Source organism: Pteronotus mesoamericanus, unplaced genomic scaffold, assembly GCF_021234165.1.
Source record: "Pteronotus mesoamericanus isolate MK-2021 breed Mesoamerican mustached bat unplaced genomic scaffold, CSHL_Meso_final contig_182, whole genome shotgun sequence".
Classification (NCBI taxonomy): domain Eukaryota; kingdom Metazoa; phylum Chordata; class Mammalia; order Chiroptera; family Mormoopidae; genus Pteronotus; species Pteronotus mesoamericanus.
The window spans coordinates 34266985-34400450 of NW_026555078.1; the positions used below are offsets into that span (position 1 = coordinate 34266985).

A 133466-nucleotide genomic window follows, 5' to 3' on the forward strand; every position below is an offset into this window, starting at 1 on the left:
TCATTTCTGTATTTTGAACTGTGCATCTGATAGGTTGGCTGTCTCTTCATCACTTAGTTCTATTTTTGGAGCTTTGATCTGTTCTTTCATTTGGGCCATATTTCTTTGTCTTAGCACATCTGTTACATAGGAAGGAGCGGAGACTTAGGTATTGGCCAGGGTGGGGCAACCCAGGTCGCTGAGTTTTGACGCTGTAGGTTGGGGAAGGGTCCAAGAGGGAACAATGCTGTTTGCTTGGCTCTCAGCCAGCTTTCAGTTACTTCCCCACTACCCAAAGCAAATTGGGCCCTTCTAGTGCTAACTCCTGGGTGGGTTTGTATATGTTCTAGGACCCCATGGGTCTTTCCAACAAACACTCGTGTGAAGGTGAAAGTTTCTCCTGCTGTGGCACCCCCCACAGGTTTTCACAGCCAGAGGTTTTGAGGCTTTCTTTTTCCATGCTGGGACCCTGGGTTGCCAGTCTGTCCTGCTCCCCAGCTGTTCCTCCCAGTTTATCCGCATGCAAATATGGGACCTCCCGGTCTGCCAGCCGCAGCCTTGCCACATGTCCTCTCCGCCCTTGCTGTCCATCTCCGCCCCTCCTACCAGTCAGGATAAATGTTTCTTCTTTAATTTCTTGGCAGTCGGACTTCCACACAGTTTGATTTTCTGGCAGTTCTGGTTGTTTTTTGTTCTTAAATTTGTTGTCCTTCTTTGGTTGCTCAAGGAGGCAAAGTGTATCTACTCACACCTCCATCTTGGCCAGAAGTCATCTGTTTTTTGTATCTTGTATATTCAATAAATGTCTCTATTTTTCATATTACATGGCTGGATACCTTTTGGACAGACTGTATGTATGTATATTTTATATATATTTTAGGGGTGTGTGTGTGGGTGTAGGAGATGACTAGGGAGTAAAAAAATGGCAGAGTAATACATTGATTAACCCAATTTACAGGTTGTGACTGTTCAGTGATGACTGAGATTTTCTAGAAGTTCGCTTATGGTTCTAAGGGAAGTTGTAGGGAGGTGTGGCTGATTTGTTCCCTGTGAAGCAGACTCTGAGATGGGGATTAGCCTGTGGGATATTTATTATACAGTGCTTTTTTTGGATTAACACCTGTGAAAGGGAAGGGACAGAAGCAGGGCTTGGCAGAGGAAGAAGGCAGGCTGTGATACAGTTTTAGTCACTGGCCTTTATTAGCCTGACTAGAAGCTCAGAAGCTGAAAGGGGCCCTCATAGTTGTCCTGGGTGGGTGGTGAGGACCTTTATACCCCTAGGTGGGCCAGACTTGGGAGGCAAGGAACAGGAGAGGACACATGGCTTTGGGTGCAGTAATTCTCTTGAAACAAGGTGGTACTTGAGGGGCTGACTGTGAAGGCCTGTGTGCCAGCAGTTGGAGGAATAAATCCTTCAGTCTTGAAAGGGATCTGGGTGAAGCATTACAGCCCCTGCTACCAGGACCGTGCTGGTGGGCATCTTGTGTGCAACTCAGAGCAGTGGGCCCTTCATCTTCACCAGTACTTACCTCAAGTTTAAAGGAGCCTCCCCAGACACCTTTCTGGTGACCCCAGGCAAGTTAGGCCAATGCTTTGGTCACAGTTTTCCGATCCTCTTTTTTTTTATTTTTTTATTTTTTATTCATACCACTTTTGGTGTAGCTTTCCTCAGTATAGTCTTGGATTGTTATTTCTTCAACAAATTCTTCCCAGAAGTTTCTCACTATCATCCCCAAACCTAAGTGACCCACTCTCTTGGGTGCCCTTACATGAGCTATTATTATTACTATTAATAATATTAGAGAGAGGAGGAGAAATTATCTGATTCAAATGTTTATGTAATTACGTTGAATTTAAATATGACTTTCTATTAGAGAGTAATCAACTGAATAAAAGTGGCATAGGCATGCCACTTTTAACCAGTGGATCAAAAGTAGACAGTAAACATCACTATTCATGGTATAGGAATGCTGGGAAGGACTTTGATTTAGGGTCTACAGAGTGAATTAAACTAACAGAAGAGTTGTTGATGTGAACAGTGAGACACTGTGATTTCTGTATGTCTTAAAAACTTCATCTCTACTTTTTTTTGTATTTGGCAAAAAAGTATTATGTTGACAACAACCAATATGACTCAAATTTTGCAATTTTGGCTTTCTTTGGGAATTTAAAATACAAACTCATGTTACAGCTTATCTCATCTATTTCCTTTTCTCAGCATTTTTCAAATTTCACTTTTCACAGCTGTAAAGACTTCTAAGTCTGATTGTGATCAGCAATTGTTCTTATTATGGCAGAATGCAAATTAACTCATGGTTATGACAACAACATGAAGAAGAAAAATGTATCGAGTAATAAATTTCCTATGGCAGAGAGTGAAGAAGAAATGCTGATCGTTGCCTTAAGAACTGATTAAATGAGATGTTCTGCCCTAGAATGCACCCAGTTAGGGGGCCATGGCCACAGCCTGTTCTAGTTGGGCCTGCTGATTTGGCCAGGTCAGAATTCGTTATTGAATGGTTTAGCCGTGGGGTAGAGACTGGCTAGCTGCCTGACAATTCTATTTCCTCCTCTTGGGCAGTCATATAAACTACATTTTTCTGCCTGTCTTGTAGTTATATGTCAACATATAGCTCAGTACGAGCCTCCTACATGCTCTCTTCCCTACCCTATTCCCTATGTTAGCTCAGTGTAGAGGATTTTGAGGTTCTAGAAAAGGATGAACCAATATATGGAAGAAGGCTGGATCCCAGAAGGACCATGTAGAAGGCTTGGAACACACATTTTGGGTGTTACATTGGGGGGCAGGGGAACGATTGTCTCAGGTGATGGGAATTTAGAATTCATCTGTTAAAGCAGTTGTCATTAACCTAATGAACACAAGCATGTCAGCCTACATTTCCTAAGGCAATCTCTACTGCAAGATATGCTGGGAAATACTGTCACTTAGTTGGACACATTACCACTTGGAATAAAATTGGAGTTGAATTGGTAAGAAGTTTCTCCTCCATAGTCTATGATAGTACAGGTATTGCAAAATGATCAAGGAAATTAGGGCTGATAAAAGAACATTGAATTTGGTAACTAGGAAGTCAATGATCACCTTTGAGAGCACAGAGTAGAGCGATTATCAGATTGCAGAGGATCGAAGAGTGCGTGGGACATGAGTCATTGGAACCAGCAATTGGTTTTGCTGTGAAAAGAAAGAAAAAAAGTCAAAAGCTTGAGAAGCAGAGGGGTGAAACAAAGACATTGTCAAACTGGGGAAAAATTCTTCGTATTTTGAGAAGTGACAGAGAAAAACCCATGGAAAAGGAGAGAATAAAGGTGCTAGAAAAAGAGGAGATGGTTGAGGGAGGAAGTCTCAAAGATATTGGGATGGAACCTGATGGGTGGCTGAGCTGGTTGGAGCATCATTCAATACACCAAAAGGTTGTGGGTTCAATCCCAGGTCAGGGCACATACCTAGGTTGCAGGTTTGATCCCTGGTCTGGAGGCATAACAGAGACAGCTGATAGATGTTTCTCTTTCGCATCAATGTTTCTCTCTCTCTCTCTCTCTCTCTCTCAAATCAATAAGATTTGATTTATCCTTGGGTGAGGATAAAAAAATTTTATATATATATATGTATGTGTATATATATATATATAGATGAGACATAGTGGTGAAATAAAAATGAGCCATAGAAAGAAAAGAAAGATCCTCTCCCATGACAGGAGTTAAGAACCTGAAGGTATTGTATATAGACACAGAGATATTTTGAGGTGAAAAGTCAGGTATATGACAGAGCTGACCCCAAATAGCCTCATTGGTGTCCATTCACCCAGTATCACTGGAGATAGAGCTGTGAACATGAAAGATATGCTTCCTGCCTTCATAGAATGGGGAGATATGAAAATAGAGCAAAAAATTAAAATTAAGCTAGAAGAGCAAAGTGATGAATTTTTCTTGAAAGTAAGGAATGTCACAGGTATGAAGAATTAGAAGAAAGCAACAGCCACTGTGGGGACGGCCCTAAGGCTCCGCTAGGACACGGTTCACACAACAGTGAGAGCACAGCTGAAGTTAGCATGAATTCATAATGGGCCTCTTAGTATAGTTTGTTACTTTCTCAACATCCACACTCTGGGACCCCAAGGCAGAAATTGAAAGAAAGCACAATTTCTAGACAGAAATGAAAGAAAATGCTTGGGTCAGCCCAGGGAGTATAGTCTCTGATGATAAATGTAGTAAGTTTTGAAAAAATGGCCCAAATAAGTGAACATTCAATGCAATAGACTGTTTAAAAGCCACTAGTATTATTATTTTTGTTAAAGAGAAAAAAAAAACACTAATAGAAATAAACTACACTTTGGCATTTAGAAAACATTAATTTTTATCGTATGTGAGTTATTTTGAGCACAAACTGAGTGTTCATTAGGGAAAAAGCTAATGATTTAAAATTGAATTCCCATTAGGTACCATGTTAGAGAATAACTTCTCACTAACCCAGTTTCCATTTTTTTCCCCCAGCACACAGCTAGGTAACTTAAATTTGGATGTGGCTGTTGACTGAGCTCTGGCCTCTGGTATGCAGGTAGAAGTGAAGTGTGCCAATTTCAGACTCAGCTTATGAAAACTAGCCATTTATTTATGATCATCCATTTACTTCTTTCTCCTTTGGCTAAATGCAAGCACCCAGTGGAGAACCCCGAGGGATTAAAGGAGACAATGGTCACTGAATTCCACATGGAAAGCTGCCCTCTGAAAACCCCACCCCACTTGAGTGCAATGTAAACTATGGTGTAAGGCCTCTGCAATTCTGAGGTTTGTTTGTCATAGCATCCAGCTGGCATTTATTCTCCTGACTAATCAATTTGTTAATCAGATAGGAAGCAGGCTTGCTTAATAATCACATAGTTATCTAGCCTGGAGTATAGCAAGCCCTTCTCAATTTCAGATTTCTTTATACAACTATTAGCAGATACTAATTCTTACTTCTCAGTCTCTTTCTTACAATTATGAAAATCCAGATAATGTGTATGTGGATTTCAGGTCACTAATATTGAAGATTAATGGAAAAGCTGTTAAAAGAAAAAGAGAGGTGAAGTATATGACAGTCCATGGGAAGAAAGGCCTTTGGAACACAGCCACAGAAGGAAAAGGATCTGAAGCACAGTCTTCGGGGTCTTGTACCTGCATTCCTGACACCCCAGTGGGGAGACAGCCAAGCTGCCTGAGCAGCAGTGGCTGATACATACTGGAGGGAAGTTTTCAGGGCACTGCCAAGTGTTTGAAATCCTAGGAACAGGGAGAGGAATTTGAGAAATATCACTGGGTGCCAACCTGGAATTCTATACCTAGTGAAAATATTCTTCAAATCATAAGCAAAACAAAGACATTTCTCAACAAAGAAACGCCAAGAGAATTCATCACCAAAGTCACACTGGAAGAAATAATAAAGAGAATTCTTCAGGCATAAGGACAATGATCCCATGCAGAAAAACAGAAATGCACAAAAGAAAGAGTAAACATGTGGATAAATCTAAATAAACATACACTATACAAAACAATAATAATAATAATGCCTTGTGTAATTTAAATATATATAGAACTAAATGCATGACAACAATAACCACAATGCATGGGGTGGAGGCTTGGAGTTAAAATGTTTTAAGAGTTAACATTATCTAGGGAGTAGAAAAAGTGTTAATATATACAGTAAAATAATAAGCCAAGAATGTGTCTTATAATCTCTGGAGTAACTACTAAATAATAATAAAGTACATATAGTTAGTAAAGAAGGAAATACAATAACAAAATACTCAACAAATTCAAAAGAAGGATAAAAGAAGAAAAATATAAAACCGGTGGGACCAATAAAAAACAAACAGTGAAATGGCTGATATAAATCCAAATATATTGTCAGTAATATTAAGTGGAAAAGGACAAAAATAATTGCACATTTTTAATTTGAAAAAAAACCAAGCTGCTTCTTACTGGTGAAAGCATGTAGCACCCAGTAGAAGCTGTGAAACTAAGAAAAGTAGGGACCTATTTATGCATCACTCACAACAAGGGTTAATAGTAAAAATTTTTTGAGATAAATCAGACATCTTTTCTGCCCCTTGTCTTTCCAAATGAGGTCTCCCAAGTTATGAAACATGACCCAGCAGTGCGGAGATAGAGTGAATGGGAAGAAACTAAACCAAAAAATGGAAAGGACTGAAAACTCTTTACAAAATTGACTTCTAGAGCTTTGTTGAAACCTGGTGTAAATATTTGTATAGGGGTGGGCAATGAATATTTGAAAAATATTGAAAAAAGAAGTGGCGTTAGATGTTAGTACATCAATTTAATGAATATTAGTAAGGTTTTTGAGTGTGGGCCCTGGGACTCATGGCTAGACAGACCATTTAAGGGTAATCTGTACTTGAAGTTTCTCAGACTTGGACTCCCAAAGGGCAACAAGTTCCATAAAAACTTTTAATTTTATGGTTTTATTTATGTAATTTAAAAAAATTACATAAATCTATTCTGGCTTCTGTGGTCAGTGTGACCTAGTGCTCTTCCCACATGTTCCTGTTCATCATGACAGTGGTGCCAGGGCCTTCTGATATCATGGCACAGCATGGGAAGAAATTCTATTTCTGTTTTTCCTTTCTTGCATGACACTTTTTCCAACAAAGAAAAGTTGCGGAAGAATTGCTGTATCACGTGGCACACAGTGATGAAAGACCTGAGGACCCAATAGAACCTTCAAGACAATGGTTAATTCCATATTCATATTTTGAGTAGATGCTTATAGATCTTGCACAGCATCTTTGCAAAGTGTATCAGGAGTAAATGTAGTAGAAAAACTTAATAGAGGGTTGTTTGTGAAAGTTGTACTTTGGAGTACACAAAAAATTGAGCCATCAAAATAATAGATCTGTGGTTTAAAATGAGTGCATTGTAAAAAGGAAAAAATAACAACACATAATGATGATGATGATTCATCACCTTCAAAACCAAGTTGTAGAGAACTGTAACCGGGCTCCCTTTCCTATGGTCCAAGGGAGAGCTTGGAGACGACCAAAGGAGAGTCCCAACGAAACAACTGCAAGTATTTGTGCCTAGACTATCTTGGCTCATGACTAGGGTATCTTGGCTCATGCCAAGGGTATCTTGATGCTGAAAGGAATATCAACATCAGCTGGTGGGAACATCCTAGACTCTTTGGGTCTTCAGGAGGTGAAGAAGCCTGAGACCTCACTAACCCCTAGAGATAATAAGAAAACCAAGGAACAAAAAGGTTACCCCGTGGAAGCTGCCTGCTGTAACACAGCATCAGACTGCTTGGAGCAGGCAAATAAAACTGAGTCCCTAAGATCAGCTCCAAAAGAAATAACAACAAAGCAAAATATCCAAGCATTACTGGAGAGGAACAGGCTCTAACACACCAGAGGCAGAGAAGGGGAATGGTGAAAATTTGAACAAAAAAAAAATAATAATAAAAGCACTTAAGGAGATTTAAGTACAGCTAAAAAAAGATTTTCTAAAATTAAACACATCAGTTTCAAACAAACACAATTTAAGATGAATTGAAGTAGAAGTTGATTGCTTTTGAGACAGAGATGCTTTCTTTGCTTGTGTCTGGCTGTTTATTCAAAAGTTCAGTTTCTGCTAGGTATTATGGCTAGAATTGTTCATATCTTATTCCTGGATCCCATCATGGCCTCAGGGACTTGGTTTTGGATGCTTTATTTAACAATTCTCTTTCTGTACCCAGGTATATTTTCAAACTTCTTTCCCTGTACCTAGGATTTTAAAAACTTGGCACTCCCCTGAAAACTTTCCTTCCGGGTACATCAGCGCACTGCTGCTCAGGAATCTCACCTTTTTCCACACTGTGGTGTCAGGATTGCAGGTGCAGGACCCGGGAAGACTGTGCTTCAGATCCTTGTCCTTTCTTATGGCTGTATGCCAAGGCCTCTTCCTATGGTCTGTCATGTCCTTTACCTCCCTTTTCTCTTAGCAACTTCTTCATTAGTCCTCACTAGCTAGCAACCTACATGTATGTGGTCTAACATTTTAGAATTCTAAAATTTATGTTTGGGTATTTTATATATTCCAGTCCTTTGTCTCTATCCTATCATGTATTTTTATTGAACATTTCAATCGCAGTTACTTTAAAGTCCATGGCAGATCATTCTAATATCTGAGTCATTTGTAGGCATCTTTCTATTGTCTGCTTTTTTCTTTGTCTTGACTTATAATTTTTTTTATTAAATGCTGGACATTGTACACAGATGCTGCAGAGACTTTAAATGAAGTTATCTGTCTCCAGAGAGGGCCCACCTATCTTAGTGGATACCTAGAGTGAGGGCTAATTACCTTAATCCATCCATAGACTGAGCAGACTGGAGCAGTCTTTTGGAAGCTACTTTGGCTAAGGGGGTGAGTGGGGGCTGAAATCCAGCCTGTAACTCTACTCCTTGAGCCACAATCTCTGCTGTGGCTTTTGAAAGACGCTCTTTTCAATTTACACAAAGGTATAAATATGGGCTAGACGTTACCTGTTTTCAACTCTCCACATTACTGTTGTTTTCAGAGAAAATGGGAATGAAAATGTGTAGGTGTCTTATGGAAACCTCAGTTATGGCTATGGCTTTTTCAGAATGTGTATTTTTGACATTTCAAGAAGCTTATAAGGCAATGTAACTGAAAAGAGCAGGACCAATCCATTACCAAAACCATGGTAAAGTGGCATAATGATGCACTTTCTATATTTAATAATGATTTCTAAAAGATTTTACTTATTTATTTTTAGAGAGAGGAAGAGAGGGAGAGAGAGAGGGAGAGAAATATTGACGTGAGAGAGAGACATTGATTGGCTGCCTCTTGCACTTTTCCCAATTGGGAAACCAGCCCACAACCCGGGTGTGTGCCTCACTGGGAACTGAACGGGTGACCTTTTGGTTTGCAGGCTGGCACCCAATCCACTGAGCCGTACTGGACAGAACAATAATAATTCTGTAAAAATAAAAGCCCAAAATAAAATATGAACTGTTTAGATATCTAATTAATTCAGAACAGGTCTGAGTGGCAGGAATCAAGATAAAGGGACCAGAGAAGAGATGCTATCTAAGAGTGGCTAGGTCAGGTTTTCTCTAAATCCCACATATGTATGTTCAGTGAACATTTATAAACTTTCTTGGTTTCAAAATGTTGGGAACAAACTGAGTAGAAGGCCTAGCAAGTAATTAGAACCTCTGCTGAAGCTGGAAATCAGACTGCCTCATTGAATGCAGTTAATCCTGACCCACCACAGACGTAAACTTGTTTAAAATACTTCTTTGTTTATTTAAATCACTTTATTAATAGATATTTGGGCTCCAAAACAATAAAAATATTACTTAAAAGTAACTCCTTTTGTAAGTTTTGACTAAAAGAAGCACGTGTTTTGACCAAAATAATGTTGCTATTATATAATATTTTCTGTGAATTAATTAGTGTAAATGATATGAAACAAAAAGAGAAGGGCGCTAAACTTTATACTGTATTTTACCATTATATTTTTCAGGAGACATTTACAGTTAGTGTCTAAGATGTGTATTTGCACATATATTAAAGTTCACATCAACTTAAAGTAACTTACGACTTTCCAGTTAGATATACCTGAATATGAAAGGAAGAAATCTGTGAAAACCTTTCTCTCGTGAGTTCCTGTTCTTCCTTACTGTGCGGCTTGTACCCCATCCAGAAGTCTCGCCCTTGCCCTGCCCCATTCATCGGGATATTCCCCTGCTGGCTAAGGTCATTGCAAGCGGGAAGTATGTGCTGCTTCCCATAGGCCTCTCCTGCTCTTCTTCCCTGTTCCCACCTGGGGCCTGTGCATCTGGCCTCTGAAATGAAAAAGGCAGAGCTCCAAGGCCAGCAAGTATGACTCTTCAACTATTGTATCTAAAAGCAGAGTTTACGGCATAAACTACACCCTTAATCCTTTAGGGCCCCAGATTTTAGAAATTCAGAAGCAACACCACAGCTCCCCAACCTGCTTTTTTTCCTCAGAACTACAGGCTCTACCATGAGTTTCAAAATCCTATTAGAACCTCAAAGGCCAGGCATGACTTTCTTTGTTTTCTGACTCTTACTTGCTACATGCCTTCCCTAAGGCAAATATAAAAGCCCTTTCTGTTTGTTCTGGGGGATGACCAAGAGGTGCAAGACTTTGGAAGAGTGTCTAATCCCATTAGGTATCATAATAATCAAACATATTTTTACAACTAACGCCCTTCACAATCTGGCCAAGCCTACTTTTTTTCTTTTTTAAAGCCTTATCATTTATTCCTTGCCTTCCCTCGCCCCATATCCCCACCCCAGCCTGCCTGACCACTCCCCATTTATCCTGTGGTCCAGCTGGATAAGACAGCTTTTCTTTCTTTTTGAGTTAAATTAAATTTTTTTTTATTTTCAATTACAGTTGACATACCACGTTATATTAGTTTCAAGGGTACAACATAGTGATTAGATATTTATAGAACTTGGATAGAGATGGCCCTGGTACGGGGACAGCTTTTCATTTCCTGAACTTCCATGCCTGCATTCTTTGCTCATGCTGTCTCTGCCTAGAATGCTCTTCTGCCCTCATGCTCCCTCCACTGCGAAAAACTTACTCTTTAAGGCTCGGTTCCTACATTACTTCCTTGGGAAGCCCTCTGGCCTTGCTCTAACTTCCTGAGTCCTTTCTATTTGCTTGGCCAGAATTTAGTTCCTTCTGTAAAAAGAAAAAAGAGGCATGTATTATATCATTTTATGGTCAACTGTGGGCCGCCCTCCCTGCACTAGAAGTGAGGCCTGAGAGAGAGGGAATATCGTTCTGGACAACTTTGAATCCCTAACCCTAGTATAGTAGGAAGAAATCTGTAAGTAGTGGACACTTAAATAAATTAAGGAATGAAGGGGAAAAAGTGAGGAAGTCTTGGAGGAGGAGCAAATATGGACGGGGAAAGGCAATAATGAATGTGATTTTAGATACATGAAATTTGAGGATACAAGTGGAGCATTCAGGTGAAGATTCTTCTTCACCTAAGTTATCCCTGATATTCCTGGATTCCCACCTTGCTACATGTCTTATAATGGTGTCAATTGGATCTATTTAAGGTTGGGATGATATCAGTTAGGTAGGGGCAGGAAAAAGATCCTACATTTAAGTGGGGAAATTGAAGAGGGGTGAATGAACTATTTACAAAGATGTTAAGGGGAAATAACAGGGAGATTGAAACACTCAGGGACTAGCAATACCTTTCTTAGTCCTGAGGGGGCCAGGGGTGGTTATTGGGATTCATGAGTGGAGCTGTGGTTGTAGCAATAGCTGCTGGGGAGAAGTTGTGTCTGTGGCCGGGGGATGCAGCCGCTGCCAGCTTGCAGCCACACAGGAGGGAGCTGCAGGAATAAATTTCCTGCCCCCGAACTCCTACCAGGCCTCTCCACTGGCCTAATCCAATGGGGAATCAGTGGGCAAGGGAAACTGTTTGATACTATTCAGTGTTCGGCCTTCTGGGACGTGGAGCAGATCAAAAAGCGTGGAGAGTGGCTCTGGGGGACGAACAGACTAGCTAGCACCGAGGCTGTCTAAATCGGACCCTCACAGCTGCTTTACAGGCCTTTCCTGCTAGTCTCTTGGTGGAGCGTGCCTCTTGAGAATATGCTATGACAGGTTCCAGGGCTCAGGCTGGACTGAGCAAGGCGATTAGCTACACAGTAAGGAGTTCGAGGGATGAGGTGGAGCTGTAGTGAGTAGGGGACCTAGAAGTCAGAGCTGGGTACAGAAGTGATACCAAGGCCACATGTAAGAAGTGCGGTTGTTAGAGAAATTGGTGAAGGAGTTGGAGTAAGAAGAGTAGAGGGATGGAATGGTGGAGGTGGCTGGTTCAGAAAGGAGGACACAAAAGAAGTGACATTGTTACAGGTGAGCTCTTCCAGAAGTTGGTGTCATGGCAGGGTAAAGAGAGGTGCTCCCCTGCTTCGTTAATTGTGGCAGACTAGCTCCCACACATTGTTTCAAATCATTATTGCAATACTTAAGTCTCTCTGCTCAGCCCGACTACCTTTCAGCGCTGGACCTGGCCTCCTGCCTCACCAGGGGGATGAGGTCTTCAGGAGTAGACTTGCTTGGTCTCTACCCCAGTAGCTCAGAATATATCTTCACAGTTTTTGTCTTTCCTTCCTCCCGTCTCAGAAAGTTATCTTTCCTCTTCTCTGGTTCTCTGAGCCTTCCCTTGAGTCCCTGATCTGTTTACTGCCCCTACCCACCCATAAGTATTTTGCACTTCAGTTGTCTTCTCTCTCTAACACTTTGCACTCACTTTCCACCATGGATAAACACAAATAAAGTTAGCTTGAAAAACAAAATCACAAATTGATTACTCTTTTTCAGGTACGGTTCTCTCTCTCCTCACCTTAGGCACCAAAATCATAGAAAAAGTGGTTTACAGCCACTGCTTCCCAGTCCCACTGCCCAATTCCTATTTAATCCTCAGTGTTTTGGCTTCTTGGACACTGCTGTACTGAACATGTGCTCCTGAAGTCTCCTGGGGCCAATTAATTATACTCATAAAGGCTTTGCCCAGTCTGGGGCTATGGATTCTCTAAGAGATTTCTAACTTTAATGACCCTTTTTCCCTTCTTGAACGTCTTTTCTCTCTTCATATCCTTGACCCAATGCTCTTCCGGAGCTCTGCTTGCCTCTCACTTACTAGGTTCAAATCCCAGCTCAGCCACTTCCTATCTGTGCAGTGCTGGGTAAGTCATTGGACCCTGCAGTACCTTGGTCTCCTCATCTGTTAAAGGGAAATAGGAAATGTACCTGTCCCTTTGGGTTGTGTAAGGGGCCAATGGCATGATGAATGTAAAGCAATTTATAGGCTACCTAGCTTATCATAAGTGTTCAGAGTTGGTTGTCAGCATTTTTTGTTTCTCTCTCTCTCCTCTTAGCTGTCATTTTATTCAACAAAGCATACCTATTCATAATTTCTTGGACTATCTCTGTGCTTTTCTGCCTTGTTGATTTTGCTCCCACCATTGGCCCTCCCTGGAAGGCACCCCTGCCATCTTCACTTATTGAAATCCTTCTACTTCTCTCAGTCCCCACCGCAGTGTCACCTTTCCAAGAAGCCCTCCCAGGTCACTGAAGCCAGAGCTGATTTCTCTTCCAGTGCAGTCTTTTGCTCATTTTTCTGACATATCTTGTCTTGTATTATAATTATTTAATTCTATGAGTTCTCTTCCTTACACGATTTTCGATTTTTTTTTTAAAGATTTTATTTATTTACTTTTAGAGAGAGGGAAAGAGAGGAAGAAAGAGGGAGAGAAACATCAATGTGTGGTTGCTTCTTGCGAACCCCCCATGGGGGACCTGGCCCACAACTCAGGCATGTGCCCTGACTGGAATCAAACCAGCGACCCTTCGTTTCACAATCTGGCACTCAATCCACTGAGCCATACCAGCCAGGACAGATTTTAGGTTCTTTGATGGCAAAACACACTTAACTAGATGGTGAATACTAGGTAGTCATGAATGAATTCATATGGTACCATGTATCCTAATCAAGAGAGGAAAGCATTGTATTAGATTCAGTGGAAATGCCTTACAAAGAATATAAATGATCTCAAGAACTGGACAGAATTCACATAAAGGATTCTAAAATAAGATTTCTTGGGAAAAAGAAAGATATCAGATAAAATAAGCCAGACAGAGAAAAAACAAATGTCATGTGACTTCACTTTTTGTGCAATCTGTAGGTTCCATGGAATATGTTAAAAATACTACTCTGTATTTTTTGAAAAAAATTTCTGGACTCTCCCTCTCCCTTCTCCTTCTTTCTTTTATCTTGCTAAGGGGAAGGAAACAAAACCCAGCTGGTTGCTTGAAAAGCTTTCTAACTTTTGATTACATGAACTTTAACCTTTAGTGTGGACTAACTTGCATTTTGGGGGATTTTCATACATGTCAGGAACTGCCATCCTTATCAGTCTTACTTAAGCACATAGTTTTGTATAACACTATATGACGTCTATGTCTTAAAACACTGCCTTTTTCTTAATCAATTTTCCTTTCTTTGCCATTAGTATTTCAGTCATACTTCTGAATCATTTATCTGTTCACATTCTCTCTTAAAATATGGTTTTTCCTTTGTTTATTTTCTGCAAATCTTTCATGGGGCAGGGAGCAGCAGAAAATGATCCTTCACTGACCACTATGATTCAGCACTCTGAGTTTTTTTTGCTGCATTTTTTTATTCACGCTCACTCTAATTTTATTAAATCTCCTCCCAGAATATGCACATTATGGATACTACTTTACATTTGAGGCAATTGCAAAATATGACCCGTGAGCTAGAAACAAAGAAAAAAATGTAGACTCATGGCATTGCAGTTCCCAGGAATATCTCAGTTCCCAGTAATTTCATTACTTTGGATTAACATTAATTAACCCAATATTATCTAGAGTTAGTATTATAGTAGATGTTGTGTGTGAGATGTTGTATAGTTATTCATTCATCATTCAGCAAATATTTATTGAGAGCCACCTGTTAGGTTTTGGGAATATACTGAAAAGAAACTAGACATGAGCCCTGGCTAGTGTGGCTCAGTGGATTGAGTGCTGGCCTGTGAACCAAAAGGTTGCTGGCTTGATTCCCAGTCAGGGTTGTGGTCCAAGTCCCTAGTGGGGGGTGCATGAGAGGCAACTGCACATTGATATTTCTCTTCCTTTCTGTCTCCCTCCCTTTGCCTCTCTCTGAAAATAAATAGATAAAATCTTTAAAAAAATTAGACATGACATTTTCAGTCTGGTGGGGTTGGAAGGCAGAGGTGTTACGCATGCTATAAAAAAAAGATGTGTTGATTTATTTATCCAATATACATTTCTCAACCACTTCCTGCTTTGTGCAAAGCACTGATGTTACATGAACTGGGAAGTAGCTCAGCAGGGGTGCCTATGCGAGGAGTAGAGTGCCCGCTAAAATGTAGGCACTTTCTGATCTGTTGCCTCTTTGGTGCATGAGCCAAAGATGGCCAGGGCAGCAATGTCATAAATTCCCCTCCTGTGTTCTTACTTCCTGCCACCATTAGAACCACCCATCACATGGACTGCCATGTCAAGGTGGGGCAGTGGGAGTGACTGGGGAAGCAACCTCAAGCTGGCAGGTGGAGATGTTAGCAGAAAGGCCTGTGGTGGTAGTGGAGGGGAAAAGGCAGGGAGCAAAGTCCTCCCGAGCAGGTGAGGCTCTGAGCAAGCCCTGGGGATGGGTAAGTGTAGGTCTCTCAGCCATGCTTTTTCCATGAGCTCTGAAAGTGGGAGTTTTGATAGCCTTTATGCCCGGAATAATGCCTATGAACGGTAAGCCAAACTTCATTTTTAAAATTCCCATTTAAAGTTCATTTTACTTGGAAGGGAAAATAAGGCTGGCACATCTGCAAAGTGGGAGAAAGAATATCTGTGTGTAGAGGAAGAAACTGTTACCAACAAAACACCCAGAAGCCTTAGGTTTTCTGTAAGAATTTTATTTCAGTGAATTCTTATAAAAGAATGAAACTGTGTACTTTTTTTTTTTTTCCTTAAGAAAAAATAGCAATAGATTTTTTTCTGTCTGGGAAGATTTTTTTTTTTAATTTCTCACCCCTGGTTTTTAAATCCTGGCTTTCACATGTTCTATCCGAATTTTGTAAATTGAACAACTCTTGCTCCGCCAATAGCAGAAATAAATCTTTTCTGTGTCAAAGTGTTTTTTCTCTTTCTTTGGGAACCAGCTCTCAAGACAGGGTGTGGGTAAGAATAGCAAACACCTGACAACGTGAGCTGTGATATATTTTATTTCTCTCTATCATAATCAAAGACTAGCAGTAAAACAGTTAAAATCACTTTCTCCCCAAGGCCATCAATCTTGCATCTTGAAGTTCATCTGGGAAATGTTGCCCAATTAATAATTGGAAGAATAATACCACATATGTACTCACACACATAGCCTAGTTCTTTCTCCCTTCAACCTTTTGCCTTCACAGGCACTTAAGACATGTTTGAAAGGAGACTTATAGAAAGGTGGCAAAGTCCCAAATTCCCATTCTTTGAGGAGAACGGCAGCTAGTAAGAGATAGCAGTTGAAGCTGAATGTTTTCCTTGTAGTGTGTACTTTGGTTGGCCAAGCCACAGAGACCAAGAGGGAAAATGACCGACTGGCACACAGGTAGGCAGGTTCACATCTGTGAAATAGAGCAGACCTTCTGTCATGTATTTATGAATGACTGGGGACCTTATTGACATATAGATTCTAAATCAGTAGGTTTCTGGAACAGATTCTGCATTTCTGACACACTCCCAGGTCATGCAAGATGCTGGTACTTTGGGGCACAGAAGAACGATCTCTCTATGACCACTTCTTCCTACCTCCTGATCCTCATAGAATTTCGGATCTGGAATGGAGCTTGAACGCTTAGCTATCCCTAAAATATTGGTCTGTCGAGTGACTGACTGCATCTGAATCACAGGGGGAACAATAAAACCTTAAATTCCCAGAGGTTCTGATACATTGGGTCTGTGGGAAGTCCCAGGTATCTACAGGGTCCAGAACAAATAATGCCCCCTTTTTATTACAAAACCTTTTATTACAAAATCATAAGTATGTAATTCTGTAACATGACAATATCACACCTGAGCACACCATATGACATTTTAGGTGAAATATTCAAATTAAAACTATAAATTATTACACCCATATTATTACCCTAGCAATAACATGCATACTCAAACAAGCCATACTTCTGCTGGATCCTGTGTATTCTCTCAAAGGCCCTTACGTCAATTGGAGAAGCAAAATGGCTTTGGACCATTAACAATCAACTCATTTAATAAGCCAGTTAACAAGTTGTGAGTGGTTATGCGACTTGCCCAGCAAGACCTAGCTAATGATGGCATCAGGATTGGGACTGAGAGGCCCCTTTTCAGCCCACTACCCTGCTATTTACTCTTTGGCTGCCTGGGCAGTTACTTCCCCCAAGAAAACAAAGCAATCTTCCATCTCTGAACAAAGTCAGGTCCAGTGCTGTTTAATGGGGTGCCATTCCACCCAGAACATTTCCTCCTGCTAAAAGCAAGTCCAAAGAGGTCTAATGTGAATTCGTTTCTACCGTTCTCTGAGAGGAAGTTGCTCGGAGAAGTGCCCTATGAAAATAAAAATGCTTCCCATTATATTCCCCTGAGAGATAATTTCACAGTTTAAAAGGACTTTTATTCCTTGGTGTTTTTCTAATGCCCAATGGAAATATTGATTTTTCCCCCAATGATTTCCACACAATCAACAACCCTGAAATGGACATGTCATCATTTCTTCTTAGAACTTGAAGGTTTCGTGTTTATTTTCATCTTACATGCCCTAGGTAGAGTATGGGGTAGCCTTTGCCTGGTATCTCTGATTTTAGATGAAATACTGAAACTTGACACAAAGTCTGCCCTTTCTCCTTCCTTACCGAGTGGTGCCAATGCAGGGAACGGAACTCTGGTTTGGATTTTTCCTGCAGTTGGAGTAATTCCTGCTTCACCGTTTTTGTTTTTTTCTTTTTGGGAAGAAGAAAATCTCCCATTAATGTTAAAGAAGAGTATATGCTGGTCTCATCTCATATAAACAAGTAAGGTTGAGGAAGGAACACCACTTTGGAGGGTTTTCTCTGCAGTAACTGCATCTGAAAGCCAGGCATTTTCCTTCCACCTAGAGTGAGACATCTCCCAGGAGCCTTTCCTCCGTGGTCCTGAAGCCACATCAGCTGCTCTCACAACCAGAGACTGTAGCCTGTAGACACCTCCTGAAGGCATTTCCTGGTAAACAGGACATCTTTGACCCATCTCTTTGGGTTTCTCTGCTAGAGACAAATCTGTTTTCATCCTATGAATGCTGCCTCTAGAGAAAGAATAAACACAGGATGAGCCTTTTTGGAGTGAATTTTCTTTCTGAAGCAGTTTTAAAGCAAATGGCTTAAGATTACTTCTCATCTAAGGGCATCGTAAACATTTCTGGGGCAACGGGTTTCAGTGGGAGTTTTGTTGTCTAGTGGACTGAGCCCTGGACTAAGAGAGAGAGAGAGAGCTGAGAGCCAGGCTCAGCTCCCCTCTGCATGGCCGGGTGTCCTAGCGAGCTTCAGGCTTCCTATCCTTATAATGGGATGAAATCACCCTCGCTGTTTAAAATGAGAGGAGACACGTAAGAGCACTTGGTAAGCTGTAAACCTTGAAACAAATATAAGACAATAGTGTTACCATGAAGAAATAATATTCCACAAATTATGTGTAACTGTTGGTTTTCTTCCCTATTTATTCACCTTTTATAAGCCGTGTAAAAGATGGTATGGCGGCTGTGTGGCGGATGTGAAGATTCTCCTCCCACATCTTCCGTGGGAGCAGAGTTAACTGAGAGTCCCACCTGCCAGGCCCTGAAGGTCAGCCAGCACAGGGTCAGCACTGGCCATGCCTTCCAGGGACTGTTCCCTGCCCCTGGCTCTGTGAGGCAGGGGTTCTAAAACATGGAAAACACAAGATCCTCTGAAGTGATTTTTGGGCTGAGGACACCTCATTACCCTTGCTGAAATTTTCCTAGAAACTTCAGGGAGATTTCAGACCTCTCTCTCTCTCCTCTCTCTTTCTCCTTCAGAGGAGTCAAAACTCATTGCTGCCTGAGGGCTTCCCTGCCTTCCCTCCCTCCCTCCTCATTTTTTTCCCCTTGACGTTACCCTTTTTAATCTCTTAAAACTAACCTCTTGTCTGTCTGAATCTCATTTTAGCATCTGCTTCTTAGGGACTCGGAGTGATGCAGACCATGAATTCAACTCCCCGTGAATGTCCCGCGGCACCTGGAGCTGTTAGGGATGGCAACGCCCCCAGGCCCAGGAGTTCCCCTGGCACATGCTTCCTGGACTAGGTCAGTTCTCCAGTTCTACTCAGCTCTTGGCCATGTGGACAGTCCCGTTACAAGTGTCCTGTTTCTGGCCCCAGCACCCTCTGGCTACTAACTGCTTAGGTGGCCACTCACAGGGACAGAGCCCAGGTGCCCATCCTGGGACCCGGAACCCACTCTTTAACCTGCCCCAACACCTCTCCCTCAGGTCTGCCACTTCTCTCTTTAGTCCCCGATCCACAAAGGTCCTCATTTCGCATCCCACTCCCCACCCCACCCCCACATAGTAGTCTTTAATGTTCCTTTACTAGGATGAACTAGGTTGTAATGGCATTAAAAAAGGTCTCAGTGACTTATAATAATAAAGATTGTTTCTCACGAGACCCAAGGGCTCTGCTTGTCACGGTCACTTAGGGACAGGGGCGGAGACTGAGGGAGGCTTCTTCTCAACATGGGCCAATCTGATGACTGAGGCAGAGAAGAACAGGCTGAAGGTTAAGTAACTGCAATTAAATGCTTCCTTCTGGAAGTGACACTCCATCCCATTCACATTTCTTTGGCCAAAGAAAGTCACTAAGCCATGCCTAACTTCAGGAGGCAGAGAAGTAAAGAGGAGCAAATGGAATATTGAACAGTACAGGCCTCAGAAAAGGCGGGCCCGAGGAGCCCTGCTTTTTCACATAGAAACTGTATTGGTTTTCCTGGAAGCCCATGAGAGCTAAATTCTCTGAAGGGGCAAGAAAGATAATTTTCATCCCCTTTAAGTCTCAGCCTACAAATTTCTAACACAGCAGAAGAAAATGAAATTTTTCTTACCCTGCCGCACTACAAATACCAGTCTTGGTTATGGGGACACAGCCAACAAAGGGTTGGGGTTTTTATAAAGGATTATTAATGGCACTAAAATATCACGCCACCAATATCCCAGGGGCAGTATGCCAGCTTGTTGTTGCCAGCCAGGGAACAGAGTGTCTACATCTGTTCCCTGGGCTCCTGCACCACGAACGGGTATCTGGTCAAGTAATCCATGGAGCCTGCAACTGTGGTGGAACGCAACTAAGCAGGGGCTGACTGTACACCTACCACTTGAGAACTGACAACACTTCAATTGTTGCTACCAGCCTGAGAAGCAAAATGCCATCTTGCTCAATCCTTTGTGAGCTGCACTCTCAGAAATAAATGGGGGAAGGATTCTCTTCTGGACTCAGCAAAATGATGCTCGTTGTGTAGCTCATCTTTTGGGCTCATGCTTTTCCAAGGGTGGGGAGGCTTTTAGATGCTTTGAATTTAAAATGCCAAGGATACTGCCCATTGAACTCCAATTTCTATTGGGTGCATTGAGCAATAGGTATTGCCATGTGGTACCTTGAGCCAGCCGATTCAATAGAAAAAGTAGTCAAATGATTTGTTCACTTTGTGTGAAACATACAACTCACAAATGAATAGCATTGTCCATTCTTCCAGTGACCACACAAACTCAATTTGCAGAAAATAAAAAAACAACAACACATAAAATATATGTGGATAGAAAGTTAAACAAAGTCCTTTTCTTTAAGGGATAATGCAGTGTAGTAGAAACTAAAGGACGGAGGATAGTTTAGCAAAGGAGTTAATGAGAGAATTTTGTGAACAAATTAGCTTGAAATAGTATAGTAATATTCTATTTGCCTCAGGTCTCAGAGTTTACTTTCTCTGGGCTATCACTATAGTACAGCATCCTGGTTCCTCTAAGTCAGTGATTTTCACCCCCTTTTATCTCATGGCTCATAGATTTAATTACTAAAATTCTGCGGCACGCCATAAAACATAGTTTTTGCTGATCAAACAAAAAAATATATATAATTTTGATCATTTCCACCAGATAGCTATTGGGTTGGCTGTTGTCATTTTCTTATTTGACAATCTAAGGGGAAAGTTGGAAGTCATTGTTCTAAGTTTTAAGAAATTTATTTAAAATATTACTTACAGTCATGACCTTCGTCGTAAGCCCTGACAAAGCAGGATGAGAGCTCTTCAGTATTTTAGCATAACTGACTTGGATGTAGCTCTCTAAAGTGGGCTGATGTCCCTTTTCTTGTCACTGTTCATGGAACAATGACCAAGTATTCTGCGTTGTTCTGTAAAACCAGAACCCAGTTAGATTTCTGTGCATGGCACACACCAGCATTTTCTTTGGATGCCATTTTACATCTTTGCCAAGTTTTATTATGGGTAGATGAATCTTTCTTACCAGTCTTTATTTAACCTACAGTTACAAGGACAATGTCCATATTTGCCTAAGGAGGGACAGACAGTATTGATTTAGGCCTGTCAATAGTCTGTAGGTATGAGAGGCTGGGAAAACATCCCTCAGGACTTATTTTTAGAAAAGCATTAGATCATTAGGTACTTAGATTTTTATGGAATTGAGAACCCTCTTGTTTCCCCTCAGGACAGTCTAGGGACAGTTTGGCTAAGGGTATGAACAGGTACTCACCCAGATCTATTTGAAGATCAGAGAAAGATGCCTGGCTTCAATATTATGGAATATACCCATCCTTAAATTAGTACAAAACAAAATATCTATTATTAGTCTATAACATAGAGCCCTAATTGAAAAAATAAATGAAGTTTTTATCAGAAATTAACTTCCTCAATATTTGGTATGATTATTAATTCTTCAAGAGAGGATAAGAGTGTGTAGAAGGAGTCTTCTTAATCCAGTTTGTCTCCAGGTGGGGCTTTGGTGACACTATTATTAATCATGGGGCTTAATTTACCTAAATAAAATGCTATTCATAAAGCGCAGAGAATATATGATAATAATAGCTACAATTTATTGACCACTTACTATATATAGCTCTGTTTTAGGTACTTTCTGGGACTTATCTTCTTTACCATCCAATAGATTGTGTAGTTGAAACTATCTGTATGTACTTTGATAAGAAGAATATTTAAAAAAATTTTTTTTAAAAAGATAGCTTGTTATTACATGAGTATGGAAGCTCAAATATGATTCCTCTGAGATTAAATCACCAACACACCCATCTTTGTTTGTGTTGATGTTTCCCTGTCTGCTGGAAATGCAATTATTTTCTAAGACCCAGGATTCTTGCAGACAAGTAACAAAACCCAAGTGATATTCAACTGAGAGTTTTCTATTTAGAAGTATGTATTAGTGGGCATGCCTTCAGCTGCAAGTAATAAAATATCCCATTAACAGTTGCTTAAACTAAGAACATTGCACCGTTCCATTTAATAAGAATTCTAGGTATTAGTTATGTAAGAGATAGATTAGTGGCCCAACCTTATCAGGCTGTTAAGTCAACATCTCTATAATTGTCTTAACCTTTTCTTTAAGGTCACAAGGTAGTTTAAATAGCTTTAGGTATCATGTCCTCACACAGTAATGTTCAAAAGATGAGGAAGGGAGATGTCCAGAAGAGTGGAGCTCTCTCCTTTTGAACAATTCTGATTCATCCTCTGGGGCTGGGTTCATTGCCTCCTGCAGGAGGCAGAATAATCTGCCCCCCACCAAATATGTCTATGACCTGGTCCCTGGAACCTGTGAATATGTTATCTTACTCTGTAAAAGTGATCATGTTAAAGTTCTTGAGGGGGGAAATTATCCTTGATTATCATCAGGTGGGCCCAATGTAATCACAAGGGTCTTTATAGGAGGGAAACAGTTGGGTTGAAGTCAGAGAAGAAAATGATGGATGTAGAGGTTGAAGTGATCCGGGGCCACAAATCAAAAAATACAGGCAGTTTCTAGAACCTGGAGAAGACGAGGAAATGGATTCTCCCCTAGATCCTCCAGAAGGAATGCAGCCCTGGTGGCTCATTTCCGACTCCTGATCTCCAGAACTGTAAGAAAATAACTTTGTGTTGTTTTAAGTCACTAAGTTTGTGATGATTTGTTATAGTAGCAATTGGAAACTAATACACCTCTCAAACCAAATTGAGATTCTGTTATCAAGAATGAAGAGGAAATAGGTGTGGATGGGTAAGTGAGAATGTTTCCTACACTCCAGGAGAAGAATTTGAGTCATTGAAAGGCACAGTCCAGTGAATATCATCTAAAGAAAAACCCAGTAGGTGCAGCTTATGGGTTGATGGGTCTGGAATTGATGTTTGAATGACAGCACTAATGGGCCAAACTCATCTGACCTGAGAACAATATGACTGAGTTGTACTTGGGACCTAAGTTTACTAGATCAAGTTGTGGTGCTCCAGTTTTCTTGACTGCATGAAAAGCTGGGCAAGAAATCTGGTTTGTTTTTTTTTAAATATTTTATTTATTTATTTTTAGAGAGAAGGAAAGGAAGGGAGGAAGAGAGCAAGAGAAACATCGATGTGTCAGAGAGAAACATTGATTGGTTGCCTCCTGCAGCCAGGGACTTGGCTTGCAACGCAGGCATATGTCCTGACTTGAAATTGAACCAGCAGCCTTTTGGTTTGTGGGATGATGTCCAGGTCACTGAGCCATTCCAGTCAGGGCAGAAAGCTGTTTTTTAAATCCACAGATAATTAAAAAATTGGTTCCTTTTTTTGAAAAAGTCTATCAGGATTATCAATTAAATATATCAGACTGAACACAGATTTATTTCTACTCTCTCTCAAAACTCCATTAGGATGACATTAAGGAAAAATTTAAAAAAGAAGTGAAATCAAGGGGATTAAGTGAAAGATTGTATACTGAGTGGTAAAATCTCTTTTATTTCTACACTTGGCTATGCAGAAGTTGTCTGTCAGATTTATTACTATAATCTTTTCTTCATCCTATCCCAACCTCACCAGACAGGAGATTATAAGTCTTCTGGAGAAAATGACTGGCTAATGAAATATATTAACTTAAAAATATTTCTGTTTAGCTTATCTTAAAATTAAAGTAGAAAAATAGGTCACAAGCTGTAAATGCATGTAGTATGAGACATGGAGAAAGGAGAATTTAGTTGAAACAAGCAATTCACATTCAGAGTTATTTGCCTCATATGAATGAGATATGAATACTCAGAGAATTTTTATATTAAATTGGATCAAGAGCACAATGGATGAAAATTTCAATCCAATGGGGCTAAGTTCTTATTAGGTTTATTTTTTAGTTTACATATGCTTTGTCTCTTTAGAATATAATTATACTTCTTCTTACTTATTTGCTTACTAAGGGCAGAGTCTCCATGGTATTTAACTTCTAATTACAATTGTTGTTGTAATTTGTAATCATGATACTATGTATACTGTAGAAAATTCTATTTGCTGGAGAGAACTGTGTTTGCTTTCTTAAGTTATAAATTTTAGCCCTGGCCAGGTGGCTCAGTTGGTAGGAACATCATCCATACACCAAGCGGTTGTATGATCCCCAGTTAGGGTATATACCTAGGTTGAGGGTTTGACCCTCCACCAGGGCACTTACAGGAAGGAACTGATAGATGTTTCTCACATCAATGTCTTCCTTCCTTCCTTCCTTCCTTCCTTCCTTCCTTCCTTCCTTCCTTCCTTCCTTCCTTCCTTCCTTCCTTCTTCCTTCTCTCTTTCTTTTTTCTCTTTCTTTCTCACTTCCTCTCTCTCTCCCCAAAATAAATAAAAACATATCTTCAGGTGAGGATTAAAAAAACACATTAAATAAAGCATGACTTAAAAAAAAAGTTGTACAAGAAAAATAAAGTACCTAGGAATAAATTTAACCAAGGAAGTAAAAGTCCTGTATGCAGAAAACTATACAACATTGAAGAAAGAAATTAAGGAAGACACAAATAAATGGAAGCATATACCATGTTCATGGATTGGAAGAATTAATATCATCAAAATGTCCATACTGCCCAAAGCAATTTATAGATTCAACGCAATCCCTATTAAAATACCAATGACGTATTTCACAGAAATAGAACAGACATTTCAAAAATTTATATGGAACCATAAACGACCCCGAAGAGCTGGAGCAATTTTGAGAAAGAAAAACAAAGTAGAATGGATCACAGTACCAGACATCAAACTAAATTACAAAGCCACTATACTCAAAACAATCTGGTACTGGAACAAGAACAGATCCATAGACTAGTGGAACAGAATAGAAAGCCCAGAAATAAGCCCATGTCTATATGGGCAACTAATATTTGACAAAGGGAGCAGAAGCATAAAGTGGAGTAAAACTAGCTTCTTCAACAAATGGTGTTGGGAGGGCTGGACAGCTCCATGCAAAAAATTGAAATTGGATCATCAGCTGACACCATACACAAAAATAAACTCAAGATGGATAAAAGACTTAAATATAAGTTGCAACACCATGAAAGTCCTAGAGGAGAACATTGGCAAGAAACTCTCACATATCCCACGCAGCAATATTTTCACTGATAGGTCTCCTAAAGCAAGGGACATAAAGGAAAAATAAACAAGTGGGACCTCATCAAAATAAGAAGCTTCTGCACAGCTAAAGAAAACATCAGCAAAATGAAAAGGGAGCCAACTATATGGGAAAATATATTTGCTAATGATACATCAGATAGAAGTTTGATCTCCAAAATATATAAAGAACTCACTCGACTCCACTGCAAGAAGACAAACGATCCAATCAAAAAATGGGCAAAGGACCTGGGCAGATGCTTTTCCAAGGAAGTGATACAGAGGGCCCAGAGACATTTGAAAGGATGCTCAGCATCACTAGCCATCAGAGAAATGCAGATTAAAACCACAGTGAGATACCACATCACACCGGTCAGAATGGCCATCATAAACAGATCAACAAACAGCAGGTGCTGGCGAGGCTGTGGAGAAAAGGGAACGCTAGTACACTGTTGGTGGGAATGCAGACTGGTGCAGCCATTGTGGAAAACAGTGTGGAATTTCCTCAAAAAGCTAAAAATGGAACTGCCTTTTGATCCAGTGATTCCTCTGCTGGGACTATATCCTAAGAATTCCAAAATGCCAATTCAAAAGAACCTATGCACCCCAATGTTCATAGCAGCACAATTTACAATAGCCAAATGTTGGAAGCAACCTAAATGCTCATCAGTAGATGATTGGATCAAAAAATTATGGTACATTTACACAATGGAATACTACGCAGCAGAAAGAAGAAAAGAACTACTAAACTTTGCAACAGCATGGATGGAACTAGAGAGCATTATGCTAAGCGAAATAAGCCAGGGGGCAAAAGACAAATATGATATGATCTCACCTATAAGTGGAATCTAACCAACAAAACAAAGATGCGAGTAAAATAAGACCAGCAACACTGAAAGAAAAAAGAAACCAACTGAGACAAGAGGGAAGGAGGGAGGGGTGGGTGGGGGAAAAGGAAGGGAAGGGTCAAGTCAAGGAACATGTAGCAAGGACTCTGGACTAAGCCAAAATGGAGAAGGATTGAGGGAGGGAGAGGGGGGAGGGGGGCAGGGGCAAGTGGTGGGGGGTATGCGGAGACAAATGTATTTGAAAATAAATGAATGAATGAATAAATAAAAGTTGTAAACTTTGTCGTGGGAAATTGAATTTTCTGCCCTGTTCTCTTATAATTCTAATAATTATACCACTGACTATCACCATATTTATCTTGTTACAGTTAAGTCTACCAGTATAAAAGCCATATAAATTCCTAGGTATTTCCTCCTCATAATTGTGTGAGTGAAAAATAAAAATGGAGTTTACACAATATTTATTTCTAAAACACAACACAGAATCTCATTCTAGCACAGACTCAAGAGAAAAGACCTATGAACGCAGACACATGGTGATCTCCTGAAATGAAAGCAGTGCCCTCTGCTCACCCTTAAGGGAAGCAGCACCTCCTTCTCAGACATGCCCTGCTATACACACAAAGCTTCTAATCTCTCTCTCTCTCTCTCTCTCTCTCTCTCAATGCCTCACTCTTAAATATAATGGGCATCCATGAGACATCCATATATTTAAGGAAATCCTCCATATATTTAAGGAAATCCTCCAACACTTAAGACAGAAAACAAAATAATCAAGGAGAAATTTCCCAAAGGAAACAGAGACAGTGCAGCAGCAGAACACTTTACATTAGAGGAGATATGCTACCCATACTAAAATAATCGAGGTGCTGCATAAAGTGAGAATATTCCAAAACAGCAAAAGGAGCTTGTTAGAAATTAGAAACAAGATAGCAAATACAAAGTGTTGGAATTTGAAGTTGACTATACCATCAACTTTAAATTGAAAGTGTATCAAAAAGACTAAGAGGTAGGCAATAGGAGAGAAAAGAAAAAAAAAATTGAAGATCAATCCAGGAGGTCCAACATCAATCTAATAGGCATGAAAGCAAGCAAGAACAGAGAAATACAAGACAATTTTCTAGAACTGAAGGATAAAAGTTTTAGATTTAAAGATCCCACTGAGTACCCACCAAAATGGTTGAAGAAAGATCACACCAGAGCATATCATTTTCAAATTTTAGATCCCTGAGTATAAAGATAAAACTTTATTATGGATTTTTTTTGACTTCTTGACTTTAACATTGGAAATTAGATAAAATGGAGCAATGACTTCAAAATTCAGAGGGAAAATCCTCAAACTATCAATCAAGTATGAGTGTAGAATAAAAAGTTTTAGACATGCAATTTTTCAAAAATTTTACCTGGCATGCACCTTTCCTCAGGAAGCAAATGAAAGATTTGTCTCAGTAACACAAGAGGAGAAAAGCAAAAAGAGGGCATGGGAGGCAGAAGAGAGGCAATACAATAAAAGAAAGTGTAATGGGACTCCCTAAACAACAGAAAAGAACACCCAGAAATCCTCCAGAGCAGCTATGATCAAAAGCGTCAGGGGGACAAAGACTCCAGGAGAAATGGCTCAAGAAGAAAAAAAAAAAAAAAAAAGGATGATAGTAGAGTTCTGTTGGAGGCTTTAGTGACAAAGTAATTGATAGGTATATAGAAAACAATGTCAAAATTAGGCAATTAATTAACGGCAAAAAAGACAAAGTGCTGTACAAGAAAAGAAATGTATCCATAATACTACAAGGAGCTCAACAAAAAATATTGTTTATTTAATAGTAAAAAACTCTATTTGGTATAGTCCAAAGTTAAGAGAATTAGCTTTTGTTATAGAAGGAAGTTTTGGGGGAGATTTTCATTTTAAAAAAATTAGACAATTTTCATATATTCCTGCTAGAAATAAAAAAGTTTCTACTTGGTATCAAATATCTTGAAACAGGTTGATAAATGCCTCTTAAAGATTTTTTGGCTGAGAGGAACAGAGGTGCCCCTAAAGATGTCCAATTAAAAAGGGAGTGCAAAGGAAATGAATAGAATGCGAAGCAGGAAGTAACTTCAGGCCCAACAGGACCCAGAAAGTCATCATCCTTCTCCGTTTTTCTTTTCCCCTTTCTGGAGGGAGCCCTGGTCTCTTATCTCTGCACATCTTCCTTCTCCACTCAATGCAGATTACTTTTATGAGTCCTTCATGTCTGTTCAGACCCTGGCTTGATTGGAATTTTGGCATTGCTAATGCTAACAGAGAGAAAATGAAGAGACAGGTTCTGGAATACCTTATGACTGACAAGTAAAGACAAACACTGGTTTATGTTTCAGAATAATTCAAAGAAGCCATAAATCGTAAGTTAGAGATCATAGTGCTAGTTTGTCTTACAACTTGAGGTGAGTGGCAGAGGTAATAATTGTTCCCTAATATCCATTTTCTTTTCTCTTGATAATCAACTCTCCACATTCTACCTAGGCACATGACCACCCAGCTAGACCTTTTCAGGCCTCTATTGGAGCTAGATGGCTGTGACCATATGACTACGTTTTGGTCAATGGAATGTTAGCAGAAACAACGTGTTCACTTCTGAGTAGTGTCTTGCCTTCCGCTGCCCCTTATCCCTTCCCACAAACCAGGGCATGAATAGAGCTTCAGCTGTGAAGATGACATGCTAGGACAGGAGTTGTTAAATTGTGACCCATGGGCCAAATCTGGCCTGCCCCTTGTTTTTGTCAATAAAATTTTATTGGAATAAAGCCATACCCATTCATTATTATATTTGTCCATGGCTGTTTTCATGCTACAGTGGCAGACTTGAGGAGTTATGACAAAGAATGTATGGCCCACAAAGCCTAAAATATTTACTATCTGGCCCTTTGCAGAAAAAGTTTGCTAACTCCTGCTCTAGGTGATTTTGGAGCAACAGGAGAGAAGATGCTTTGTTTCCTGATGACCCCATGGAATGAAGTCTGTTGTTTGCCTAGATTGTCTGCCTACCTCTGGACTATTATTGAGTGAGAAATAAACTTCTCACTTGTTTGAGTCACTCCATATCTGGGTCACTTTTGTATAGCAGCTTATTTACATTTAATATGCTACAAAAAAACAATGTTTTAACAAATTTAGCATCCTATAACAAACATACAATGAATAAATTTATGTTTCTATAAAAAACAACTACATATAACTTAGACACAAGGTTAAGGGTTAAGACAACACTAATTACTTAAAAGCCAGGATTTAAAGGGAAACACTAGCAATCATAAATAGAAAAAATATGAAAATAACATACAGAATATGTATATATCTGACAAGATAGGATCATTACCCAAATGGAGTTTAGTATTTATGTTCATAACATTTGAAGGTCAAGTCTTCTTTATATTCTCAGTGTTTTATTCTGATTAAATAAGACAAAGTGAATGGCTCAGTCTTGTCTCTTCCAAGCAGCTGGCCACAGGGTCTACTTTCTTGCAGTTCTTCAATAAACTGCTCATTGAGACTCATATCCCCTGGGCTCAGCTAGAATCTCTATCCAAGACTGAATTTAAAAATATGTCTTATAATTTTCTATTTCCAAAAGAGATGGGGGATACAATCCTAAAGAAAACCAGAAGTTAATTCTGGGGAGCTTAAAAAGCTTACTGCAAGATAGAATGAAAAGGAAAATAAATCAACTTTCCTATCAGAACTGAACTCTTCTCTTACAGCTGTCCCTTTATTTCTGAACTTTCTACATTTTACTTAATAAACCAAAGGACAAAAATTTAAGAATAACATTTCTAAAGAAAAATCACTAAAATTTACTTAAGAGAAATGAAAACATATGTTCACATTAAAGTCTGTGAATATTTAGAATAACTCTATTATTAATAATCATCAAAAACTGGAAATAAACCAAAGTCCTCCAACTGCTAAATGGATAAAGATTCTACTCATCAATAAAAGTAGGATAATTTACTACTCAGAAATAAAGGGGAATGATTATTGACACATACAACTAGGGGCGAATCTCAAATGCATTATGCTAACAAAGGAAGCCAGAGTCTAAAGGCTATCCACTATGTTTTCTCATTTATATTTCATTTTGGAAAAGGCAAAATTATAAGAATAGAAAATTCAGTGGTTGCCTGGGATTGAGGGAAGGGAGGATTTTCTACTAAGTGCAACACAAGGAAATTTTGGGGTTGTGGGGGCATAGCAGAAATGTTCTGAATGTTGATTCTGGTCATGGTTACACAGCTCTAGGCGTTTGTAAGAACTCATAGAACTCTAAACTGAAAAAAAATAGATTTGGCTGTTTGTAAACTAAAATGTCAACTGAAATAAAAAGAAAAATCCAAAGCTAAAATTTAAGTAAAATTAAAATCTGGTAAGAATACAACCTATAAGACAAATGCTATACAGGGGTATTTCTTCTTTTTTAATTATATTTTTAAGTTATTTTAATATTTTATACTATACTATATTATTTAATTATAATATAAAACACAGATACATAAAGCCACACAAAACAAACACATGACTTAATGAATTATTACAAGGTGAGTATCTTTGTAACCAACAAAGCAGGTCAAGACAGAACTTTCCAGCCAGCCAAGGAGCCCTTTGTGAACTCCATCCAATCAAAAGTTTTTCTTCCCACCATTGGTAACTTTCTCTATAGTTATCATTTCCTTGTCTTTCCTTACAGTTTTAGTTGTCATTTCCTTGTCTTTCCTTACAGTTTTAGTTGTCATTTCCTTGTCTTTCTTTACAGTTTTAGTTGTCATTTCCTTGTCTTTCCTTAGAGTTTTAGTTGTCATTTCCTTGTCTTTCCTTACAGTTTTAGTTGTCATTTTCTTGTCTTTTCTTACAGTTTTAGTTGTCATTTCCTTGTCTTTCCTTACAGTTTTATCACTCATGTACATCCCCAGCCTTTAGATTTATTTGTTTATGAAGTTTCTTTCTTTTAAGTGTCATAATCTCTATGGTCTCCTTTTTATTCCTGGCAATATATCTGTTGAAGAATCTGAGTCATTTGACATAGTTTTTCACAGTCTCCACTTTGTTGACTGTATGCTCACGGTGAATCTTGATATGTCCCTTTATCTTCTGGATTTTCTGCAAACTGGCAGCCAGATCAGAGACGTGGTCCATCTCAAGTTCAACCAGCCCCCTTGACAAGTCTGTAGGTGGTACTGTCCTTTCATCCGGAGTACCTTTAATTGAACATTGCAATTCATTCAAAACTTCACAAAACTAAATAAGTATAAAATACATTTAGATCATTGGAGTTTTAAATGATATGCTTGCAAATCTGTGACATTTATACTTTTGAAATTTTAAGGCTTAAAATTGCTCCAAAATAGGATTTTGGGACATCCTATATATAATATGAAGAAAAAACTACCTCATGTGTTCATAATGATACTTCTGATTCAAATTCCGGGCTCTAGAGTTTTTACTTAATTTCTTTATTTTGTTGCATCTGTATCCCCTTTTGTCTAGGCCCAATTTCCTGGTTCTCAAGGACATGAGATGATAAAATTATAATGTCAATGTTTGAGCACTCTTAACCATAGCATTATGCTCTTATAATAACAAGGACAGGATCAACTGTACACAATCCTGTGTGATCTACTCTTTGATTTAGAGACACAGCTAATGAAATTAATACTGTGTTGGTAAACTGAAGACTGTATTTATGGATATAAATTATTATCTACCTCAATGTTTTTTTATTCAACCTTGATTTAAAGTAAAGTTAATATCAGAGGGCAAATTGTTTTGAAGCAGGAAATTGTAGGAAAACATTAGGAAGGCATTGATTTAAGTGCTTTTGTAAATTGAAAGCATTGAAAGCACTGGATTAACAATTCACCTTTGTTTAGATAGAGAGGAAAGATGGTGAATGAATATTTACAACTTAATTCGCCATAAAATGTAAGTCTATAATTACTCTGATTCTTATCATAAGTTTTTAGTTTCATCTGAGTCTGTTTATTAAAAGGACAAAGAGCTTCCTTTAGTATTGGAAGTTTGTATTAATAGTTTCAAGGACTGTTGAGAGATGAATGCTAGCGAACACATCTGTTAGGATGTGTGCTGTAGAAAACGGGTTTTGAGCCCTTGAAGTTGTAAAGTATGTTTGCCATAGGAGGTGGACTAACTAACCAGCTGACTGTGACCTCACTGATTCGGTAGTCTGCAAATAAAATTAAAAAATGACTCATATATATATGTATGTGTGTGTATATACACACACACTTTAAATCATAACAAAAATCTCTTGTGTATAAAATGCAATACATATCTGTATATATATTAACTTTCAAATATCAAGTGCTACTGTAGTACATTAAATTTTATATTGGATATTTAAGTTTGATTATAAAGAAAGAAATGGTAGAACTACTTTATTTGCTAGTTAAGCTATAAAGATTCTAGCTTAAATTGTCTGGTTCGTCTTTCATTTAAAATATTTTTTATACTATTTTCTTTTTAAAAGTGTTGAAATAATGAGTTGAAGATATTACTTTATAGATCGATATAGTATTTACAACTCATTGCAAATATATGTAACTCTAAAATAAGTAAATAATATTTTAATAAACACAACAAAAGGGAAGATAAAAATGAATCAATAAAATAGAGGACATAGTGGACAAGGCAGAAAGCATAAAAAGAAATAATTTAGTGACCAATAACTTGAACAGAACAGATAGAATGAGAAAATTTAATAGTGAAAAAATGTTTAAACCAGAAAGATAAAAATCAAAGTGAAGGTTGTTACAGGCATGAAATTAATTCTCTATCTCAGTTTGGGTGTGGAAAAAGAAAATAGGGTCGGGGGCTTTTCTTTCTAGCTCTATAATTAGGCTCAATTCAGGCTTTGCTAATGATAGAAAACTTAAACTTGCCAGTTCAATTTAATTCAGTAACTTCTGGTTTGGAACATAATTACTTCTGTCTAATAGCTCTGTTCTTCTGGCATTCTCTCTGTGCGCGGCCTGAGGCTACAGGGGCTGACACAGTGTCCTGACCCTGTGGACAAGCTTGCCTCAGGTTTGGCCGCGTGCCAAGCTTTTAGGGCCCTTCTCTCAGTTTCCTTGGGCCACAGCCAGGAAGGGAGGTACAATTCTCCTCTGCTCTGGCGGTCCCCCAAACTCATCACAAGTGCTCATTGACCCTACAACATTGGGGCTCAGCCTAAAGGGGAGGCAGCTTAGCTACACACATGATTGCCCCAAAAAGATAACAGCTCCAGGCTGTTCTCCGAAACTGCATCTCAGCTCATGTTCCTTCTATGTCTATCTTCCTTTTCAGCCACTGGTTGATTGCTCATCTCCTTTCGAGAGGGAAAATGGCTCTGCTATTATCATATGCCTCTTTGCTCAGAGGGACATAAATGGCTTTCTCTGGGGCCTCTAGGCCCCCTAAATTAAAAGGTGAACAAGGTGCTTCTGAGTCTGGACAAGTACTAGCTTGGGCCATTGGGCCTTTCCAAACCCATTTCTGTAGGGACCTAAGAGGGAGACAGAAATGTATGGAGTTGACAAAAGTAAATAAAGGGAAAATTTGAGTAAAAAAATTTGAGCCTGGTATGCTGGGGGCAAAGACAGAAAGCCTGCTCAGATGCAGCAGACATCCTACCCCTGAATATCCCTCTTCTCCCTCCATTCCTGGAGGCCCAGGAGAGTATAAGAAGGGAGAAAACTTTAAGTAGAACAGCTGTGGGATAGAAGAGGTAAGTGGGGGTTCTTGAGGGGCCCAATTGCCTGGCAAAGAGGAATAATATGAGTAGTAATTCAATCTGTGCCTTCATAGGCTCTGAGGTCTGTCCCTACTTGTCTCTTAAATCTACCTGATGGGCACATACCTCAGACATGGAGCAGGTTGTGAATGAGGGCAGTTCTGGAAATGACAGTTAATTATGTACTAATATTTGTTCTCAATTTTTTTCTAAGCTGAAAAAAAAGTTTTCCAATTTTTAGCTACACACATGATTGCCCAGAATAAAAACTGTGTTTCCCAGCTTCCTTTGCAGCCAGTTGCATCCATGTGGCAAAAAAGTATTTTTAACAGCTATACAATAATGCATTTGAAATCTCTAAAAATGAATTTCTGAGAATATGATACTAGTATTGTCACAAAAAGATAACTTGAACAGGCTGATAATCATTACTGAAATTAAAATGGTAGTCATCAGCGATCTTCTACAATCACCCTAAAAGTTCCAGGCTTACACAGTGTTACAGTGAATTCCACTAAACTTTCAGGGAATAGATAATACCTATTTAATGTCATTTGTTTCAAAAGAGAAGAGAAGAAGATGCCTTACTCTCCTCATGAGGCTAGTCTAAACTTGTTTTCAAAATTGAATAAGAAAAGGAAAAGCAAAGAAAGTTGTAGGTCCATTTTCATTTATTAAAATAGATGTAAAAATTGTTAAGCCAAGCCAACAGTATATTAAAGTATATTATGATCTAGTAGTTCTGCTAAGAATGCAAGGATGGTCTAACATCTGAAAAAATCTATTAATGTAATTCATTGCTTTGATGGAATAAAAGAGAATCACACGACTATTTTAACCAATGTAAAAAAAGCATTTGATGAAGTTCAACACCTAAAAAATAAACAAACTCTATGGAAACTAGAAGTAAATGAGCATTCCCTTAATTTCATGAAGTCTATATGCCAAAAACTAATGGTAGTCATCTTTCCAAATAGAGAAAAGTTAGACACATTTTGGTTTTAGATTAAGAAACAAACAAACAAAAAGACCCAGGAACTATCACATTAGCAGTATTTTGTTGCTGTGTAATAGATTTGGCCATTGCAGTAATACAATAAATCAATCAAATAAAATATATAAAAATTATAAATAAAGATAGAAAAAAACTATCATTATTGGCAGATTAAACAATTCTGAACAAAAAAAAAAATCCAGGAGAATTGACGGACACATAATTGGAATTAATAGTGGAATTCATCAAAGTTACTTGTTAAATGATCCTTACAAACAATAGTTACAGTCTTTTACCCCAGTAAGTTAGGTCAATGTAATTTTTAAAAAACATAATTTTCAAGAACAATAAGGAACATAAAGCACTGAGAAATAAAGCTAACCAAATATGTATAAGATCTCTGAGTTTTTTTTAACAATTTGTCAAAAGATATTAAAGAAAACCTAAGTAAATGGGAAGGCTTCTATCTTTTGTGAATAGGTAGAACAAATAAAATAAGGTTGATTTTTACCAAATTAATCAATAATGTTAAAACAATACTTTCTGAATTAATAAATGTTAATACAATGAAAGATCCATTTTTTGTGGGATTTAATAAGTTGACACTAAAATTTATAAAAAAGAGCAAAACGCCAAGAATAGCCAAGAGAAAATTTAAAGGTAAAGAAGGAGGGAGACATGCCTTATCAGATATCAAAATTTATAATGAAGTTATAAATAAATTATAACAGTGTAATGTAAGTGCAGAAGTGGACAAATGGAATAATGGAACGGATTAGAGAATCTAGGAACAGTCCCATCCACATAAGACAACTTGGTAGATAAATAAGAGTGATAGCAATATGGATCATCAGAAGGATGGCTTAAGTGATAAATGGTCCTTGGGAAAACAGTTAACCATATGGAGGAAAAAATAAAACTATAGCTCCACATCTCATCATACACAAAAGTTAACTACAGCAGAATAAGAGGAAAACTTAAGAGAGCTTTTTGTGTCAGGGCATGAAAACATATTTATTAAAATGACCAAAACAAGCCTAAACCATTTCAAAAAAGGTAAATTTGACTAGATTTAAAAAAAATTCTATATTACAAAAGATAGCATGGAGGAAATTATAAGCCGCAGACTGGGAGAAAGTATTTGCAGTGCAGGTGATAGACAATGGATTAGTATTTAATATGTGAAAGATTCCTAAAGAGAGAAAAGGAAGAGATTACACAATATAAAAATAACAAAGGATATGGGCATACAATTCATGGAGAAATAAAGGAAAAGCAAATGAGAATCACAGTGAGGTACCATTTCACACCTATTTTATTGGTGAAAATTTAAAAGTCTGACCCCCTCAGTGAGTGGAGACAACACTGCCAAGGTGGGAGAAGGGAGTGTAAATTGGGATTATCACTCAGAGAAATTTGGCAAAATATAGTGAATTTGAGAATGCGTGTCCACTATATTGTTGCAATTCCTCTGCAAGGTGTGCACTCTAGGAACTCTTGCACAGGCGCACAAAGAGGCCTATGCAGGATGCTCAGTGCAGCATAATTTATCATGGCAAATAACTGGCAATCACATTATTGATGTCTGTTAACAGGAGAATGGATAAAAAAAAAGGTGGCTGTCTTCACTAATATTTTGGCCATGTGATCTAAAGCTTAACCCTCTGTGTCTTTGTTTCTTTACCCAATAATAAGGATCACAATAGTACCTATCTGATAAGAAAAGATTTTTGTGAGGATAAAGTGAATCTGCACTGTAAAAATACCTAAACCAGTGTCAGGCACAAAATAAAATCTATTAATAGTGGCAGCTATAGTAGTAATACCAGTAGTAGCAGTAATGGTAGTACGATGAAATTATTCACATGGCTAAGTTGCACAGGAATGTGAAGGAGAAAAAAGAAGTCTCAGGCAAATATGCGCAGTATGTCTACAGACAGATATATGTGGAAGATGCATACCAAATTCTAGATGGTGATTACTTTCAAAGATGAAGAGAAGGAAATGGGTTTTAAAGAGGAGTGGCAGTATTCAGTAGTATCTATATTTTTTTAGCTAGATTTTTATTTTATTTGCCATCTATATTTTCCATGCCTGAAAACAACTTTTTAAAAGTGTTGCTCTGGCTGGGATTGTACTTAACATTTTTCATTGACCTGTTGTTCTTACCCCTATCCCACACTGGCTGCTCAGAAACATGATTAATTCAAATCCAGGAAGTCTTCATTTAAGCTGCCCAAGTCAAGAAAACAATCTCATTTCAAAAATATTTAGGGAAAACATCCCATTTTGTCCCTTTTGGTACAGGAATAAGTTTCTTGAGAAGTGAAACTATACTGGAGATTTTCTTCATCATTGAGCACTGGATGGGAATTAAACGTTATGTTTAACAATTATTTGGTTATTGACTTCCCTAAAATTTAAAAAATATATTTTCCATAAAATATCTTAAACAGAGTGATAAACTTTCCAACCTAACCCACCAAATCCTGTTTAACCCATGTTGCTGCTTAAACTGAAGATAATTAAAACAAATACAAGGAAAACATATGTGGGGTGTTTCCTTGTTTGCTCAGTACTATTAAGATAACATCAGCCTCAATACAGGTCTATTTTGATTGAAAAAGGAAATACTAAATTAGCTGGTATACTAAATTTCCCTTTCTTTCAGAGTATTTAATAACCTCATCTGTTTGCATGTAATAGGATACAACTGATTCCAAATCCAAATATGCCATAACTACATCTTTTTAAATGGATTTACCTCAGTGATGGAAATTTTTAACTCAAAGCCAGCATCTCCCAACTGATTTGTGGGGGCTCCAAAGAGGAGTGTCAGGAAAACCCTGTCCATGTCCCCCTTACTGAGTGACTGGCTCCAGCCCACGCCCTCTCAGGGCCAAACAAGTCTGATGGGAGAAGGGTGGATGCCTGGGAAACTAGGAAGGGAGAGAACAGAAGTGGCAGAGAGCACTGCCAGGGAGGAAAACAGCATTTCATCCAGAAGATCCAGGCTGAAGCCAAGAAAATGACAGGCTCTATGGCGAAGCAGCAGGGCTGTTGGCAAGGATGAACAGGGCTGACAGCTCCTAACAGAGCTGAAAGAAATTAAATTGTTCAAAATCAAGGCTGTTGAGGATGAGTTCGGACTAGAGTTTCAATTCAGAGTGGAATTGCAGAGCTGACCTGCGTGTGAGAGCTTGAAGGAGGTATGCACACAAGCCCTTATCTTTCTATCTGGAAATTGCGATCCATCTCTTCTGCCCCTTTCCATCCTTCTCCATTTCCCCCCTTTCTTTCTTTCCTGCCTGTATCCTCTTTTGTTTGGAGAAAACTTTACATATGTTCCACTGCTCAGAGTTGACAAATGTTAATATTTTATCATACTGGCTTCAGATATTTTTAATCAAAAACTCCAGTATTACAAATAAAGTTGTCCCTCTCCTCAGTCCCATTATTCTCCTTTGCTGCCCAAGAACATCTACTCTCATGAATTTGGTGTATATTCTTCTAGTCCACACTTAAATTTTTTTTTGCTATACATATGTTTATCCACAAACAATATAATGTATTTTGTGTTTTTAAATGGAGTGAATATGTCATACCATGCATATTGATGGGCAACTTGCTTTTGTCAATGAACATATTTTTTTAGCTCTAACCATGTTCAGTATGTTGATCAAGTTTTCTCCTTTTAACTATTGTGTAGTATTCCACCATATAGCACACCATATTTTATTTATTCATTCCCTTCATGATATGTTTTCCAACTTTTTACCATTATAAGCAACGCTAATGAACAAATACCTGTTTACTCTTTAGCAACAAAACAGCAGTTTCTAGAGCAAAAGGAATAATAAACTATAATTCTGATCTCTTTTGGGTATTCTATGATAAAGGACTAAGGTGCATACAAAATTAGTGTGTGACTTAAATGTACCCAGGGGTCACCAGTTTATTGAGTTGATTGCTTATCTTGTCAGAATTCTCTAGCATGCAAGAATGCAGGCTTGAGAACAAAAGGCTTGGGTCCACATCTTGACTCAGGCTCCTACTAACTGAGGACCATTGCCTAGTCAGAATTCTTTCCCTTCCTAGTGTCAGCTGAGGAGTAGACTCATGTTGGTGTTGGACAACCGTACCTTTGATACATTCTTCCCGTGGTTGGCCTGCTTTGTGGAGCTCTTTTCTTTTCTGTAAGCTATTAGGCAATATGGCCTCAAACCAAGAAAGCTGTGAATCTGGATCTCTTTCTTTTTCTTCATCCATCATTTCCTCCTCCACCCTCCCCCACCCATAATACCCTTGGGCATCTTGGATGTTAGCTTTTAACTTCAGTCTCAACTCTGATTGGAGGCTGACAGACACATACCTGCCAGCACCTGGCCAGATGACACCAGAGAGAAACAGCATGAGTGTGCCTCCCCTAGCATGGAGCTGGCCAAGGCCGCAGCTGGGGCCTAGTCCTGCCCAAACATGTGAAAGGGAGCGGGGGATAAGCATATTTCCTCTAGTGTGGAAACAAACCCTGGTGTAGGACCCCAGCCCAGAGAGAGGAATTGAAAGAAAGAGAGCCTTGCTCTTATGTCTTCTAGACCCCATGAGTGTACTTACTGGAAAACTTGGTTGAAAAAGTACCTGGCAACTGGCCAAACCAGACGTGATTCATTCTTCCTGCATGCAAGAAAAATGGCAAAGGAACTAGGAGGAGAGAGAAGCTTTGTGAGCTTCTCCCTGCCCAGGCCAGGTGCACCAAGCGGTGTTACCCATCCCCAGATCCTGGTAGGTCTGGCTCCCAGCTTCTTTTCAAGCCTAGATACCTGTTGCAATGGTAGGGTTAAAAAATCTTTCTCCCCAAGCTAGCCCAGAAATCCACAGGACAGAGAAAAATGGACTATGCTTATGGGGACATTGAGAGAAAAGATAAACAATGTGAAGAGTTTGGGTTTTAGTTAAATTCTATTTATTTAAAAGGATTGAGAGTCATTGACCAACTCTTTCATTCTCCTATCTAAATGTCAGTGAAACAAATTAGCTGTAACATGTTAAACATGTTTTCATATATAAACCACACACTCATCATAAAAGCTCATCAAGATAAGTCAAGTCAGTTTTAAAACATAGAAAGTTATTCCTTCATGTCATCCAAGAGCATGTTCTTGGAACAGTTCTAATAGCTAGGTCTCTGAAGTCCTCTTGGATTACAGCTAGATTAGGTTACAAGATTCAAAATTCTAACTAACGACCTGATAGTAATTGACAATCCTGTGGGGAGGATATTAAGTTATCGTGATGCAGAGCTCTGAAATGATGTCAATTCTTGGCAATTTCAGGAATCTTAAAATGATTTAAAAATAACCCATAAAGAACTTTTGTTCAATGGTTCTTGTTTTTCAGAATGTCAGAATTCCTGCCATGTTTGTTTTTGTGGTTTTTTTAATTTAAATAGATAGACTTTGTTTAAGGAGCAATTTTGGGTTCACAGCAAAATTAAGTGGAAGGCCCATATTTCCCGTATACTCCTTGCCCTTCACATGCATAGCCTCCACATTATCAACATCCTCCACCAGAGTGGTACATTGGTCCTGTCTTGGGACTGCTTCCCAAGACTATGAATCAGCAAGGTTTGATCTTTTAAAGCCTTTGCCATCTAGTTGAACTATCTCTAATCCACCTTTGTTAGTCATTGACAATCTTTATCTCACTTTCTTTTATTAATGGAATACTTCTTATGCTAAATGAATATCTTTTAACTTAGCCAATTTTGGCCTCCTTGACTATTGTGAGGGGGCAATCAGAGAGGGTCAGGAACCCCAGACTAGGACTTCCCAAAAGGCAGGGAATAGAGCAGAAGAAGAGTGTGGTGGCCATTGGCCAGAGTTTGAGCCATTGTGTTCCTCTCAGAAAGAAAATATTTAGGGTGAAAGCTGTGTATGTTATATGATTCTTGAGGAAAAAGAGCCATAAGGTCAATTAAGTTTGTGAAAAATTGCACACTATTTACCTCTCTTGGAGACTTATAATGCATATTAGCATATTACAATCTTTGAGAAATCCTTTAGTAAAAGAACCTTGTTGAATATCTTTAACCCAGTATTACCTAAAATTTATTTGACCATAGGGCCCACTTTATCTCAAGAAATCCTACTCCATTAACATTTTACAGAATTTGTGCTCCATGAAAATCATTTGGGAAAGTGCTGATCAGTATTTGGCATGAAGTTATCCAAGCTCAAGTAATGGACAAAAAACAAAGAGAGGCATAAAGCTAGAAAAAGTCAAAGCTCATGGGAGCCTTTATTTTTATTTTATTTTATTTTTAATTTAAAAAATAATAAAGGATGGGAGAAGCTTGAACATGTTTATAAGCTGGGGAAAGGAGCTTAAAGAAATGATGAGATTAAAGTCACAGGAAAGGGATGATGTGGAATCTCGTGGGACTCTAATATTTCCAGCAGCCAAATGAGATAGGACTTACTATTGCCCACGTTTTGCAGATGAGGAAATGAAGTCTCCAAGAGGTAACACTGCCCAGGACTACACCACTGCTCAGCGGCAGAGCCGGGCTTCGAGGTCAGGCGTAATTCCACAGAGTATGCTCTCTCCACTGTGCTCCACTTAAGTCCTGGGGATTTTGTTTTTTAAATGTATTTCCAAAATTTTCTCTTCTTTCTATCCTCCCACTGGAGTAGCAGTAAATGATGAGTTAATTGCGGCAGCATTTTGAACTGCAATTTACAAGAAACAAGATTCATTTCTTCCCTCCATGTCATTGCAAATATTTCCCCCTTCTGCCCTGTATACTCTCAGATCTCTTTCCCAGGTCCCTTCTCTGCATCCAATCCTCTCTATGTGGTGAACTCATATCATCATATGTATATGTACATTATATAAATATACATACAAAATATATATATATTGTAAATACATATATAGATTACAGACATACATGAGGTCTGTCTGGTAGAAGTCCAGCCATTGTTAATATTACGAAAATGATTTGTGCAACATTGATGTAACCTGGCAGCCAAGGAGAGGGGACTGGAATGTGCATGGTGAAAAATGACAACCTCACTGTAGTAGTCAGTGGGGCCGGTAGATGCCATTCAGTGAGCATATGCACTGTGTGGCCATGGCTTTCAAAATGACTCAGCAAGTAGAGCAATGAATCTACTTCAAATTTTGTGTTAAGCTTGAACATTACTCTGATGAAACTATTCAGGTGATTCAGAAAGCCGCAGCTATGGGAAGCTGGTGATTGGCAGCTTGAAGGGGACTCAAGCATCATTGTCCTATGCACAATATTTCCTGTATCTTGTACCTTCTTCAATAAATGTCTCTATTTTTCATAGTACATGGCTGGAAACATTCTGGACAAGCCTCATACATTTTACTGTATATATACATTGTATCTTTTTTACATACATATATACAAAATACATATGTTGTTAATAAGTGATATAATTATTTAGATGGCTCTCCCCCAACCATTCCAAATCCCATACCTAAAGTCATTAATTCTTGCCTTGCAAATTTATATTCAGCTGTAGGAGAAATAACACAATGGTTGTAAATGAAAGATAATGACTTTAGGTAGGGCTTCTGAACTCTTAAGTGGAATATTTGTTCCATTATCTTGCTACTACTTCAGATTCCACTTTTTATAGTGTTGAAGTTTTAGTAAAATTTTATTACCCTTCTGGGGGAGTTAATTAGAAATGTAGACAAAGAGGAACTGGTCAATATAATTTATGTATTTCGATCTTACCAAAGGCTTTTGACATGTTTCCAAAACAAATACTTTAATTTAAAAAATAATAAAGGATGGGAGAAGCTTGAGCATGTTTATAAGCTGGGGAAAGGAGCCTAAAGAAATGATGATATTAAAGTCACAGGAATGGGATGATTGTGGAATCTCGTGGGACTCTAATATTTCTAGTATTTAATACTCTAGTATTAAAAAGATAATTATAAATTGATAGAAATATTTCATTATGAAGAGAATATTGGCTTAAAACAACTGCCAGTGATGAACATTTTTAACTTAAATAACTAAATATTTTAATAACATCTGTTTCCTGAGTCACATGCATGTTTTAACGTGCACTGAGTAATGAAAACAGTGTTATTTCCAGAATATACCTACAGCTTTAATTGAAAATGAAGACACTTCCAACGCCTGAGAGATCTGGGGACTGACCTTTGCTCCAAGTCTCATTCTGTACAGAGCAAAATGTTTTAGTGGGGTTACAACTGTCAATAGTGAGCAAGTCCCCAAGTGACCGTGGCCCATTACCACCAGATCTCAGGCCCCTCCCTTTGCTCGCTTTACCTGCACTGCTTTCTCTTCCATCAGGTTCCTGTTTATTTATTTCTCCCTATTCCTGTGTTGAATTTTTTAAAAAATCTTTCAAAATATTTGAAAAAATAAAAAATAAATCTATATGGTATATCGTAAGATATTTTGAGGGTAAACTTAAAGATTTCCATTCCTTGTTGTTAGCATTGGCTTCTATGTTGTCATTAGCAAAGCTTTGTTGGCTTCTTTTGGTGACGTTCAAATATAAAGGGGCATGAAAGGCTAGTCAGTAGGATGTTCAGTTAGCACAGTGGTCTTAAATAAAGAGAAACACCTTTTATACACCAATAAAACCAATTTATATTAACTCAGAAGAGTAGAAATATGAAAGGAAAATTTGGTTTTCTGGTTAGAGTCCAAAATGGAAATATCTTTCAGGTGCCCAAACGAACCAAAGCACAGTAGCTAAACACCACCTGGACCCTGCGGCCATGAGTGCTCTCCCAGCTCGGAGAGGGGAGAACGTCATTTCCCTTCACAAAGCTCCCATCTCTGTGGGCAGACAGAACTAGCGTGCGGGAGTCATGCAGGGGAGCGTAAAACTCAGTATTAACTCTGTGGACCATAGAGAAGTGTCCAGACACAAAATTTTGGTATTTGCTTTTGATATCTTCCAAGTCCTTATCTCTCTGCTTCTTCCTACCACATCTGCCCTCAAGAACCTATTTATTGAGTTCAGGAGGCCATTGATTATAAAATATACCGTTATTTTTTACCACTATGAAACAATGATGTCATTTAAATTATATCACAATGTTATATCATTTAAAATTTTCAAAAAAAGTAAAATTTTCAATCATTTAGAAATATATTTAGGTTTTTTATCTGTAATACTCTTTTGTATATATAAAAAGGAAAGTAAGGTTAATTTAATTGGTGAAATCATTAAGATTTTCTCAAACCTTCACAACTTTCAATAAAATATTATTAAACTAATTTGTATTGAGTAACAAATGACTAGCTCTTTTTAAGTCAACACACCTGTTTCTTTATTGAACATCACTATATATCCTGTACTACAGAGGTTCAGAGAAGAAGTACAGATAAAGTTAAATCAAGAGCATAAAATTTGAACTGGAACCAAGGATGAATGAGATTACATATTTTGGGTGTGGGACGCAAGAGGTAGAAAAGGGAGGAAAGGGAGAAAGTTGAAAAAATAAACCTTTGTGATGTGAATGATTATTCAGTTACAAATGACATATTACAAAACTCTGCTTTAGATCAGAAACAAACAATTCACACAAGCATAAATAAAACCAAATACATGTGAACACAGAGTTATCCATTAAAACCGCCTATTCTTCTGCCAAAATGTCCAAACTGTAATAAAGCTCTTGAAGAAAGAATGAAAGAATAGAAGCTACACATGGAAAATTATACAGATATATGAAAATTTTATCACTTAGTATCAAGTAAAAATGTGGGATTCAAAATTACATGTGCAATGTTATTACAACAATAAAAATATATTTGCCTGTAACCCAAGTTACAGGAAGAACTTAAGTAGAAACAGGTATCCTCCTCCTTCTAGATTTCCTTTAATATTGTTCTTACACCTGATGTTTAATAATTGATTTAAAAGTATGTATGAGGAAGAGTGAAATTAATACATTAGCCAGGAATGGAAGAATGATATAATCAGGCTAAGATTATAAAAAGAGAAGAAATTACTATCAAAATATTACTTAAATGCTAGCCTCAACTTAATATGCTTTTGCTTTATATTAATATAATATTCTAATAAGTTATTCAAAGGAATCAGTAAAAGAGAAACACAGGATAATAGAGTTTGCATTAGTTAAATGCCAATACTAATACTACATGACCAGTTTTTTTATATGCAATCTAATAAATGCTGTGAATTATTGACGGTCTCAATAACACAGATGAATCTCAGTACTAAGTGAAAGAAGCCAGACTCAAAAAGCTACATACTGTATGATTCCATTTGTATGACATTACAAAGCTTGTGATGAGAACAGATCAGTGCTAGTCAGGGATTAAATGTTGGGGAGTACTTGACTACAAAGGGTACCATGGGGGAATTTTAATTTGAGGTGATAAAATATTCTGTATTGTGATGGTATGGTCATTGCATAATTTTATATATTTGTCAAAGTTCGTAGAACTGAACATCAAAAATAGTAAATTTTATTGTATGTTAATAAAAACAGGAAGAAGGATAAAGAGAAACTTCCTGGAATGTCCTCTAATGGTCTTGAAACAAGATTTGACAGTTCGGATACTAAAGCTCTCTCACAACCCCATTCAAATGTTCTCTCTCTTAGGGAACTTTTTTCAACCCACACTAGCCCTCTCCCATCATAATTACTTACTTGGCCTGTGTCTCTCTAGCACTTTACTTTCAGCTGTCTTCACTGCCTTATTAGGCATTCTTATCCTCCCACAAAAAAGTAAATGTGAGTTACTTAAGAAAAGGGAATATGCCAAGAGCCTTTATCTTGTTGGCATGCCCAGCATTGGGTTTAGATACCTTAAAGATGGGGCACGCCTAAGCATTTATCAAAGGAAAGAGTGAGTGAATTACCACCTTACTAGCATTCTTCTCCTCCCACACGAAAGAAATGTGAATTACTTAAGAAAAGGGAATATGCTAAGAGCCTTTCTCTTGTTGGCATGCCCAGCATCTGATTTAGAACCTTACAGATGGGGCACAACTAAGTGTCCATCTTCAAAAAAAAAAAAAAAGGAAGGAGTTTTACCCATCTTCAAAACCTTTTATTATGGACATTTTCAAACATATTCAGTAAAAGAGAGAAAGTATTATAAAAAATCCCATGTTATCTAACAACTAATTTCATACTCTCCATGTTCAGCTACATTATTTTAAGCAAATCTTGGATAATATATCTTCCATTAACACATCGATATATATTACTATTAAGACAAGTGCTCTCTTTTGTTTAATATAGCCACAATGCTATTTTCCCTTAAAATGAACACCTTAAAACATATTCTTAATTTCCCTAATTTTATTATACTTAATATTGTCATATAGCCAATCTCTGTTCAAATTTCCCAGTTTTCTCATGAATGTCCTTTTACAGTTGGTTTGTTTGAATTAGGATCCAAACCAGGTTCACACATTGCATTTTGTTGATAAGTTTCTTTAAATTTCTTCTCACCTAAACCAGTTCCTTCTGTAGGTCATCTGTCCTATAAATTTGCCCACATTCTGAATTTGTGATTTAGGTTCGTAGGTGGTTCTACATACTCCTGTTGCATTACATCAGAAACAATGATGCCTGGTGATCTCTCTCTTTGTGTTGGTAAGATTAATCTGTGGGTTTAGGTGTTGTTAGATGCATTCATCCATTCTGATGTTCCCCATCAGCTTTTCCCATAAGAACTTCAGCAATGAAGATCCAATATTTCATGAGGGGTTAGAAATGGGGTGATATTTTAATTATGTGATTCCTTCTGCCTATGTTAGTTGGCATTCAGTTAATATGCATAGGAAAGCCAGAATAAATTCTTCTCTATTTTTATTTACCATTTTTCATTTTAATGAATTAGTATTCTGGCAATCACCAAAGGTGACCACTGATTGCAAAGAGACATTTAAAGGGCCAACACAAAAATTGCAGTGGCAGCCACCCTCCTTGATCTCTGGGTAGAGGCGGCAGCAGGGTGGGCTGGTGCTTGGGAAATGATTTAAAATATATGTATTATTATGGTCTCATGAGTTCTAACATGATATATTTCAAACCCTGAATTGTTTTTGATGCTTAAATTGGCCCCCCATAATTTTTAAAACATGCAATTCCTGACTATTTAGTCAGGGGCACTGACTTGTTTTTGCTTAAATTGTCAAATTAAAAAGTGACAACAGCCAACACAACAATAGCTGCCTGGTGTAAATGAATCAAAATTATACCTATTTTTTTTTTGTCAGACTGGCAAAAGATATAACTTTTTTTTGGTGTGCCGCAAAAGTTTAGTAATTAGTTTATATGTGACATGAGATGAAAAAGGTTGAAAATCATGGGTCTAGAGATGGCTTGCAACAGTTTCGTTCTACTCTAACATTTGACACAGGGATTGAAACAGGATATTGAATCAGTTTTAACAACTTTGGAACCACAAGTCCTCAGCTAAAAATACTTTTCTTAAATAGAAGTTGCCACAAGGAAGATGAACTTTGTGTTTAAGTTAGAAACTTCCTAATAAAGAGGGTTTTAGGTGATCTTTAAACATGGTTTACAAAGTCCAGATTTGAATGAATTCACCTGTTGAAGCAGTTTTGGGAATAACCAAACTAAAAGTGCTCAGAGCACCATAAAATGGATCTTCAAAGGAAAAACACTTCCCCAGACATGAGCTCCTGAGACACTTGTAAACAATCTTGCTGTAATCGAAAGGTGTCTTTTATCCTAAAAAGTTTAATTTATTAGTCAAGGAACTTAACTTACCAAAGTCAAATAAAAATCAACAGGAAATATCTAAAATGAATCACTTTAATTCTTTTAAAGATGACAGATTTTTTTTAAGTGTCAAATATTTTTTATAGTAAATGAACATCATGAGATGTACAAATATATAAGGCTCAGTAAGGATCTACACTCTACTAAATACTAGTTCATAAAAGGAAAATATTTTGTGTAGCTGGTCTCTCTCTGCCTGGAGAGAAGACTTAAATTCAGAACTAGACCCGTGAGCATCTTGAGTATCCTTCATAGATGCACCATGGTGATGAGTCATTTACACTGAAGTGCACCATCCAAGCAGCAAAAGAACCTGGTAGTACAAAAAGCAGGCCAAAGAACAGGGAGAGTAGCTGACAACAAGTTTCTTCTTTTTTTTTTTTAATTTAAATTTAAATTTAAATTTTTAATTGTATATTTCCATTACCATTTACTGCTCCTATACCCTGTTCCACCTCCACCCCCCAACCACTCGCCCCACAATCACCATACTGTTGTTGGTATCCCTGAGTTCTTTCTCTTTTTTTCTTTCTTGCTTGTTCCCTCCACCTTCCCCAACTCCCCACCCTAGAGATGTCAGCTTGCTCTCTACCTATGAGTCTGTCTCTGTTTTGCAACAGGCCATCTTATATATATTTGTTGATAACTTCACAGTGTTTCCTAATTGTATATTTTTTATCCAATCCATTATATAATGTTTCTGTCTTTCTGAATAGTTAGATTTATATGATGTGTTTGTTGGTTTTCTTACGGAAACTTAAGACCTAAATTACTTAGAATTTTAATTTGGATCTCAGATTCTTCCATCCTTTTATACAAACATAGCAAAGAAAAGTTCCATTTAGGTAACACGAAACACCCAGCGTGTTTGAATTACAGTTTTGCTAGGGACTTAATGAGTTAGGCAGGCAGCTTGACCTTTCTGGGGCCCTATAAAACTTGATACTAATATTGATTATCTTTATGTATAATCAGCCTACAAGAGAGAACACATGACAGTTATTTGAGCTTTTCAGAAAAAAGTGTTCTGGTTAAAGTAAAATACAGCTAATAGTAAATCTTATCCCCTTGTAATTATGCAACATGCACTTTTCAACCAGACCCCTATAAAAATGCCTAAGTAGATTTATTGGTTTTCTTTTTATTTTTTTCTTTTTTATTTTTTTATTTGCATCAATTTTCCTTTTTTTTAAAATTAATTTATTTACTTTTTTGTTTGTTTCTTTCTTTTTTATTGTTATTCGATTACAATTGTCCCAGTTTTTCCCCTGTTGCTCTCCCCATCCCTCCCACCCCTCTACCCCTGTCCCGCAGCTAATCCCCACCCTGTTGCTCATGTCCATGTATCCTTTATACATGTTCCTTGACTGGACACTCCCTCTTGTGATTTAATGTCTTCCGTCCATTGATCTGTTGGGTTGTCTGTCTTTATCTTATTGACTTTATGTATCCTGGATAAAAATATCTTTCTGAAAATATACAGATATCTTCTCCTGGTCTGTGCTTTGTCATTTTTACTCTATCTAATGAGCAAATGTCTTTACTCTTTCTTCACTTTTTTATTTTTTTTATTTTTTTTTAAATTAATTTATTTACTTTTTAAATACATTTGTCTCTGCCTTCCCCCCACCTCTTTCCCTTGCCCCCTCCCACCTTCCCTCCCTCAGCTCTTCCCCTTTGGTTTTGTCCATGAGTCCTTGCTATATGTTCCTTGACTTTCCCCTTCTCTTCCCTTTCCCTGCCCCCACCTTCCCTCTTCTCTCTGTTGATTTCTTTTCCTTTCAGTGTTGCTGGTCATATTTTCCTTGCTTCTTTGCATTGTTGGTTAGGTTCCGCTTATAGGTGAGATCATATGGTATTTGTCTTTCGCCCCCTGGCTTATTTCGCTTAGCATGATGCTCTCCAGTTCCATCCATGCTGTCGCAAAGTTTAGTACTTCTTTTTTTCTTTCTGCTGCGTAGTATTCCATTGTGTATATGTACCATAAGTTTTTGATCCAGTCATCTACTGATGGGCATTTAGGTTGCTTCCAACACTTGGCTATTGTAAATTGTGCTGCTATGAACATTCGGGTGCATAGGTTCTTTTGTATTGGCGTTTTGGTGTTCTCAGGGTATAGTCCCAGCAGGGGAATCGCTGGATCAAAAAGCAGTTCCATTTTCAGCTTTCTGAAGAAATTCCACACTGCTTTCCATAGTGGCTGCACCAGTCTGCATTCCCACCAACAGTGGACTAGGGTTCCCTTTTCTCCACAGCCTCGCCAGCACCTGTTGTTTGTGGATCTATTTATGATGGCCATTCTGACCGGTGTGAGGTGGTACCTCATGGTGGTTTTAATCTGCATTTCTCTGATGGCTAGTGATGCTGAGCATCCTTTCAAATGCCTCTGGGTCCTCTGTATCTCCTCCTTAGAAAAGCATCTGCCCAGGTCCTTTGCCCATTTTTTGATTGGATCGTTTGTCTTCTTGGAGTAAAGTTGAGTGAGTTCTTTGTATATCTTGGAGATCAAACCTCTATCTGATGTATCATTAGCAAATATATTTTCCCAAATGGTTGGCTCCCTTTTCATTTTGCTGATGTTTTCTTTAGCCGTGCAGAAGCTTCTTATTTTGATGAGGTCCCACTTGTTTATTCTTTCCTTTATGTTCCTTGTTTTAGGAGACATATCAGTGAAAAAATTGCTGCGTGGGATATCTGAGAGTTTCCTGCCAATGTTCTCCTCTAGGACTTTCATGGTGTTGCGACTTATATTTAAGTCTTTTATCCATCTTGAGTTTATTTTTGTGTATGGTGTCAGCTGATGATCCAATTTCAATTTTTTGCATGTAGCCGTCCAGCTCTCCCAACACCATTTGTTGAAGAGGCTATTACTGCTCCATTTTATGCTTCTGCCCCCTTTGTCGAATATTAGATGTCCATAGAGACCTGGGCTTATTTCTGGGCTTTCTATTCTGTTCCACTGGTCTATGGGTCTGTTCTTGTGCCAGTACCAGATTGTTTTGAGTATAGTGGCTTTGTAGTAGAGTTTGATGTCCGGTATTGTGATCCCTCCTACTTTGTGTTTCTTTCTCAAAATTGCTGCAGCTATTCGAGGTCGTTTATGGTTCCATATAAATTTTTGAAATGTCTGTTCTATTTCTGTGAAATACGTCATTGGTATCTTAATAGGGATTGCGTTGAATCTATAAATTGCTTTGGGTAGTATGGACATTTTAAGGATATTAATTCTTCCAATCCATGTGCACGGTATATGCTTCCATTTATTTGTGTCTTCCTTAATTTCTTTTTTCAATGTTGTATAGTTTTCTGCATACAGGTCTTTTGTGTCTTTGGTTAAATTTATCCCTAGGTACTTTATCGTTTTTCGTGCTATATCGAATGGTATATTTTTCCTGATTTCTTCTTCTTCTATTGCATTGCTGGTGTACAAAAATGCCTTTGATTTCTGAATGTTGACTTTGTATCCTGCTGTTTTGCCAAATTCACTTATTAGGTTGAGGAGTTTTTTGGTAGAGTCTACAGGGTTCTCTATGTACACTATCATGTCATCTGCAAACAATGATAATTTGACTTCCTCCTTTCCTATTTGGATGCCTTTTATCTCTTTCTCTTGTCTGACCGCTGTGGCTAGGACTTCCAATACGATGTTGAAAAGAAGCGGTGAGAGCGGACATCCTTGTCATGTTCCCGATCTTAGTGGGAAAGCTTTCAGTTTTTGCCCGTTGAGTAGGATATTGGCTGTAGGTTTTTCATATATGGCCTTTATTACGTTGAGGAATGCCCCATTGATTCCCATTTTGCTGAGTGTTTTGATCATAAATGGGTGCTGTACCTTGTCAAATGCTTTTTCTGCATCTATCGAGATGATCATGTGGTTTTTGTCTTTTCTTTGATTTATGTGGTGTATCACGTTTACTGATTTGCGTATATTGAACCATCCCTGCATCCCTGGGATGAATCCCACTTGATCGTGATGGATAATCTTTTGAATGTATTGCTGGATGCGGTTTGCCAATATTTTGTTGAGGATTTTAGCATCCATGTTCATCAGCGAAATTGGCCTGTAGTTTTCTTTCTTTGTAGGGTCTTTATCTGGTTTTGGGATCAGGGTGATGCTGGCCTCATAGAAGGAGTCTGGCAGTCTTCCCTCCTCTTGGATTTTTTGGAATAGTCTGAGAAGGACAGGGGTTAGCTCTTCCTTAAATGTTTTGTAAAATTCTCCTGGGAAACCGTCTGGCCCTGGACTTTTGTGTGCTGGGAGTTTCTTGATTACTGCTTCAATTTCCCCAGCTGTTATCGGTCTGTTCAAGCTTTCTGTTTCTTCCTCCTTCAGTGTTGGAAGATTATACTTTTCTAAAAATTTGTCCATTTCATCAAGATTTTCAAATTTCTTGGCATATACTTGTTCATAATAGTTTCTGATAATCATTTGTATTTCTGTGGTATCAGTTGTTATTTCTCCTCTTTCATTTCTGATATTATTAATTTGGGTCCTCTCCCTTTTTTTCTTGATGAGTCTGCTTAAAGGCTTGTCAACTTTATGAATCTTTTCAAAGAACCAGCTTCTGGATTGGTTGATCCTCTGAATTGTTCTTTTTGTCTCTATGTCATTCAGTTCTGCTCTAATCTTGACTATTTCCTTCCTTCTACTTGCTCTGGGATTTATTTGTTGTTGTTTCTCCAGTTCTTCAAGTTGTAGTGTTAGGTCTTTTATTTGAAATGTTTCTATCTTTTTAAGGTAAGCCTGTATTGCTATGAACTTCTCTCTCAGGACCGCCTTTGCTGTGTCCCATAGGTTTTGGACAGTTGTCTGTTCATTTTCATTTGTTTCCAGAAATTTTTTGATTTCTTCTCTTATCTCATTATTGACCCATTCATTGTTTAATAGTGTACTGTTCAGTCTCCATGAGTTTCCAAGTTTTTGAAGTTTCTCTTTGAGGTTGATTTCGAGTTTCAAGGCCTTGTGGTCTGAGAAAAAGTTTGGTATTATTTCAATTTTCCTGAATTTACTGAGGCTTGCTTTGTGTCCTATCATGTGGTCTATCTTTGAAAAACTGCCATGAGCATTTGAAAAGAATGTGTATTTTTCTTCTTTGGGATGTAAGATTCTATATATGTCAGTTAAGTCTCTTTGATTCAGTGTGTCATTCAGCGCCACGATATGTTTATTAATGTTTTGTTTGGAAGATCTGTCCATTTTTGACAGTGGGATGTTGAAATCCCCTACTATCAGTGTGTTGCTGTCTATATCTTTTTTGAAGTCATCCAACAATTTCCTTATAAACTTGGGGGCTCCTATATTGGGAGCATATAAGTTTACAATGTTGATGTCTTCTTGATAGATTCTTCCTTTAAGTATGATAAAGTGCCCCTCTGGGTCTCTCTTTATGGCCTTTGTTTTGAAATCGACTTTGTCTGATACAAGTATGGCAACGCCAGCCTTTTTCTCATGTCCATTTGCTTGGAATATTATTTTCCATCCCTTTACTTTCAATCTGTGTAGGTCTTTTGCCCTGAGGTGGGTCTCTTGTAGGCAGCATATGTGTGGGTCATGTTTTCTTATCCATTCAGCTACCCTGTGTCTTTTGATTGGGGCATTTAGTCCATTCACATTGAGAGATATTACTGATAGAAACTTACTCATCTTTTCTCTTTGTACTTGTGTTCCTCTCTGCCTCATTCTTTTCCTTCATCTGCTTAAACCAGTCCCCTTAGCATATCTTGGAGTGCTGGTTTGGTAGAGATGTATTCTTTTAGCTTTCTTTTGTCTGGGAAACTCCGTATTTCTCCTTCTATTTTAATGGAGAGCCTAGCTGGGTAGAGCAGCCTTGGCTGTAGGCCCTTGCTTTTCATGGCTTGGAATATTTGTTGCCATTCCCTTCTGGCTTGTAGTGTTTCTGTTGAGAAGTCAGCTCCTAGGCGTATCGGGGCCCCCTTGTATGTTACTTTCTCCTTCTCCCTTGCTGCCTTGAGGATTCTCTCTTTGTCTTTGACATTTGCCATTTTAATGATGATGTGTCTTGGAGTGGACCTCCTTGGGTCCTTCTTGAGTGTGGTCCTCTGTGCCTCCTGGATCCATGAGAGCCTTTCTCTCCTCAAATTAGGGAAATTTTCCATCATTACTTTTTCGAGGAGGTTCTCTATTCCTTGCTCCTCTTCTTCTCCTTCTGGTATCCCTATTATACGGATATTATTGCGTTTCAGGTTGTCCTGCATTTCCCTAAATGCTTCTTCATTCTTTTTGAGCCGTTTTTCCATTTCTTGTTCTTTCTGGGAGCTTTTTTCTACCTTGTCTTCCATCTCACTGATTCGATCCTCAGCTTCATCCAGCCTGCTTTGGATTCCTTCTACTGTGTTCTTCAATTCAGAAATGGTATTCTTCATATCCTCTTGTGTCTTCTTGATAGTTTCTATGTCCTTTTCCAGGCTGATATAGTTTGCTGTAAGATCCTGATAGTTTCTCTGCAGTTTCTCATAGTTATCTTTGAGCTGGCTGAGCTCATTGAGCTTCCTTAGAACCATTGTTTTAAATTCCATATCTGAGAGTTCCCTTGCCTCTATTTCATTGAGCTCTCTCTGTGGGGAGTCCCCTTTTCCACTCATTTGGGGGGAACTTCTTTTTCTTCCCATTTTTGTGAGAGTCTGTTAAGTATTTTTGTCCTTTACTTTTCTTTCTGGGCTTGCCTCTGATGATGTCAGTTGTTGACCCTATAGGGCCTTGGGTTGTTTGTTTGAGCCTTTCAGGAGTCTAATGCCTGTGTCTGACTCCTGCTTGGAGCAGCTCTGTGACCCCTTCGGTCAGGGGTGGGCTATTTTTTGGGATCTCTCTGCGCTCTCATGAGAGCTCCTTGAGCGCGTTCCCAGCGCAGCAGGGTCCCCCACCTGCCGGGGCTCGCATGTGTTTGCCCCAGACCAGGGGGCTTATTCGCGACCTCCCGTGCTCATCTGGCCTCCCTGGCACACGAGCTTCGCGGCACTGGTCAGTTTAGGGTCTTCTATTGTGTGTTTTCCCCGCTTTTGGCTCTTTGGGTGCGTTGCTTGCCCTCGCCAAATGGGGACTACGGAAATGGGAGGAAATCAGCTCTAGGACTCTCCGGTTAATCCTGTTTCTGGTCTCTCCTCCAGGGACTCTGGGCAGCTCTATTTATTTTGTGGGCCGCTCCGCAATCGCGGCGGGTAGGTCAATTTATGCCTGCCCTTGCCCCTCTGTGCAATCCCTCGCAGGCCGTATGGGTGCCAGTCTGTGTGAGGCCTTGCCGGCAGGTGCAAGCATTCACCAGCCCGCGTGGGTCACACACACGCTCGCCAACCCTCGCCAGTCACTCGGCGCAAGTGTGCGCGCCTGCCCTGGGTGTTTTGGGGGTGTCTATGTTTGCTTTTCGGCTTTTGGCTCTTTGGGGGTGTGGCCTCTTCCCGCGCAATGGAGACTTCGGCAAGGAGAAGGAGTCGGGACTCCCCGGTTCCTCCTCCCGTTCTTTCCCCAATGCCTCCGTTTCTAGTCTCCCCTCAGGGGCCTCTGGGCAGTTCTGTGACCCCTTCGGCCGAGGATCCAACCCCTGTGCGGACTGCGTTTCAATCGCAGGCAGTCTGGTTCATGCGCGCCCCGCTTCTGCCTCTTTGGGGTCGCGCCTTTCCAGCCCACAATGGAGACTACCGAACGGGGAGGGAGTCAGGACTCCCCGGTTCCTCCTCCCGTTCTTTCCCCAATGCCTCCGTCTCCAGTCTCTCCTCAAGGCTCTCCCAGCCAGTCTGCACTCAGCCCCGTAGCTCACAGGCGTACAAGCTGTGTGCGGAGCGCACAAAAGGCAGGTTAATTGATTCCCTTATGCCTGAGCGAGATGGTAGCTGCAGAGTGGGAGGTGCGTTATCACCGGGCCTCCACCAGCCATCATCTCAGTTCTCTTCACAAAGTTTTCCTCACCAGTCTTTTCCCAGGCACCAGCCCACCCTGCTGCCGCCTGTACCCAGCGATCAAGGAGGGTGGCTGCCGCTGCAACTTTTGCGTTTGCCCTTTAAATGTCTTTTTGCATCCCCAGCCACCTGTCTCTGGCAGAGAGCACCCCTAAGCTTTTTGGGGTTGCGTTTTGTCTGTATTTTCTCGGCTTTAGCTGCTGTAGTTTAGGGGTTCCTGTTTATGATTCAGACCCCGTTCTTCTCGGGGGGACGCTAACTGGCCGTTTCAATGTCCCTCTGGTGCCAGTGCCCGTGCGCACCCAGCCCACCCTCTCGAGAGTCCACCGCAATTCTCACCCGTTGGGATGTGTGAGAGTCGAATCCACTGTCCGCGGCACCAAGGCTCCTCTCCCACTATCGCTCCACTGCTTTCCAGGTGATTACTCCACTATTTAGTTGCAATTCCAGTTTGGTTTTGGGAGGAGGTCAGCGTGACTCCCTTTCACTCCTCCGCCATCTTTCTCTCTCCCCGGTTTTCTTTTTATAATAGTAAATTTACCATGGTAAAAGAATATTAAGAAGCAGTTAGATTCTTATTATTTCATTAATATTTTAAAACTTCTTTGAGTTTTTTTTAAAATTAAAGAGTCCAAATATCATGATGTTAAAAGCAAAATTCAGGGGGTTCCCTCCCGCCCCTTAGCAGTGAATTGTCCGGAGCAGCTGCCCTGTTCCACTGCTGTGCCCTGGTTGGAAGTGGAAATTGCCTGCCTCCCTTTTCTTACTTCTTTCATTGTTTCTGCCCACTCCTCCATGGCTTAGCACATTCTCACTCCCATCCTGGGCAGTGCTAACTGCGACCTGCAACTGAGCAGGGAGAAGGGGGAGCCGTGTACCTAACTCCCCTTCCTCTTCCTGGGCAGTTCGCTCACCAACATCCCTTTTCCCTGTCTGTTTACTCTCCTCAGTCCCTGTGAATTTGCACCCACCTCACCCATTTGAATCCATCCCATCTGCTTTCCCTAAACTCCAACTTCTTATCATTCCAAAGTTGGACCACCCCAGGTGGGCACCCCTGTGCTGGCAAAAACCATGAACCCATATTCTTCCCCAAGTTCTTCCCCAAAGAATTCCCCATCTTCCCCAAATTCTTATGTTGAAGTCCTGACCCTATTGGTTTGCAATTTACTTGGGAGCTTTCCAGGTGACATCTGAAATTAGCCCCTATTGGTGGTGATGGTTATGGTGATAGCATTTCTTATGTATTTCTCTCTCCTGCTCCCTCCCTCATTAGGATCCACTTTTGGCCAGAAGCTATAAACCGCAGATGGTGTGAGGTGATGCCTGGGTGGGGCTGTTGAGTTTGTGGGAAGTGGAGGGTGAAGTGCAGTGTGATGTAAATCACAATTAGGTGGGAATAAGGTTGTTGGTACCGAGATCTGGGGTTAATTTATGTTTCAGATAGACCACTCACCGTATCCACACACACACACACACCCCACTCAGGTTTTAACATAAATGAAAAAAGAAAAAAGAAAAAACGTACTGGGAACACAAGGTATATTTTCTACTTTTTTCTTAAAGCTTCTACAAAAATAATTTGTGAATCTAAGATCGTGAGAACCTCCTCCCGACCCCCAATTTAGACTGGGGAGAAGGAAAGCAAAGTTCCCTGCTCTACCATTCAGGAAATAAAGCTCTGATGGTTCTCTGACTTGCATACAGAAAATATAGACTCTAAAGTTATTAATGCCCATAATTTGATGGGTGTGATGACCCTCTGGATGTACCATCTACCCCGTTGTTTCTGTCAAGGCAAATGTTCTCTCACATCCAGGTATGTCCCATCCAGTATTGTACACATCATTTTGGGGACAGTTAGAATGTGAATGCTCCCTACCCATTGTTTTTATAACTAGGTATGAACATTAGTTAATGTTTAAAAAATCCTATGCAAAAATGGTCTCAATTAGATTCACTTTAGTCATATAATAGTGTTTCTTCTAGGTCTTTTCTATTTTTTATTGCAAGTCACAAAATAAAGAAGGAATGTAATTTATTTTATGTGATAGCCAATTCAAACCACAAAATCTGGGGTTTGAACTGAGACCCGACAGCATGCTCAAGTTCATTGCCTTCATATCTAGAATAAAAATACAGTATTGTTTTTGTCTTGAAGGACTAACAAAAATTTACTTAAATTCTCATTTTTGTATTATGCTTGATTAATAAACCAAACAAATCACCAACACAGACAGCTAAGCAGATTTGAGATATAAAGACACAGTTCCTCAACAGGGCTAATTTTCCGTTAGCTTTCTCAGGGTTACTTAATTTTTAGCTTTTCTTCTCAGATGGGGCATGCATGAGCTGACTGGATTTTGCAGGGCTTAAACCTTACATATCTTTGGGCCTCTCTTTAAGGTATAGTATAGAACATACACAAAACTAGGCCCAGAGCCTTGAAAGGGGTGTGTGTAAGTGAGGGGCTAGAAGCTTAAGCTTCATAAGAGTTACAGTAAATCCACCCATGGTTCATGGGAAACAGATCATATGTTCCAGATGATGTCTGAAAAATTTATTGATATGGGCTATTTTTCTGCCAGATAGTCATTAAATATCTTTTACATGATTAGATAAGTATCTCAGGCTCTCTTTTCCTCTCTCTCAGCTACCATCAGTTTGATTAGGCTAATCTTTTTAATATCAACCAGGAATGTACCAAGAGCTTTCATATTCTGACTGTTTTTGCTATAAAAAAAAACAACAACCCTGAGCCAAATGGACTCTTTCCTGTTGTCTGTGGTCTTTCTCATCTACAATCTGTCACAGCTGGTGGGCTGCAGAATTGGGAACAGAGTCATCTTTCTGCCTTGGAGTTGCTAGGAATTTTTTTTCTGAAGTTGTGCTGTGAACCAAAACATACAAACAAAACAAAATCCCTCAGGACTGTTACCTCACATCATTTGTGTTGTTGTTCACTTCTGAGCCCAGTAAAAATTCCTAATTATTCTGAAGGCAGACCTGGCTCTGCGTATTTGAGCAGATTGCTTGATTTCACTAGGCTCAGTCTCTCCACCTGAAAAATGGGGGTGGTAATGGACCTCCTCATTGGGCTGCTACTAGCGTTGAGTGCAGCCATGTATATGTTGGCCCTTGGAGAAGAGAGCACATTTGTTTGGATGACATTCCCTGAGCTGTGTATGAAAGACATTGAACTTCTCTGAATTTCACATTAACAGGGATAAATTTGATGTTCTGGACAATGTCATGCTGACTTTCTTCTTGGTCATCTAGACACATTAACATGAACTTTAGCTGTTACCTTGTTCAAGCCCCTTCCTGTTTTCACATTCCTTCAGCCAGTGGTACCCCAGACCGTAACGTCAGCATGACTTTTCTCAGAATGCTCAGTTTTACATTACACATGGTTTCTCAGAAATGTGAGACTTTGGCCCAAGTTCCTCAACACATGGCATCTAATAGTTTACCCTAGAAGGCCTAGATTAATGTATTCTTTAAGCAAAAGTGTGTTGCATGGTTGATGTATGTGAATAAGATGGACAAGTTCCTGCTTTCATGGAGCTAAGAGTCTAGTGGAGAAGATGGACAAAAAACGGGAGAAGGAAGGAAAGGGGGGAAACGGGAGAGGGAATAAAGGGAAAGAAGGATGGAGGAAGAGTATTAAACACAAGACATATGTCAGATATGGATGTGTCCTATCTGGCTGTATACTGATGTTACATACTGAACAAGGTAATGTGAAAGAAATGGTAGAAGGATTACCTTTATTTGTGTGGCTAAGGGAAGCTTTATGAGGAGACGACATTTAAATTCAATTACAATGATGAAAAAGGAGACAACGAGAACAAGAATAGTGGGAAGGACATTCCTAGAAGAAGGAATGATCCAGGGAAGGTACTGGGGGTAGGGACAAGGATGGTGTACTGGAGGCTGATGGGGTTGAAGAAGAGGAAGCCACTGCAGTGTGGTCAGAGGCAGGCGGGCCCAGATTATGTAGGGGTGAGGAGCGTGGGCTAAATTCTAAGTCTGAAGAGAAGGCGCTGGGGAGTGGTAGTATCTCATTGCTGTCTGCCACCCAGATATTGCCTTATTCTCATTTAAAGTTGGTTCACACCATTGAGTCAGGGCATTAATATGGACAGAAATGTGGATACGTAGCTGAGTATCTCACCTGCCACTCTACATTGAAACTGAGATCAATAGAGGAAAGACATTTCTTCTTGATAAAAAAAAACAACAAAAAAACATCTCTTAGCTCCATGACCAATGTAGGTCAGTTGGTTGGAGCATCGACTCATAAAGTGAAAGGTCGTGGGTTCAATTTCCTGTCAGGGCGTATGCCTGGGTTGCAGATCATGTCCCTGGCTGAGGTGCAAACAAGAGGCAACCTATTGATGTTTCTCTCTCGAATCGATATTTCTCTCCCTCTCTTTCTGACTCTCTTCCCCTCTCTCTAAAAATAAATAAAATCTTTAAAACAAAACAACAAAAATACCTCTTACCTGCCCTGCTTCATATCTCCCTTAAAGAGAAGCTCTAAGTGGGCTCAGAGAGGTAACAAAACATATTCTGAGGATTGTTAGCATTGTTTCTGGAATAAGCAGTTCATTCTGAATTGCTCATGGGCAGATTTGTGCCTTGATCACCTTGACAACCTCAACAACCAGGCCAGTGCCTTCACCAACATGTGAGTCTCCATTAGCATTTGTATTTTGCTGGGTATTCTTTTATTTCATAGGTATTTATTGGACACCGTTCTGAATGCTGTAATGGAGCACCAAACAAAATAGACAAGCATCTCTGCCCATGAAGCTTACCTTCTAGTGATAGATGAGTATGCCATGACTTGGGTATCCAGGTAGTGATGGTGGTGGTGGTTTTTGTGGTGGTGGCATCGTGCGTCTACATGTATTTTGTGGAGAACAGTGGGGGAAGGAAAAATAGTGGATATTAATGTAGCAAAATGTATGACTTTCATAGAAGGTAATAGTAGTCAGTTTAAAGCAGCAAAGCATGTTATGTATAGTGTCAACCCTGTATGCTCTGACTGTACAATAGAATAGTCTGGAGGTTCCACCAAACCAGTATTCTCATGGCCCCAAGGACAATATTTTTAGCACCAAATCAAGGTCTGGTCTGATAAGCACTTGTTTTTTTTTTTTTTTTTAATATCGGCCAGGCCTCTTAGTAGCCAATCAAGAAACTTTTCTAGCTAGTTAGAGGAGGAAGGGTATTTCTAAAAGGATATTTGGTAGCTCACAAGACATAAGGGGAGCCAGGAGAACCACCATGGAGCCTATGTGCCAAGAACTGTGCCCGAATTGCCTGTAGGATGCTCCCATCGAGCACACGGGACACAGGCCTGAAGCTCACACTGCTGCAGGGCTGAGGAGACTTATCAGGACCTCTGCCTGCCTCCTCTGGAAGCTCCACACCTCTCCCCTAACTTTGCAAAAATTAAATTTTTAAAAACTTATTCTAAAACTAAAGAATACCCTAGGCAGATAGCTCAGTTGCTTAGAGCATTGTCCAGATACGCTAAGGTTTCAGGTTCTATCTCTAGTCAGAGCACATACAGAAAGCAACCAGTGAATGTATAAATGAGTGCAACAGCAAATCGATGTCTCTCCCTCTCTCTCCTTTCTGTCTCTAAAATCAATTAAAAAATAAAAAATAAAGAACAACACACATGCAAAAAATGCACAAAGCATAAAATAATTATTGTATAGCAACTTCCATGTAACTACCACGTGGGTCAAGACATAGAGCTTTAAAGTAGCCTAGAATGGCCTCCCCCCTCCCCGACTCCGTCCTGGCCTCTCCTCAAAGGCACAAGAGCTCTACCTGTCCTTTTCTGAGTCAAAAATCTTACATCTGATTTAAGGAAACTGGGTCACAGTTATATATTCTAGTCTCAAGGAAATCTGGGAAAGTGAGTTTTTGACATGATACCAGGGAGATCAGGATTTAAAAGATGGACATTTCCACCAATATAGGAAAGGTTTACACAGGTTTGAATAGCTTCATAGTATGACAAATGGTTGCCATGTTCCCCAGTGGGTAAATAAAAAGACTCTTTAGGTTGAACCAGCTGAAATTTCTATTTTTGTAGGTCAATAGTGGTTGACTGTGAGCAGGTCCTGTGGCTCAACCTTACAGAAAAGGCAGTATTAGTTCATGAGCAGGAAATGAAAAGGCCTCTGGAGGTGGAACAAGAATTGCTCAGCAAAGGTGAGAAGCTCACCAGGCCAGCATCAGTTAGTGGTGTGGGGCTTTGAAACTGTTACCTTTTTTGTTGACCCAACTTCTCTCAATGTTAACTTAGAAGTTTGTTGAGGTAAGATGAGTGGCTCTGTGTGTGCACACAGCAGTTGTTCAGTAGTGAACACTGCCAGGAAGCAGCCCTGTGGCAATCTAAAAGGTGAGCTGTGACACCGCAAGACAGGAAATTTAACCCCTGGATTCTTGCCAGAGGAGCTGCAGCTTTGCTTGGGGTAGGGCCTGCCCTAAAAGCAGGAGGGAGGGCCGCTACATTTTATGACAGCGCTAAGTGCCTATGGTTAAAATGCACACCTTTAATTCAAGGAAATCATCAGATGGCACAAAGATAGGCTATAATTAGAATCAGCTCAATATTATTGCTTAAGAGGGGAAAAATAGAAATGATCTAGGTGTCCATTTAAAGGAAATTTATTAAATAAAGTATTATTTATCCATGCAGTGGAATGTTAAGTAGTGCCTAATCATGGCATTGTGAAGAGTATGATTAAAATGGAATGAAATAACATGTATACATTAAATTTCTTTATTTCATTAGAAACTCAAATATCAAGCAGGGTCTTAAGAGTACCCAGTTATTTCTTCTTTCATTCCTATAGCATCTTGTATGCACAGAAAAAAAATCGTAAGCTAATGATAAAATTATCAATAGTTTCAAACAATCTCAGTTTCCCCCCCTTAACCAGAGGGGGCAAAATTAATTAATATCAAATTAATTTTTAGAGTTTGATTTTTAAAAATTATTCTGTCAATTCTCCACTTCACTTATTTACATTCCTTTTTCCAGAATGAATACTCTGGCAAATAGAAAGGAAAGTTGGAGGGGGAAATCCAAAATCATACCTTTAGGATGCATAGATGATGTGTAAACAACAGGAAGTCGATCTGTCATAGGTAGGTCATCTCTTTGGGGTGTTATTTTTCTTGGCATTCTTGGAACCCAGTATAATCTGCAGCGATATAAATCTGTCAACAACAGTCCAGATGGGAATGTAATTTGTGAGGGTTTTATAGATAATATGCAAGATATACTCAGGGTTTTATAAATAACAAGATAGCAGTCTGGTAGCTAACTTAATGCTGAGCTCTTCATATGTGTCAGCGCCAGTGAGAGTTTTATTTACATCATCTTATTTAACACTCATTTAATAGGAGTGCTATTGTTAACTTCATTTTACAAAAAACCAAAGCCAAAGAGATGAGTAACTTGCATAGATCTCCTAGCTAGTAAATGGTGGATGTGAGATACAAATCAAGCAAATTTATTCCCAAACCTTCACTTTTGAGGATGGAGTTAGGCCCTGGAGACCTAACTTGTTCTTGCTTGTTTCCAATCCTGCCTCCACCATTTATCAGTTGTGTCACTTCAGTTACTCTCGGGTTTTCTTGTCTGTAAAATGGGAATGACGATAGTACTAACATTCCAAGTTTGCTGTAATAGCTCAAAGAGACAATGTAAATGAAATTCTTAATAAAATGTCAGATACGGAGTAAGCGTTCAATAAATGTGGGCTGCAACTGTATTTTTATTACTATTTGAAGTATGAAATCATGCTACTTTAAAAATAAAAATATTCATGCTCATTGGTGTAGTAATTCCACATTTTAGAATCTATTCTGAGGAGATAAGCAGACATGGATATGCAGGCAGACTTATGCACAAGGCTTTTTCTTGAATGTCTATAAAAATGAGATTTTAGAAAAAAGATTAACTTTGAAACAAGAGAAATAGCTAAATAAATGACTATCAATAGACATAAAATGTTTCAGAAAAATATTTCATCACATGGGGAAATAAAAATTTATAAATATTACATTAAGGGAAGTGCAAATCTATAAATGCCACATTATCTCAACTTAGAACGATTTGTTATTAATGTAAGAAGTGTTTATTGAGTGCCAAGTAAGTATTGCAGGCCCTGGAGATACAACAGTGAGCAAATAGTTACTATCCCTCTTGGGGACACACATCCTAATGTAATGTCCTATGTTAATAAACCAGAGAAAATGCTTGTGTGTAGGAACCACCATGGTGTATTGGAATGTAGACTATCATGACTGTTTACTTCTTTTCTTTACATTTGCTTATAGTTTTACATGTTTACATTTTTAAAAAATGTGTTACTTTCTTTTTCTTTTTAACCGAACTTCATAAATTTTTTATTTTATGATTTTAGCACCTAGTTGTCTAACAGTGATATGTCCTATATTTTCACATTTTATTCTCAGAGTTACTTTACTGATTCTTTTTTTAAAATTGTGATAAAATTTATATAACAAAATTTTAACCATTTTCAAGTGTATAATTGAGTGGTATAAGTATATACATAATGTTGTGTAACCATCACCATTTCTACTTCCAGAACTTCATTTTTTAAAATATTTTTAGTTTATAAATCATGTTTATGCTGTTACAGTTGTCTCAACACTTCCCCTTTTATCTGCTTCCACCCACCCCACCCCCACCCTCCGCTTCCACAGTCCATTCCCACTCTGTTGTCCACGTCTGTGGGTCATTCATACATGTTCTTTGTCTAGTTCCTTCTCCTTCTTTCCACCATTGTCCTCTTTCCCCATCTCCTCTGGTCACTTTCAGTCTGCTTCATGTTTCCACGTCTGTGGTTTATTTTGTTCATTAGTTTATTTTGCTGAATAGAGTCCACTTATAGGTGAGATCATATGGTATTTTTCTTTCATCAACTCGCTTATTTCACTTAGCTTAATATTCTCCAATTCCATCCATGTTGTTGCAAAAGGTAGGCGTTCCATCTCTCTCTCTCTCTCTCTCTCTCCTTCTTAAATGCAGATTGATTTTATTTATTTTTTTAAATGTCAAAGTTAATTATAAAATATTAAAAATTTAAAACCACTACAAAGTCTCAGCAATTAAACCAACATGACACCAGCACAGAAACAATCAAGTAGATCAATGAAATATAATGAGCAGTCTAGAGACAAACATATATCTCTATCTAACAATGTAACATACGATTAAGTTGATATTTCAAATCAATGGGTAAAATAAGGCTTATTCAACAAATAAGGTGCATGGACCACTATTACTTGACATAAAACAAATATAGAGCCCTATTTCACACATTATACAAGAAATATTCAGGTGAGTTTAAAATCAATATGTAGAATCTAAGGAGTTTTAGGAGAAAATACAAAATTATATTTTTCTTACCCTGAAGTAAAATATTCAAACCTAGAAGCTATAAAGTATAATATTGACAATATGACTATATTAAACATTTAAGACTGTACAGTAATATATGTATAAAAAATGTTAAAGGACAAGTAATAGAATAGGAAAGTATTTGCAACACATCTAAAACAAGGGTTAATGGTTTTGTTTTTGTTTTTTTAGGTAAAAAATTCTACAAACATTTAACCAAAAAATGGATAAAGAATACCAAAAAGTCATTTAAAGCTTTTTAAAAATAATGGAAATGGGCAAGAAATATACAAAAACAGGTTTAGTTTCAACAAATAATAAAGTAGCACTTAAAATAACACATTGTTGTCACAATCAAATTAATATGTATTAAAAATATTGGTAATATCAAGTATTGTCAACTGAAAGGAACTGGGTATTCATAGATTCTTTTTCTTCATCTTAAAGCAATCCCTTTAGCATATTTTGCAGTGCTGGTTTGGTGGAGGTGTATTCTTTTAGCCTTCTTTTGTCTGGGAAACCCCTTATTTTGCCTTCTATTTTAATTGAGAGCCTTGCTGGATAGAGCAGTCTTGGTTGCAAGCCTTTGCTTTTCATTACTTGGAATATTTTTTGCCATTCCCTTCTGGCTTGCAGTGTTTCTGTTGAGAAGTCAGCTGCTAGCCGTACCAGGGCTCTCTTATATGTTACTATCTCTTTCCCCCTTGCTTCCTTTAGGATTCTGTTTGTCTTTGATATTTGCCACTTTAACGATGATATATCTTGGAGTGGGCCTCCTCGGGTCCCTCTTGAGTGGGGCCCTCTGTGCCTCCTGGATCCATGAGACCTTTTCTCTCCTCCAATTAGGGAAGTTTTCCATCATTACTTTTTCAAACAGGTTCTCTATCCCTTCCTCATCTTCCTCTCCTTCTGGTATCCCTATTATATGGATATTATTTTGTTTCAAATTGTCCTGTGTTTCCCTAAATGCCTCTTCATTCTTCTTGAGTCTTTTTTCATTTTCTTGCTCTTTCTGGGAGCTGTTTTCTACCTTGTTCTCCAGCTTGCTAATTGGATCTTCTTGTTCATTTAGCCTTCTTTTGATTCCTTCTACTGTGTTCTTCAATTCAGAAATTGTATTCTTCATTTCCTCTTGTCTCTTATTGATAGTTTCTATGTCCTTTTTCATGCTGATATAGTTTGCACTAAGTTCCTCGTTGTTTCCCTATAGTTTTTTGTAATTCTCTCCGAGCTCACTGAGCTCATTGAGCTTCCTTGGAACCGTTGTTTGGAACTCAATATCTGGTAGTTTACTTGCCTCTATTTCATTTAGTTCTCTTTGTGGGGATTCCTCTTTTCCCTTCGAGTGGAGGGTATTTCTTTGTCTTCCTATTATTATTTGTGAGTCTCTTCCTTTTTGCTTCTGCTTCTTAGGTTGATCTGTCTTGATTTCCTGACTTTGTGGTGTGAACCTCTGTGGTAGAAGACTGCCATTTTTAACTTCTGGATCTGCCTCTGATGATGTCAGATGTCGTCCCTGTCTGACCTAGACAGTCTGTTCGAGACTTCCAGGAATCTACTGTCTGTGGCTGTCTCCGTCAGCTGTTAATCTAGTCACTCTGGACTCAGCAGGCCACCTTAGACAGCTCAGGGGGTGGAGTCCCTCCTGGGGGTGGGGCTGTTGGGTCCTCTCTTGATGCTGCCGTATGGGGGAAGAGTCAGCACTGGGATCCTGCTGGCTACTCCCTCTGTTCTCCCCCGAAAGCCTCAATCCCCGGTCTCTCCTCAAGTGTCTCCAGACCTCTTTGTGCCCCCTTTATCCAGGGATCTACTGTCTGGCTGCCACTCTGCACTCAGCAGGTGGCTTAGACAGCATAGGGTGGGGTGGAATCCCACCTGGGGGTGGGGTTATTGGGTCCTCTGATGTTGGTGCTGCTCAGGGGGAGTGGTCTCTGCCTGAGCAAGATGGCTGCTGCCCATGGGGAATGAGTCAGCACTGAGATCTTGCTGGTTACTCCCTCAGTTCTCTCCCCAAAGCTTCCTTCCCCAGTCTTTCCTTAGGTATATCTAGCCCACTCTGCCCCAGCTTTTGCTAGAGACCAGGGTAAGTGGCTGCAAATAAAAACTTCACGTTGGCCCTTTAAAAGGCTCTTTGCATCTCCAGCTGCCTGTCTCTGGCAGAGAGCAACCCTGCCGCTTTTCGCAGCTGGCTGTTTTCTGTGTATTTGGGGGGCTCTGGTGCTGTAGGCTAGAGATCCCCGCTTTTGGCTCAGACCCTGCTCTTCTCAGGGGGATCCAACTTGGCCATTTCAATATCCTTTTGGTGCTGCCACCTACGGGCACCTCGCCCACCTTCTCAAGTCTCTACAGCACTCCTTACCAGTTAGGTTGTATTAAGCCAATTCTTCTGTCTCCAAGGTTATAAGGCTCCTCTCTCACTATTGTTCAGTTGTTTGTTCCAGGTGATTTCTCCACAACTTAGTTGTTATTTCAGGTTGTTCCAGGGAGGTGGTCAGTGTGACTTCTACTCACTCCTCCACCATCTTTATTCCCTCAAAAATGTGTTATTTTCATGATCAATAAAACAAAATGTATGCAACAAAATAAATATATCAATAATTACATGCATCTTATGGAAAAATAGAGTGTGATAAAGAAAGCTGATGAGGGAGCAGTACAGCCTTAGATTAAGAAGGTTCTGTTTGATTCTTGGCTCAATTTACTAGTTGAGTAAGAGCAGGCATGTTCCCCATCTGAGAAATTAAAGGAGTTATTACATGTAAAGCATGTAGAAGAATTTCTGAAACATATAGATGTCAACTATTATGATCATATTTTCAGATATATGTTTCAGAAATTGATGAGGTTTAAAACAGTATACACTAAATAATCATGTGTATTGATTTTTGCTCTTTTTCAAAATCCCACTAAGTAAAAGATTTTAAAAAGTAGAAGCCTACAGCCTGACCAATATAGCTCAGTTGGCTGGGCAACATCCCACAAGGTGAAAGATTGCCAGTTCAATTCCCAGTCAGAGCTCATGCCTGGATAGATGTTTCTCTCCCATATCGGTGTTTCTCTCCCTTTCTTTCTCCCTCCCTGTCCCTTTAGGAAAAAAAATGACTACAAGCAACAAAAGTAAAATGGAAATGCAGCACATGAAGATGGCGAATAGATGAATATTCAAATCAATATTTGTCCAAGGCTAACACTAAACAACTTCATTGTTGATTGCTTTTCTAGGATACAATAATAAATCTGAAGTTCTATCAAATTTTAATTATTTTAATTTTATTTTAAAAAGTGTTAGTAGTCAAACATGAGAAATTAACTCTATTGTGGGATCACTATACAACATATTGGCAATACCAACGAGATTGCTGGCTTGTAACTGAGGTGGGGAAGAGAAGTGAGATTTTAGTAGTAGTAATAGTAGTAGTAGTAGTTTGACTAGTTGTCTGGCCAGTGTGATGTTATCACTGTTATCAAGTCTTCATCACTCTGTAATAGAACTCCGTAAAGAGCTATCTTCTCTTTGCTTCCTGCACATTAAAACTTACTTGATAGTGATGATGCAATTTCATTAAAGCAAATCACTTCCTGAAAAAGATGCTGAATTATTTTCAGAAACAGACTTTATTGTTGCCCTCATTTCTTTTTCTCTTCTCTCTTTTTTCTCCTCTTCTTTTTTCTTCTCTTCTCTCTGCTCTCTTTCCTTTCTCTTCTTTTCTCTTTTCTCTCCTTCTCCCTCTCTTTTTCCTTTGTAGGGAAGGAGACTACAGACATTTGATGGTTTCTCACCTGAAAAAAAAAATGTGTCCTTAAATTCCCATCTGGAAGTGTGGTGGCAGTGCTGCTACTGGCTCTGGAAGTTTTAAGGAAATCTTTGTGTTACTATCTGTATCTCAACTTTCATTGCATGCCCTCCAGTTTCAGCATCTACCCTGGACAGAAGGATAGAAAGCTCTTTACAATAGGTATCATATAATATAAAAGATATCTTCCTGTCAAGGCATGTCAGTGTGGTGCCCTCTTCAGCATAATCCAGCACGCTAACTACTTTCTCTGTAAGCAGCTATTGAATTTTGTTCCTGCTGAGCTGCCCCCCAAGATATTTCCTGAATTATATTCTGCTCTGTATTATTTCACAATGTGCTGATTTTGCATATTGTATCAGACATTTGGACACCTCTTGTGTGACCACTTGGTGGATGAGTGCTGGTTATTGTTAAAGTTTGCTTCTACTTTACTTGGCTGCCAAGAAAGTTTGAGGTCTTACATGCCTGCAATTACAGTGAATCTGACTGAAGAAATATTTATGTAATGGAAAATTAGTGAAATAAAGTGTCAGGTAATTGTCATTGACAATGTGACAACCACAATGGAGGCTATAAATGATTCAGAAACCACAGGCATATATTCTTCTATTTATAGCCTTCAGAAAGTAATTATAACACAGAGTAAGGTAACAGGCTTAGCAGTGAACAGGAAGAAAGTGGGCTCATTCTGTCACCTCTTCCTCCAGTCCACCTGAATGCAAGGGAACTAGAAGTTGCCATGCCATGTACGCAACCATCTTGTTAACTTAAGATTGACATAAAGCTATTCAGTGTTAAAACAGCTATTTGAACAAATGCATTTAAAAAAAAAATCCTCACCTGAGGATATATTCATTGATTTTAGAGAGAGGGGAAGGGAGAGAGAGAGAGAGAAACATTGATCAGTTGCTTTCCATACACATCTGACCAGGGATCGAACTCACAAACTTTTGGTGTATGGGATGCTGCTCCAATCAATTGAGCCACCTGACCAGGACTGAACAAATACAATCTTAAATCGATCTTTATATGTAACATTTTCAGCCCAGCTTGATCAAAGTTCACTAAACCGATCTGCCTAGTTTTTCTATAAGGAATTTTTTAACTAGAATTCATAGCTTAAGCAAGTTGAAAAAAATATTTTGTGTTCAACTATTAAAAATTGTTTCAGTACACAGGGATCATTTTAACAAGTTTCCATTCTTTGACCTCGATAGACTCAAAATTATAGTGTTATCTTCTTAAGGTAGTTTTGAAAATTCTGCTGTTTTGAAGTTTGATTACTAGAAACAGCATACCTGATTACTAGAAATATTTCTCCTCTTCTTCATATGCTTTTTTCTCTTTATGGTGATTGTATAAAATTGGACTTATGCACACTGTAGTTCAGAATTTACAGTTTTTTTCTTTCTTGTAAAGATTTAAGTGGCAAAGTTATTATTGTGCTTCCTACTCATTTTCACAACATGTGAGCAATTCACAAATAAAATATTTTCTTGAAAGACTCATGGCCTACATGGAATTAAATAATTAAAGATTAAATATAATTTCTCTAAGTTATTTTGTCTAACGTTACAAATGCAAGTGTACCAAACAGTCATACAAAGTTTGAAACTATAACTAAATTTCTATTATTCAGCATGACATTATTACCGGAATTTTCATAAATATTTATCACTTCTAAAAGGACATATTTGACTTCATAAAATTTTCCAGCTAACGCATCTTCCCTTAATATTCACATTAACTGGTACTCTATTTCCCTGTATATTTAACTTTTTGAAAATTCTTAATCATTTTGTACATAAAATGAAAGCTTTCACAATCATTAATTATTGTAGCATTTGCTTTTGCAGTAATAAATACACATATATACTGTGGTAAACTGAGAGAATTTCGATATACAGGTGCTCCCCTACTTATGATGGGGTTACCTCCTGATAAGCCCATTATAAGTTGAAATATTTAAGGTAAAAATGCATTTAATGCAACTAAGCTACCAAACACCTTAGTTTAGCCTTGCCTACCATGAACGTGCTCAGAACACTTACAGTTGCCTACAGTTGGGCAAAATCCTCTCGCTGCCTCTGTCCAGCATCATGAGAGAGTGTTGTACTGCATATCACTAGCCTAGGAAAATATCAAGCTCGAAATTCAAAGTACGGTTTCTACTGAATGCAAGTTCGTAAGTTGAACCATCATAATACAGGGACTGTCTGTATAAAGTACATAAGGAAATTTGGGACCTCAAGATACATCTACATATTTTAAAGTGAATATTCAGATATTAACGATACATCACAGTAACAAGTCTTATGTTCCTAATGTGCTTAATCTCATCTGATATAATGATAAATTATTCAGCTACCTGGTCATTGATCATATACAAGCTGAGAGGACAGAAATTGTGTTGACATAGTTGTTTGGATTTTTGTCTTTTCAAAACCCAGGACTAAATCCAAACAGTAGATTTTGATAAATAGCAAAGCTAAAGATACACCTTGACATACTGCTAAAGGGATCTGAAGGCTAGAAAACAGTGGATGGGAAATGGCAAGGCTTGTGGAGAGGCAACTGATAGAGCAATGCAGAGGAATTGACTCCCTAAATGCCTACAGAGGACACGCAAGGGGGACAAGGCATGGAGCCCCATGGATCCCTGGACACATTCAGAACTTGGAGGCACCTGCCGTATTGCAGAAGGTGGTGGTGACGTGGGAGGCTGACAGCGAGAAGAGAGAGCTAAGTGTATGTGGGGCGACCATCCCTGTCTCCACTCGCCCTGCAGTGGGAAACGTTCCTGCCCTCCCACATCCTTCCCCACCTACCTTCCCCAGGGGGTTAGACATTTACTTGCTCTCTCTCTCTTCTTTTTTTTTGGGGGGGGTGGTGATGTGTAGAAAGAAGGACTAAAGAACTGAAAATTCCAGGTAGAGCTGAGCAGAGGAGTAAGGAACAAAACTTAAAAACAAACACACACACACAAAAATACTTTAAAGAGTGGGGACCTCGTCCCTAAACCCCAGCACACACACCACCACCACAAGCAGCCCTTTCTCTTTCCTGCCTTCCATGTGTCAGGCATGTGCCCTCCCTCCTAAAGAAAAAGGTGAGGGCGCATTCTCTGGAGGAAGAATGTTTAGGCACTGACGTTTGTGGGTCTGCAAATACGAAAGCCTGTGTGTCAGCCCATCACCTCACAGCAAAGTCAGTCCGTTGACAAGCCCCATCCTCATACACAGAGTTTGCAGTTAGCTTTTCAGGTCTTGTTCTTGAACGTGAAGAGTCTGGCAAAACTCCCCAGACATTGGAGGAAAGACTCTGTCCAAAACTTGTTAAAACAGGAAGGAAGAAAAAAAAACCTTCAGGAGAAGAAGTAATGCAGAGAGCAGGAGAAAGCCCGCTCTTCTCTGCACAGTACTTGAACTGCTCCCTCCATCCTTCCACCCAGTTACCTGAGGATGACGTGCTTTCACACTCACCTGAAGCATTGTAGCTCTCTCCCATCATTCCTCATGAGGTTCTGTCCTGCCTTGGCATATTCAAAAATTCAACATAGGCTCGGCTAAACCAGGAATTATTTGTTTTATGACTTTATCATGAAAAAAATACAAAAACTGGCAGGAGCTTTGAAACTACAGTTGTTCTTTATAATATAACCCAGGATCAAATTCTTAGGGACACAGTGTACCCTCAGAGGCTGCAGGGGTGTGGGTTGTTTCCTTCTCCTAGATGATTATCTCGCAAACTTTGAAGTGATTGTGATTTTGTTTGCTCAGCTGCCACACATGCACTGCAGCCGGGAGGCTTTTCTCTGGACCCCATAGCTCTTTCGGTTAACCTTAGACTCTCTTGATTTCTAAGCGCATCCAGAGCTTTGATGCCCCAGCTTTCTGATCCCCTCCTCCCTTGAGAACATTCACAGAGTTCCATCCTCCTTGGGCCAAGAGCTGCTGGAGGCCGTGCCTAAGGGGAGATGAAGCGTCTGCGTGGTGAGATGGCTCCTCCTCTTCTATCAGGGTGACGAGCAGGCCTCTGGAGGCAGCTGGCTGGTGGTTGATTCAGAGCTAGACCCCAGAATTCCTGGCCTTGATGCCATTATTCTTTCCACTCCATAAAATAAAGGGGTGAAAGGAGAGTCAAGGAAGCAAGAGACGTACTTAAAGGCAGCAGAACAGTGCAGTTCTGGGTGAAAAGGGCAGCAAATCTAGAGGAGCCTGAAGGGCCACTGGTTTTAGGATTGGTGGGCAGATTCCTGCTTTGAGGATGACAGGTGCCACCAGGAGCCTGATGTCTTGTCTGAAGATTGTCCCACAAGCCGCAGCCTTTCCTGACCCATCAGGACCACAAGTCCATTTCTCATGGCCAAACATAGCTTCTGGACAAGGAGGGCAATTCTGAAAGAGAGCTTACTTCCCTAGGGCCCATAAGATTGGATTTAGAACTTCTTCTTTTGTTTTTTTTAATCCTCACCTGAGGACATGCCTATTGATGTTAGACAGGGTGGCGGGGGTGGGGGGTAGGGGGTAGTAGAAAGAGAGAGAAGGAGAGAAACATTGATCAGTTGCCTCTCTCTGCCCTCGCTGGGGACAGAACCACAACCTGGTATATGTCCTGACCTGGGATCACACCCGTGACTTTTTGGTCCATGGGATGATGCTCCAACCAACTGAGAGCCATACCAGCCCGGGCTGGAACTTCTTTATCACTGTTTTCATTTGCCAGATTTCTACAAGCAGAGCTGTGGTTTCGGAGACACAGAGATGCATGAAGCAATGGAGCCAGGGCTGAAATGGGCGGCCCTCCCAGGCAGGCAGGCCGGGAGGGAGGGCCTGCAAAGGATGAGGTGCAGCCGTAGGGAGGGAGGACTTGAACAAGCACAGTGCTGTGGGAACCTAGGAACCTCAAAACACGCGGTCAAACATGCCGAATGCCGCAGAAATCGATGGTGAGGGCTGTGGAAGTTCAGAAAAGGCTGTTCCTTCAAAGTAGTTTGTGCTGTGCTGGAAGAATATTCTGATTGCAAAGAAAGAAGTGAGGTGGGGTTGTGAGGAGATAGGAGGCAGCAAGAATTTGCTACTTCAAGTACCTGGTGTTGAAAGGAGGCAGAGAAACATTTAAGAAGGGTTAGAAGGTAACCTTGGCATGTTTCCCAAAGACAGTAAAGTATATGATATTTGATATATGTAATACACAGGCAGGGAAAGCTTGTCCCTTTGAGGAAGAGGATTTCAGAGAAAAAGTCTCAAGATTGGAAAGAAAAAAAAAGTCTCTGCTGGTCTAATTACAAAAGATGGGATACCAGGTATGTTTTCTTTATGTAGAAGTGCTCTGGCAATATCCACATCTGAGGCTCAGCCAAAGGACCAAGCTCTGAGGGAGGCAGCAGCACTCTTTGCCCTGGGGGCTGCAGACCCTGCCCCCTTCTCACCCCCCCTTCTTCAGGCCCTCAGTATAGCTCTACCTTCAAGGCCCAGGGGTGCAAGAGGCACATTGCCTGGGCCGCCTCCTCTCCGCACACGCTGCAGAGGATCTGGGAGAGAGAGGAGACCCTTTGGTAGCCCTACTCATTTTAGGCTTCTCTACCCTTTAGTTGGGCATTGTCACCTGCTCTTTTATTTCCACAAGGGAACAAATAAATTAAAACTTGAAATGGCATTTCTGAAAGATTATCAACTCCTGATATAAATGCTGTAAGGGGCGGTCCGTGACTGAACGTCCAGGGTATGGAGCAGAAGAGGTACGGGGAGAGCTGAGTGTTGGCTTCCCATCTGCTGCAAAGCCACAGAAATGAAATGAGACCGGAATTGAGCTCCCCACTCACTAGCAGTGGCCTCTGAATTCTCTGCCTTGGGAATGTGCTTCAGTTTCTATCGCAACCTAGGAGTTGTATCTTCAAGTGTGTCCAGGAAGGCATAGGAATGTTCCCTGTGAAAATACTCTGCTGAGATTTGATCTTCCACAGATGGAAACTGGAAGAAACTAGACAGCTCTGCAACAATGGAAATTTCCAGATGTTTGACACAGGCTGTCTTTAGCTGTCCCATTTGATAGGGGCCAACAGTGGTACAAGCAGAACTGAAGTCTTCTGGGTAGAGACTCAGACCTGTTTTTTACCTTAGGCAGTGCACCCTGTCCTAACCAGGTGCTCCAGCCCCAGGACAGCCAGGGCCAAGCGTCACTGATTAGCCTGAGGAGGAAGAGGAGGAGGAGGAAGACAAGGAGGAGGATAGTGCTAATACTGAGAACTTAGCTGTGTGTCAGGCACCGTCCCAAGTGCTTTACAGATACTGCTTCACTTAATCCTCCCGCAACCTAACAGGGTATGCGGCACTGTCATTTCCATCTTGCAGTTATAAAAGGGACAGTGGCAAAGTCGGTCTCCACCACTTACGTCAACTCTATGTTAGCTGTTAACACAGCATCTGCTCTGCTCGGTGACTCTGCTAGATACTGGAGACCAAAGGAATATGTGCAATATGTTATAGATGGTATAATATGCGCAGGGTCACATGAAGATATTGTAGTGGTTGAGGGCAAGCTTTTGTACGGGTATCCCTGGGTTAGACTCCTGACCCCACCCCCTTGGACAGTTGACTTAACTTTTCTGTGCCTCTCTGTCTTCATCTGAATCAAGGAAATAATGGTGGCTTCCTCACAGGAGAGTTGGAAGGATGAAAGGAGATAATCAACGTATAACATTTAGCACAGCACTTGCACATAGTAGGTTTAGTCTATATTAGTCATTGTAACCATAATTCAAATGAACTATGTATTTGTTAGAAAGACATCAGTTAGTAATCTCCAGGATCTTGGGAGATAAGAAGGTAGAATGTTCTGGGCATGCCTTGAAAACGAAGAACTGAAACAATTAATTCAGAGTAGTTGGAGTATGCATCTCTTGTTTCTGCCTGGACAGCATATGCTCTCTCTTCCTCTGCTGAAATGATCCAGCTTTACTTTGGGAAATGGGTCTCCCCATTTCCGTGGGGTTCTGGTCTGGTTCCTCCTCCCTAGGCTGCACGGACTCCTTTCTCTTTCCCTCCTGATTTGCTAAGCTCCTGGGACAGGCAGCTGGGCTGGGACAGTCCTCTTCCCCTTGCTCAGAGGAGAGTCTGCTCCAGTGGGGAGAGCGAGCCAGAGCTCTGAGGGCATCTGCAACTCTGCCTCCAGAGGCGCCTGGAGCTGGGATGCACATGGGGATGCCCTGACTTGTGATTTTAATGGCCCTCTTTTGCTTAACCTATTTGAATTCAGTTTCCATCTTTGTAATTGAAAGAGTACTCCAAATAGAGTCATAAATGCTATTTGAATATATCCCTAAATCCTAGGTATAGTCCAACTTTATATTTTATTATTTACAGAATATTTTTGTCTGTACACAGCTTACAAAAGGAAATAATAGTAATTCCACCTATGCCTGATCTCTCTGCCAGCCTGACAACAATGATGAGGTTAAGTAATTTGTTTAAGGAGTAAAAAAAGTCGTGGGATTCAAATTCACGTTTTCTGACTGTAAAATCTGAGTTTTCTACTACAACAAGCTTCCACATCACCCGGGGTAATTTTTTTTCCATCCTGTGAATTTTTGACATTATTACAATATAAAAGTCAGTGATTCAGTAGATTAATTTAGCAAAATTCACTTTCAATGTCTTTGTGGGTCAAATTCTTTGTGAAGATGACATCTGGAAGTGGTACTTGATATTGTACCACTCAAGTCCAACTTACCTACCCATGCCCCTGCCGGTCACACAAAAGCTTTGTTTCCAAGAGAAAAGCTGGATTTCGTCTCCTGGGAAACAGGAAATTAATATATAGTTTACAGCTACCTCTGTGTGACGTAAACTATGAAGAAACAGGGCTGAGAGTGGTATTTGCCTTCAAGTAGCTTGATCTCCAGTAGGGAAAACACAAATACAAAGAACTAAATCTCTTGCAAGCCAGTTAGATTATGCTGCCACTCCGTACAAACAATGGGCTGTAGCCACAGAGGAAGTTCCAAGTATTGATGGAAATAGGTCCATCAAGGAAGAAAGGCATTGAGGATGGGAAGTATTCAGCAATGCCTTGAAGCGTGAAAGAATTCCTCAGAAGAATGTATACTCCGGTGACCTAAGAGTCTACAAAGCTGAATCTGAGAACACTCTAAGGCTTCATTGTTTGCCTGCTACCCGCAGACATTGGACTGGGAGCCCAGAATACAACAGGGGTATAGATAGAGTCCCCACCCTCACAGCACTTATAGTTTGTTTAGTGGAGATGGACCAATAAGGGTGTATACAGTGAAGGACAGTCAGAGTAAAACCAGAGCAAATGCAGGGTCCTGGAAGCATGTAGCAGTGGTCCTGTCTTCGAGATCAGCCCTGGAGACCTGTGATAAGATGACTCATTTAGGGAATGGCAGGTGGTTTTCTAGAGCATTTCTACATGGGCTGGAACCAGGAGATGAAGTGAGAGACTACGCAGGGACCAGACAGAGACAGGAGGACTCAGGGAGGAGCTGGGATTGACTCCTAGCCCTACCCTCTGTTATTGACCTTAGGTGACTGTGACAGATTCGCATCCAGTAAAATGGATTAGAGGCTTGTAACAAAGAACTCTATTTTTTTCCCTAGTTCTTGTTATTTAATCCCTTCTTCCTCAGCTTATCCTCACAAAGAGTTCATCCTCACAGAGTTTCCACCTCCTTATACATTATTTGTTACACACAGGCCCAAACTTACATTCCTTACCTATGAATAAGATCGCAGGAATGGTCTCCTGGAGATGGCAAAGCAAGGATCGTTCCTCCACCCCAAACTCATGGCATTCCTTCCCTTTTCTCTCTCTCCCTCTTCTCTGAGCCGCAGGAGTACAAAAAATAGTCATGGGATGTCAAGTACAGCACAGGGAATATAATCAGTAATATTGTGATAACTACGTATGGTGCCAGGTGGGCACTAGACTTATGGGGAATCATCTCCTAAGTTATATAAATGTCTAACCTTTAGGCTATACACCTGAAACTAACATTAAATATTGAATGTCAACTGTAGAATGGGATTAGAAGAAATTAATGCCACTGCTACATCAACAGGGAAACCGTATTCTTCCTTTGCCTTACATAGGAACATACTTGCCGTCTATGCAGCTGTAGTGTTTAAGGTTGTCCACAAGGTGGCAGAAGAGGATAAAAATTTTCCTCCAAAGGCTGTCAATGGCATTATAAGAACTGGTTTTCTTTCAGCTGTTTCTTCGGGTTTGTTTCAGGCTCTCTCAGGAGAGGTAGAGGAGGCAATTACAGCGCAGTCTTCAAGGCAGAAAGGCTGTCTACGTCAATGCTTCCCAAAGTGTGGTTCTCAGATTCCTGGAAGTCATTGAGACCCTTTCAGGCAGACAGTGAAGTCAACTCTTTTCTGACTAATACCAAGACATTTTTTGTTTTTTTACCCTGGGTCGATATAGCTGCACCAATGGTGCAAAAACAATGTTGGTTTAAACTGCTGACACCTTAGCATGAAGCAAGATACTGGCATCAAACTAACAGTGGTATTCTTCACCATCACACATTTGTAATAAAAATAAAATAAAATGCCAGTATCACCTAAGAATGTCCTTGATCAAGCAGTATAATTACTAATTTTTCTAAATCTCAACCCTTGAATTCATGTCCTTTTACTATTTAGTGAGACAAAGTCCAAGTACACAAAAAGCAGTTCTTCATATCAAAGTAGGATGGTTGTCTTGGAGATAAAATGTGTATAATGTCAACAAGATCTACTTTTATGAACACTATTTTTACTTAAAAAAAAAAGTCTGGCAAACAAATTATAATTCCTCATACTCCAGGCATTTGGCAGATATTTATTCAAAAGTAAGGTGAGCTAATCCCTTTGAGGATATCAACTAATGTTGTTTGTGCCAATGATAAATTTGGAGCTTTCAAGTGAAACTTAGAAATTTGGAAAACTTGGATCTAGCACAGTGAGCTTCACAAGTTTTCTATATTTGAAGTTTTCTGATACATTTGGTGGTGACATAAATGAATTTGATACATTTGATATTATATGATAAAATGTGTCAAAAATTGGATCTCCATAACCCAGTCAACCCTGAGTAAAAGATCTATTCAAAGCACAAGGAAGATCAATAGATTTGAATATAACAGAGTACAAAAAGCTCATCAGTATGTTTGCAGATTCCATTTTGTTACTAATCTTTAAGATACTACTATTGGTACTTTGACTTCATACCAATAATTACAAGCATATCTGAAACTCCTCGTCCCTTTCCAACTACTTATCCATGTGAGGCTGGATTTTCTTCACAGGCTTCCACCTAGGCAACCCACCACAATCGGGGGAATACAGAAGCAGACCTATGAGACCCTGATAACCGCTAACCACCAACTCTACCAGGTTTGAGGACGTGAATGTCTTGATTTGTTCCCTTGTCCTTTAACGACTATAGATAAACATGCCTTCCTCCTTTGTCTAGAAACTCTCTTCTTTTGAAAACAAGATCTTTACCAAGATAATTTCATTTGGCTATCTATGCTTTGCCAACAGCAATCTGATTCTATCACCTTGTATAGTAAATATTTTGCAGTTTACAAACACGTAAGGTACATTCATATACCCTAAGGAACATGAGGTGAAGAGGGTATTTACCTACAGCCATATTAGCTCTGGCTTTTGGATTCAAGGTCATTTGCTGCCCCATCACGCCATTCTCTGTGGAAAGCAGTTCTCCACTTTGGTTGTATGTTAGAGGAGGGAGGGAAGAAATTAGAGACCAATCAACTTGGTACAGACCTAATCTATCTCTCTTAGGCAGGACTGGACAAGGCTGAGATTCTTGTGTGTGGTGGTAAGGGTCCCTACGACAGGCAAACAATTCTGGTCTTTATCCAAGGGGCAGGGAGTGTGAGAATAGAGAGAAAATCCTGTTTGCTTCAGAATCAAAGGCAGTGCTCCTTCCAGCTGAGCCCTCAAGGGGGCAACAGAGGGTTTAATCTGTCTTCGAAAGAGAAGTGGCCTGATACTTGCTCATGGGGTATTGGGCTCCCTTCTAAATTGCACTGTCTTCTCATCAGCTATTGTTATATCTTTGTTTCAAATATAAACAGAGCAGCAGAATAACCTCAAGAGAGGGAAGCTATGAATACAGTCAAAATGATGATGTCTTCAGAAGCTAAAAGTAGTTTATGTAATCTGTCATAAGAGTCTCTTCCATTTATTCTGTTTTCCTCCTTTATACAACTCCTCTCTATACATGGCAGCTTTAGCAATATTTACATTTTATGGTCCCTCTCAGTTTTCAAAGTATTTTCACAATCATTATGAGACAAGATACTGAGAAGCTAGGAAAATTCCTTGGCAAGTGGAATAGGGGAACTGAGACAGATAGCTGAACACAATGGCCAAGCAATTTACAGCCAGGTGCAGGTGGTCATCGAGGAAGAAGACCCCTGAGTGCCTGGCAGGGGGCAAAACTGGGAAAACAAGGACCTCTCCCCCAGGGTAATCTCTCCTCCTCTGGCCTTTCCTCCTTAGAGATAACATCTAGGCCTCAGCTGTGTTTTACTCCAAGCCCAGAACAGCAGCAAAATCAGGAGGGTGATGCCAGGACCCCTGCATTGAAGACCCCCCACACCTGCCCTGTCACTGACCAATCAGTGGAGACCATGATTCTGAAAGGGCACACCTGGAATACTGATGAATATTCTGCTGAAACCTTCCCCTGAGACCTCCCTTAAGATTCCCGCCTACAAGACAGAGATAAAAAGCCTCAAGACAAAGGACCCAGAACTCACTCTCCCTCTGGGGAGCAGCACTCATCGTTTCTTTCTCTTCCTCTTCTCCCACTTCCTTCCCCACAGGCATGTGTCTGCTAAACTCTAAGGCAAAGAGGGCAGCTGGCAGCTTGTCCCAGGCTCATCCCCTGATCCTGTCTCCAAGGCCCCCTCTCCTCTGAGTTCCCAGTGAGCTAAGGCAGTCCTGACTAGGCTGTCCTGTTGCTTGTCTATGCTAAGCCCTTCTTTGTCTTACTGTCCTCAGCTTTAATAAATGTACCCTCCTAGTCACCTGGACTCATGTTGTGAAACCTTTCCTATATGAAGTCAAGAAATCATTTGCTACAGGCTGGTCCTAGGCAGACACACTCAGGGCCAGGCTCTCTTCCAGTAACTATTATGTTCATTGAACTTGAGAACAGAGCCTTACCTCTGTGAAGAAAGTAAGCTCGGTGTTACTGGCCTGTGCTGCCTTTGTTTGACAATAATATACAAGCTCTTTGTTTTTACTTCTGGCCAAGATGGAGGCATAGGTAGATACACTTTGTCTCCTCATACAACCAGAAGAAGGACAACAACAAATTTAAAAACAAAAAATAACCAGAACTGCCAGAAAATTGAACTGTATGGAAGTCCAACAACCAAGGAATTAAAGAAAAACACTCATCCAGACTGGTAGGAGGGGCAGAGACGGGCAGCTGGGGTGAAGAGGACATGCAGCAAGGCGGGGGATGGAGGACCAGGTGGTCCCACATTTGCATGCGGATAAATTGGGAGGAATGGCTGGGAGGCAAGACAGACCATGCAACCCAGGGGTCTAGTGCGGAAAAAGGAAGCCTCAAAACCCTTGGCTGTAAAAACCTGTTGGGGATACAGCAGCAGATGAAACTCTCAGCCTCACAGGAAAGTTTGTTGAGAGACCCACAGGGTCCTAGATGTACACAAACCCACCCAGCCAGGAATCAGCACCAGAAGGGCCCAATTTGTTCATGGGTAGCAGGGGAAGTGCATGAAAGCTGCTGAGAGCCAAGTAAGTGGCATTGTTCTCTCTTGGACCTCTCCCCTATGTACAGCATCACAATACAGCAACCTGGGTTGCCTCACCCTGGCGAATGCCTAAGGCTCTACCCCTTCCAATGTAACAGGCACAGCAAGACAAAGAAATATAGCCCAAATGAAAGAACAGATCAAAGCTCCAAAAATAGAATGAAGCAACGAAGAGATAGCCAATCTATCAGATGCACAGTTCAAAACAGTGGTAATCTGGATGCTCACTCAATTGGTTGAGTATGGTCATAAAATGGGGGGAAAAACAAAGGCTACACAAAGTGAAATAAAGAAAAATATACAAGGAACCAACAGTAAAGGGAAGGAAACCAAGAGGCAAATCAACAATTGGGAGTAGAAGGAAGAGATAAACATTCAACTAGAACAGAATGAAGAAACAAGAATTCAAAATAATGAGGTGAGGCTTAGGAACTTCCAGGAGAACTTTAAACGTTCCCACATCGGAATCATAGGGATACCAGAAGGAGAAGAGGAAGAGCAAGAAACTGATAACTTATTTGAAAAAATAAAGAAGGAGAACTTCCCCAATCTGTCCAAGGAAATGGACTTCCAGGTGATTCGGGAAGCTCAGACAGTCCCAAAGAAGTTGGACCCAAGGAAGCCCACACCAAGGCACATCATAGTTACATTACCCAAGATTAAAGATAAGGAGGGAATCTTAAAAACAACAAGAGAAAAGGAGACATTTACATACAAAGGAGTTCCCATAAGACTATCAGCTGATTTCTCAAAAGAAACCTTGCAGGCAAGAAGGGGCTGGAAAGAAGTATTCAAAGTCATGAAAAGCAAGGACTTACATCCAAGATTACTCTATGCAGCAAAGCTATCATTTAGAATGGAAGGGCAGATAAAATGCTTCCCAGATAAGGTCAAGTTAAAGGAGTTCATCATCACTGAGCTCTTATTATATGAAATATTAAAGGGACTTACCTAAGAAAAAGAAGATCAAAAACTATGAACAGAAAATGACAACAAACTCACAATTATCAACAACTGAACCTAAAAACAAAACAAACTAAGTGAACAATTAGAACAGGAACAGAACCACAGAAATGGAGCTCAGAGGGGTGAGAGCAGGAGGGGGGAAGATGAGGGGTAGGTTCAGGGAATAAGAAGCATAAATAGTAGATACAAACTAGACAGGGGGAGGTTAAGAATAACATAGGAAATGGAGAAGCCAAAGAACTTATATGTACGAGCCATGGACATGAACTGAGGGAATGCTGGTGGGAGGAGGGATGCAGGGTGAGAAGAATAAAAGGGAGAAAAAAAAAGGGACAGCTGTAATAGCATAATCAATAAAATATATATTAAAAATATACAAGGTCACTCTAAAGGGCCTGGACAACTAGCTGGTAAGATGGGGAGGAACGACCCCAGTGCTGCCCCCGCACAGGGCTAGCACCGCCTCCCACTTGGAGAAGAGAAAGCACCGCAATCCAACATTCCCCAGACCAAGGAACCAGTGTTTCCAATTCCCTAGATCAGGGCGTGACCTGAGAAGGCACATGTCTATCAAATTCTCAATAGAGGCACAAATTGGTAGTTAGAAAATGGTCACAGAGATATAAAGCACAGCATAGGGAATATAGTCAATAATGTTGTGATGACCATGTACAGTGCCAGGTGGGTGCTGGGAATATTGGGGGGAACACTTTGCGAAGTGTATGATTGTCTGGTGACCGTACTGTAACCTAAGACCAAAGCAAAGTAATGCCGAAGGTGAACTGATATTGAAAAAAAAATCCCAACAGGTGCTGATGCCCTGGGGTCTACACTTTGAGAACCACTGCTTCAACTCACACCATACAGGTTTGCAAAGCTGGTTTACACCCTTCTTGCTAGGTTGCTAGGTGGGTGGCGTCCATGTTTACAAAAGAACCCATCTTTTAGGAATAGCCCTTTTTAAAGATGAAGAAGATGAATAAAGATTGTTATTTGTCCAAGGTCACATTGATAAAAATTTGGTATGCTGAAGTAGCCCCAAGGTCTTCTGATTCCTAATCAAAGGTAGTTTCTAAAACTATTAGCCGTGTGTACCTTTCTTTAATAGCAGACAGAGATGACTGGCAATTATTACTAAGTGTTCAATAAATATATGTTTAGTTGGACTTTTTGCTGAGCATGATCTAAGAAAAAAGCAAAGGAAAAATAATCCTCCCTATTTCTATTCATGGCATATTGTAGGAGATAGAAACATCCTTCTGTACAACTAAGAACATCAAAGCTAGACACATGTAAAATGTTTAATTTCACCTCTTTAAAATTGCATGTTTAAATGCTCTTAGATTTCCAAAGATAATGATTTTAACCCAGCTTACTACAATTTTTTCATGTTTACTCAAATAACTCTGCTGGGCTATAAATGAAAATTGGTCATTGTCTTAAGGAAATGTACTATCCAGTGGGAAGGAGCAGAATGTTCAAAGTTAACAGCAATATTACTGCAGATGGAATGGAGTGTCTGTTAACGCAGAGGTCCACCATATACGTGCAGTGTAGCGAGACGAGGGCAATGGGCTTCACTTAGGAGAGTTAATGAAGGATTTGTGGAGGAAGTGGCATCTAAACTGCTTCTAAAACGTAAGAGGATGTTGCCTGGTAAACCAAGAGGAAGCATCTTCTAGGCAGAAGAAACTGCCTGGGAAAAGATACAGACAGATAAGTACAGGGCTTGCTTGGGGAGCAGCCTCTTTTCCATGTGGTCTGGGGAGGACACATGAGTGCAAGGTGAGATATAACTGGAATATCACTGGGAACAGCCAAGAAGTATCGAACAGTCCTGAGCCAGGAGAGATGCGATCAAAGGTGTGCTGCGTAGAAGGTGGCTGTAGCAGACAGCAGTATGAAGGACAAATGAAAGGGATGAGAAGAGACCAGTGAGGAGGACACTTGTCTTTCATAGAAAATCAGGTTTTGAACGTGGTTTCACTTTTGACCTTCAGCAAAATATGACTCCCTTTGGGCTTTAGTTTTCTCACCTGTGAAGAAGACGGTGGATGATAGTTAATGTTTTTCTATCCCTAACATTCTGGGATTCTTAGACTCTTACTTGCCCTCTGCTACAAACCTCCTTCCGGATGGCGTAGGCATATTTTCCATTGTTGAACTTTGCTGAAGTAAGTGTGGTTCCAGTTGGAATCACAGTGAAATATGATGCAAGGGAAGGTACCATGAATCTGGCCATACTTTGGGGTAGAAGTGAGAAGATAAAATTCTTGAGTTAGAATGTATTCAAACCTGCCTTATTAGACTTCTTTCAACTATACCAACTTTTCGAGCATAGTGGATTTGCAACAGGGAATATTTTATCTTGCTGAGTACACAAACTCATGGGACGGGAAGCATGAGTTCAACTTTAAAGATGTGGTAAATTACTTAGGTTACTTCTTATAAACACAAGGGTTTACATGAGGGGTAGAGGCCAAACTTCATGACTATAACTGGAAATCTTAGGGAACAGATGAATCATATAACCCATCACTTCAACCGGAAAGCAAATGTATCCTACTGTTAGAGTTCATCTCAAAATGCTGTGTGAAGTCTAAGGGAGCTGGCAGAACTCTCGGTCCACCCCATGTATGGGGTGTGATGGTCTAGCATAGACTCCAGCCAGAAGACTGAATATTGCCTTTTGTTCTTTCCTAGGGGGTGGAAGGATATGGAAAACAATGCTCTGGCCATGGAGAAGATTCAAGGGAATAAAAATGAGTCACCACTGGCCGCCAGGAAACACCAGGAGTTCTCTAAATGGAATCAAGTCCTCCTGTATGTTGAGTGGGAGGAGAGGGAGCGAGGGGAAACAGCAGCTGGTAGGGGAGTCACAGCTGGAGAATGGGCCACCTCAGCCGGACAGGCTGACAACCATGGGGCAGGAACAGACCCAAAGGGATGTAGTTTATGCTGGTTTCCTGTGGGTCCCTTAGGGAGATTTTTTTTTTTTCCTGAGCTGCCCTTGTGATTTCCTAATCAACTGCCCCAGCCTCCAGTCTCCACCCTATGCAGTGTCATCTGCATGAAAATGTGGAGAATGTGACCAACTATTCATGGGTATCCAAAGGCCTCTGTGAATTATGAGGCTGCCTGTGCAGCCTGCTCACAAAGGGCCCAGCACAAACTGCAGCCCTGCGCAAGAGGGGCCTGAGGTCAAGAGACATCTGGAGTCATGTCCAGGCCCTGAAGCCCGGGACTAGGGGAATTTCAGGCACATCCTGCCGCTTGCTGGAGCTGGGTCATGGGATTTGAGCTGGAATCTTTCTTGCTTTCTTGTGCTCCATTAATTAATTAATTGCTTTTAAAATTTTTTTAAAAATTTTTTAGTTTCCTATATTTTTCCATTTATTTAGGTCTTTAGTATTTCTAGATAAAGTCTTTTAAAAAAACATTTCTTACTAAGGACATTTTCAAACATACAAAAAACAGACAGGATAGTATAATGAATTTGCACCACCTACCTTCAATATTTATCAATATTTTGCCAAATTTGTTTTACTTATGTCTCCTCCATTTTCCCCCCAAGATTATATTGAAGCAAATCCCAAATATCCTATCATTTCTGCTGTAAACACTTCAGAATATATTGCTAGCAAGTAAGGAGTTTTTTAAGAGCATCGCAATATGACTATCATATGCAATAAAATTAGTAATTTTTAATATCACATAATACCCAGTGTTCCACTTTCTCCAGTTGTCTAAATATGTCTTTTGGTTTGAGTGGAGGTCTCAAATATGTGTGCATTTTTCAAACATTACCGAGCAATTCTCCACTTCTCAGCAGACACCGGATGGGTGTCCTAAACATGTAACTCAGTCTGATGCTATCTACCTGGAGACAGCATCAGATCCCACAGGGTAAGGGCTTGGTCCCACAAGGCTGCCCCAATTCCGATGCCAATTGCAAGTCCAGGTTGTTACCTGCGCACCTGACTGACTGGCTCTAGGTTGGAGGTTTCTACAACTCCCCCTTCAGGTTAGATTAATTTGCTAGAGTGGCTAATAGAACTCAGAGAAATGTTTAGTTTTGTTTACTGGTTTATTGTAAGGGATACAGACAACGACCAGCCAAATGCAGAGATATGTAGGGTGAGGTCCAGATGGGTCCTGAGAGCAGGAGCTTCTGTCCCAGTGGAACACCTTCCTGGCATATGGATGCTTTCACCAATCTGGAAGCTTATCAGTTTTTGTAGTTCAAAAGTTTTCATAGAACTTAATCTGTAGCCCGACTGCCCCTCCCACTTTCCCTTTCCCAGTACTCAGTGGGTGTGGCTGAAAATTCCAACCCTCTCATCACTAGGTCTTTCTGGAGACCATCCCCATCCTAGGGCTACCTAGGGGCCCCCACTCTTAAGTCACCTCAATAGCATGAACTCTGTTGTGCTCTAAAGCATTCCCTTAGGAAAGACAAAAGACACAAACATCCAGGAAATTCCAACAGTTTTAGGAACTCTGTGTCAGTAACCATGAACAATCACCAAATAGTATATTTTTTATTATACCACAGAATATAAACAGGATCTACACATAACACACTCATTTTTTTATGACATTTATTTGTAGATGACATTAGGTCATAAGTTTTCATAGAATTTCCCACATTCTAGATTTGGCCTAATGCATCTGTGGATGAAAAAGAGGCCACATACTAAACCTAACAGGCTCAGGGTAAGCCTGCTTGGTGGGCGTTACAATCCCAGAGACCAAAAGGAACCATGTAGAAAGGTCTGGATATAAAAATCTCTAAGTAAAAGTAGGTCAAAATGGGTAGTCACGTCCAAGGCCTGTAGGTTCCTTGACAAAGGTCAATCCTTACCTTAGGTGATACTGTATATCGTCTTTTTGCAGCCAAGATAACATACCTTTTGAATGTCAGTCTTTTCCAAACCCCTCAGAGCACACCCACTGCACCAGAGCACAGAGCACAGAACCCCTCATTGTTTTCTTGTTCCCCACATACTACTCCATGTGCTGTGAATATTAATTATTAACTATCCTGTACCCACCAACGTAAAAGAAGTATGTGTCTCCCTGTTTAACTTTTTATCCAGTCCCAGAGATTTCCCCACTTTGCTTTCTCCTGCCCCCTAATCTACCACCAATGGATTTCATGTAATGGGCCCCCCCATTGCTTCTACTCCTTTGATTCTAATGTACAAAATGAGCTGCAAAACTGCCATTTTCCAGAGCAGTTTCTCAAACCGTTGTCTTTTTGGTTCAAATAAACTCATACAAATTCTCTACCAATTTGGATCATTCTTATATCAATGCATCCTTGTGATATTTTTTCAAGAATCATTAGTTTCTTTTAATTAAGAAAAAATATTTAGAGACTACCATGTGGACATCAGGGGTATTATTTGCTACTGAATTGTCTTTGTTTTGTGAATTTTTCAGAATAAACAGTGAAAAATATATCTTTGAAAATGAGAAAGACTGAGTTCCTATTGGTATTTCCAACGTAACTACAGAATTTTAACTTCATTTATTTGGTTTTGTATTTGTATCTTGTTTTTCCTTTGCTAACTGACTTGATTTCTATGATGATAATGTATTTACTTATTAGCTGTAGTTTAATAACTACACAACATTACAGAGTGTAGGTGAAGATCTCTTTGCACCAATTATATGGAAGCAATGTCTCTTATGCTTCTGAAGATATAGTTCCTTTCTGCACTGAGGTTTTCTTTTATTCCCTTTATTATTTCTGCTTTCACAGTTCAGATTTTCTTAAATATCTAGTGAACCTTTGGCTACTGCTTCAAAAATAATAGATACTGAAGTATAGTATTGCTGATATTAGTAAGGTTACTGAAATTAGGGAATAAAATCAAAGAAGCTAAGTAAAAAAATCCCATGATCCCATATGAATGGGAAATATCAATATGAACTATTACCCTAAAAATAAAAGGCCAAAGTGAGAGACAACAAGCATTTATCTGAGATCTAAATGAATAGCTATTTGGGAAGGACTGATTCAGGCAGAAACCCAAATAGTGTTCCAATTAGGAGGTGAAGGGAAGTAATATTTATGAGAAAGGAAAGGGGGACAATTAAGTAAATAGAAAAAATTTCCATAGGTGCAGATAAGCTAACATAGTATTGCTAATTCTAAAGAATGTCTTTAATTTTCAGTTTTTGGACATAATGTCCGCTTTCCTGTCTGCTTTGCAAACAGTTGTCTGGAGTACATTGCTGCTTTAGGCCCAGTCCAAGAGTTATTTTTCCCAGTTTTAACATCCTAAAGGTTTACAGAGTAAGGCATGCAAGGCAGTTCCTTTGGAATGGAAGCTCCAACTCCATTTTGACATGGCTTCATTTATATTATTTTTGTACAGAACTCATTTTTTCTCTTAAAATAAATAAAAAAAAATACTTATTTCATTACTCTGCCCCTTTAAAAGGCCTAGGCATAATGACAGTCCAGTAGTAGTAAGTATAGCAAACATTTGAATTGTAGTATCTAATTACATTCCCCACTCAGAGACACTGGAACTTTCTGGAAAAATGCCTGATTCCAAGTCTAGGGCAGGAAATTAAAAAGTAAGTCTAGGACATTGTTTTATGTCAAAGAAGAAATAAGGAATCCTTTTCAAACAAATGGGGTCACATCACAATGACACAAAAGCTACCTTTAAGGCTCCTGCTGACCAAGGATGAGGACATTTGAGCACAAAAAAGAATCAGAGCATGTCAGATATCCCAAAATTCATGCACTTGTTAATTCTTTTAAAACATTTCACTAATTATCTTTGGAGATTGCTCAAGGCACCAGCTCATTTCTAAAAATTTATTGGAAAGGAAAATATCAAGAATTTGCCCTGCCTTTCCTGTACATACTGTGTTTCAGGATAACCAAGTTGTTGATGAGGAAAAGTTCTTTATAGAATAATTCCAACCAGTAACTGCAGAAGGAATAATAGAATTTTAAAAACCATCACTTTGCAACACCTATTGAAATAATGAATCTAGGCAACAATTGCCAGTGTTTGATGAAACAATTAGGTTAAAAGTCAATGAAGAACTTTGTAACATAACTGTTAGACCACTATCATTGGAATTTACTGATCTATCTTGTTATTATTATAACAACTGAACTATGCAATCATGTCCTACAATAGAAAACGCCCAACATACCTTAGGAAGTATTCTTGCTTGAAAAAATTAAACTTAAATCTTATCAAGTTAGTAGATTTAGCTATCATTTTATAGAAAATAAGAGGGAGAGAAAAGAACATTTTAAACAAGGCCACTAAGATGCAATAAACCAAATCCCGAATGAAATATTTTATAAGTCAAATGATCTAGTTTCTCCAAGAAATAAGGGCATAACAAAAGATGGATGGATTTTTAGAGAATAAAAGCCACTTGAGAGACATAATAACCAAATCCAATGTATGAACCTTGTTTGGATCCTGATTTGAACAGATTTAGTATAAAATACATCTTTGAGATAATCAGGGAAATTTGAGTATGTAGTTCAATAATATAAAGGAATTATTTTAAGTTGTGTTATTGGCATAATGGCATAATTGCATTTTTAAAGTTCTTAGTAGTAAAAGGTAAATGCATATTGAGGTATTTTCAGGTGAGTTAATATGATGTCTGGGATTTGCTTTAAAATACTCCATTGGAAGGGAAGGAAAAAGGAAGGGGAATCGATTTTTAAAAACTGCTGATAAACTAGGTAATAAGTACATGTGAGTTCATAATACTGTTCTTTCTACTTCTACGTTTGAAAATTCTATCATTAAATGTTTTAAAAATAAAGAATAATTCTTGGTAAGTAAAATACAGATTATCTCTAAGTGAGCAGAGCTTTAAAAAAATAGAAAAAATAAATCTTGGTACACATAAAATAAGGAAAAAAGGAAACTGGATATTTCTAAAACAAAATTTAAGTGAACAAAATAATCTGGTGAACTACCCCGCTCCCTTATAGAGGTCCATTTCTCTCTATATTGTCACTACCAGTTTTCCAGAGCCCATCTACCCTTTCTCCACATGGTTCCGGTAACACACAGGCATTCGATTTTTATGACTCTTTTTTTTTTTCTTTATGACTATCTTCCTCCTGTTTGTATTTGTAATGCCACCTACTCCACACCATGATAAAATTTCCCACAATTTATATGATTTACAGGATTTCAGCTTGTTTTACGTGATTAGACATTAGATTTATATTTCCTGAAGTCACTGAAGGAGGAATTACACAAGGCATCCCTGTCTGAATCCCAGCACTGGTGGGGCATAACTCATTCCTGTTAAGCCAGGTTGGTTCTTCTTCACTGGCAAGTCCGGGTGTTGTCACTTAATTCCTGACAGCAAATTGGGGGCCCATTTTTTCTCCTAAGCTTATTACCATCTACTTACTACAGTGACTATAAGCAGAAATGAATTTTTTTTTTTTTTTTGGTTTTTGAAAACTAGCCTGTTTCGCAACACGGCTAACAACTAGCTTGATTCAAGAATTAAAACTCTCCCAGTACAGACTTCTCCTTCTCTTGAGAGGCAAGGGCTGGGAGGAAACAAATGAGCCTTGTGCTCTGCCCTCAAGGTCAGCAGATTGAATGTGGCCTTGTGTGTGCTGTGAATGTACAGTACATGACATCATGCATATTCAGCGGGCTTTTCCAACCACCCGTCTCACTAATGACCAAAACCTCTCTCTTTACAGAGGCGCTCATCTTTGACTTCTGAGGTGATTTTACTCTCCCGGTACTTGCACCTTTTTTTCCTATCTTAGCCATGATTCTTCTTCTTCCTGACTTGCTCCTTCTTCCTCCTCCTTTCCCCTGCTCTCCTTTTTCTTTCTGCTTTTCTCTCTTTTCCTTCCCCCGCCTGACCTGTTCTCTCCTTCCTCCCCTTTTTCCTTCTCCCCTCCTTTTCCCGTCCTCTCTCCCTCTTGCCCTGTCCCTTCTCCATGCATAAAACTAATAAAGATGTCTGACCTCAACTATTAATTTTAGGTGGATAAATGGAAACCTTGTATATCACTTTCACCAAGTTCCAATCTTGCCTCTCTTCCAGACTACTAAACACTTCTATTTGGATATTGAATTATGAAATCTAAAGTAAAATTTATGATCTCCCAAAGATCATTCTCCCTCCCATTTTCTTTGATGTGAATGACACTTTCGGTCTCCAAGCTGCCCAGACTTGGAGCCCCATAGCTACCTCTTGCTGTTTTACTCAACTGAGCCAGACAATGAATTCTGTTCTTTCAGTCTTTAAAATGCATCCTAGCTCCTCCCTCCTCTCCACTTCTACCATCACCAGGTGGTCTGGGCCTTGTCATGCTGAATTATAATAACAGACCCCTTTATGCTCTTCCGCCTTCTACTCATTTTTAGCCTTGGGTCCCCAGGACCCACTGCTCCCCACACCCAGGCAATTCTCACCTGAACACTGCTTGACTCATGTCACACCTAAAACCTTGTGTAAATATCGAACTAAACCTTCTCTTCAGCAACCCAGGCCATGAAGCTGGGATTGGACTTGTCATGATCATTTCCAGCCGATCTGTTCAACCTCCTTTCCATCCAGATTCTCTATTTACAATGTTTATTTCCAGACCAAGTCTTACCTTGTACTTTCATTCTCATTTAGGATGCCACACTGCTTCTTTTCCAATGTCTCTTACTTATTTTTTTCTCTAAGTCCACACAAAACCCTCTGCCTTAAGAAAGGATTTATGGATGAAATGAGTGATGTTTGGTTTTGCTTTAAAATAATCCTAGGGGCAGTGGAAAAGTGTGTGGGAAGTATAAATGTGATGACTTGGCCATGTGTTGATGTGTTAGGTATACTGAGGTTCATTATTCTATTCTTTCCACTTTTTTATATGTTTGAAATCACTAATAAAAAGTTTAAATGAAAAAAGGAGCATGGATATGAAACATGGCACCCTACGCCAGCAGGACTGAGCCGTTGGCAGGTGCCAGCAGAATGGCAAGCTGGTCTTGGGGAGGGTTGGTGGAAAACAGGTGGCTGATGGCATGTAATTTCCTATAAAATTAAATACTACAGCCTTTGTGTCTATTCTTTTATTGTAGATGGAATATTCCTAGCCTTCATAGTATTTGTTGAATGAATTTATTGAATGAATAGATGATCTATAAATCAAGGTAGGTCTGTCAACAGTTTACAAATCCACTCTGTGAAAGAAAATGGCCATGTTTCTCTTGGGCTCCAAATCTTATCACGGTGTACCAAAAACCACGGGGAAAGGCGCCAGGCACCTCATCTATTCGGAAGGTTGTCATTGTGTTTGCTTTTTTCACCTGTGAATAAAACAAAGAACGAAAAAGTCTGGGCACTCTGGGGCTTATATTACAGAGGAGATACAGACAAGAACACACATGGTCCAGAGAGACAAATGCAGAGTGAGGCACATAGTGTCATGGAAGCACAGAAGAGGCACTGCTGACTCTGGAGCCCCAGGAAGGCTTCGCAGAGCTGAAGGATAAGTGGGAGTTGGCCTTGTGAAAAGAAAAGAAAAGAAAAGAAAAGAAAAGAAAAGAAAAGAAAAGAAAGGAAAAGAGAGGAAAAGAGAGGAAAAGAAAAGAAAAGGAAAGAAAAGAAAGGACAAGAAAAGAAAAGAAAAGAAACTCTTTCTAGCAGAATACAAGAGTAGCTTGGAGAACAGAGAAAGAGAGGAAAGAATTTTACCATGGATGAGTCATAGAACAAAGGGGATGGGGAGTGGTGATTGGGGCGTGTTGAGAGATAAAATGGACAAAAAAAGCAGGAACCAGATCCTGTAGAGTCTTATAGGTCACTTTAGGAAACGTGAACTTCATACAAAGAGCTAAGAAAATATGTTGAAAGGCGTTGGAGCAGTCAGAGTGATATAATCGGATTTTGCATTTTAGATAGTTCAATCAATGTAAAAGTTCAGAGAACAGACAGAAGGGTGGGGTGCAGATCCTGAAGACAGGAAAAAGAGTTCGGTGTTGCAATCATTTTAGAAGGAGACTAGGGTGTCCTTGTCTGTGTGTAGAGTGGAAATGTAGACATTTTAGCATGAATGGTGAACCCCATCTTCAAAATAGAAAATGAGGAAGTGAATGAAGTAGGTATCTGTTTGTTTGGACTTTCCTCACCCATGCAAGTTTTTTCCAAAATAGCTTTTATTTGAGAAAATAAAGAAATATCTCTAAAATGTTTCTACTGCATAAGGAGTCCCCAATTTAGGAATGGATTGCAATGTGAAGAAGGGGAAAGACTGGTGGCCTGAGAATGAGGATACTGGGTTCTAGTCTTTAAGTGCTGTTTAGATTGTTTCACTAACTTTGTTTTATCACGTATAAGTTCTTCCATTTCTTTTGTTCATTGTCTCCATTTGTAGAGGTTGATTTTCTTAAACACTCTATGTGTCTTGCCTATGGGCTTATTTTTGTGGTTGAGAGATTCCCTGTTAGATTCTCTGTCACATCTGCCACGTGGTCGGCCTGGGAAAGAGGCAAGAGTTGCCCATGTAACTTGCATGTTGGCCTGCTTTCAGCAAGAGGAAGGACAGGCAGTATCACCTGGCAGCGCACCTTGCTGGTTGGTCTGTTAGATGTTGGTGGTACTCATTCCCTCCTATGGTCATGCGGACTACCTGCTGCCCTGTCTCTGACCTGATGGAGCCTGGAGGCAAACATCCTATTATTGCGGCCCAGCTGCTGTTGCTGTGGTATCTACACCCTGTCTGTTGCCCTGGACCCCTTTCTGCTGCAGGTTTATGGAGCATCCAGGTGTACATTCCCATAGTCTGCTCCCACCTCTCAGATGAGTCTGGACTACAGGTATTCAATTCAACTTCCTCAACTTTCATTGTTTAAGTTATTTATGACCAAACTCTTTCCTTAAAAAAATATTTTATTTATTTATTTTTAGAGAGATGGGAAGGGAGGAAGAAAAAAGAGGGAGAAAAACATCGATGTCTGAGAGATACATTGACTATTGCCTCTTGCACGCCCTCAACTTGGGACCTGGCCCCCAACCCAAGCTTGTGCCCTGACTGGGAATTGAACCAGCAGCTCTGGTTTAGCAGGCTGTAGCACAATCCACTGAGCCACACCAGCCAGGGTCAAACTCTTAATCTAGTTTTTAAGCACAACTACTTCCAGGAATTTCTTTTTGAAATGAAAGTCTCCATTCTCACCCAACCATCCAGATACCTCAGAAGCCAACCCTGTATTGGTCATTGGGATTAGTGTTTAATCATTCATCTTTGTGACAGTGAGATAAGAAGAGGACCTGACAGTCTGCTTGGGGAGCAGGGACAATTTATTCCTTCACATTGATTTCTTCTTAATATCTGAGTGGGAAGTTAGACGTTTGCCTCCAAAAGAATATTCTTAAGTTGTTGGGAAATGGGTTACTCAATGTCAGAAAAAAGGATCTCTGCTTGGTTTTTGGAGTTTGGCATTATATAATCCCCAGAGGAGCCAATTTCAAGCCCCTGGCCTGGCAGAGCTGCCTCCACAAGGGCTGAGAAGCACTTTAGTTCCAGGAAGCTGGAGAATTTATGGACCCCTGCGCCCAATCCAACTGAGCAGGAGAGGAGCCAGCCAGGCACAAAACCTGACCGGGCTACAGCTGGGAAGGAGGGATTCCACGAGAGGGAGGGTCAGCTGGAGGGGCTGAGTCATTAGTACAGAGAGTATCTGAAGGGCTCCAGAATTCTCCTTAGGTCTTGGTGGTGATATGAAATTGGGCTTTGATCCTCTGCACAGGGGCAGAGAGAGAAATCTCTGAAAGAGATTTCAATCAGAGGCTAGACTCTGTTTCATGGGAAAGAATTGCAAAGTTCAGAAAGATAAAACAGAAAACTTTTAAAGTTCTCTCTCTTTTTAGCGGATGTGTCTCTGTCTATTGAGATACAAGTTACATGGGATTTAATAGTTAAGAAATCATTGTTTTATTTTCAAGAAGCTGGATAAAAAGATTCAGGACCACTGAACATTTTCTAAAATTTAATGTATGTGGTCTACACAGGGGTGAGGGTGGGAAGGTGGAGGGGGGTGACCGGGCGGGAGGGATTAACCACGGTGCTTAAACGTCAGAGCCCTCAGCCACAGAGAGTCCCCTGCCGGGACCCTGACAGTGTGCTCCCCTTGTCGTATCAAATGACATTCAAGGGCGTTTTGAAAAAAGGGGGGGCATTTTGAGATCTGGCTCAAAGCATACAAAATTAAAGATACATTAAGTCTGAGTTCAGTGTAATATGTCAATTTATTACTTTGCAGGCACTTCTGGTACAGTTATTCTAATGTTTGTATATAGGAATGGCTTTCAAGAATGGCCTTTTTAAAGAATTGATATATAACTCATATACCATAAAATCGACCCTTTTAAAGCTTACAATTCAGTGATTTTTGTATATGCACAAGGTTGTTTGACTATCACAGCTATCTAATTCTAGAATATTTTTGTCATCCCCCAAAAGAAACCTCATTCTCTCCCTTATTACCCCCCATGGAGACAAGCCAGTTTCTAATCTTGTAATCCTCTCATAATCTATTTTTTGTCTTTATGAATTTGCTTATTCTGGATATTTTATATAAATGGAATCATATGTGTGCCTTTTGTGTTGGCTTTTTTCACTTAATACGTTTTTAAGGTTCAACCTGTTGTAGCATGAATTGGTACTTGATTCCCTTTTATGGCTGAAATATTCCATTTTGTTCTCCGTTCATCAGCTGATGGACCTTTGGATTGTTACCTGGAATGGTCTTCCTAACCAACGTGCTAACTCATCCAATATGAAGGTACAAGGCCAGTGGGAGTATCATACTATGAGCACGGCCCAGGGTGCCTGGCGCCAGATGTGAAAGGGTTGTAGGGGAACCAGGTTTGAAGTACATGGAGTCAGAAGTTACCATGCTAAAGGAATGACTAAACCTATTTATTCTCTCTATAGAGAATGATATTATAAAACTCTCAAATAAAGAGACCACCCAATTATTTGCAGCAAAAAAATGTAAAAAACATATTATAGAGGTGTGTCAGGTAGTTAATTAAAATATCTTACTTTTCTGGATTTGGGATATGTTTGGTAATTATCAATTTTTTTCTAAACTTGTAACTTGTGGTTTATTTTATTTTATTTTATTTTTTAATTGTTCCAATACATTTGCCTCCATTTACCTGCCACCACTCTCTCCTGTCCCCCCCTACCTCCCCCCCTTGCACCTTCACCACCTTGGCTTCGTCCATGGATTTTCTCATTTTAAATAAACATTTTTTAATCTAATTTTATATTTGTAATTTTGCATTTTTCCTTAAAGGAGGACCCCCAAATCATATATATATATATATATATGCTAGAAGCCCCTAAAAACCAGGATCCACTCTGCCCTAGGGCAACACTTTCAACCCACTTTCTCCATCATATACTTAGAGCTTGTGTGAAGGATTTCCTCCAGGGAGTTATACAGCAAGCTGCTGATTTTGTTGTTGTCCACTCTTTTCTTTCTCAGCTCAGGAGCACTTTTAGGAGAAACTAGCTCATGAAACACCATCATTAAATCTACAGTACCTTGAAGAGTTGCTGTGATTTAATATTGTTCAGCAAATATTCCCCTCCCTGCTCTACTCTCCTGGGAGGTAAAGTCTACTTCCTTCTTTTTCAGGTAGGGGGCTGCACCATGTGAGTCACTTTGGCCAATGAGATGTGGACAAAGACACCCATGTGACAGTTTGAGCACCAGCTTCAGGAGCTTTGCAGGTTACCCCATTACATCACAAGACTGTAGTCTACCAGTGTGGGTCCTGGAAGAAGACGTGCAGGAGAGACCTGCATCCTGAAAGCCCATATTCACCTGAAAAGGAGACACTGCTGCTGACCTGCAGACCAAGAGTGAAAAACCAGCATTTGTTATTCCGAGCCACTAAGATAGGGGTTCTCAACAAAGTGGAGTTGCAGGAGGAGCTAATGCAGTTGCCCATTTCCAATCTGAACAGAAGATCTAGCATTTATCTTGCAGGAGGCAGCTGAGCTTAGTCTCCAAGCTCAGACCTCCAAGGTCTCTGACAGTAAGTCCAATACCTCACCTTTCCAGGTTTCCGCTTCCTTCCACCTTTCAGGGAAATGCGTTTCTGGGTTAAGGTCATGTCTCCTTTTCCCCTCCTCCCTTCAGCTATAATTTTAAGTACAAATGAAAATTATTTCACTGTTTCCACTCTCTATAATAGCATTTTTGTCATTTCAGTTCAACTCCTTTCAGATGTAGCTAATCACACTTCCCCAACCCCTCAATTTGGCAACCCAATCAAAAATCTAAAAACATCTGGGAACTCTTTGATCAAGTAGTTATACTTTCAGAAATTTAGCCAAAAGAATAATCAGGCAAATATATAGAAATGTATGTACAAGGATGCAAAATATAAGAAACAACCTATATGCCAACCTTAAGGGATAGGTTAAATAAGGTATATATCAATATAATGGAATACTCACACTGCAACTATTAAAAGTGAGTCAGTTAAACTGTGTTTATTGACATAGAGAGGCTTACCAAGCTGAATCAACAGTATAAACTTATTTTGTGAACACAAAATATGTACGTGTAGAAAGATATATGCCAGTTATTCATAGTGGTTATATGTGGTTGCTAGAACTATGGGTGACTTTTATTTCATTGTGCTTATTTTTTCCTCTTTTGCTAACTATATTTCCTAATAGTCTGCAAAAATGTGTTTTACTTTTGTAGAAAAAGTTAAACAAATGTGTTGTTTTTGATCCCACAACTGTTTCAAATGAATAGAGGACCTCTTTTATTTTTCTCTCTCTTTAATTTTTAAATTTATTGCAAATAAATAAACACTCAGGGGTTGGGGATAAATGGAGTTTAACACAAAGAAGATGACATGGATGGTGAGGGAGATGGCTCTGTCCATCAAGGAGAGAGCACAGGTCCAGACCTGCTTGTACAGAGAAAGGGCATGAAATGCAAGGTTACCAGATGTAGGTGGGCAGGGAAACATGCACTTCCCTCTGCACCCTTCCTGTAACAGTTAAGCGGTTTCTGATGAGCTTGGGATTTGCATTTCCTGAGGGAATACAAGTCAACTCAAGATGGAAGCAATGGTCAATCCCTATCCCCGGAGGCCCGTAGGTTCTCTTTAATACAGAGTCCTGGTTGGGGACAAGGGACAGATCCAATTGATAAAATTTTCAGTTCATTATATGTTGCCCATGCAAATCAGGAGTGAGCCATGTTTTGCTGCTCGAGGATCAATTTAGGGAAACTCTTTAAGTTCCTGAGAGGCTAACGTGATATGCAGATGTTCACACAGGAAGCGAGCGAGTCGTGAAATCAGAGTTTGACTTTCAGCGCATATTCTACCCAAGTCATTTCAGTAATTTCTGAGAAGACTGATGACGGTGGCAGCAGTGACAAAATTTAACTCAGAGAAAAACGCCACCCTCAGCTCAAGCATCTGTCTGAGTCATCTGGAACCCCACACAGATAGATGGTCCCTAGAAAAACGGTGGGATGCTTCATGAATTTGCCTGTCATCCTTGTGCAGGGGCATGGTAATCTCTGACCCGGTCCAATTTTAATACTTGCATTGCCGAAGTGAGCGCAAGAGGACCGCTTATTGGCGACCATGGCATGAGCTCTCTACCTCTTCTAGGGAAGGGGCGATCCCAAGTTCAATGTTCCCATCTGAAGCAAGCGATGTAAAGAAATAAAATCAATAAAGTGAAAATGATAAAATACAGGAAGGGAGATATCACAGCAAAATGTTAAAATTGTTAAACAATCAGGTGAAAGAGGTCACACAGTAAGCCTGTTCAAACAATGGAGGTTAGACTGGCAGTGGAGAAGAGAGCTGCACTTTTGGGGCACTTCTAGTGGGGCTGAGCAACCCTACTGGAGAGCCACAGGCCCTTGGGCTTGATCCCATGGAACAGAGGAGGTAAACTAGTGGAGTGCTGGAGGAGCCAATTGCATGCGTCTCGTCTTGACGAATTCATTGAAATCAGCTATGGTGCAAGTATTTACACCGTAAAAATCAGCAAATGCTATAAATCAGGGATCTTATCCTCAGAGAACTGGTTGTAAATGTTTACCAGCACATCGCTGAGACAAACCATATACTCTTTCAGGGAAAAATCTAGGGACTGTCAAGACGTCCTGGTAGAAGTTCAAAAACATACAAATCCTTCCCAAATCACTTCACCTCACTACCCTGCCCTACCCACCACAGTGCCCCAGGGCTCTCAAAAAACCCACCTCCCGAACACTGGCTTGTTATGCCCAAGCAGGAAGTCCCCAAGGGTCAATTAGGCCTGAAAACAGGGTACATTCTCAAGGAGAGCAAAAGAATGAATAAAAATTTGACTCCTGCCATGCACAGAGCATGCTATGTCTAAGCACAAAGTGAAACTTAAACTATCCCTTTGAACGTACAAGGAAGATATAAAGGAAATTAAAAAGGTCTTTAATGGCACTTGAACTTGTAGAAGAGCAAATCTAACTTCCTTTATACTTTTTTCTCTGACATCTGCAGCTCTGTCTTGAGTAGAATTGCAGATGGTCTTTTGTTACTTTTTTTTTTTAAATGTCTGGAGAAATAGCTCCTCTTTCAAAGTAGAATTATTAAAATAATTCCAGGTAAGATGTAAAATCTTCCACTTTTCCCAAGCCAGCAATTCTTTCTGCATTATCATAAATTCTCCAGTGCAGCTCCTTCCCTCCCCTGGCTGTACTCTTACAATAATGTGGCTTCAAGGGATGGATTCCTTCTCACTGGGTTTCTATGGGACAAAAAGGCAAGAAGTTGGGGACGAGAGAGTGATAGACAGCTCCATCGAAATGACATACAATTTCATTGTCTACTTTACACAGTTGTCATTTTTTATGTTGTTGTCTCTCAGTCTTGTATCTATGTATGATGGGTTGGTGCTGTCTGTGATATCCCTTTAAGAACAATTAAAAGTTTAATTAAATGGCAATAATATATAGAGAGGAATGAAAAAGGAAAGCTCCAGATCCTGAGCATTTAAAAAAAAAAACAAAACCTCTGTAATTTGGTGAAAAATAATGATTCAATATTTCCATTATAAAAGCATCCGTGCATATTAAAGAAAATTTAATGGACACATAGGAAATAATAGGAATCCCCAGAGTCCCATCATCCAGCCACGATGGCTGTTTACATTTTGACTGGATTGTCTCTAACATCTGCGTGTGTGTGCGCGCGCACGTGCACTTCATCAGATCTACAGCAGAAGATGCAAATGGGTAACCACTGGTCCAAAAAAGTCTGTCATGTCTTATTTGGCCCATGCAATATATTTATAATTTAAATTAGACTTTAACATGCAAAAAGAAAATCCAGATTTAAAAGTTTTCTTGAAAAACTGAACCTGCCACCCAAAATGGCAGGAGCTGAAGGGAGGCTGCCACCCTTAGAAGAGGCAGGTGCCTGACAGTTTGAAAACTGTTCCAATGCAGTTTTTTAAAAAAAAATTTTTCCTTATGCTGCCAGTTTGGCTCCTGTATGTGTTTTAAGTTTGATGCCCTTGATGTGAAGTTTCGGGGCTTTTTAAATAATTGCACTCATTTGGTATATACAGTTTTAGGCTCAGCTCTTTTCTTTAGGCAATACATCATTACCCTTTCTGTATGTTTTCTCCAGTGTACATACAGTTGTACATATAAAGTACGTAAACATATAAAGAGGAAAGTATTATTTGGAATATTTCCTTCCAAATTCTTTAATGCAAATCTCCTTTTTAATAGAGGGAATCATACTGTAATACAATTTTCACTTTTCCTTGTATTATAAATACCTGCACTCCTTATCAGCTACATGAAGCTTAGTTAGACTACATGACTTAGTCTTCCCTCCAGGGCTGAATATTTAGGTGTTCCTTTTTCTGTCATAAATGAATATTTTTGTGCTGAAAGCCTTTTTTTATTATTATTAAAGATTCTTATGCTAGGATATATTAGTAGAAATTGGCTATGCAGTTAAAGGATACAAGAAATTTTAAGGCTCTTGGTGCGTGTTGTCAAGTTATATCCCAACAGGGCTACCCAGTGTTCTGATTTGCACACTCACTATGTGAGAATATGTTTCCTGACAGCTTACATAACATTAAATATAATATACGTTACTGATTTGATACAGAAACATGGTAGCTTTTGGTTTTAATTTGCATTCTTCTTCTCCCCAAGAACCCAAGTTTGTCTTTTGAAAAGAGAAGAACACCAAGGAAAGAGAACCCCTAATTGCAAAGGCAGCTGTGGGACAGCCAGGGCAACGAAGATGGGGACAAGTGTGAAAGGCAGAAACCCAGAAATCCCCAGTGGACGCAGAAGGAGCCAGGAACAGGGGCAGCATGAAGACGGGGCGAGGCAAAGGGGTGAAGGCATGAGAATCAGCTCTGAGAAGACCAGAAAGGCTTAGACAACTGCCTATGACCCAGACCTCAGGGCTGAAGCCCTCAAGAGCTAAATCCACAGGAAACTGATTTTTTCGTGTTCTAGTGTGTTGTGTTTTCAGGTCCAAAGTCATAATGAGGCCAGTAGTCTTGGGACCACTTTAAATTTTCCACCACAGGTAATTTCTCCATTTCTTTATCCTTCTTCCCAAATCACCTTACCAGTTTAAAATCCTTCCTGAGAAAGGATTTGTCCAGGACTTAGCGCTCTGAGTCCAAATCATTTACTTAACTCACAGAGGCATGTAACCAAACTAGAAACCAGGTACTACCACTGACGTGGACTGTGGAGCCTGAATGAACATCACCCAGGACAGGAAGGAGAAGTCAACGTGGCCAATCAGAATTCAGAGCCAAGGGCAACATAGGGAGTGGCTGGTGCTCACTGCCTGGAGCTATTTATTATTAAAACAGAATAAAAAAATCTTTTCATATTTTTTTCTGTGAACATTTAATAAAGGCAAAGTTTGAAGGGAAAAGGGAAATATGAAAATATGAAACCTCATATGAATAAATAAATATACTTAGTTATAGTAATCTCTAATCAAACTTGAAGGGATCAGTTGTTTCTAGATTTAATTTGAACTTTATTTCGTTAAAGGCATTTTTATTAGCTTCCTCTTTTGGGCTTTAGGATTTGACTCTAGTGATCTTGCTGCCTACAATACTGAGAGGGAGGAGCATCAAAGTTATAATTGTTCCTAGCTCACAATATATTAATATAAGTATTGATCTCTACACTAAGGATCAAAACTTGCCAAATTTAGCCTATTTTTGTACAGTTTGCAAGCTAAGGATGGCTTTTAGATGTTTAAGTGGCCAGAAAAAAAATCAAAAGGGAAATATTTTGTGACATGTAAAAATTATATGAAATTCAAAATTCAAATATGAAGTCCATAAATTCAGCTGTTTTGGAACGCAGCCATGCCCATTTGCTTATGTATTGTCTACAGCTGTTTGGTTTCTTCTCCTTCTCCTTTTCCTCTTTTTCCTCCTCCTCCTCCTTCTTCTCTTCGCCATAGTGACCAAATTGAGTAGTTGCAACAGCGACCGTAAGCCTTGCAAAACCTAAAATATTTACTCTCAAGCCCTTTACCGAAAAAGTTTGCTGACTGCTGCTATTTGTATTTACATACATAGCTTTAACCAATTTTATACCCTTGCCAACGGCTTCTATCAACAGTAGAAGATAAGAGAGATGTACAACCTGACTTGAAGTCAAGTATTGAACTTCTGTTGGCCAAATTTGTAGATGCCACTAAATCAGACGGGATGAGGAGGGAGTTGTTAATCTAGTGTCAGAAAAAGAATGAAAGATGAACAGGATAAGCGATTAAGTTGAAGTGGGCTTTTAGGGTCTAAATGGAATGCTGCATGTCCAGAAGGAGGAAAGCCTGAGGCAGAGGATGGCGTTAACATTCTGAACAATGTCAAATTGTAGTGTGGAACAACATCACTTTCTCAAGAGAAGTGAATATGGACAAGCTTTTGCATGGAAAATGGTCAAGTCAACTGTTGTGTGTAAACTGGGGAGTAAAGAAGCAGCAGCTCTGATACCGTAGAGGCAGGACTGGATATAAAACAGAAGGCTTAGTCCTTAGTGGCCGGCCTTGCCACTTACTAGCCATGGACTTGAATCTATCGAAGCTTCTTTATCTGATTAATAGAAATAATACCTCCTTAAGTAATTCTTGAAGGAACTAAATAAGGTAATACTAAAAGAGCTTTGCAAACCCTGAAACACAGACAGATGTGGGACCATGTTATTGCTAGAAAGCCCAGCTGTAACAACGACTATTCTCGAAGACTGAAAAATATTCCATACAGTGTCTTAGGGCTTGTGCACTGCACAATGGGTTGCAGCCAAGTAGGCCAGTGGGGGCTTGCCAAGCTGCCCTGGCTGAGGCTGAATTCATCAGGAAAAGGAGGGTTCTTTTTCTCACGCTGAGGCATCTCCTGCTTATCAAAACGTGCACCCACCCAGAGGATGTACATTTCCACATTCATTCTTATAAAGGTGCTATTTAGGTTTCCCATATTTACATGTCAATATACAGCAGCATTGTATACTTCAACAGTGGTCAAGGGATGATGCTATATAGTTATTTTCCATCTTCCTCAGAAGAGAGAATATTTGCTGAATTTGCAGCAAAGAAGAGCTCAATCAGAAAAAGAGAAGCTTTCTGTTGATCTAAGAGAGCTCTAACATTAGACTACTTGAGGCAAGAACAGAACATCTATCTTTGCAAACTCTTGCAAAATAGAACACCTAAGTGTCTGCCTTCTCAATGTCTCCCTAACACTCCTGGTTTTCGGATTCTCACGTTATCCTGAGATAGGAAAACACAGAGACTGCCAAGTGGCTTCCCTGTGCGTCACTCATCAGAAAACAAAATGGTTTCTTTTTCCTAATTAAATTTGTATTTATCAGGCACCAAACTGTGCGGCATGGTGATGACAAGTAAGGAGAAAAACATACAAGGAGTGTTTGAAACTTTTTGGAGTCTTTACAAATATCTTATGTCCTGTGCATATATCTTATTTATATTTTCCCTGACATTTACTGATTAATTAATTTAACTTTTTAACCTAGTTTGTAAGAAATGATTCCCATATGGTGATGCTTCCTCTGCATTGGCAAGGAACACAGCTAATCAGTGAGCAATATATGTCTATAGCAATATAGGCATCAGCAGCACTAATAGTGCCTGCTCTCAGACAGGAATTGAAATAAAAGTAAACAGGTCCGTTGTTGGCCTGAGCCACATGTAACTTTGAATGACCCCAGCATGCTGATCTCTCTTTCACTTTTGGAAATCCTGCATAAATTGTAGCTAAACTCTTCTGGGGTAAAATAATGGCTTCCTTCTCAGAAATACTTTATGCAGAGGACTCTATGCTTTCAAAATTTTTTTTGCAAAGCAATGACCCTGTCATCTATACATCTACACCATAGAGAGCCATCTGATTTTTTCAGTGATGGCAAATGTCCCACAACATGCATCGATGACTGAAGGGGTGCTTGAAAACTTTTAATGTGGAGTAGTTGACATTACATATGCCTTTCTATATTATTTAATCCTTTACAACAGCTCTGTGAGACGTAGACAAATATGGCCCTTGTTTAACAAATGAGGAAATCCAGTTGGGAAAAAGTTAAATATTGGAGGCAAGATCACACAAGAAGTTAGTAGCTAACTACTTCCAGTTTCAACCCATTATTCTTGGTCAGGTCCTCTTTGGGCTACCCTCGCTGAATAGCAAGGAGAAAAAAGAGACTTATTCAGAAACTATTCTGAAAGACAAATAAGCAGACGTCACCACTTCACACTGGATGTAGAGCTACATTGTCTCAGTTAGCCTCTTGCCTGTGCATTTTCTTTTCTTTTTTTAAAATTAAATTTATTGGTGACATCGGTTAACAAAATTATATAGGTTTCAAGTATCTAATTTTTTAATTAGATATTTATTTTTAAAATTATTTTCAGGGGTTTTATGAGTAGAACATAGAATAAGGTAGAAAGATCTTGACCTAATTTTAGTGATTCTCCATTTCTCTAGATTTTTAAACCTCCATTATTTTCATTCCATCAACAGCCAGCAAAGATCCCATTCATTCATGAATGCCTGTCCTTGGGAAATTTATAATCAAGTCAGGGAGGCTGATTATAAATATTCAAAATGGAAAAATATAAATGTAATCCCAGTGTCTAAAACTGGTAAACACAACTGCGGTCCCATTAGTGCGCAAGTCTTGATGGCAGTTACCTATAAAAAGTCCAGTCTCTTCCAAAGCCTTTTTCCCCAAAATAAATCTTGGCGTTTCCAGAGATACTTACTGTGTCTAAGACCTAGTTTTTGTTATTGAAGCAACAGTGGGTGACAAAGCCCAATTTCCAAGCTCCTGCTTCTGACAGCACCCCAGAGGTGTGTCTGTTGACAGTGGAGTATTGCTCTCCCTGCACGAACCCTGCCAGGGTCACGCATGTGGCCACCACCAAGAGACCAGCTGACTGTTCCTTCCAGTGTTAATAATACTTGGTATTGTTCTCCATCTCTACAGGGGAGGGAAGCCAAGACTATTTGTTCAACAAATTTTTATTGAGCAACTATTACATACTGGACACTACAACATCTAGGCACTAAGGGTACAGTGGTGAACAAGGCAAAGTCCCTTTTCTCATGAAATTTATATTTTTAGTAGAGGAGAGAGAATATAAACAAGCTCACAATTTTGCCAAAACAAACTCCTAAAGAAGCAGTTTACCACGAGGGCCTCGGACTCTTTCTAGTGCAGTGTCAACAGTACAGGGCAGATAAAGACAGGCCCTTTATCTATTTGAAATTATCCTCGTGGGATAAGTACAAATATCAAAAGAACATTGGAACCCATTTTTGCATTCAATTTTCAGCCATTTTAGGCCTAATTAGGAGAATAAGTTTCAAAAGATTAGCTTGATCAAGCTAACCAAGTGAGTTTTATCCCTTTTAGTGATTAATTGTTTTGCCTTTTTAAATGTATTTACCCAGGTATTAAAAAAGGCATTAAATGATATTATCAGACTCTATTTGACTGGCAAGTAAATAGTCTAAGGCATTTTTATTATTTGGGGCTATTTTAGCCAACAAATTTATACTAGCTTTGTTGGCAACAATGTTTGTATTTTTAATTTGATATTGGGGCCATTGTCAGAGAAAATTATAGATCATACATTACAGTTCAGGGATCCTTGTGTAAACCAATGAAATTTACTATATTGGACAACTCTTGTTGAGTTACTTTACAAGGTTCTCAGTAAAATGTGAACAAATGGAAGAATGGTTTTGAATACTAGGAGAGACTAAATTACTGTGTCCAAGACCAGATCACACTTTGGTATGGTAAGGACAAGAAAACTATTTCATTATTAAAGAAGAATAGACTTAATGATATCCATTGAGGTGCTATTTAATAGGTCCTAATAACAGTCTGATCTTCAGTGGTCTAATTGTGGAGGAAAAAATCCCAGAGAGAGGTAAAAAAAAATCATGCAATGATTCCTGTATAGCTTTATGGGGCAACAATTGGACCAGCTTGCATAATTAGTCACATGTCTCCTTATCTTTTGATGACCTTTGGTCTCTTTGAGGCTCTAAAAAATATCAGTTACATCAGCTAATTGGTTGGTGCCTAGAATCCCATTAAAGCATACAGATGTGCCACAGCTGAAAATATATATATATTAGTGAATATTGAGGCTTTATATCAAATTTAATATTTAGAAAATGTGGTGGTTACTGATATTCTTTGGAAAAGGCAAATTTAGGTCAGAGAATTTTATAGAAAGTAAACAATTACGCAGAGAGAGCAAAAGAGGTTAACACAAAAGGAAAGAGATAAAGAAGAAAGAGCAATAAATCTTAAGTCCATGAGAAGCCCTTTGACCCAGTCATAGGTATTCATGCAAAGGTATAGAAAGGAAACTGTCTATACTTGATGTCACCTTTTTCATCCATAGAGGGTTGGGAAGGAAGCTGGTGATTTCCAGAGGCTATTTACTTCTAGAGACCTTTTGGTGAGCCTTGCACCAGATATACAATGGTCTAGATTGTGGGGTCCAGATGGAGGATCCTAAGAGTGTTTACCAGCAAGCATGTGTTTAAGATGTATGCCTTGGAACTTAAGAACAGTAGTTTTGTTTAAAAGTACTGAAAAAGACCCTTTTTCATGTAGTTTTAAGTCTCATTTTCATTGGAGTCTGGTTGAATATATTTGGTCTTCTAAATCTGTATCATGTGGTGGTGAATTCAGCCATGTACCTTTTGGAATTTCAGCTCACATCTGTTGTGCCTATGACTACATGTCAACCCAATCATATCTGACAAAACCAGGATGTTCCAAAGGGCATCTGTCAGAGAAACAATCAAGTCAAGATTCACAGGACTTTAGATCCCACTAAAATGGAAAACCAAGATAGGTTTGACTGTAAAATACCATTAGCTCATTTTATGTTCTTAAGAGTTTCAGAAATAGTATGTAAATGATTCATTTAAAATATATATTTCCATATTTTAACTGTAAAGTGAGATTTTTAGAAAATCACCTGAGTTTTCCTGGATTATGGTAATTATAGATAAGGCAAGATTTGATCACCTATTGAGACTCTCAGGTAAATTTTTCCTACCCATAGTTTTGTAAAGTCTGAATCAATTTGACCCTTCCACTATCACTTGGATTATTTTTTAGTGCCTATGTATAAAAGCCTACAGATGTGGTTTGGGAAGACACCCGAGGATGTGAAAAAATTTTGAAGTAGTCAATATCTTTTCTTTCTCATGGAGTAAATTGTTATATTTGAGTAAATCTGTTTTTTTTTTTTTCCAGAAATCAGATTGAGTCTTTTAATGATAGTAACACCAGTAAGAATTATCTGTTTTGTTTAGTTGACTGATATATTTTCTTTTAGAACGGGCTTCAGTCTTAATTTCTGAGATTTTCTTTGACGGTAATTGGAGTGTGCTAATGAGTAGATATTAATCTCCTTTTTAAAAATTTGATTGGGATGTCCAAAGAAGCTAGAAAAACCCTGTTTTAAAATTAGTATGTCAAAATCATGAACAATGTTAACAACATTTTTATACCTGTCTTAATTGGGGAATACTCAGGTCAGAGCTATCTGAGCACAGGAAGCTATTGGTAACAGAATATTTAGAGTATGTTATTCATATAGCACAAAATATGCATTGACTCTTCCTAATATATGAGTAATTATCAAATATTATAATATTTGGGTTGTCATCATGGTTGAACATCAGTCAAATCATAACAGGGCATACTTTCAGTAGTTCCTATATATTGTGAGTTTCACTTATGTTAGGAAGGGAAGGTAGAATTACAAGGTCCAGATCAGAGCAGCACTTAACCTGGTTAAGACAGCACAAAAAGTCTATAAATAATAATCAGCTGACCTAAAGTGTCAGTTATTGTTGGGCTGTCTCCAGCAGATAAACAAAGTTAATAAACTTCAGATGAAGAGTTGAGAAAAACATAAGCAATGGGCTTATGATAAGCTTGTAGTGTTGAATAAGTACCATTAAAACATAACCCTGCCCTTAATGCACAAATCGTGAGAAGGAGTTAGCATAAGTCGTAATGTCCAAAGTAGGATTAGTCTAATTTTTGCTTAAGAAACGAAAAGGCTCATTTGACTCCTGGATTTTAGTATCACTCCTTTCATTAAGTGAGGGGCTAAATCTTTTTTGGTACACAGGGACCATCTGGGAAACCTCAAAGATACCTTAGATGTAAAAGAATCTTAACCTAAATTTGAGTTTTGGGTTTAAATTTTGGAAAGACCAGAAGTACTTTTATGTATCAGGGGATGCTGTCAGATGATTTAGAGTGGAGAAGGTCTACAGCCAAAGATATTAGGAAAATATTGGAACTGCACAGGCACATGGTGATGAGGGCCTGTCCTTGAGAATGGAGAGGAAGAAACAGACCTGCCACAGCAAATGAAGTGAGAACTGGCTGGACTTAATGCTTGCCTGAGAGAGAAGGCACGGGAGAAGCCAAAGATGACGTGTAGCTTTTGATCCAGGGTCACTGGGATTAGGAAGGAGACCCCAGAGGTGGTAGTCTGGTGGAGCTGAAGTTAAAAAAAAAAAAAAAGCAAGGAAAAAGGCAAGCATAACCTTCTGAAAGAGGGGATAGAAGGAAAGATGTATGCTTTCATTCATTTGATACATCGCCTCACTCCACAAGGATCTGAAACCATTTATAAAATTACACAGAATGTAAGTACATGAGGGAATTGGTAGATGGAAAAAATAGGCAAAGGAAATATCAAATCCAGATGTGGTATTAGCACATAGGTTTGTATACCATAGACACTATACTGCGTGTTACTAGGGTGATGGTGTAAATTTGGCTTCAAACTTCTTAATGACCTGTGCAAGCCCAGGAGCACGACCAGTAGAGGATTCCAGCAACCATAAAAATGAATCTGCTGTTTCATAGGAGCACAGCTTTTCACGATACTCACACTTGAATATTTTCCTGTTGTTCACAGAAAAAAAGATGCAGTGATGCAACAGATGATGTATTCTCCTGTCTAATCCCTTCAGGGATTTGAGTAGAGCAAATGTATTACTATATGAATGTTGCTAGCCTTTCCCTTTACCCTGCTCCTTAAATAGTATTTTGGGTTTGCTCACTCAGTTTCTTCTCTTCCTCCAGCACTTAAAGGCAGCTTTGGCTTTGCAGAGTTTTCCCCCTGGATTTTGTTGCTGACCAATTGAGAGGAAAGGGAGAGGAATGAGAAGCCAAGATATGTGTGAACTAAGATTAGGAGAGGACCCTTTCAAGAGTTTTTGGAGGAGAGCTTGCCTTAGGGGAGCCATGAGGCATGAAAGAAGCACAAGGAGAACAAAACGGTTTTAAGAAGCATTGCTGTTGATTGTGTATCTCCTTCATAATGTTTGAAAAATGTTTAATCAGAACGGTTTTATTTTGAAATCTTAGTTTGGTTGTTGGAGGTTTTTTTTGTTTTTCTTTTTTCCTTATGCATGCTGGCACCATTCAGAGACTGAGTCATTATGGATAAATGAGGGGCTGACGGGTGGGAGGCGGACCTGTATTACCGCGCTTCGGCTGTGTGCTAGACTAAATCATTACTGTACATGCGAGCTGAGAGCACCGCTTCCTCTACGATAGTTAGACTGAGAGTAGAGGTAATCTTGAAACATTGGAACAGGGACCAAATTTAAGACTTGATCCATTTGGGGTTGCAGACTAAGAGATACTGCACTGGTGTGTGTTCGCTAAATACAGTTGTTTCAATAGAAATAAAACAAAACAGGAAATCTCAAGAAATGGCCAACTTGAAGTTGGTTTCTATGTTAATATATAGGAGTACCTACTTTCTTAAGAAAACTCCAAGAAGAGGTATAAACCAGATCCACACTCTGCATGGTGGAAATTGTCCCAGTGCTACCTTTAATGATAAGATATTTTTTCATGAGGGCTGCAAAAGCTGAGTTTTCCTAGCCTCTCCTTCCCATGCCTCTACGCCCCCCCCCCAAAGAAGATTCTGGCTTTCACTAATTAGTTTCTTTCCTCCTTCCTTGTTTCCTAAGATGGGTCCTGCTTTTTGGTAGACCAGTTCTTCTGAGGTTCATGATGAAGAACTGATAGGAAAGGGGTGGGATGGTAAAGGACAAAAGGTAGGACCAGTCAGGAATTTTCCAGATTTGGGAATTGAGAGGCTCTGTGGGGAAACTGTGGGGTATGATAGTGGAACACAGGTGGGTTTATTTATTACTTTTTTTTTTTTTTACAATTTTATTGAGGTATAATATACCTCATACATATAATAAACTCCACATATTTAAAGTGTACTATTTGGTACATTTTGCTATATTTAGACACCCATGAAATTATCACAATCAAGATAACGAATTTATAGATGAGATTTTTTTAAATATATTGCTGTGAACGGTGGATTTCCTTTGCTATGTTTAAAAAACACAAGTTAAGAATTCGCATTATTTCGAAATTACTTTTTGGTTGCTGGACTATATTTCTTTGACTTAGACTCCACTCAGATTCTGCGCCATTGCTTCTGTAGGGTTACATACAACACAGAATTTAGGTGGTTGTTTCTTTAATATTCTTCAATTGAAAATGTAACTATGAATGTAATGTTATGGCTGTGGGTGACTTGGGAGAGGGAAGGAGGCATAACAGTACAGCCGTGGTTGCTAGGAAGCCTGTTTGAACCAAGGGCAAAGCTTCTCTTCTCCAGTAGAATGATGAATTATGTGCCATTTGGCAAGCTCCATTCTTAAAACCGAGCTTTGGAGAAATCTTGGACTACAAAGTTAAAAGTAGTAATATTTAGCAAAAACTTGGAGTGGAGATTTCTGGGTTCCTAATTAAAACCATAATGAAATGCTTTGGCAATCAATAGAGCTGAGGACAAAACTATGATCCTCTTTCTGAAATTAAGGAGCCTGACCAGTTGTCTGGACAGACCCTACCTGCTTCCCACTGCTGGATGGCAGAACCACAATCATCCTCAAGAAACAATTCTAGGTCTAATTTATAATGACTCCTGAACTCTAAAGATCCATGGCATGGAACATACCATGTTAGACTGAAAAATTTATAAAGAAGGCAATATTATTTTCCCACAAAAGTTATAGAAAAATCTAAGTAAAATTCCGATGGAACTTCTGATTTTAAACAGTGTACCTTTCTGTTCTTTAATATAAATTAATTGTAAATTTTATCCCCAGGTAAAGCACTTAATTTGACTTGCTGTAATCAAGACACTTTCAGCTGCAAGTAACAGAGGCCCTGACTCAACTGGCCCAAACAATAAAGGATTTATTATCCCATATAAATTATTCACAGCTCCAAAGTTGGTTAGCTTAGTGACTAAAACATACCATCAAGAATACAGGGTCTTTCTAGCTTTCTGTTGTGCCTTACTAGAGTATCAGCCTCATCTTCAGGCTGACTCCTCCCCTATCACAAGATGGCCACAGAACTACTAAGCATCCTATTCTAATTCAACAACAAAATTCCATGGCAATGAAGTCATTCCTCATCGCTGTTTACCTTTTTAAAGACCAGGTATAACATTTCCCAAAATTCCCTCAGTTGGTGCCTTTCATGTCTCATAAGCCAGAACGGTAGCATGTATCTACACCTAAGTGAATTACTAGCCAGATGAATGGGACCACCTGGAGAGACTTAGGCAAATCAGGACATAAAAGTGAGCCACTGGGGGCTCCTAAAACAAAAATCAGGATTTTGCTTGACAAGAAAAAAGAGGGGGCAACCACATCTGTCATGAAGAACTATGGATATAATCTGATTGAATATTAGAAACATATGCCAAAGTTGATTATTTTCATTAAGATCCATTCTTAAGTCATTGTTTCTGGCAAAAATTTATTAGTAAGATTAATAGTCTATAAAGCCCAGTTCTAATATGTCGCAGTAAAACCATGTCCTTTGCATAGAGAATATGTGCTTAAATTCTTAATTGCAGCCATTTAGTCATTAAAATTCAAGTTGAAAAGATGCTGGCATAGAACATCTCTGTTCGTAGTGCTGCAAATGGTTATCTGATCAATTAGAATATCAGTCCTATCAACCCTGAGCCTCAGGAGCTATTAAGATATGTTTTCTATGAGTATAATTACCTAGAGGCTCTGTATTCAGGTTCATGACTATAGATCCACAGGTCAAAGAAAGGTCAATAGCAACTGCAAATAACTTTAGTCATTCCTGTCTTTATAAGGAAACAGCAGGACACATGTCAATAGTAGTCATATCAGACACCAACATCAGGTCTCACCTGGCCTTATTCAAGCCCCCCATGTGGGAGCCAGCACCGGTGTGGCTTAGACGAACATTGTCCAACTGCACTGTGATGGGGCCTCAACTTCTCCACATGTTGTACCCCTCCTGTCTCGAGCCCATAGCTTTCCTGTTGAGGCTGAGATGTGGCACAGACCCCTATTCGGTACTCACATGCAGAAAATGCAGAAGGCAGTAATGCTCCATGGGGCAAATTTTTGGCCAGTAGAAGGGAACTGGTGGATAAATTCTTCCTCCTTTACCCTTACCCAAGACACAATTTATATCATGGTGTTTTAAAGGACAATGCTGATAATAACAAGGCATCAGCTGAATTTAATGGCAAGAAACTCTATTGAGTATCCTTATATTGTCTCTCCTTCCTTCCTGCTTTACTCTCCTTATCTCTCATGCCTGCTACCTGAGATTGCACACTCTAATAAAATAGCAACATATAAAGCAGGTTCAGGCTCTGCTTGCTGGGGAACTCAGGGTAAAATATACCTGTTCCTTGTATAAAATAAGGGGATGAGGAGCCCAGGCTTATAATTAATAATGGAGAAAATTGACATAGTTTAAAGGAGGCAGTTATTTAATACATATATTTAATAAATAAAAATATAATTTGGGAGGGAACACTGCCTTATTTACAATAGGAGAAGCTAAACTCTAGATCCTTCTAGGAAGAGAAGTAGATTTAGAAGGATGGAGTATGTTCTATTCATCCTTTTAGCTGTTGCACCCCCTTTATGCTAACTACATCGTAAACGCTCACTTGACACTTACTGAGTGAAACTGACCAAGATATTCTAAAGTGGTGAAGGGGGAGTATTGTTAGAGACCAAATTGAAGGTAGAGTCAAGAGGAGGAGGGCATTGTGCTCAACTCCTCCTGCTAGCTTGATGATGTTGAGAAAAATCACATTATGTCTCTGATCTTTAGAGCCTCATCTCTAACAGAGAGATGGCATTTTACCTACTGACGGTAAGGTGTAGGCCAGGTAGACACCTTGAGTACTCATTATTTCTGAGTATCAGTGATCTCCGTTCCTTCTCTGTAGAATGAGAGTATTGAATGATATTATCTTTAATGAATCTTCTTGTTCTTAATATGCTATAATTCAGACATTCTTTAGGCTTTCAGAGAAGTATTGGGCAGGGGGCAGAATGTAAAGAGAACTGGGTGAGTGGGAAAGGCCTAGCCCAGTCTCAGTGTTAAAAGTTGGATGATGGTGCAATTAGGACCCAGCTAGGGTGGTCCAAACCCAGCCAAGCCAGGCGGCCTGAGATTGAAAAAAGTCAAGGGCTGGAGAGACCCGGACAGTCAATGTCACTGGGAGAACTGTGAAGCCAAACCTTGGGGGTCCAGCTACTGCATGGGGAGAAACGGATCCAGAAAGAGGTTGGTGTTCGTAGAAAATGGGAGGGGGAGGGTACTGCTGTGTGAGACTTTGATTCAAGGTTCGCCTGAAGAAATAGAATTCGGAAAGTCCGTTAGGAGAAAGAGAGTTAAAGTTTAAGGTCTTGGAGGTGAAAAGTTGCAGTCACTGTGAGGACTGGGAAAATTACACTTGGAAGTAAGTTTAAAAAAAAAAAATCTGAGCTCTAGACACAGCCTATTAATGAGCCGTGCAACCTCTGGAAAAGGATTTCACCCCTTGGAGTCCTGTCAGTGGAACAAAGTGCAATTCAACAGCCCTGTTAGTCTTTCCGATTCCACGGTAGTGGGGCAGCGGTGGCATAACTCATGGCAGGGCTTTGCCAGGGAAATTCTGTGTGAGAATCAAGAGGCAGCTGACCATATACAAACCTTGATTTTTACCCTGCTATAGAGTGAAGAAGCGCACGTGTGCTCCTGCCAGACCCTCTAGCAAAAGGAGGAGGTGCATGGTGGAGATAAAGAGGAAGTGATACTGTTTCCAAAATTGACATCAAGGAAAAAGCTCTGCGGAGAATCTGAGAATTTGGGGAATCATTCCCTGGAGCCCATATGCACAGTTCTCACTTACATGAGGTACAGTTACATGACTGACAACTTGATTCTACCAGCGAACGACGCCTTGCAGAAAGAGTCCATGAAGGAAGTTCCGGAGCGGTGCCACCTGCCGGGCCAGCTCCCGGCAATGAAAGCAGTCAACATTCCAGAGAAGCCTTCTGATCTCTTAATGTCTTCCTTGTGGAAATGCCCTTAGCTCCGTTCTTTCAAGACTGCATGTCTGAAAATACCCTAGATGAACTGAATATTGCAATACTGTACAGTAAACTATACGAGCGTCACCTCAGAAATTCTATAAATTCTGTAGGACTCACGGCCACGTCACAGCAGAGATCATGTGTCCCATTCTTGAGTTTGAGGCTGATAAATGCGATCTTATCTTCACTCTTAACTCTTCCAGCATGAAACTGAGCAAAGGTGACCAGAGGTCCTCTGCTGGACCTGTAGCAAGGTCTCTCCCAAGGGGCTGCATCTGCTGGTCCAAGCAGAAGACTTCCAACAGAGGAAGAGAGTAGAGGGACGCTATGGAGTATACAAGCCTTTGAGGTTGCGGGTGACGGCAGTGGGGGAGGATGTGTTTTATGAGCATGAGGTAGGAATGATGTGCTGGCATTCAGCAGGCAGTTCCATTGTGGCTTGTTTTAAGCGTACACAAAGCTGAAGGAACAAGAAATGAGGCACATTGTGTGGATTGCAGAATGCATCTCACGAAAACATTCAACTAAAATTAATAGCTACATTCCTGTTCTACAACCCAGCATGGGGCCTTAGGGGCAGAAAATCATAAATGTGAAGAGGACGCTATTGAGGAAAATAAAAGGAGTTGTGTTAGATTATCTAGGTTGCACAGAAGGAAGCCACAGGGCCCCTTTGTGAATTGCAGACCCAATGGAAGCACAATAAACCAACCCTGAAACAAAGTTCTCCTTCCTCCTGCACCCCTCCCAACACACAGCTTTAAATCTTGGTTCCACATTTATGTCTCACTCTTCACCAAGCCTTAGGCATTATTTTTAATTAACTCTTTGGTACTTTCCCTACTCCTATTTTGTTGTGTTAAAAATCAAATCTAACAAAAGTATTTTACTCTTGATTTAAAAAAAAAAAAGAGGAAGGATGAAACTTCCCAGAAACATTGAAGGACCTGCAAGGAGCCATTTTTTCCACATTCTTCCTTCACCAGCTTATGGGGCGTGGTTTCCGGGGCTCCACCAGCGTACTTAAGTCATGTTTGCTCTCTCCCTTTCCTGCCGCACCCCTGCATGCCCTGGCAACAGAGTGAAAAATTACTCAACAGCCCTTCACCCAACTTCCCAGCTGGACTGCCTTGAGCCACTGCAGTGGTCCTCTGCCAAGGGCATCAATAGGAGGAGGGTGACCAGCTACTCCCTTAATGATGAGGGAACAGAGGGTGAGGCCTGGGAGGGGACAAGGAATGTAGCCCTGTGGTTGTCTGGGCCATTCCTACAGTATGGCAAGGGGGACCTCAGGCCCAAGGCCTTATCCACGTGCCTCCAAACCACAGAGTTTTATATTTTGGATGTTCTTTTCCTCTGGGCTCTGTGCATTTGGATATTTTGAAGACTTTTACATGCCAAGTTTTTAAGCTACCTTTTTTAAAACAAAACAAAACAAAAAGGATGAAAGCCTGAGATAGTCTGAAGAGGAAGATCCTCTTGTTGGCACTATATCAAATTCTTTTCGCTGGGGGAGGCCAGCTGTGGAGGCAGGGTGGGGTGGGTTCATAAAGGTTGTAGCATGTTCTGGTTTGGGGCCTGATATTGTTGACAAATGCTCAGAGGAGACTCAGAGCACTTAGATTTTTGGCTTTAAAACTGTCTTTGTTTAGATGTTCATATTTGTTTAAATATTTTCTCATGCAGAAACAATAAAAGAAATTAAATAGAATTTTTTTCCATGAAACAAATTTTTTTCCTAACCTAGGCTCATATGTCTACTCTAAAATCACAGTCGCGTTTAATATATAAGTATGAAAAATAAGTGAAATATATAGGATCCAGCTAAGTTTTAAAATACACCAGACTTTTTACAATAATAGTAACAACGATTTTCAGTTACTATTTGAGGTTGGGTCCCAGGTCCTATTCTACGTGTTTCATGTGCCTTATCTCAATATTTTCAACAGTCTTTAAATGATGTATTATTATCCCTATCTTAAAGGCAAGGAACCAGAGAGCCATGGCTCAAGAAGCTTGCCTAGGGTACATTAACAAGCGTCAGAGTTAATGTTTGTGTCCAAACCAAGATTTGTTTGACTTGTAAGCCTGATCCCCCATCAGTGGTGTGTTGGTGAATGTTCACAACCAGCTCTCTGGTGGGGGAGGGCAAGACCTCTTTATAGTGTTTGCCAATTTACTGTAGTATAAATATCCCCAACGTGGCTGATTTCAAGCTACTAATTTGATCTCACTGAACAGAGTTGAGAATACACACAATCCACGCATGCTGGTACCAGCTGTCTCCAGCACACCATAGCTTACCTTGTGTATTATGTTGTCATTAAATACATTTTGGGGACTGGGGCAAACTTGTGTCACTCATCATTGAGTAGCAAGGTCCACCGTTCCTCTGCTCTTTGTATTCACGTACACTTATTCTTGTAGGGTTCCTTCTTGGAACACTGTTTTACGGTAGTGGCAAAGCACTACCGTAAAGGCTCCACTTGCATTTTCTCACCTGATTTTCCCTACAGCCATTTGGAGGAGACTGCTCTTGTTTTCCTTATTTCACATGGCGAGGAAAGAGAGGCTCAGTGAGTTGAAGTCTTTTGGTGAAGGTCACACAGCTCACGAGTGAGTGAGGTGTGGCTGGCCTAAGACTAGACCTGAGTCTGTGAATCCTGCAGATAGTGAACTTTTCAGGAGGAACTGGGGAGCAAATAAGATGCTGGAGAGAAATAATGTTAGCCAAGTAAGATTGGACATAGGTGAAGTTTTATCTATGTAATGTCCAAAAAAAAGGTATTGGTCACTTGAGTCTGGATGACAAGAAACATCGGAGTGATTAGCTGTGCTTTTAATTTTTTAAATGCGGATAATTGGGGGAAAGCAATTGTGGTACAATGAAAAGTATATGGAGGAATTGAAGGACCTGGTTTGAGTCATTCTCAGACAATGGACAGTTCTGTGATCTCGGATGCGTCCCTTGACCCTTCCTAGCTTTGACTACCTCATTTCCAAAATGGTTGAATAGGCACCAGCTGAGACCATTTAAGTGCATTGTGTTTAGGACCCAAATGTTTGTATAATATTAAGTTTGGGGGTTGAACAGATACAGCTGAAAAAAAGGAACTTCTTTTTGTTCACAGTCTTTGAGCTTTCAGGAAAAATGTTAAAACTTAAGAATTAGTTCAGTTACTGTGTAATTTGGAGTTTGATAATAAAAATAATGATACACAATTTTTAAATCTTTAGTTTTATGGAACTAAAAAGTTGTGAATTTATGGATGAATATTTGGAACCAATCTTCTCCAGGAGGACTTGGTCTAGTTGTTTTATTTGGTTTCTCAGATTTCTGGTTCTTGCTGATTTTAAGGTTAGAAGAGAAAAACCACCTGAATCCAGGTGAACTAAATTGTTGCTCCAAGTTCCTTCTTAGGGTTGTCTCGCTAAACTCACTTTGTGTGGAGATGGTAGATGTATCTAGCCACAGGCTTACGAAAGCTTTCTCATACATGCAAATCAAAAGCAGTATTAAGACTTGATGCTTAAGGAATCCTCTACATTCTCCTTTGACCAGAAGGAATGTTGAGAAATAAAGTATGGCTCTGTTTCCCCATGGATATGATAAAGTCTGAGACTTGCAAAAGAGCTTAAGTAGTACAACTTGTGTAAGAAGAATTCTTTGGGTGCAGTTAGTATAAACAAAGGGTCCTTGGCACGAACAGAGAACTAAGCAGCTGCAAGAGATTTGCTTAGAAAACCAAAAGATTAAATACTCTTAGGAGAGAGAGAGGAAATACCCACTAAATTCTCTATTTTCTTTTTTCTTTCCTATTTCTGTATAGCACTTCTAGGATTAAATATGCCTGTCTGTGGCTATAAAATCCAAAAGAGTTGTCTACTTAAGAATAACCATATTGTCAGCATTTTTTCTTTATCTTCCTAAATTTAAACAACTATATGGATATGAAGTTAAGTCACAAGAAATACGTTATTTACATTCTTTTGCCAGCATATCTATTCTCAATGAGGTCATCAGTAAAAGGTCACTGATAGTAATTTAACCCCCATGAGAATATTATGAGTAGGTGGGGATCATTAATACAGAAAGGAACTACCTTGAGATGAAATAATTAAAAGTACATACCAGAATCAGTTTATTACAGAAAAACCTTGGTCTTGCTATTTCTTGTGATACAGCAGATAACCATATGCCAAGTTTCTTAAGACATAAACATGAAATTAACTGGGCCCTGTTTCATATTTCCACATCATTCAACTGGTCACATTTTTCTAAAGTAGTCCTTATTGCTGCTGCGACATAATTGGTTCAAAGCTGGGAAATGGGCAATGTATAATTTCATCAGAGACTTTGTACAACTTTAAAATTTTACTCAAATACTAGAAATACAATTGCTATTATGTTGAAACATAAGGAATTGTCAAAATATTACTTTTTACCTAAAAAACAAAATTTCTGTTTTATTAAAAAACTGTAATACAGTAGAAAATTGAATAAAGCATACAAGTGAATACCATGGTATGGAAGGCTATCCAAGATTATTGTTAAGTGGTAAAGGCAAGTTTTCAAACAGTTTGTATAAAATGCCACCATTTTTGCTCTTGTTTAGATACTACATATATTAGCATATACATGGGAAACATATAGAGGAATATACACTAAGACTAAGCTGTTAACAGTAGTCATAACTGGAAAGCAAAATTATTAAAGGTAGGTTTTGAATTCAATATAACATATTTTGCTAACATTTTAATTTTTATAGCAAGGATGTATCACATTTGAAATCAGATAAAGACTTTTTAAAAACTGTATATATAGGTGGCGAATAAAACCATGAAAAGATGTTCAACATCATTAGTAATTAAAGAAATATAAATTAAAATCTATAATTAGAAAAACTGAAACCCACAGTGAGCTACCAAAACACATCTATCATAATGGCTTAATTAAAGAAAATAGTGACAACATCAATGCTGGAGAGTATATGGAAAACCCAGATGATGATGATGATGATGATGATGATGATGATGATTACTGCTGTTATTAAACCCAGATCATTTCTATACCGCTGGTAGAAAAAAATGGTACAGCCACTGGGGAAAACAGTTTGGCAGTGTCTCATAAAGTTAAACATACATTTACTATATGACCCAGTATTTCCACTCCTAGGACAAGAGAAAGAAAACTTATTTTCATACAAGTACCTGTACGAAAACTTATTTTCATACAGGTACCTGTACATGAATATTTGTGGTTGCTTTATTCATAATCATCAACATCTGGAAACAGCTCAATGTGCTTCAACTGGTGAGTGGATAAATACCCTGTGGTACATCCACAAAACAGGCTCCTACTTAGAAGTAAAAACGAGCAAACCATGATACATCCAACATAGATGAATCTCAGATGGGTCAGTTTATATGACATTCTGGAAAAGGTACAACTCTAGGGCTTCAGAACAGATCAGTGGTATCCAGGGCTTAAGGGCAGGGTGAGGAAAGTAGAGGCAATAGTTTCAGGTGAAGGGACTGTTCTGTGTCTTGATTATGGTGGTTGTTGGACAACTCTAAGTGTTTGTCAAATCTCATAGACCCATATACCAAAAGAAGTGAATTTTACTGTGTGTAAACTTTGAAATGTTTTAAAATATAGTATTGGAAGAAAAGATTTAATTAATGTTTTATTAAAATAGAATCTCTTAATAAGTTTTGATGCATCCCATAATTTTCTGGGTAGAATTAAGAAACAGGAACTGCTTTTAAATTGATAAAAGTGGTTGTCAGGCAGAAATTAACTGTGACGTTCTTCCTACTTATGGGAAGATGAGGAGTTCAGAGCCAGAGCTCACAAACTCTGTGTCAATGCCCACTGTCTGAAGTGTCGATCGACACTCAGTCACTTGTGAGTGGACTGTACAGATTGTGGATGATGCTTAGGCTTTAACTAAGGCTTAAACACCACGCAGCTCCCCCTTCACAGCCTGAGGGCTGCTTTTCTTTACCTATCAGTTAATCAGATGCAAAAGATTGTTTGATCCCAGTTGTCTTAAATCCCTTTGCTCCTCTCCCTTTTATGAAAACCCTGAATAAAGAAGGCCCTTGAGGGTCAGAGGAGCAAGGTTCTCTCTCCTCTGACGGTGTCGTGGGCCCTAACTGTGCATATCTGCTTGGGCTCCAAGATGCGGACCGGGACACTTAGATGGGCTGCAGGAGAATCATCCGTTTCGCAGTCCGCATGGTATTTGGCAAATAAAAGTGGTGTTTCCAATTATATTTTTTCTTTAAGTTGGTTTGTCTTATGAAAGGGCATTTAAAAGAAAACAACAACAACAACAGGAAAAAGGAGGAGGAGAAGGAGAAAACAACAACACAACAAAATCTGGGATCTGAGGTTGGAAGACAGCTTTTTTTGGTTAGGTCCATTTTCTAGCTCAGCTTGGAAATGACGCCTACCCCACTCACATGGGTCACTAATGAGTCAGGCTTGACAAATTTGGGTCTGTAAATAGAAGAGGCTGAAACAGATTGTTCTGTGTAAATAAGTCTGTAAAGTGGCACCCTAAGTAATAGTTTTGATGTGCCAGATGTCCGTAATGAAGTGGCCACTTCACATAACAGCATCCCCAAGAGTCGGAACTGAAGGAAGCTCCCCCCATTGCCTGTCTATCGTTTTCTTTCCCTTCTTATAATAGGATATCATTCCCCCACCGTCAGAAAATAACATCGGGGAGCTAGCTTGATGCTTATTTGATTCTGTCTCTTACTGTTCACTGTGGCTGCCAGATGCTTCATGTAGGGGCTAAAAGGTCTTTTCAACCCAAACTATCAAGCTAATGCTGCCACATCTAAGTTAAGTGAATAAGGATGTACCAAGCCCTTCCTATATACTCTGTCTTTGAAGAGAAAACTCACAGCCAGAAAACTCAGGGCAGTGTGTCACTAGTGCTTTGAACTGATCTGAGAAAGGGTGCTTCCTCTCATCGTTTCTGTTTATCCCTGGCATGATGTATGACAGAAAGGGCTAGAACTTTGGTTCATTGATCCCTAGCCTGGGAACTTGGAGACTTAATGCTGGTGCTGTGATGATTGAAAGTGTGACTGAATCTTTCTGAGTCAGGGTTTGTCACACTAAAGCCATGGGATTAAATTATGGGATTTCTCAGTCCCTTTCATGTTCTAAAAGGCCATGAGTCTATGAAATAAGTGGGGAAAATGTATGAAACCCAACTAGATTAAATTGGTAATGGAGCTCGAGTGTACATAATGCTCAGAATTCTTCCTCAATCATCAAACTCATCTGCTTATCAGTACACTGCTCATTCAGTATACAGAATAAAAATTAAAGAAGTGGCAAGGGGACAAATGACACTATTAAAGGAGAACAATTTAGAAAGATGGGACTGTTCCTAAAGTTTTAGGGCATCAAGCACACGATGTTAAATACTCAGTTTTTTGAGTCATCCTGCCACGTTGAAATTTCAGTCTCATGAATTGGTACCTGCGTATCCTTAGCTGGATTTCTTTCTCTGGGCCTCAGTTCATCAGGTGATAATCATATTATCAGAGATAATAATATTGGGTTGGCTAAAAAGTCTCTATGGGTTTTTTTTTCCATAAAAAAAGACGTATTTTTCATTTTCACCAATAACTTTATTGACCTGGATATTTTGAGTATGTTGGCTATCTCCCGCATGGTATAACATTGATTCTTCTCAATTAATGTCTCAATTTGATCGCTATCAACTTGAACTGGTCTCCCTGACCTTCGAGCATCTTCTAGCAAAAAATATCCAGCTTGAAACTTTGCAAACCACTTTTGATACATTCGATCAGTCACAGCACCTTCTCCATACACTACACAAATCTTTTTTTGTGTTTCAGTTGCATTTTTATCTTTCTTGAAATAATAAAGCATAATATGTCAAAAATGTTTATTTTCTTCCATCTTCAATATTAAAATGGCTACACAAAAATTCACCAATTTTAATAATTTTTTAAAAAAATGCACAATGATACAACAGCTGTCAAAATACAATCTAACAAAATTGTTTGAATTACGTTAATGACAACTAAGCGCTATTAGAGCCATCTTATGGGAAAAAACAAAACAAAAAAACTTTCGGCCAACCCAATACTATTTACCTCAAAGAGTTGCTATGAGGATTTAATGAAATAATGTGTGCTTGTCTGTATCATGAAACATTTGATAAATATTGTATAATATCACCCCTACTGTGACTGCTGCTACTAGTACATATAAAATATCACATGCTGGCACTGGGGAGAAGGGACAGCTGTGGTGGAGTGACTAAGGTACCAGACGTGACAGCCAAAGTCTAGGGTTTCAGTTCAGGATAACACTGAGATAAATAATGTCCCCACAAAAAAATTCCACAATGCACATTACACCAGGCACATACTGTCTCGTACTAGCTGGGTAACTCTCCCAGAGTATTGGAATGAGCTGCATGAGATAATGCATGTGAAGTCATGCATTGTAAACCACAAACCCCCTACAAATGTAAGGATTGTTATAAGCTAGCAAAATTATGAACAAAACCTATGACAGAAGTTTTAATAAAATGAGATATTCATTCTTCTGACATGCTGAATTACTTTGCATTTTTCTTGATGACTTGGTTATCTTTGTGAACATCTATTACTGACAAATAAAACATATCTATCTGCAGTGCTTTACCATTTTAACTTGCTTTCACATACATAACCTCTTTCATTCCCACAGCCTCAAAGGTGCGCAGGCTCTTTGTCCCCATCCTGATCTTGCTCTTAGTTCTAATCAGGGTCTTCCTTCACAGCTATCATGGTCTGGCTTATTATCCCCCTTCTCTTTTCTCACAGAGTTATTATTATTTGAAGCAGATGTAAGAATAATATGAAATACTCACCTTGAATGCTGGGTCAAGGAAGAATTTGAGCAAGAAAAGAGCATGTTCAGTTATTTTTTAAAACTTACTTAGCATCAGTTGAACTCAGGCAGACTGGAACATATGGACTGAATCAGGACAGATTAGAGTGTTATTTAATAAGAAGGAAAGGTGGTAAGAGTGATGGCAGGGAGGATGGGAAGGAGCCAAAATACTAAAGAGACTAGGAGATAAAGAAGTAAGCCTTTTGAACTTTTAAATTTGTTCAAGAAATATTTATTGAACATGTGCCATGTGTCAGGTATAGCATGAAGGGCTGGGAACACATATCAATCAGACAAAAATTTTGATCTCTGTGTATTTATGGTCTGTGGCATTTGTCCAGTATCAATGAGATGGGGAAGTGGGAAGCCAAATAGAGGTGACAAGGGTTTCTAGCTTGAGTGTCTGGGGAAATGATGTAATTGAATAGCAAAGGGAGGCTGGAGGAGGACTGGGTAGGTGTGAAAAGTGACACATTCAGTGTTCAGCACAATGAACTTGAAGAACTGATAGCTAATTAAAATGCTTTTCTAAATAGATATGAGCTCTGGATTTAACTCTTTGGCCCTGTGGCTGGCACCAAGTGGTCTATATAGAGCTATACAGTTTCTTAGTGTCTAATTAAAGACACAACCATGTTGGACTGGAGACACTTAATTCTTCATGGCCCCAAATTTTAGAAGCCATTTTTCTTGTAACCCTATATGAGAAAATACATTAAAATAGAGAATATCTTTGAATATAGTTTTATAAAAAGATAACAAAATGTTTATCAAGTTGACCTATCTCATAAAGACCTTCTGTAAAAGTTGAAAGCATAAGATTAAATGTTAATTCAGTCAAGGCATTTTTTTGGAGGCAGTAAACTAAAATAAAAGTATATGTATTTCTGATGATATAACGTAGTGTAAGGATGGAATATAGAGAATGTGTCCTGTAGGCTGTGTTTCAAACATCAGCTGTGTCTAGGAAATTGCTGAGGGCTGGATTTTGATTAATTCCTGAGTAAATTCTCTGCCTGATACCTAACACAGTAATATTTGGTGCAACTCATCAAAGACAGCTCTGTAGACCAGAGATGTACACTAACAGAGCTGACATGCTACAGGTAAATTTAGAAGCCTCACTTTCTTATTCTTTCCCTGGCCTGCAGTTATTCTACTTCCTCATAGAAGTGGACCACAGAGATGGTAAGATCATTTTTTTTTGCTTCAAAGGTATATTGAATCTCCTCAGACTTTTAAATGATTTGTTTAAATTTACTCCTCTGTACCATAAGCTCTAGAAGAACTCATTTTATCTGGAGAAAAATATTGAAAGTATATTCAAGCCATCAGTTTTTCTTATAAACAGGTTTTTCTTAGGTCACAGTGACTAGCATAAGCTACTTAGAAGGTGTCTGTAGAACAGTGAGTCTTAACCTTGGCTATATTTTGAATCCTCTTGAAAATTTTCAGATATACTGACACTTGAGTCTGACCCTAGGGATTCTGTTTTAATCAGTCTTTGAGAGTTTAAAAATTTCCCTGGTGACTCTGATGGGTGGCTGTTATTGAGGACCACAGTGGTAGAGCATCTGCAGTAAGACCGCATCCCAGAGGTCCTTGCCGACATAAACTAGCTGAAAAGTTAAAGTCCAAATGAGCCGACCTATTAGAGGTACTTGTTTAAGTCCATGCTAACTTGACCCTTTCACTGGCTACACTTGCTCTCACCTGTCTTAGGGCTCATCCAGAGATGGAGCTGTTTCTGAGGTCTGCTCCAGCTTTTTGCTAATAAAACCATGCCATCAGTGTGTTTGGCCATGGAAATGCACCTAGCCAATTCATGGAATGTCTTTATCAGGTTGCATGTCCTTGCTAAGAAAAAAAAAGGCGGGGGGAGCCATGAGACAGCCCCATAGCCCACTTTGCATCATTTAGAATTTGAGAGCTTGTTCCTTCCCATGCTAATCTTGGCAGACATACTACAATATGAAGAAACATGAGCAGTGTCTGATATAGACATTCTACTGCTTAGCGATCTATCAATATATTAATGGAATCGAAGAGATTAAGGAGATTTTGTAGTCTTCACTTTTCTGTCTTCATTTATTTGTTGTTGTTTTTGTTGTTATTTCTAATGTTCATGTTTGAAGGATTTCTGGCTCATTTTGGTGTTCACTGTCATTCTTGATGGCTTATGGACCAAGTTCTTGTCAACAGATGAAGGAAGCACAATTCTATTTGTGTCTGATGTGGCCCTTGGGGCCATTGGATCTTAGCTCAACTACTAATAGCTTTTGTAGCCTGAGCATGTCAGTTAAATCCTCAGAATCTCATTTTCCTTATCGTGTAGTGCTGTTGCAGGTATTATAAATAATATATTACAGCGTCTACTGCATAATAAATGCTCAATAAACTATAGCTATTATGATCTCCAAATCTAGATTGCAAACTCCTTAAGGGTCATGTTTTCTCTACCAAGTATAGACATTTATAATTCTCAAGCACACGACATGGTGTTCAAAAAAGATAACACAATTCCAACTTTATAAATGATAGGGAATATTAGAACTAATTACCTTAATCAGGCTTGCAGAATTAGAGGTATACTTTACAACCATGTTACTGAGCAATGTAACTGGTCCAACAGAAAATCAGGTCCACAGTCTTAGGAGGTTAAAGCTTGGTGCCTGGAGTCAGATTGCCTGAATTCTTCACCAAGTTGCTTTATCCCTCTCAGCTCAATTTCTTTATCTACAACCTGGATATGTTCAATAGATTAATAAAATAACACACATATAATTCTTTTTAAAAAAAAGATTTTATTTATTTATTCTTAGAGAGGGAAAGAGAGGGAGAGAAACATCAATGGGTGCTTGCCTCTCACATACACCCTACTGAGGACCTGGCCCACAACCCAGGCATGTGCCCTGACTGGGAATAGAACCAGTGACCCTTTTGTTCACAGGCGGGCACTCAATCTACTGAGCCACACCAGCCAGGGCTATTCTTAACTAGAAAATTATAAAGGTTCAACTAGAGCTTGCTATTATTATTTTTGGCTTTATTAGCATTGTTCTGATTCATGCACTAACTTCTAGAGAGAGCGACAGTGGCCAGCAGGTTACATGCAGCAGAAATAAGGTGACTTAACTGGGTAAGAAACACAGGATGTCTAGGAAAAAAGTACAGATGAAGCCAAGGACAACAACCTTTGGAAACACAGCCACAGTCACTACCCAATGGAGGCAGCACACACTGAGGTCACTCTTGGGCATTCACTCAATTCAGTTGAAGTTGACCAGTCTTTATTTATTCAACACTGTGTTAGATAGCTGTGGGAGTCTTGAAGTGAAAAGTAGAACCTTTGAGGAACGTAGAGTCTGAGTGTGGAGAGAAGTCTTTGTGAAGACGATCGAGGCTAATGTTATATAATTAAGAGCTGACTTGGTGGTTCAGCCTGTGCTTGTGTAATAGTTAGAAGAGGAGAGAGAGCAATACTGGGCTGTCTACACCATTCTTTCTAGAGGAAAATAATGCCACTAGTAATAACTCCTTCAAATATCATTAAGAGTTGGTATCATCTTATCTACCAACATAAAAGCCACACTTTTTAATTTTCATTTTTCCAGAAACAATCCAAAATATAACATACATTTGAAGAATCAGGAAGTGTATTTTTCAGGACAAAGTACAGGAGATATGAAAAATTTCTTTACAACACCTTTCCTAATTCAAATCAATAATGGTTTATTAAAGAGCCCAGAAAGCTGTACCAGGTACTGTGCTAGACCCATGAAATTTAGAATGAAAAAGATATGGTTCTGTCCTTAAGGGATGGTCCACATTTTCATAGTCATGTGAGACTATCAAGGCCTGTCTCTTCCTATGCTTGGGCTTGTAGTAAAAACAGCCTGAAACAGAGATACTGAGTTGATAACAGTGCATACGAAAAAAGAAGACAAAGTGTGCCATTACATGAAAACTATCCCTGAGACCTTTTAACCAGTTGAAGGGACAGATATCAGTTGACCATTTCTATGTATTTGGTGAGAAGCTAAGATGGGGGTGTGCTCAGGTGTTATAGCTGCTCAGAGGAGAGGTTCTCTGCCAGGGCTGAGGGGGGCTGCTGCTGTGAGGTGCTATCTGAAATGAATATTGCTGGGAATGAAAGACCATCAGGAGTTGGGCATGGTATTTGAGACAAGGAACAACAGAAACCAAGGAACACTGGAGTCAAGCTACTTGTGTGGGTACAGACAGTTCAGTACTGCTAAAGGTGTGAGTAAGAAGGGACAGGAAATGGCAGAGGCCAACCATCAAGGCCTTTATAGCACTGCCATGCAGCTTAAATTTCACCCTAAAGGAGAGGGAGCTCCACCAAAGGGTCTTAGAAACATGTGATGTTCAGATTTGTGCATTAAATACATATAGAGAAAGGATTTAGCAAAGTACCAATTAGGATTGAGTACTGTTTCATGGAGCAGTGGCTTAAGCCAATAGAAGGTTTTCTCACATAATAAGAAATTTGGAGGTAGGCAATTACTCACTGGATCAAACACTCCTCTCCTTTCTGTCTTTTTGCTTTGTCATGCTTTTGTCCTCACAGTTGTCACCTCATGGTCAGAAGGTGGTTGTCTAAACTTAAAACATCAGACCCATATTTAAGGCAGCAAGAATGGTGAAACATGCAATTATTCCCTTTAATAACCAATGTAAAATGCCTCCCAGAAACCACCAGCCTTTCATCAGACAGCTGGCAGTTGGGTCAGGACTATACTAGATGGCTACCTCTAGCTGAAAGAGAAGCTGAGCAAGCAATCATCTTCTTCTAGAATAGATTTCTGTAAGGGAGAAGGAGGATGGGACTTTTATCAAGTGTTGGTAGTTAACTTACTCAACACTTGATAAAAAAGCAGAAGTGGGTGTTGTTGACATTAATTGAAACTAAAGCCTCAGAAATTCTAAGTAGTGCATGCAGTTCTCCTAGATGCGGCTTTGAGGTGTCATCCCAAGGGGATATTCATCAGGGGGTTGGATATAAATAAAAAACTCAAGTACAGGCTTAGGGCTTAGGATGTATTTGGAGGTCATTAGAATGTAGGCGGGATGTAGGGGGATGCCCTGTATTCTAATGACCCCCAAATATATCCCAAGCACTACTCACAGTTTCTGAGGAGTATGTGGCTTTTCATCCTCCTAACATCATTTCAGCGTAGCCCAAGTTTGTGGAGACATGCTAATTTACACAGCTATGTTTTTCTACATGTTCACACACCCACCCTGGAATTTAAAGGATAGTAAAGTTATGCAAAGAATCACTGTGTGCAATAAGAACCAGAACTTTTTCGGCCAAGCCCACCTCCAATACAAACATGTACACACACAAGTCAGTGCTATACATAGAACTTGCTCTTAAATACCTACATCTATTTTCACACAGTGGAGCAAATGTGTTTTCATTCTCTTGGTTAAAATAACAGGAACTATCATCATACGGAAAGGCTTGGTATTTAATATAGAAATATAACCACACAAAATATACAACTGGAGACTTTTGCTGAGGTCTTTTGGGAAGGTGTCTGGGACCATCCCTGGCTTGGGATAAAAATCCTGCATCTAAGTAATCTTATTTTTCCAGCAATCCTCGGATCTTCTGCGAAGGTCCAGTCCAAGAGGTCTACTGAAGAAGTGCTCTGTAACCTTCAGCCCGAAAGGGGCCTCTGCCGCTTTAGCCAGTCTGGCCGGTCACGGAAATTCTACTCGAGAACTGTGGATACAAGAGAAGTATTTCTTCAGTGTTTACTTTGACCAGTGGAATAGCTATGACAAATTTTTTCTTTTCCCCAAGACACAAAGTGACATTTTAAAGGAGAAACCACTCTTTTGGTGCCATAGAGTATTTTAAAAATATTAGAGTAAGAGCTCAAAGGAATGTCTACTCAAGCACAGCTGCCCAAAGCCTCATATTTCAAGGAGAATTCAGCCACGTTATGCAGACAGGGAGCCAGGACTGCTCACTTCAGCCTTTTCCCTGATGGATCTACTTTGTAGTCCGCATCAGATTCAAAACTAGTAACATCTTGATTCAAGGGCCCTTTTTTCCTGTTTTCTATGCTATCTGGCAGCATTGATTCCCCTCCCTTCCCATATTTATATTGTACTTGTTTCCTGGAGCATGTGCTCCCTAAGGTTAGGGGTCACATCTTGTACTCGGTTATTTCTTGCAGAGTTCTGTCTGTCGTGGTGATAGTTATTACCATGCAGGAAATAGTTATTAAATGAATGAATGAAAGAATGGAGAACAGTGGTAGGTGAGTTGCTAGGGAGCCTGGGCAAGAGGATTAGAAAACTCAGGTCAGGTTAGCAGAAAAGGTGCTGTAGGGGAAAGAATGTTTCCTTGAGACAGTAGACATGGATTCTAGCCCCAGGTTGGCTTGCTTGCTTCCACTTATTCAACAAACATTTATTTATGCTTCTTCCAATAAGCCAGGCAGACATGGCCACAGACCATGAATAAGACAAAATCCCTGCCCTCAAAGTGTGGTGGTGGTGGTAAAAGGCACATATGACAATCAGGGACTATAGAGATACGCGTGACTGGAGATACGATAATGGCCACAACAGGGCACATGGTACAAGAAGAAGGGGATTCTAAGCCAGAGTGTGATTTCCAGAAAAGCTTCCTGAGGGAGAAGTATTTTGATTCATGTCTTAAAAGAATGAGTGAGTGTTAATTAGATGAGATTGATTGTGGAAAGCATGACAGGTAGAGGGACTTGCATGTGAGAATGTTCCAAACCAATTGAGAACTAAAGTCTCAGCTGAAAGATTCACTGTGGCTAGAGCTGAAGTTAGAGAGGCGGGCTAGAACTACCTTCCAAAGGGCCTTGTGGCAATATGATTTAGTGCTTAAGAGCAGAGGTGTAGAAATCAGTTCCAATCTCAGCTTTGGTACTTACCAGCCATGTAACAATAACTAACTTTTTTTTAAATCTCTCTAAGTCTTAGTTACCTTAGCATAGTATCTAGCTGTATCACTTATTCATTGCTGCATAATAAATTATCCCAAACCATAACAGCTTGAAACAATACACATTTATTAAACTCTCAGTTTCTGTGGATCTGGAACCTGGGCCCTACTTACCAGGCGCCTCTGCTTCAGGGTCTCTCACAAGCCTGCAATCGAAGTGTCAGCCATAGGTGAGGTGTCATCTCAAGGCATGATGGCAGAGGAATTTGCTTCCAAATTCACTTACACGCTTGTTGGCAGAATACAGTGCCTTGCTGGCTGTTGGCCAGAGGTTGCCTCAGTTCCTTGCCATGCTGGCCTGCCCAACATCACAGCTTCCTTCATCAAAGCCAGTGAAAGAGTCTGCTGCTATCAAGACAGATGTGGCAGAATCACTGAAGTGGCTTTTCATCACTTTTACCACATTGTAAGGGTTAGAAGTCACTAGGCCAGCCCACACTCCAGGGGAGGGGCTTATACAAGGAAATGAACACCAGGAAATGGGGATCACTGGAGGCCACCGTAGGGTCTCCCTGAGGCACTATCCTAGAGCGTCTTACAACTAAGCGTTAGCTATTATGTTCAGTTGAGAGTTGGAAAAGCTAGAGAGCCAGTGAGGGGTTTCATGTTAAGGGGTAGCCTTAGGTGACCATGAGCAAGTAAAATCACCTCTGTCTTTGAGCTTTCATTTCTTGAATACAGAAAAAAAACCCCAAAACTAACCCCCATAGAAATAAGAACATATGTATACAAGCACAAATACATTTTGTAACACCAAACATACAAGTGTCCATGTTCTGTGGAAGAAAACTGCTTTGGGCCAATTTCCCATTTTGTGTTGATTCTGTGAATCTCATAGTCTGATATCTTCAAAGATATTAGGGCTTAGCCCCGTGGGCCCAAGCAAATTGATACAAATGGAATAAACATCCGCAAAAAAATAAAACAAAATAAAATAAAATAAAATAATAAAATAAATCGATCTTTTGAGCATCGCTTTAGACAATTCCAAAGGTTTGCTTTTTACCTTCTTTTTAAATACCTTTGCTTAAATACCACAAGGGACTGGAGGGAGAAAACAGACTATCTGGGAAATTTCAAGCTCTTGATAATAAAAATGGTAATAAAGTCTTGTCAGACTCCTGGTGCTTAGCAGAGGGAATGCTTATGGGGGATGGGTTCCCCCACACCCTCGCAGTAGGTTTGTCCGGGTTTCCAGTCCCGCTGTGCGGCGCGCGTTCTACCGCGATGTCCGCGGACAAGGGCAGCTCCGACGCCCGTAGGCAGCGCACGAGAGGCCTAGGGTCTCCCTCCCCCGCGGCTCTTCCATCACGTCTGCTTGGTGCCCAAACGGGATGCCTCATCCCACTCCCGAAACGGAGCCGATCACACATAGTCACTTTTCATGTTCTTGCCGGGTGCGATTTTCCCCGGGGAAGGTAAACAGCGCTCTTGAGGCCCATGGAACTTTGGAGGCTGCCCCTCTGGTTTCCTACAAAGTCGCGCTCCTCGACAGGACGTCTCTGGGTGGAGAGCAGCGGTCAAGGATGGTGCAACTGCGACAGATCCCCTTTGCTTCTCGGCCCGAGAAGCTGCCCTCGAGGACAAGGGGCGTCCGGGTGTCCCAGCACACACCCTCGCCCTGCCAGCCGGGCGAGGGGCACGCGCCGCTGCAGGGTCCTCGCTTCATGCCGAGGTCATCTCCTCCTTGCAGCGCCGCTGCCTTCGGACCCCTCGAGCAGTTTGGTCCCGGGGGCGGGGCTCGCGGGGCAGACCGGACCGGAGGGAAGGAGAGAAGGAGGGAGGGAGGGCCCCCGGGAGGGCTCCAGGAGCGGAGACGGAGGAGAAGCAGCAGCTCGGGGAATTCCCGGCCGGGGGCTTTTACCTCGCCAGGGGTAAAAGCCGGCCTGCTTCCGCGAC

General features: G+C 39.6%; 1 non-coding gene and 1 pseudogene across 1 annotated transcript; one reads left to right on the top strand and one right to left on the bottom strand.

Annotated features, from left to right (window-relative positions):
- Positions 1–18333: 18333 nt before the first annotated feature.
- On the top strand, positions 18334–116191 carry LOC129065688 (V-type proton ATPase subunit d 2-like; annotated as a pseudogene).
- Positions 99105–99207, bottom strand: LOC129066121 (U6 spliceosomal RNA). Its single transcript, XR_008528655.1, has one exon. It is a non-coding gene; the product is annotated as a U6 spliceosomal RNA (small nuclear RNA).
- Positions 116192–133466: the final 17275 nt, after the last annotated feature.